The sequence below is a fragment of the Lygodium microphyllum genome, chromosome 24, assembly GCF_053477565.2.
Source record: "Lygodium microphyllum isolate KBCC chromosome 24, Lygodium_microphyllum_v1.1.10, whole genome shotgun sequence".
NCBI classification, from domain to species: Eukaryota; Viridiplantae; Streptophyta; class Polypodiopsida; order Schizaeales; family Lygodiaceae; genus Lygodium; species Lygodium microphyllum.
Genome location: NC_141158.1, coordinates 47,342,614 through 47,486,792, shown reverse-complemented (window position 1 = coordinate 47,486,792; position 144,179 = coordinate 47,342,614).

The window sequence follows — 144,179 nt, the reverse complement described above, 5'->3', positions numbered from 1 at the left end:
TTTTGGTCAAGTATGGAATGAGTTCACCCATTTTATCATTGTGTCATACTTGTCGATCCAAACAAGTCTGAAATAGACCTAAATCAAAATCAAACACAAAAATCATGGTAGGAATAATATATTTGTATGGTTATTATTACTATCAACAACCTCACATAAATTTGAAATTCATAGCCTACAAGTTTGACAAATAGCATGGCAGCCCCACCACAATTTGATAGCTATGACTACTCATTAACATCGAAGATCCTCATGATGAAAAGTAGGTTGCAAGTAATTGTTTGATTCAATCACTGATGCGACTACTCTCCTAGCCTTTAAAAAAGGAAAGTTTGAGGTTTACTAACCTAAGTTTAAAAATAACCTAACCTCTATGGCATGCAACTTTAAGTTTTAGGTTTGTTAAGAGTTAGGGGAGATGAAGAGGCAAAGGGATGGAGCAAGAATTGAAAGTAGTGTGCTCTCTGTGTATCTTCATTCTTCCATTATTGTTCATCTACAACCACTCACACACAAGTCTACAATACTCAAAGAAGAGAGAGGTCTAATTGACCATCCTAGCTAACCATGGCTGAGTTACCAACTCTCATTGTTGTACCACATATGTGTACAAGTAGACTACAGTTGCAGTGAGGAGTCAGTGGAGCTTAATTCTTAATACTCCCCTCAAGCTCAAGACAAACATTGTACTCCAAGTAGCTCTCTAAAGTGACTAAACTTATCTTTACATAATTACTTGGTAAAGTTATCAGCTACTTGGTCTTCAGTTTTGACATGTAGGAGATCTATCTTCCTTGCAAGTACCATCTCTTGTAATAAATGATAGTGTACATCAATGTGTTTGGTTCTAGCATGATACATATGATGCAGTTTGGTATATTGATTCGGGAGTTTCAAATCATATGACTCCTCATGGTGTCTGGTTTACTGACATGGTGCGTGGCAGGAATGGTTATGTATGCATAGGAGATGACATGCATCATAGCATTAAGCATAAAGGTAGAGTACCTTTAGTGATTCATGATGGTAGAGAGAATAATTACATGATGTATTGCATGTCCCATCTATTACTTAAAATCTATTGTCTGTGGGTCAGATGAGTGAGTAGAAGCTACATTTTTGGTTTAATAAGCATGGATGCTTCATTGAAGAGTTTGGTAATGAGTGCAACGATTGCTTGTGGTCATAGACAAGGCATGATGTTTACTTTGGATGCTACTTTACCTAAACTGACATCAACCATGTTTGTTCATGGATTAGGCACAATTAGTGACTTAGAAATATTGCATAAGAGAGTGGGGCATGTTGATCTTTAGCGGCTGCAAATGATGCAGAAGAAACAACTTTTGACAAGTCTACCCAAGTTTGCATACATTGATATTGGTCATGTTTGTGATACTTGTCAAATTGGTAAACAGTCAAGGTTTCCTTTTGTCAAGCATGTACAGAATAGTACATGACCATTAATGTTGATTCACTTTGATGTGTGGGAGCCAACCCATAATGCATCTATGGGAGGTTCCAAATACTATGTGACATTCATTGATGCTATATCTGGGTGTACATATTTTAAAAAAAAGATGGAGTACTAGCTATTTTTAAGCAATTTAAGAAGTAGGTTGAGAAAGAATTTGATTGCTACATCTCTTGTTTGAGATCAGATAGTGGTGGGGAGTATGTATCACATGAGTTTGACAAATTTTTGGTTGAAAATGGCATACATAGGCAGCTTACATGAAGCTACACTCCACAGCAGAATGGAGTACCTGAATAAAAGAACTAGGTATTGATGGAAGCTGCTCATGCAATGATGAATGAGAAGAATATGCGACTCTATTATTGGGCTGAGGCTGTTACGATAGCCATGTATATCTTGAATAGGACTCCCACTATAGGCATTCATGATGTGACACCCTTTTAGAGGTTGTATGGTTACAAACCTGATGTCAGTCACATGAAAGTATTTGGGTGTATTTCTTATGTGCATATTCCTAATGCGAAGCGAAAGAAGCTAGATCCAAAAGTACATGTGTTGAGATATCGAGCTCCACTCGTGATATGCCAGGGTTACCGTTGTGCATTTATGTCACCGACTTGTCAGTTGTTGCAGATGTGGTTGGTACACTGCCCATGAATAATAGCTAGATGACAGCTATCCTTATCTACTCGAGTTCGTGGCTCAGTTAGTATACCACCTTGGTTAGTTGAGTTTGGCTTGAGACCCATATATAGGGTTCTTCTATTTCTATGTACTAGAGTTCTTTTGGCTTACACAAATAAGAAGAGGAAAACTGTTTTTAGCCTCCACTTTTGTGTGTATTCCCCCATTGTGCAAGCAAGAAAGCTACAAGTGAGACTCCTTCCTTCTCTCCCACAATCTTGACATGGTATCAGAGCCTTGTTCATGGTAAGGAGCTTAAGAAAGCAAGCCAAGTTCGCGGTGTTCTGGTAAGAAGACCAGTGTTCCTTTCATTTTTCTGGTTTGGGAGCAAGTCTCTGCAGAGGTAGCACAGCTGAAAAGTGCAGGAGTGCATTGTCTCAGGTTGAGACACCCTTCGCGGTGAAGAAAGAGGGCAATATATGCTGCGGGAGGGGGCTTTAGCCTTTGGTGACCCTGTTTTTTGATTTGAGGCCATTTCAGGGCCTGTTTTGGAGGCGGAAGTTTTCTGCACACACTCAGGAAAAAGCCCTATTTTATGCTGTGCGACCACTATTCTACAGTTCGGTGAAAAGTTACCACAAAAATTGCATCATATGCTTGTGTGTAGAGAAATTGGGAGTTACAGAATCATCCTTGGTTCCTGTATATGTAAAATCATCACTAGGAAGTGACTGTGTGGTCAAATACCACTTTCGCCAGTTTTGCAGATTTGCCCTTGTGAGGGTGAAGCTGTGTTTTTTGCAGTGACAAATTTTTTGCAGTATTCTGTAATGGCGTCTGATTCTCTTTCACAGATTGTAACTAAAAAGCTTAACAAGAACAACTTCCAAGCATGGAAGTTTAGAATGACAAATTTCCTTATGGGAAAAGGATATTGGGAATTTGTTGCAGGAAATAAAGAAGAACCAGTTCTTCCTGATGTTCCCAATCAATAGCAAATGCAGGCATTTAAAGCATGGCATGAGAGAGTCGGGAAAGTTATGTATTGGCTGTCTATTAGCATTTCAAACTCTATGATTGTGCATATTCAGGATGGAAGTACGCCAAAGGAGGCATGGGATACTTTGTCAAAAATGTATAGCACAAATACGCAAGCCAGGAAAATGCAGCTCAAGCAAGAGTTGCACAATGTGCAAAGAGAAAGTATGAGCATCAATGACTACCACATGAAGGTGAAAAAGATTGCAGATGCACTTGCTTCCATTGGGTCGCCAGTGGAAGATGATGATTTAGTTTCTATGACCTTGAATGGTCTAGGAAAGGATTATTTGCTCGGTTGCTATCTCATGCAAGGTTTTAGGAGTTTCCCTAGGCTTTAGCATAAGTGGGGGCTCAGGCCTAGATGAGCACGATCGGTCAATTCTAGCATTCCTTATGCTCTTGGGGTTTCCATGTTTCTCCTGAGGCCTTGTTGCTATTGTGTCATGGTTCTCCTTGGATGTGACCGGTATAGTCTTGTCACCTTGTTGTGACAGTGTTGTATCCACTTTTGATTGGTCAATGAAAGTTTTGTTGTCAGTGGATTGAGTGTTGCAAGAAACCGTTGATGGTAATGGTTGCTTTGACTTATCAGAACACATGGATGCGCCTGAGGTTTCACTGCTGTTAGGAGAGATGGAAATGGGTTCATTGGTGGATGGGATTGATGTTTTATTCCTCAACTCTTCAGTGCTCTTGATCTCAATATTATCGGCGTCTACCACCACTTGCAACTACCGTTGTTTCTATTGTTTTGTCCTCTTTTTCTTGGGCAGTTGTAGTGTCTCCTTTAAGGAATCTGGACCCTGAACTAGGTCAATCATTGATGTGTTTGGTTGGGCCTCAACATTTTCTTTCTCTAGTGTGTCCTCATGGGACGTAGCTGCAACCTGCTAGACATCCTTGCTAGGTTGATTGGTTAGATGCTCCATCTCCTTGGCCACATCTTCGAGAGGTTTCTTCCTAAGCTAGGCTTTAGATGCTTTGGTAGTGCTGAGGGTTTCAACGATGTTGGTTGTGACACCTCTTCCACAAGTGAATGGCTGAGAACATGTTCCGAAAGGGGCATTGTCATGGCCAAGGGCTGTGACTACTGTGATCCCTGATTGGAAGTAGTAGCAGCTAGTCCAATGGACTGAATACACTTGGTGGATTGGGGTGTCAAGTCCTTAGGCCAATTGGAAGTGATCATGTCTTTTGTTGCCCTTTGAGCATTCACTTGTGTAGATCAAGCATCAGTCACATTAGGTTGCATAAGCATATCCTTGGCCTGAGAGCTATGGGTGGTGTCATGTCCCACCTCTTGGACATGTGGAAGCTTAGATGGAGATAGAGGTTGGGATTGAGCAGCTGCACTTGATGGCTACTGTTGTGCTTCCTATGTCTGTTTTTTAGGGAAAGAAGGTGTAGGAGATCTGGGACTCTTAGATGGACTTGGCACTGGCTGAAAGATTTGCTTGCGGCTGTTAGATGATTGTGCCATTCGCTTTCTTGAGAAATCATCCTTCTTATGAGCAACATTGTGCCTGTGGTGCTCATGATCCTCTTGCGAAGTCAAAAGCTCCTTGAGCACTAGTGGTCTTTGTGCATGCTCAATGGTTACATCTGATATTTGCTTATTAAGCATGACAAGCTCTTCCTTCCTAATACTCATGTTTGGTTTCTTGCCTCGAGACCTGGATTTTCTCTTAGATTTCCTCATGTTTCTCTTTGCTTTTGATGCAATCTAGCCTTCACCTAATAGAGGTGGTTTAGTCGAGGGTTTTTGTACCCAAATCCATTGGTTACTTGGATAATCCCCTTAGGCACATAGCGACGCTTTGGATATCCATCACACCGTTGTGTTGGCTCTCCATCGATACCTTTGTCTATAAGGCTTGAGATTCTTTTGTGGTCCTCTACGATATTTGTAAGTCCAAAGCCTATCCTTGGCATTGTCTCCTAACGTTCTTGTTTCAAGCATGGCCTCATTCACTGGTTCTCTCTATTCAACTTGTGCTTGTATCAACTCTTTCAACAATAGGTCCTTGCTACCATTACTAGGCTTGCGTGTTATGTCAGCACCTTCCTTGCCTTTCCCTCGAGGTTCAATGAGGTCACCCTTGCTAAAGGTTGTGACTATCCTCACACCTGGTAGTGTCAAGTGTATCCTCTGTGCTACATAATTGGCCTCACACTTGGTCGCCCTTTTGAAGGGTCTTCCTAGGAGGATTTCCTTTTTGCAATTAGCACTATTTGGAGGAACATGAAATAGGATAGGCAAGCTCTTAGTTTCAATTGTCCCAAGGATTTTTCACTTCCCGATAAGTGCTTGTGGGTGTCACCTGTAAGGACTAAGAGTTGCATTAGTAAGTGTAAGCTCTGATTGGCCTAGTAGGGTCCATGCTTCATAGGTCAAGATATTAAAATATGCTCCTTCATCGATCGGAGAATCAATAGTGTGCTCTCTTTTCGTGGTGAGTTTGACCCTAAGATAAGCAGGTGGTACTATGTCTTCGTCTTCTTGGTCTTGGCTTGTAAATTTAAGCCTTCTGACAAATGCCCTTGAGTCCCCAACTGCATGACAAGATGTGGGTTCTCCACTGATGTCTTGGATCATTTGTGCAATGCTATTCAAGGTGCATCTACCTTCAAGTCTGTCATATCTAGTCATCCTCGTAGTTGTAGCTTGATGTTGTTGATTTCTACTTTGACTAGATGCAGTCCGAATGCAACACATATGTGTTTTTGCGGTGTGGCCTTTTTGCCCTTGTTGGCTAGTTGGCTCATTGGGGTTCTAGGGTCTTTGTTTCTCTTTGTTCGGTTACGAGCTTTTGGTTGCTCTTTTGCGGGTGCAAATCCATGCTTGTGTAAAGCCATTACTACGCTATGATCTAATTTGGAGGACCTATCACAGCATGCATTTTCTCTCCAACCTACTTGGGGGAGGTATGGAGGGGTCCCCCTCTACAAGGGTCTGGGGGGGCACTCCCCCTCGGCTCACCGGACCATTACCGTAAATGCCATGCATGATTTGAAGGACCGTCTGTAGCCAAATTTTGAACTACTTGCTCTAAATTTCAGCCCAGTGGATCGATCCATGATATGGTTTTGGCTCTATATAGTCTCTTAGTCAATTTCAGGGTCTATAGGTTCAAATTTGAAAAAATCCAAATTCAGCCCAACAGGTCCAAATTGCAGGGGCCGAATGCCCAATTTGGCCCATTTGAGGGCCAAGGGCCGAATGTAACTGGTCCGAATGTCAAATTGAGCCAGTCCAAGTGTGGTTGTCTGAGGGCCGAGTTGGCCGAGGGCCAAGCCAAGTGGGCCGAGGGCCGAATGGTGAATTCGACCGGGCCGAATGTCAACTCGTCCAAGTGGGGTTGGGCCGAGTTGGCAGGGTCGAGGCTATATTTCAAAGTTGGTTTGAATGCTTTACTCGGATGGGCCGAGTGGAAGGCGTACGAGTGTAGTTGACTGAGTGGGCCGAATGGGAAAGGGCCGAATGGCGGAGCGGTCTGAGGGCTGATTTTGGGACTCGACCTAGAATCGTCGAGCATGACAAGATTTTTGCCAGACTTCAAAGAATTCATCGTGCCGAGCGATTGAGGCCTTCCGACCTACTGCTGAGCATCTCTAGATCCAAGCTACTCATGTAAGGGAAGGTGTGGAATTATCTGGGCTGGGAAAATAACTCCTAGATGACCAGATCAAAGCAGGTTCACATGATGAAGTTCTCTCCCTCTCTCTCCTAAAACCGTGCAATGCGAAATGTGGCCTTTCTTGCCACTCCTGGCCCCTTATCATCCTGCGTGCCCAGGCTTGCACTCACCTTAGTCTTGCTCCCTTCACCAACATTTAACCCAAAATTTTATTTTTTTTCCTTCTTTTTCCTATTTCAGCCTGTTATATAGCAACAAAAAACCCTAATGTGTGCTCCAATGTTTTACTGCTATCCTTCCTAAATGTAAGAAAAAATCATAAGGGAAATACCTACACTACTCCATCATGCTTTTACAAGTCCAAAAACCAAAAACCTACTTGCTAAGGAGATCGAATACCTCTTCAAACTCCCTCGCTTCCTACCTATCTATCTCAAGCACGTGTTCGGGAAAAATCCTACTTTGATGCTCGATTCGAAGCAGACAAGTGCTCAAGGCTTAAATCCATTAGTCTCAGCAATGGAACCAAAATGTGGGAGCTTTCGCTCAACTGCCAAGACCCACGGACTGCTTATTGTTTCAAGCATTTCAAGCTGAGCACTAATGGCTACCTCTCACATAGCTGACATGCCATCCATATCTACGGGTGTAGTGAGCTTACCTCCATGCCAATCAAGTTACCTCCTCTCCCGTGCACTCCGGTAGCTCCACGATCCAAGTGCAAGCTTCAAGCAAGCTCCATCCTCAAGCTCCACGCTCCAAGCTCCATTGCTGCGAGCATGAGAAGAGAAGAGAAGAGAAGATGGAGAGCCTCTCCTCCCTGGTCCCTTACCCTCACACACTCACTCCCTCACACTCTCGCACTCCCTCTCTCAAGCACAAGCTCAAGCAAGCAAGAAGAAGAAGAAGAAGAAGAAGAAGAAGAAGAAGAAGAAGAAGAAGAAGAAGAGAGCCATTTTTTGCCACACACAAGAATGAGCTTCTCATTCACTTTTCAACTTTATATACAAAACCCTAAATCCCTTTTGGGCGGTCATCCCCTTATCCCCTTTTTTACATGGTTGGTCATGGCCTAGGCCCTTTTTTCCCTTGTCCTCCTATCTTTCTAGCTTCCTTTCCACCGCCCGTCTACATTTACAAATTGCATGGGTGAGAGCCCGGCACTCTTAAAATAAATCATGGTGCACTTTGCGCTTTTTTACAAAAGTATTAACTTGTGCTTTTTCTTGGGCACCTTTTTCCTTTATTTAGGAATTTTTTGCACTTCTTGTGTTTCCATATTTTCCTTGGCGCACCTTCATCTTCCATTTCACTTTTGCCTTAGCCTTTGTCTTTTGGTTTAGATTTTTTGGATTTTCCACCTTTTTCATTTGAGGGTTAATATCTATATTGAAAGCCAATGCACAAAGCTTGTCTAGCCTTTAAATACATGTAATAAAAATAAAAATAATGGTAAGTAAATGCGAATAACATAACAATTCATCTAAGCAAGACCTATGTCAATTAAATCAAGGCATTCAAAGTAGTAAAAAAGATTTACCTGAATGTGAGATCAAATTGGTTGACCGTGCAATCAATCGTCTCATCAAAATGTATTCTTTTGACTTGCCAAGACTCACCCAATAGCTGACTCATCCATTCCTCGGATGGACACTTGCATTGATAAGTAATCTTTGTTTTCTTCAAAACATCACATGAACCAAAAAAATATGCAAACAATGAGAATGGAATAAACCAACTAAGATGCACATCTTTGGAGCCTGTGGTGGGTTTCATAGCACTATTGATGTTAGATTTTATCTTGGACTTACATGCTCCTAACAACTCCAAGCTACCAATCAACCATTCACCACTAGATAGTGGCGGCAATGGGACATGCTGCAATCTCTGGCTTTCTACTACATACAATGAATTATAAAAAAAGATATTTTGAGTTGTAAGTTGACTTGCAGAGTTATTATCATAGATCAAAGAACCTATGTTTTCATGACAAACATGTATATTGCTGCTCAAACATTTGATATTCTGCCATTCATGCAAAGTTGATGGATATAGAGCTATCAGTAAAACAAGATTGAATTAGAATAGTGCAAATATTTTTAAAAACAACTCTGATGCAAAAGAATAAACAATGATAAAATTTAAAAACTTACTATTTTGTTTATAATTTGCAATGTAGTTCTTGTCGTGTATAGAGATTTGTTTGTGCGTATAAACATGTTGGATCAATACTTATGTTACTATACTTATTCCATTAAACAATTTTCTAAACTCTAAAATTCTACCTTTCCAATGTTTCCTAGGGTTTGTAACACCCTTATGCCTGACCTTTAAATATAACAAGACCATTGTTCCTTCACTAATAAATTTCTAGAGTACAAAAACAATGAAATATGAAGTCAAAGCATACATATAACTTACACAGGCTTTGTCCAAATGAGTTGAAACTTAACCATGGAGCAACAAAAAAAAGTGGCAATATACCTGTGGCTCTCTTTGCAAAGAAGCCTAAAGAAGTTGAAGGAGAAGACTCTTGGAGTAAAAAACAAAGGAAAACTCAGCATGCATATAGCTTGCATACATTTTGTCCAAACGAGATAAAATTTAACTATGGAGCAACAAAAAAACAAGATAGAATACTTGTAACTTTGTTTATAAAGAAACCATAAGATGTTGAAGAAGAAGTTGAGTGTTCAAAAGATCATTGTCCTTGACTATAAGAGACTCCTAGAGTACCAAAACAATAGAAATTACATGTTAGAGAATGCACAAAACTTGCATAGGTTTTGTCCAAACGAGATAAAACTTTACCATAGAACATCCATGGAAGAGAACAATATACCTATAAAGTTTTGTTAAGAAAATCTTAGGGCTTTGGTAGAACAAGCTCCGCTCTCATAAAACTTGTGAAATTCACTCTGTGTCAATGTGTAGAGGAAATGAAATTTCACAGGGTTATAGTATAGGGCAAGCAACAATGAGGCTGTAAAATTTTGTCAGGAAAGAAGAAGCGGGGAAAGAGATATGATAAATTTGACTTCCACCTAAGAAAGAGGGGAAAACTGAAAAGGGGAGAAATGAAAAGTCAATCATAAAAAATTAAGAAAATGAAAAATTGAGTCACAAACTTCCATGAAATGTCAGCATTGTATTCCCCATATTTCTCCTTATTTTAATGCTGAGGGAAGATTTAGGCCAAGATATGGCTAGAAGATTCATGTTACATGAATCTGGAATACCAGCTCTCTCATTGATTAGGCCTATATTTTTTTGTTCACTCCTTAAGGGGCAAAAAATAGAGTCCATATTTCTCCTAATGCTTTGGCATGCTCATTATGGGCATATCAACATTAATGCGATTCGATAGGCTGTGGGGAGAAAGATGGTGTAGGGACTGTTGAGAGTGAAAAAAACTGAATTTTCAACTGATTTTTGTTGTTTTTTAGGTCTGAATGATTGATTTTTGATGGATTTAAAGTGATGTATGGTTGTTAATGGAAGTGTTTGAGAGTGTTTTAGATGATATTGATTATGTTTTGGAAGTTCATGATTATTTCTAGTGGAAATATGAAGCTCTGTGATATTCCGATAGGTTCTGTTAAGGTTCTAATTGGTTATGATACCTTCTATATAGCTTCTATTTTGTTCTGATTATCTTCTGTATGAAGCATGGATTGATGATTGATGAAGGTTGAAATATTTTGGAAAGCTTATTGAATATTTTTTGATAGTTTGGAATGGTTTTAGTATGAGTTATGAGGATTTGATATTCTCTGATGACCTTTTGTAATCCTATGTAAACCTTCTGTAGAGCCTATGTCTCTGCTCTGTCTCTGTTATGTATCTACTCTGTTCATGTTCTGTTTTGTTTTGTAGATCTTCTATAAGTGCTCTGTAGAATGTATGCATGACTTTGGAAAAGTTTTCTAACTTTTGGAAAGGATGAATCTAAGTTCAAAAGAGCTAAAACAAATGGAAGAAGCAGCTGCTGAAGACTGAAGAGAAGACTGGAGTGACCGTGACAATGACAGTAGTGAGCTATGAAGAGACACTATAGTGGCTCTGGTGCCTCTTCACATCAGACATACCTCTTGGGAGGTGAATCTACAACCTAAGAAGGATTATTGAGATCATTATTGACTATTGTAGTGAGGAGATGATGTATTATTGATAGAGAGAGAGAGAGAGAGAGAGAGAGAGAGAGAGAGAGTCAGAGATAGCCAATTCTATCAAAATAGTGTAACTGTATATGAGAGATTGAGAGAGAAAACTATGAAGACATTAAAGATAAATAATATGTGATTTATTTCCATTCAAAAATGGTGCATTCTTTTATATTCTTTGTTCTATTGAATGATTCTATGAAGATGTTGAAGATTATGGTTGACTCTATCAAATCCATGGAAGATATCTACTATGATGTTGCATGAAGAATTGTTGTTTTCTTTGTTTTGGTCATCAAAATAATGCAATAAAAGCTTTTTGATGTTACAAGATAGATTTTCTTGTAGTAGAATCCCTTTTCATCGGTGTTCCTCTTGGGGCTCCATGTTTTTGGTGCGCAGCCGGGGAAACATGCCATCAACAGGCATCAGAAGAGGTTGAAAACGAAGGAAATGGCATTGGTAGGAAGAGGAGAATTAAATGGATGCTTGCAAAGTTCCTTCTTCCACTGAAGAGTTGGAGATTCTCATTATCAAAGCCACTTTCTACAAGAATTTCATCCCACAATGGTGGAAACATATTACCATCATGATGCATGCTCTACGTGGTGGACTGTTTCCTCTTCTTGTTGAAGCAGCAGAAACTTGCATCTTAGTGGTGGCAAATTGTTTGGAAACAAACTGAAGAATAGAAGTAGAGAGAATGACTATCCATGGAAAATTTGGTATTCATTGAGGAGTTTCCAGACATCATCAAGTGGGAGATCGTGAAGAAGCTTCAGGAGTCGTGGTCTGTGGAGGTCCACGAAAACAAGAATGCTCAATAGCAAGATACGTGGGATGCTTGGTGCAGTAACAATCTTCTGTTTGTCTAATTAGCAACCCATTGGAAGTTGGTAGACAGAGTGTTTTTCACAACATACATTGTTGAAACCATCAGAAGCTGGCATTATTATAATGGCACAACAACGATCCTAAGAAGAATGAGTTTTGATACTCTCAGAATGGAATATCTCCCCCTCTGTAGTGTTTTGAAAGCTGAATTCAGAGATGTTGAAAAGAAGGAAGTAGAAGAGATGTTGGCCAAAGAATCTCCCAGAGACTCAAGAACTCTCTGATTCTATTTTGTTGAGTACTAAACAACTGGTTGGAGCCAAGCCCCTAATGAATGAGCCAATCAAAAGGCAAGTGTTAGAACGAGTCCAGAGGTATGTGAAAAGAGACAATGCAAAAATCAAAGCTGAGAATGAGCTTGCAACAGAAGCCTCCTTTGATGCCCTAAAAGCACTCTTTACAAAAGTCCCCATGGCAATTCAAGGTCCCCTTCCTAGTCAGATTCATCATGGAAATATTGATGACATGCCAGCAAATGTAGTCCCATTGCCAGTTTTGAAGGGAGAGTACAATGAAGACCCTGATCTTCATGTAGCAAAATTCATGGTAGCATGTGTGGCTAACAATGCCAAAACCCCTGAGCATTGGTTAGCGATATTCCCTGCCACTTTCAAGGGCGCAATGTTTCAATGGTATGAGAGACAAGCAGTAGGAAATTTTGGCACATGGGATGACCTGAAGTTGGCCTTCCTTACTAAATTCAGGTGTGAAGGTTTTGAAGAGCAGATGCGAGAGGAGTTCATGAACCTAAGTCAGTCCTCTAGAGAAAGAGTAGAAGCTTATGTCTCGTGAATGGAATCCATCCTAAAGAGTTGGACTAACCATCATTTGGACAAAAGTATCTAGAAAGGAGTGTTTCTCAGAGGCCTACAACCAGAAGTTCGCAAGTTCATGGAATTGAGAAGACCAATCAATCTACAAGCTGCAGTGAAAGGTGCAAGATTGTATGACAAAGTTAAAGCAAGGTGGTCAATGACTCTAAGAAGAGGAGTCTTACCTCCTCCCATGCCAGGAATGGTATACTCACCAAATGCAATTCTAGGGACAGTTCTCTACACCTATCCCTAGATGCAAACAGTGCCGCTATATAATGCACCTGATCCACTATGTTCACCACAGACGACAGTGCCTCAAATGATGGTTCAACCACAACAACAATGGCCTCAAACAGTTTCTCCAATGGCGACTCAACAACATTGGGACCCTATCCACTGGAATCAACAATCCCAAGTCTCAGCATGAGCTCTGAATTAGAACTAGAACAGAGGAGACCTTCTAGATCAACTCAACTAGTGTATGCAATAATTATAGAAGCTTCCCAAAACCCTACTACAAGTACTTCAAGAGGTGGAAATATGATGGATAAGTATTGTAAGTATAAAGAAAGAGCTTATGGATGTGATTACAAAGTAGCTATAGATGCTAAAGGTGAATATCGCCAATATATCTACTCCTGCGGAAGCTAAGAGAGATATGATGCGCTCTAATACATGGTGTGGAAAGTGTCATCGAGCGGGACATTTAGCCACCACTGAATGTACCCAAAAACCAACCATTCTTGGAGCCTTCTATTCCTATTGTTTGTGGAAGAACCATATAGAGGATATTTTCTCTCTGAAAGAGATGCATGAAAGAAGACAGAAGGATGAAAATGCAAGATTCAACTTGCTAGAATCCAAAATGGCAACACAGGATATTGGACCAAAGCCTAGGGAGTTTGGTTCTAATTTCGGTCCAAGGAGGTTTCCCTCTCAAAGTTACAAAGGAGGACAGTCTGGCGGTGGTCAGAGATCAGAGGTGGAATGTTATAGGTGTGAAGAAAAGTGTCATATCTCTCTGAATTGTCCAAACCCTCGAAGATCTGTGGATTACAAGCCCTTATACCATTGATGCAAAGGAGAAGGCCACACTGCAAAGGGTTGTCCAAGTCCAGCCCCCCTGTAAAGGCCAATGGCACTGATAGCCAATAGAAGGTACAATAGCCTGTCTCCAATTTGGTAGAGTTGGAAGTTGCCACTGTCACGCGTGCCAAAAAGAAGGAACCAATTGTTCCAAACGAAAATAATTCCCCTACCAAGACTATGAAGTTCAACTTGCCAACAGATGGATAGAGTAGTACAAGACAAAACAGTGCAGTATAGAGCACTGCAATGCCACAGAGAATCACAGAGACAATCCCAGAAACAGAACCAGAGGTTGAAGGTTTCAAGTGAAGTTCTTGAAGATAAGTGACAACACAGTGATCGTAGATTCAAGGAGAGGAGTAGACGAAAGAGAAGGGGTTCGAAGAGATTGAAGAAAATAAGAATACTTCCAAAAAGAATTAGAAAGTATAGAAGAATACTAACAAAGATGAAGCCTATCAGTTTCTTTCAGCATTATGAGAAAATATAACTCTAATAGAAAAAAATGTGTACAAAATAATACCTTCCTCTATGCTGCTCAGATCGCCAATCTGATCTTTCCAATGGCTTTGAAAGGGGGTTAAATAGAAGGACACCTAACACCTAACCAAAATCCTGCCAGATCACTCCTTTTTTATCTCCCACTTTCGGATTGCTGTTCACTGCCTAAAAACAGCGATCACGCGTCGCACGATTTTGCTAATCTCTCTTTTTACATAAAATCCTCTCAAATTAGCTGAAAGCCTCATGATTTCTTTTACATGTCATCCTAATCTAGAAGTTGTCTATAGTTTCATAGATTTTTTTACAAGAGATAATATCTAGAATATTAAAAATTTACTAAAATCTAATATTTTTGAGCCATGGACACTAACACTAATGTTTAAAATGACATTGACTCTCTAAATCTAAAAGGAAGCCACACTCGAGATTTTTTTACACGGTGTGCACGTAGCGCCACGACACTGGGTTATGCACCCTTTCAGGGTCTTAAGTGGTAAGGGAGGGTCACCTCTCTTTTGTCTTACCACCTTGCTTGGCATTGGCATTTTTCCTGAGCCGAAGTATATATGGCAGACATTTTTATTAAGCAATTAGCATGAGATGCATTGGAAAGGAGACATTTGAACTTTTCATGAGATGCAAGTAATGACAAAGGTTGGGATAAAGGTTACCTTGGCAGTCTAGTGACTCACTGGCTCCTATATACCCAATTTACAATGGCTATGATTCATTTTGGGGCTCATCCAAGATCACAAGACCAATTGGGGGTTAATGTTAGCCATGACAATAAATTTCAGGGAAAGGTATGATGCATGCACACAAAGAAAATTGAGAGATTAAGATCAGATTGGCATATCTCTTTAATGGTTGGGAAGCATAAATCATCATGATGCCCGCTTGTGTAATATTTTCGATCAAAATATTAAAGAACTATGATCACCTCATGCCCGCACAAAAGCTATGAAAATTCATCTCCCGCATCGATTAATGTCGGTGGCTAAGTGTTCCCTCCGTGCACCATGTTAAAATCTGGCTCTGTGTCATGCAAAAGAGGCCGGGGCTTGAAGACCGCAAGCTACACGAGAAACACCCCTTATGAAAAGGAGCAAATGGATAATGTTTAAGGTAGTGCAAATTTTTTTATTAATATCCCCTCCCCCCTCAGCCGATGCATAGCGGGGGGAGAGGAGTGTGAGAGGGAGGGTGAGTAGTTCATGAGTGGTGTGGGGAAGCATTAGGGGGGAGGCATGCACACAAGCCACGTGTGTGGCTACCTCTTCCCCCCTTAGCCTATATGAACCACCCTCCCCTTGAGCTTGACAAGGAGGGGAGGACAGTCATGAGGAGACGCGGTTGTCATGTTGCTGCGCATCCAAGCCGTAAACACCTCCATTTTTGTTGTGCATCTGTGTTATCTTTTTGTGTGTGTTTCATTGTGTTTGATTGGTGCATTATCTTTCCGTCCTTTTCAGTACCCGCATCCAATGTACATACTCCACTTGTGTGTTTGTGTTTGCGTGTGTTTCTGTTTGTGTGCATGTTGTGTGTGTGTCAGAAAAATATGAAAAACTGATGCCAAACAATAATATTATGCTGTCAATTGCAATGATGAATTCCAAGAAAAGTGCACGAAACTGTGGAATCAAAGGAAGTTTTGTAGAAGTCGACATTTAAGCTATGAAGATAAAGGTTGCACGCAAACAAGGCCAACGTAATATGCAGGACAAAGCATTTTTGAAGAAGATACATTAGCACTATATGCCATGGAGAAGAAGGGTCCATATGCCTTTGCTATAGACTTTTTGATGGGAGGAATCTCTGTGGCTGTCTCAAAGACTGTAGCTGCCCCATAGAACGTGTCAAGCTTCTCTTTCCATTGGGCTGTGGTGTAGCTTCACTGCATTGAAATCACATGCAAAGTCAAATACTTAGGTCAAACGTAAGGGTTTTTGCATCAGACCTGGGCATAGAAAACCCCAGAACCTGCTCAGAAACAGTGTACCATATCACTTATTTCATAGCAAGTGTGGCTTATGGTTTTTACCCTCGGAACATGATGAGATACAGGTTTTGAGATCCAATGAAACTTGCTTGAAGTGAGCCATTTGCAATTGACAAGGTTGAAGGGAGTTCCTTTTATTTTTGTAAATGGACTCTGATCGTCCATATAGTGCCTTTTATGGGAAATCTCAATTTATTGCTTTGTCAGTTGGGGGTATTAATCAAGGAAAATGCATGATGCATCCGAAACCACGGTCGACTGCTTGGCTGGAGTATCACTACTGGTGTTGGCCTAGCCTATTCTTGGCAAAAAGGGCTTTTTTTGCTCTTTACCAGGCAATTAAGGAGGGAATCAATGGAATTAGCGATGGCAAGGAGCTTTTTCTGGCTCGTTCTACTACCGTGAAGGGGGGCGGCGTTGCTAAGTGATTGCTACCTGGGGGAAAGTACAGAACTATCTGGCATCTCTCTCTCATCTACAGCGTTGGAAGTGGAGTGATGGTACTTGCTGCAGTGCCTTTATCTTGTATGGAATGAGTTTTGTGAACGATTTGCTTATTATGGCATGAGGACAATACTTGCCCTCTTTCTGTTGGAGAGGGTTGGACTTGGGAAGACTCAGGTAACAGACATGGTGCGTGGAACAGGATAGCAGGCAAAGAACAAGATTCAAGCATTGTGTCAGTGAAGAAACAGCATAGCAGGCAAACAACACAACTCAAGCTTGCTCACATACAAGCATCAAAACGTAAGCAAGAGATGAAACAGGTGTTGAGAGATCGAGCTCCACTCGCGATATGCTAGGGTGACCATTGTGCATTTATGTCACCGACTTGTCAGATGTAGACGCGGTTGGTACACCGACCATGAATAATAGCTACATGATAGCTATCCTTATCTACTCTAGTTCGTGGCTCAGTTAGTATGCCACCTTAGTTAGTTGAGTTTGGTTTGAGACCCATATATAGGGTTCTTCTATTTCTTTGTATGAGAGTTCTTTTGGCTTACACAACTAAGAAGAGGGAAAACTGTTTTCAGCCTCCACCCTTGTGTGTATTCCCCCATTGTGCAAGCAAGAAAGCTACAAGTGAGACTCCTTCCTTCTCTCCCACAATCTTGACATGGTATCAGAGCCTTGTTCATGGTAAGGAGCTCAAGAAAGCAAGCCAAGCTCGCGGTGTTCTGGTAAGAGGAGCAGTGTTGCTTTCATTTTCTCTTTTTGGGAGCAGATCTCTGCAGGTAGCACAGCCGGAAATTGCAAGAGCGCACTGTCTTAAGTTGAGACGCCCTTCGCGGTGAAGAAAGAGGTTGAGACGCCCTTCGCGGTGAAGCAAGAGGACCTTGTTTTTTTGATTTGAGGCCATTTCGGGGCCTGTTTTGGAGGCGGAAGTTTTTTGCACGCACTCAGGAAAAGGCTCAGTTTTATGCTCTGCAACCTCTGCTCTACAGATCAGTGAAAAGTTACTGTAGAAATTACATCGTATGCCTGTGTGCAGAGACATTGGGAGTTACAAAATCATCCTTGTTGCCTGTTGATGCAAAATCATCACTAGGAAGTGACTGTGTGGTCAAATACTACTTTCACTAGTTTTGCAGATTTGCCCTTGTGAGGGTGAAGCTGTGTTTTTTGCAGTGACAGAATTTTTTGCAGTGTTCTATAATGGCATCTGATTCTCTTTCACAGATTGTCATTGAAAAGCTTGACAAGAACAACTTCCAAGCATGGAAGTTTAGAATGAATAATTTCCTTATGGGAAAAGGATATTGGGAATTTGTTGCAGGAAATGAAGAAGAACCAGTTCTCCCTGATGTTCCCAATCAACAGCAAATGCAGGCATTTAAAGCATGGCATGAGAGAGCCAGGAAAGTTATGTACTGGCTGTCTATCAGCATTTCAGACTCTATGATTGTGCATATTCAAGATGCAAGTACGCCAGAGGAGGCATGGGATACTTTGTCAAAAATGTATAGCACAAATACGCAAGCCAGGAAAATGCAGCTCAAGCAAGAGTTGCACAATGTGCAAAGAGAAAATATGAGCATCAATGACTACTACATGAAGGTGAAGAAGATTGCAGATGCACTTGCTTCCATTGGGTCGCCAGTGGAAGATGATGATTTAGTTTCTGTGACCTTGAATGGTCTAGGAAAGGATTATGCACAGTTTCGGACATCCATTTCAGTTCGTGAAAGATTTCCTGATTTTGAGGAGTTGATTGCTCTTCTAATTTCTGAGGAGCAGAGAAATGGTGGTGCATCTTCTTCAGGAGGAACCTCAAAAGAAGCTGTCTTCTACTCAAATGCTGGAAGAGGTAGAGGCAGAGGTAGATGAGGCCGATCTGGAGGCCGTGGTAGAAATCAGAATATGCAGCAAACTCAAGAAAACTAGTCCTATGGAGGAGGACGTGGTAACTCTAGAGACAGGGGGAGCCAAAGAGGTCATGGTGGATGGCAAAGAGGCCAAAATGCAAACAGCAATGTTGAATGCTACTACTGTGGTAAAATGGGTCATATGGCTAAAGACTGCTATAAAAAGCAGAATGACATGATGAATGGAAAACTGCAACAAGGAAATTATGCATCTTCTAGTAGACAGGGTGATGACAGAAATGAGCATTTGTTTATGGTGCAGCACATGAACAATTTTGTGACAAGTGCAGAAGAAAGCAACGATGTATGGTATGTTGACTCAGGTGCATCAAACCACATGACAATTCATGCAGAATGGATGGAGGATGCAAGGAAAATGGAAAAACTAGGATTTGTGGAGAGTGGTGATGATACTGCACATCCTATTGTGCAGATTGAAAAAATTCCCTTGTCTATGCAGGATGGGAAAAAGAAATACCTGTCCGATGTATTTCATGTCCCGAATATCACCAAGAATCCGGTTTTCGATGGTCAAATGGTTGACCAGGGCTTGCAGGTCAGATTTAATCCTCATGGAAGCTTTGTTGAGGATATGAAAAATAAAGGTCGCTTGATAGCAAAAGGAAAGAAGAAGGGCAGAATGTTTACGTTGGATGCAGACATGTCTAAATTGAGTGCAGCAATGTTTGCACATGGGACCAGTGTAGTTGCAGATATTGATATCTGGCATAAACGCATTGGTCATGTTAATGTGCAGTGACTTAAATTAATGCAGGCCCAAAATATTGTTGCAGGATTTCCTAAATTCAAGGTTGCAGAAATGCATAAGGTATGTGCAGCCTGTCAATTTGAAAAACAGGCAAGGAAACCATTTCCTAGACATGTTCAAGAGAGTGAGAAGCCATTGGAATTAATCCACTCTGATGTGTGGACTACTAAAGCTGCATCTCTTGGAGGCTGTCATTATTTTGTCACTTTTATTGATGACTATAGCAGAAAAGTTTGGGTGTATTTTATGAAAAAGAAAAGTGAAGTTTTTGGGCATTTCAAAACTCTTAAAGCTATGGTTGAAAAAGAAACAGGCCTGCAAATAAAATGTCTAAGGTCAGATGGAGGGGGAGAGTACCTCTCAAATGAGTTTGCAAGGTTCCTGCAGGAGCATGGCATAAAGCAACAATATTCATGCAGTCATACCCCACAACAAAATGGAATTGCAGAAAGGAAAAACAGGCATATTGGAGAGGTATCTCGTGCCATGCTCAACGAAAAAGACTTGCCAGATTTTTACTGGGCTGAAGCAGTTGCTACAGCAGTCTATATAATGAACAGGACTCCCACTGCAGCAATACATGGGATAACTCCAGAGGAGAGGTATACTGGTAGGAAACCAGATATTTCTCATTTGAAAATTTTTGGTTGCATTGCCTATGTACATGTGCCAGATGAGTTGAGATCCAAGTTGGATCCAAGAGCTGAGAAGTGCATCTTTATTGGTTACTCTCTGCAGGGTATAGATGCTATAACCCTTCTACTCGAAAGTTTACAGTGAGCAGAGATGTTGTTTTTGATGAGATGAGTAGCTGGTATAAACTAGTAAATGTGATTGATGATGTAGATGCACAAAATGGTAATGCTGCACAGAATTCACAGCAGCAGTCACGAAATATTAGTGGACCTGGAGCGTCCTCTAGCAGTGATTCACATTCTTCGCCATGGACAGGCAGATTGAGATCAGGAGAAACTTCTCAAAGCAATGCAGATAGTGGTATGCAGGTATCACGAAAAGGAAAAGAGAAGGTTGATCAGCCCATGTTTAATGTGAATGCAGGTCACTCTTATGTGGATGGTGAATCTAGCGGCTCAGAACAGAGCATTGATGATGAGTTGGGTATTCCTTCTATTGTTACACCTGGAGTAAGGAAGACCAGGGATGTTTTGAGAGCACCTGGGAGTGAACCTATTTTGCGCAGGTCTACGAGAACTAGGTATCCAGTAGATAGGCTGAAATATGATGGATTTACAGCCATTCACTATGCATATATGGTCAAAGTGATACAGGAACCAGAACCCGCTTCTTTTGAGCAAGCCATGGGAAAAGAAAAATGGGAGAAAGCCATGGATGAAGAAATGGATGCCTTGGAAGCAAATGCTACATGGGAATTGGTACCTTTGCCTAAAGGTAAGAATGCAATTGGCTGTAAGTGGGTTTATAAGGTGAAGCACAATGTAGATGGTTCTGTGAACAAATACAAGGCAAGATTAGTAGTCAAGGGGTATGCACAAACATATGGCATTGACTATGAAGAAACATTCAGTCCGGTTGCAAGGATGGAAACCGTAAGAGTAGTCATTGCTATGGCTGCATCAAAGGGCTGGTCTTTACATCAGATGGATGTAAAGAATGCCTTCTTGCATGGTGATTTGCAAGAAGAGGTCTATATGGAGCAGCCACCACGTTATGTGCATGTTGTTCATCCTGAGTTTGTTTGCAGATTGAAGAAAGCTTTGTATGGCTTGAAGCAAGCACCTAGAGCATGGTCTGACAAGATAGGACAGTATCTTGTCACTATTGGCTTTCAGATTTCCAAGGCAGATTTCTCACTTTATGTGAGAAAAACAGAGAAAGGTATTATGCTACTTGTCATTTATGTTGATGATTTGATTATGACAGGTAGTGATGAAGATATCCTTCATGTGAAAATGCTATTGAAGCAGAAGTTTGAGATGAAGGATTTGGGAGAGCTGCGTTATTTCTTGGGCATTGAGGTGATTAGATCACCAAGTGGGATATAGCTTTTGCAGAGGCAGTATGGATTGGACATGCTGTCCAAATATGGGATGACAGGCTGTAAGCCTATTTCAGTTCCTTTGGAGCAGAATGTGAAGCTGAGTGCAGATGCAGGTGAGCTTCTGGAAGACCCTACTATGTACACATGCATAGTAGGAAGCTTGATTTATATGACTATTACCAGGCCAGATTTGAGCTATGTTGTTGGATTGGTAAGTCAGTTTATGCAAGCTCCAAGAAAATCGCATTTGGATGCGGCTAGACGCATACTCAGGTATGTGAAGTCCACATTGCAGTATGGACTATTTTATGAGACTGGGGTTCAGATATAGTTGCATGGATACACTGATGCTGATTGGGCTGGTAGTATTTCTGATAGACGATCTACCAGTGGGTATGTGTTCTCTTTTGGGAGTGATGCAATCACTTGGAGCAGCAAGAAACAGCCTACAGTTGCCTTGTGGAGCACAGAGGCTGAGTACAGGGGTGCAGCAATGGCTGCATGTGAGGTAGCTTGGTTGCATAAGCTACTTTATGATATGCATCAGCCTACAGATGGGCCAGTTGTCATTTATTGTGACAACATGAGTAGTATACACTTGGCAAATAACCCAGTCTATCATGCTAGAACAAAGAACATTGAGGTGCATTATCACTATGTGCGAGAGAGGGTTTTACTAGGTCTTATTGATCTAGTTTATATCAGCACAGAGGATCAGGTAGCTGACATATTTACGAAGGCATTGGGCGCAGAGAAGCTACGCAAGTTCAGAGACCTGCTTGGTGTGCACGAATTGGGATTGAGCTCGAGGGGGAGTGTTGAGAGATCGAGCTCCACTCGCGATATGCCAGGGTGACCGTTGTGCATTTATGTCACCGACTTGTCAGCTGTAGACGCGGTTGGTACACCGCCCATGAATAATAGCTACATGATAGCTATCCTTATCTACTCTAGTTCGTGGCTCAGTTAGTATGCCACCTTAGTTAGTTGAGTTTGGTTTGAGACCCATATATAGGGTTCTTCTATTTCTTTGTATGAGAGTTCTTTTGGCTTATACAACTAAGAAGAGGAAAACTGTTTTCAGCCTCCACCCTTGTGTGTATTCCCCCATTGTGCAAGCAAGAAAGCTACAAGTGAGACTCCTTCCTTCTCTCCCACAATCTTGACAACATGGTACACTGCCAGGGTAATTTCCAACTAGAGCACCACCCTTGGAGCTCTATACCTGTGACTACAAAGGACTGAGAGAGGAAGAAAAATAGGGGCCTTGGATAGGACCTTGTAGCATCTTACTATGTTCTACTCTCAGTATCTCTGGTTCTACTCTCAGCATCTCTGGTCCAAAAAGGGACCCTTGGGACCATATGGATCGCTGCCCATCCTCAGCGCAAACTTCGCAAGAAGCAGATTACTGAGACGAACATTGGTGAATCTGTAGATAACATCAGATATTCTGAGGAGCCCATTGCTTTGAGAATTTCCAATCACCTTCTCCTTGGGGTGGTGCGAATCTATTCTCGAAAGGTTGACTACCTCTTCCACGATTGCAGTTAGGTGCTTGGTCAGATCCATCGAGCATTTTATAGAAGTGCAATTAACCTTCCGCGACGGATGCTCTTGTAGCACCTTAAGCAACTTGGGAAGCAGACCAAAGATCAAACAATGCGATTGCTCTTCAGCCAGAAACAATTCCAGTGCTTGGTCAAAGTGACCCAAATAATGGTTCAGATTGTATGCCCAGTGGTATTATGCCTTATGAAAAGTAGTTGGAAGGCAGCAGTAGGTGTTTTGGGTGACTTAGCTGATACCTTGGGTGCTAGTGCTGCAGCTTTGTTTCACTCTTGATGCTTTAACAAGAACTCTCTGCAGCAGTTCCAGCCATCTAAAGATCAGCAGCTAAAAGAGATAGCAGATTGGGCATCCTTGACTAATAGCCACATTCTATCTGGATGAATTTGAATGCAGTAGTCTTCATCCGGTTCTTCTGTACAGTTGTTGGTGAGGATGAATCAGAGCTTGTAAAAAGGAGAAACATTCTGTCCAGCTTGCTTACAGGTCACCCTAATTTCTATTAACACCTAAGGAAGAGTGGAGATAGAGAAGCAGAAATAAAATAGAAGAATCTTTGGTTACCAAGGTGAGGCTTACTTGTTGAGATACCAAAACTGTTCATGACAGCATATAAAGAACATGGGCTTGCTCAGTTTCTTTGTTGTAACTCTACGAATTTGACAAGCAATATAGTGATCTTTGGCATAAAAAATTTGAGTTCTTCTTGTTAGCCTATTTCCTTGCTATATCTTGAACCGCGTGTTCTGTAGCTCTTGCATGAACTCTACGATATTTCTGGTGAACCCGACGTGAAAGTGATGCGTCAATTTTCAGCAAGATGGGAGACTCTCAAGAAGAGATGACAGATGAGAATGTCATGAAGCATCTATTTCAGTCATTTACATCCTATATGCCATGGATGCCTTGAAAGCTGTCCAATAGGAGATGAAGCAGTTCAACGGTCAACAAGTTTCAACTTACCTGCATTTATATGAAGAAAAGATGAAGTTTTTTGGGGTTTCTCAAGATGTTTGGAGCTGCTACTTCTTGAGGATCGTGGTTCGCGCTATTGAAGTTCGAATTTCAGAAATTCAAGGAACACATGCTAGTTGGACAGAGTTTAAGAAGGCATTAAAAGATGAATATTTCCTGGAGGATACAGGTCTTATGAACCGCAGGAATTTCTTAGCATGGGTTTCTATGCCTAATAAGGGACTTTCAGTTACCGCCCTTCTGCGAGAGTTTGAGAGCCGCTATGATCAGTTGGATGAAACTGAACAGCAAGCTTTGGAGATGCAGAAGGTGGAATTATTTTTACAAGCTGCTGATGCTGATTTACAGGAAAAGTTGGATGATCTTTTGGAAGATCAAGCTACCGATTCAGGTTTAAAGACCGAGTGGAGACATGTCATTGATGCTATGAATGCGCTTGTTAAGAAGCAGCGCAGGAGGGTAAGATTGCATCGTAATACATGATCTGCTTCTGAAAAATCCTTGGAGACCTCTACTTCTACCCCTGCTGCAAGTTCTATGTCTAAGCCTACTCCTCCTGTTTTAAATCCACCAGTTCCTGCTGCTCCAGTGCCCTTATCCGTAGATGATGTTATTAAAGGCTTGGCAGATTTGACGATAGAGGCAGTCAAACCTGAATTTGGGAAGTTAAAAGAGCAACTTATGTTAGTACCTGCTGTAGCACCTGCTCCAGTGTTAGAGGAGATGCTTCAACTTATGGAGTCCAGCTTGAGCAGAAATCAAATGGAGACTCTACTTTATGGTCCTCTGCCTTGGAGATAGCGAGAAGAGGGAAAGTTCAGGCATCCACTATGACTTGTGTGGGCTCCAGCATCGGAGGAGAAATGGGATGGGATTCTCCTATTGACAGGTATTCTATTTTTGCTTATATGGCGAAAACACAGGGTTTAGATGCCATGGTTGAGGAAAGGAGAAGAAGAGATGAGGAGGGTCTTAGCACCTCCAAAAAGACTAGAGGGGGTGACTTTGTTTCACCACCTGTTACAGCTCCACCTATGACGAGTTCTCCAGCACAATCAGGTCGTGAATAACCTATGGGAGACAAACTAATGAAAGAAAAGAGACAACCAAGAAAGGAGCCATGATTCAAGCTCTTGTCAGACCTTGATATGCAGACAGATATGAGTAAGATTTTTCATGAAAGAATTTTAAATATTGAAGTTACTTTTACTGTTGGTGAAGCTCTTGGGATTGCTAGAAGAGAAATACAGGATCAGATGCAGGATCTTTTGCGGAGAAAACGACATGCAATGGAAGGACCTGCTTTACAGGGGTTATGGCATGGAGCTCTTGGGGAAGAGCATGATGATGCAGTGATGGTTGAGAATGCTTCTGTCAATCCACAGTTGGAGAAAATAGTTCAGCCTATATAGTATGAAGATGATGATACCCCTATCCTCATTCCTCGTAGCCATTTTTCACGCAGTCATTGGGCTAGAGCAACCACTGAGACGGTGGTAAGGATTGGAGAGAAATAGATTCCTTTGGTCACTTTAGTCGATCATGGTTCTGAGATTAATCTTATTGCTCGAGGTGTTTATGAGAGTGGCAAGTGGCCTATGGATGCAAAGCATGGCTGGCGCATGAGAGCAGCCAATAATACTTCTAGTGATATGTATGCTGCTTGTCCGAGCATCAGAATTTCTATTTGAAATGTTGAAGAGGATTATCATTGCTTTGTTCAGGATTGTTGCTCTTATCCGATTATTCTTGGACAGCCTTTCATTACAGAAGCAAGAATGGAGATGAAAGTGATGGATGACGGCTCAGCCTATGCACAGATACGCAGTAAGGATGGTATGCGAGTTGTTCAGTTTATGACTGTTGGAGTAAATCATTCGAGAAACAGGGACTCCTTGCGTGAGGCACCACTACCTGCGAAGGAGTTGGATTTTCATTAGGTACCGATGTCTCGCGAGACGCCAGTGGTACGGAGCGGAGAAAAGAGGAGATCTCACCTCTTGGCAGCCAGTCTTTCTCCACTAATTTTGTTGGTTTTTCTTCAGATAGTTCAATGAGTTATCAGAAAATTTCAGATTTGTCTAGAGCTTCCAGGCAGTACATTGGTCGTAAGGAGAAAGAGTTGAAAACTGCAAGTATTTTGCAAACAGAAGAGCATGTGGATGGGCTATATGAAGGAATGTCTTATGCAGATACATTGTCTGAGATGGGAAATATGCTGAAAACTGATGTATGTAAGGATTCAAGGATCATACCTGTGCAAACCTTGGATATGTATCAGGAAATTTCTGATTTTATGTTGAAAACAGAGTTAGAGATTGAGAAAACTTAGCAAACCGAATCTATGGATGATCTTGATCAGCTTTCAGAGTTGCAGAGGGCTGAAACCTTTCAGCCAGCAGAGTTAAATGCTGGAAAAATTCAGCATACAGAGTATGAGGCCGCATCATGACAGTCCACAGAGCAGAGGGCTGAAACCATTCAGCCAACAGAGTTTAATGCTGAAAATTTTCAGCATACAGAGTTTCAGGCTGCACCCATGCACTCCATAGAGAAAAGGGCTGAAATCTTTCAACCAACAGAGTTGAGAGTTGCTAAAAAATTGCAGAAATTGTAGCAAAGAAAAGAGTGCTTAACGGATGCCAAGGTTGACACGAAGTATAAAATAGTTGATAAGAAGGTTAAGCCGGTTGCAGGGCCGCTTCCTCTTGATAGTGATGAGCAGATAGAAAAAGCTATGAAGCAGCCTATGTTGAGAGATCCTGCAAATATTGGACATAAATTTACAGCTGAAACTCTTGCAGAATTGAAGATTGAAAATGATGATTTCTTGCTTCCAGTGGAAAAAGAATGTTTTAGAGAGATGCTTGGATGACATGGCAAGGCATTTGCTTTCTTCCCTCATGAAATTGGCTGCATTAGTCCCGAATTGGTTGTGCCTATGGTCATCTTCACTGTCCCCCATGTGCCATGGAATATACGTCCTATATCTGTGCCTAGAGCACACTTGCCAAAGCTGATAGAGTTGCTGAATGAGAAGATTAAGATGGGAATTTTGGAACCCTCTTCTACGGCCTATTCTAACAGGTGGTTTACTGTACCAAAGAAGAATGGAACCTTGAGATTTATTCAGGATATGCAGCGTGTGAATAGAGTGACAATCAGGAATGTGGGAACAGGTCCAGTTGTGGATGAGTTTGCTGAGGCTTTTGCAGGACGAGCCATCTATTCCCTAGGTGACTTGTATTCTGGTTATGACCAGTTTTAGCTTGCCTTGGAAAGCAGGGATATTACTACTATGCGGACACCTATTGGTCTTGTGAGGATGTGTACCTTGCCTCAAGGTGCCACCAACTCGATTGCTCATATGATGAATGCTATGCATAGAGTTCTGCGAGACTATATTCCGCAGTATACCATGCCTTTCCTAGATGATGTTCCTATTAAGGGTTGTGCATAAGAAGAAAAGAATGAGAGTCTTGATTTGCGAGGATGTAGACAGTTTGTGGCTGAACACTTGGTTGCTTGTGAGCAAATATTGACACGATTAGAGGAGGTGAATTTGACTCTTTCAAGGCTGAAATCTATCTTTGGTGTTAATGAAGTTATCATAGTTGGGCACATGGTTGGTTATTATGGCAGGAAGCCTTCACCTGCAAAGGTGGATGCCATAAGCAGGATTGCAGAGTATTGCTCGACTACTTTAGAGGTGTGGAGATTTGTGGGAGCTTGTGTATTTTACATGATTTGGATTCCTCATTTTGCTCACATAGCATATGTTCTCTATCAGTTGCTTCGAAAGGGGCAGAAATTTCATTGGGATGAGAAGCATTCAAAAGCCACGCGTAAACTTAAGAATCCATTAGGGCCAAAAACGCTTCAAAAATGGCACTTGTAAGAAAGTGATTAAGTTGCTAATTAGTTCAGGTTTAGGAAGAATAAAACCTCTAAATTTGGTTGTCCAGATGTGATTAATGAGAGAATATTTGGTTCATTGAAGAGGTCGGCTATTAATTGCCCTCATATTTTAATCCAGGTCAGGGGTCACCTTTTCGGCCATTTATTGTCTTGGAACTCGAGAGATTTTGTATTTTTGAGATTTTTGTACGAACTTCACATTTGTTTGCTCCCGCGTTTTCTTTCTATACACTATTCACTTTTACCATTCCTTTTGTTGCACTTGCTTCCTACCACTGTGAGATTCTTGCTCGGTTCATTTGCTAGAATGTCTAGCAATACTACTTCAAATAACACAGGCGCAAGCACACGTAAATACAAGCTATCTATTCAGCTAGATCCGACTTACACATCTTGGAGAAGTATACATCATCGAGTATTGATAGATGAGATTGAAGCCAACAGGTTGCGAACACAAGGAATGAAGCATATAGATTTGTGGGTGGATGGAAATATCTATCCCAGGGATCCTTCTACAGGTAAACCACCTCCTTTTTTGAATGTCCATGACTATATAAGATATGCTGGAGAAGGTTACAATGGAATTCTTGGCTACTGTATGAGGTTATACTCTGCATCTTACACATATATAGCTCAAGTGCACGAAATGAAAAAAGCACTAGAAACTACACAAACAAATATTTTAGAGTTGACAAGTCAAATTGATATTTTGAAAAATGTTAACAATTCATTGCAGGATAAGCTTACACGCTTGAGAGAAACTCTAGTAGGATTTAGAGAGAGGAAGAGACCATTAAAAAATATAACCAGCTTGTGTGAGAGAGCAAAGAAAAGGAGACTAAATCTTACAAAGAAATATGTCTCTAACATACTAGGCATAAATATCCGAGAGAATGAGGAAAGAATCAAACTTTTGAAGGAAACCATGAATAAGAAAGACATTTTGAGGATTCTTAAGTCACCAGAAAATGTGGATTTGAGAGGTCCAACTCTGAGAGAGTTAGTGAAGGATTTAAAAGGCACAGTGAAAGCAAATGAAATCGTAGAGACATGTGATACTGTGGGTATAAGTCGAAAAGGTTATCGTGCTATCTCTGGATTATGGTTTAAAAATCTTAAACGCAATAGGGTAACTATATTTGGATTGCCCCGAGCCCTTGCAGTTTCGACTGCAAGAATTTCCATGAATCGCAAGATTCCACAAGTTTTTGGAGATTACATTCACATCGAAAGTTCTATGTCTGAGAGCGGAATTTAGGAGACGGCAAGTGCTTAAAAATAGCTAAAAATTATGAAGATCAAGGGAAAAATATTCACTGTCAAAGGCGGCGGCTCGATCTAGGACGATTTTAAGCGCCAAAGTGCTTTAAAGGTGCCCGAGCGACACTTGGTGATTTTTCATAATTTTTCAGACAGTCGTGCGGGTTGACACAAGCTATTGGCCAATGCGGGATGCTAAGTCGGACGCCTAGGATTTTTCAGAGCTCGATTCGGAGTCCGGACGGGGGAAAGGCCATAAACCGGTCAAGATTTGAAAAGGTGGACATGAGTTTGGCCAAGTGGGCATGACCCTTGGGAGCCCAACTTAAAATGTCACATGAAAAGTTTGGGAGATGATGGAAGAAGAAAATCGTGGAGAGAGGGCGCCATCAACAGGCGCCGAAAAATGCGCCATGTTGATGGAGATGCTCCTCCCTGCCTGCAAACAACCCCCCTATCTGACATTGGCCCTTGCCTACACTCCGTATGCTGATCATATCGCCGCCCTTCGCCCGTGGAATGGTGGCCTGGTTTGGAATTTCTGATTCTAGTCTTTCTCTCTCCTCCCTCTCTCTCTTCTAAAGGCAAGATCATGTGGGAAGAAGGAGCAATGAAGAAAGAATGATGGAGACTTGTCCGGCATGGACCGGATTGCTACACGGGCTGAGAATGGTGATTTGGGATGTTGCTGGACATGAAGTGTTGCTGTTTTCCAAATCTACAGCCATGGACACAAAACCCGAAACACGCGTTTAAGCGGTAAACCAAAAAAATTTACAAAGAAAATTTAGTGTTTTATGCTTTTGATTGATGGAATGCCGTTCATATGGACTAAGATTTGATTATGTTGCTGATTCTTCTGAGTTCTTACTGTTTATAACCAGAAATTATGAAAAACATGCATTTCATGGCTCGAAATAATGTCAAGAAACCCGAAAACCATGAAAAATGGGGAAAAACAAGGGTTTTGGGCATATAAATGGGGAAAACCGTCGATACACATCAACTAATCTTTCAATTTTGTTGCAAACGAACTAAGGGCCACAGCCCACAAACTGGTTTCAATTTTCAGCAATTTAAAAAATACAAGAAAATGAAGAAAATGGCGGGAAAATGATAAAAACACCATGAAAAAATAGGGGAAAAATACATTTGGGGCTACGAAAAATACAGAAAAATAGGATTTATGTTTGTTGATATATAGCAAGGCTGGGGCATGAAGTTATGCTTCAGTTCAGCCTTGTTTATATGTTTTAGTGCGTGTTTCCTTTCTTTCTCCACATAAAATGACAAGGAAACCCTAAAAGAAATGAATGCAATGATGCCATATCAACGGGGAAGGGTAGAGTTGTGGAAAAAATGGTTAAATGCCGCTGAGCATGAGGAATAATTTGCTGATTTTATATGCATTGCATCTAGGACGGAATAATAATGATAAAAATTAAAACCTAGTAGCACGAAGATCACTTCGGTGCTAGGTGTTGCAACGAAGCACAAAGCGGTTAGAAAGAAAAGCATGAAAGAGATGATTTGCACTTGCACGCTGCTGGTTTTTAAAATGTTTGAGCACTAGGCATCCACCTCTTTGCATGATCATTTTTGAGGAAATTAAAAGTATCAGAGTTAGCTCCTGGATATGCATAGCAATTGTTTTCAGTAGGCCTGTGACCCACCGTTGAGAGTGTGAGGTTCCTATGCTGTAGGCTAGTCGTGGGATCATAAATGGGACAGCAAGTGAGGGAAATGGTACATTCCTGGATACGTTTATTTGGTACCTTGAGCGACGTTTGTGCGAAATGTTTAAATGTTGAGCGACGCATCGAGGGGCCAATCCCCGAGGTGTAGGAGAGTCGCAAAGGGTTGACGGCATTGAGCCGTAGGAGGAACCCCATGTGTATGTGATTCGAGCCTTTTGGCTATGTGAAAGGGACTCCCTCTGAGGAGCAATGTTGGGTTAGGATCAGTTGGACTACAACGTATTACAAACGCAATGTTTAGGAAGGCAGAGATTTTGACAGACGCTCCTGGCCGCGAGGCCGAGGGGTTGTCTTGTGCATAGTGACGAGGTCCGGCTAGTGCATGAGCCAGTGCCGGCCCGTTTTTAGGTCCATCAGAGGTGCGTCTGCCGGGAGCTGCTTAAAAGTGGCGGTTCTCGAATCCTGGTTGTTTAAGGACCAACTAGCAGTTTATGCCAGAGGATACTGAGCTTGACCCGTTATTTATTGATAAGCATCGTCTAGCAGAAATCCAAAAGCAAGAAAGAGACGAAAGAGCTAGGCGACGTGCTGAAATTTTTAGGAGATATTCCCCTAAGCGTAGCGGTGCTGAACCCTTACGAGGGAGTGGATCTAGTGGTCTTAGGACCACAAGCAGTAAGTTAGGAGAAGGTGGAAGCTCTAGTGCTCCCCTTCCTTCCATAAGCCAATCCACGTCAATTGCGGGAGGTGTAACCCCACCGTTCCCTATTCCTAGTGCAAATCCAATCCGCGTCATGGCGCAGCCTATTGCAATTCCAGCAGGAACGACGGATTTGCCGGCTCTAGGTTACCCGCTACCCATTTTTAATGGGCTAGTTGAGGAAGATGCGGAACTTCACATTAGGGAGTTTCAAAAGCTGATGTTTAACTGTCGCATTCAAGAAGAAGGACATTTAATGATGTTCTTCAACATGACTCTCAAAGGAAGAGCCGCTATATGGTATCATGGTTTAGAAGCCGGAACCATATTGAACATTGATGCATTTTATGGAGCTTTTCGAAGGGAGTTTGCCCCTGAAAGGGGTGGGCAATATTGGTTGCGTGTACTCAACGTGAGCCGCCAAGATCCACATGAGGATATTCGTGCTTATGCGAAGAAGATAAAAGAGGTCTTCCGTAAGTTGGACACCTCTATTCCTATCCCCGCAGCTGCCCAATTGCAATATTTCCTACATGGGTTGGACTTTAATATCCAATTGCAATTGAGTAGTGTTCCCTTGGGGGATATAGATACTGCCATTACACGAGCACAAGAGGTGGAATCCCGACTACAAGCAGCCTATGCTTCTAGAGGCAATTCGAACATGGGTTTAGTATTGGGAAACAATATGGCAATAGCCAATGGCAGTAGTGGCCAAGGGATAGCGATGGCTAACCCTAATGGGAGAGGGAACATGATACAGAATGTCCCTTTATTACCAACTCCCCCTAGCATGTCGATGCCTACGGGCAGTCAAATGGCTCCAAGTAGGGGAGGCCAGGCGGTCAATTCTAACACCATGTCTGCAGCTCAACAGCCTGTGCCTAATCGAATTGTTAGGCCGATTGAACGACATGGAAATGACCAAGGCTATGAGTCGAGTTCTTCCAATGTTCTTGGCGAGGTTAAGGACATGATGAAGCATTATACCGACATGATTACGGAGCAGTATCGACAAATAGCCGTTGATGTCAACTTCCTTAAAAAACAACAAAATTTGATAGGAAGTAGATACCCGGAGGAGGGTGCACCGTCGAGGTTTAGTTGCAAATGGTGTGGCGGGCAGCACTATCCAAGAAATTGCCCAAATGTTAAGTGCGACATTTGTGGAAAATCTGGCCATTTAGCAGCTACTTGCTGGAGTAAGATTAGTTCCCTCCAGCGAGGAAGTCGGCAACCAGGGCCTGTTAATCATCGTGGCCAAGGAAATGATTCCCAGCCAGAAAATGGGCCTAAACAAATACTTCAACGACCAAAGACTACGGTGGAAGAACTACCAAGTGGTAGTGGGGTTAGTTTGATTGAGGCTGTACGCGTTAATGATGCTGAAACCTCTAATCTACGAGCTGTCCTTACAAGAGGTAAAAAGGGTAGAGAAGCCGACATGGATAAGCCTGTCGACGGAAACCCTAAACAAGGCGACAAAGGAACGCAAGTTTTGGATCCTGCCCTAGAAGGGGGACCTTTGAAGCCCGTAGAGAGTAAAGCCGATAAGGGACCACCAAAGAAGAAGGTGAAAGTTAAGAAAGAGGCAACAAAGCCAGTTCAGCGATCTAAAGAGCGGATGGTTTGGCGTGAAAAGCGAGCTCTATCGAACTATCATGAATTCGATTTGGCGAGCTCTCTTTGCGAAGTCAAGCCGGATGTGAACCTTTTGCAGCTTATTAAGCTTTCCCCAGGAGTACGTAAGGAATTTAGAAAGATCCTACGTACCGGGTATATCGTAGAACCTTTGGGTATTGCGCGAGTTGGTGATGACTGGTTCGAGCATGCTGAGAAGCATTGCCCAAGGGTTGCAGCCTATGTCGATGGGATATTAGTAGATTATGCCATTGTCGACACGGGATCATCTGTTAACATTATGAGTTCTGAACTGATGGAAAGGTTGGGTCTTGCGATTCAGAAAGATACTTCCACAATTCTCAGAATGGCAGATGACAGTTTGAGACAGCCGGAAGGCTGCATTACTAAGGTCCATGTCACTGTTGCAAATGTAGAATGCATGTTGGACTTTAGGGTGATTCGTTTTGCAGGGCGGCCAAGTTACCAAGTATTACTTGGACGACCTTGGATCTTGCAAGCGGATTGCCAAGTTGATATACCTGCCGGTCGATTAATATTCGGCAGAGGTGCCCAGCGTGTGGTGGTTGATGCTTATCCTGAGTCCCCGCAGAGTGAAAGAGCTCCTCTATCTTCTACAGAATTGGAGACATTAGAAGATTTATCTGGCAGTGAGACATCATCGAGTGATGAGTCCAAAGAGGGATCCACCACGGAGGACATCTATCAGATCACTTTGAACGAGCCGATAGAGGCCCAAGATCGTATAAGAGATGCAGATGTTATCGAGCTAGACCTTGGTACGCTTGATGATTCGCGGCCAATCAAATTAGGCTCTATGCTCAGCTCAGCAGAAAGGGAGGACTATGTGGCCTTGATCCAGGAATTCCGTGATATCTTTGCCTGGAGTTATGATGAGTTGAGAGGCATTCCTCCCAGTCTTGCTGTTCATACAATTCCGTTGAAAGAGGGCAGTCGTCCTGTACGGCAGAAAGTAAGGCGTATGCCTTTCGAATTGAGGGACGGGCTGTTTGAAGAGTTACAGAAGCTTCGAAAAGCGGGTTTGATTTTTCCTGTGCAACACACGGAATGGTGTTCGCCAGTTGTGATTAGAAAGAAGAAGAATAATCAAATCCGTTTATGTGTAGATTTTAGGGAGCTGAATAAGCAGACAGTTAAGGACTACTACCCGTTGCCATTTATTGACCAGATTTTGGATCAATTAGCGGGTAGGGAGATATATTCGTTTATGGATTGCTTTGCAGGATACAACCAAATGGCAATTGCAGAAGAGGACAAGTTGAAAACAACTTTTATCACTGTATTTGGCACTTTTGCTTACCATGTGATGGCCTTTGGTTTATGCAATGCGCCTGGTTCGTGGCAACGAACAGCTGATAAGACATTCGGTGACATATCCCCTGAAGAGTTGAGGGTGTTTATTGATGACTTAGGGGCTGCCACCGTGAGAGAAAGGCAGTTGATCATTTTGAGAAAATGCTTTGAGCGCTGTAGACAATTTTGCATCGCCCTAAACCCACGGAAGTGTGCTTTTGGAGTACCTTATGGGCTATTGCTGGGTCATGTGGTCAGTTCGGTAGGAATTGCGACAGACCCCGAGAAGGTCAAAGTTATAGTTGCCATGGGTCCACCACGCACTCCGAAAGAAGTTCATAGCTTTCTGTCTTCGGTTGGTTACTACCGTAGATTCATTAACGCCTTAGCAGAAAGAACGTTGCCACTTACAAATTTATTGTCCTTTAGCTGTTCGTTTGTATGGGGTGACCCTTGTCAGGTAGCATTCGAGGATGTGAAACAAGAGCTAGCAAGAGCGCCCGTTTTAAAAGCACCTAAAAGAGGTGAGGTGTTCTATATATTTTCAGCAGCCACCATGTATAGTATCAGCTGCTGTTTAGCCCAAATTTGGGAAGAGAAGTGGTACCACCCGATTGCTTTTGCTAGTCGGAAGCTGGGGGTATCTGAAATCAATTACACCTACATGGAGAAGCTGTGTCTAGCGATGGTCTTTGGGACCAAGAAGTTCAGGCATTACATTCTCTATGAAAAAGTCGTGCTTTATACGAAGGCGGAGGGACTTCGACTATTGATGAATAAGTTACAGCCGCCTGATCGTTTAGCGAAGTGGTTGATCACTTTGCAGGAATTTGATTATGAAATCAAGAGTAAGCCACCAAGGTTGCAAGGCATCGTGGAATGTCTTGTGAACTTTGGGGAGCCGAAAGAATCTGTGGCTGAAGGTAGTGACATGGAGATGATATTTAAAATAGATACGGCATCTATTCCCTCCTGGTATGCTGCAATAACGCATTATTTATCAACGGGAGAGGCGGGATCCGAACTATCTAAGGCTGAGAAAAGGAAAATTAAGCAGCAAGCGTTAAAGTTTGCCTTGATCGCAGGTACATTATATCGGCAAGGGGTTGATGATATCTATCGCCGATGTGTGACGCCTGAGGAGGTGCCATTCATTTTGGAAGAGTGCCATGATTCTGCTTGCGGTGGCCATTTTGCTGGACGGCTTACAGCACAAAAGGCTTTAAGAGCAGGTTATTGGTGGCCTGCCATCTTCCAGGATGCGTTTGCGTATGTTAAGCGATGCGATATTTGCCAAGGACATGATAGTCGAGAGAATAGGAAACGACCACTCACCCCTATTATGGCGATACTTCCATTTGAGAAGTGGGGAATAGACTTTGTGGGTCCTATTACTCCGTCATCGACTACGCAAAAGCGGTACATCATTGTAGCAACTGACTACTTCACAAAGTGGTCAGAAGCACGTGCAACAAGGAAAGATGATGCTAAAGAAACTGCTAGTTTCCTTTTAGAGCAGATAATATGCCGGTTTGGTCCGCCGAAAGAATTAGTGTCGGACCGCGGAACCCATTTCCTGAATAAGGTGATCAAAGGTTTGACAGAGTTGTGGAACATCAAGCATAACAAGACAACCCCATATAATCCGCAAGCCAATGGTCAGGTTGAAAGCACCAACAAGCAGCTTGTGGGCATCCTGTCCAAAATTGTGTCGGAAAAGAAACGGGATTGGGATAAAAAGTTATACGTGGCAGTATGGGCTTATAATACGACTTTCAAACGAGCCACTGGCCATACCCCGTTCAAGTTAGTATATGGGGAGGAGTGTGTCTTGCCTTTAGAAATTGAGCTGCCGACTATTCGGTTTGCCATCAATCATTCTTTGAGCGATGAAGACGCTCTTTTTGAGCGCTTGACGACACTGGCACATTTAGATGAGCTTAAGTTGCAGAGCTTATTGCACCAAGAAGTGGCGAAGCGCCGAATGAAGAAGCTACATGACCTTAAAGCCAAGAAATACACCTTCAAGAAAGGACAGCTTGTTCTGTATTATGACGCACGTCGTGAATTATTCCCAGGCAAGCTAGAACCCAAATGGGATGGGCCTTATAAGATCGTTAGGATAGGAAAGAATAAATCCACAGTTTTGTTAGCTGACCTTGAGGGGATAGAATTTAAAAATAAGGTTAATCTTAATAAGATTAAACCTTATTACTTCTGATTGTACTAATGCTATAACTGCCTTGCAGGTCTAGGCAAGATTGATCAAACATCTGCAAGGAAATCGTGATAGAGGTTGATGGGTCGTCTGATCCCTTATTTAGAACACCCATATTTGGAACAGAGGTATCATCAGGGAAAGCTCATTTGGTGGAGCAAAGGATACAAGGTGATTGAGCAAGAAGGCGGGACATTTATTTGGGAAATCAAGGTCTTCTGCCATCATTGCCTACAACTTTTGACGAGCATCCCTGTTGAATTCAATGATGATGGAGGGATGGAGCCTACAGTCCACCCGTTGAATATGCTGAATTTCGATTACCATAATTACGAGTAGAGTTCAGGATGGCAGGATATGTAAACCCTTTATGGACGTACACCTTGTACTTTGATGGGGCGTCCAGGGGTGCATGCAAAAAAGGAAGTGTAGGAGTTGTCATCCGAGACCCCCGACGACGCATTGTCATGAGGTTAGCTGCTTATCTCGGGGCGAATTTTACTAATAATATGGCAGAATACAAAGCCCTGATTATGGGTTTGAATATTGCAAAGAAGGGTGGTATCTGCCAGTTGTTGGTGAAAGGGGACTCTCAGTTGGTTTTAAATCAACTCAATGGGACGTACATGGTGCGGAACCCGATCCTTTGTATGTACCATCACACTGCCATAGCCCTGCTAGACGAATTCGATAGAGTGTCTTTTCAGCTGATTCCACGGACTTGGAATCAGTTTGCCGATTCATTGGCTAATCTTGCGTATGAAGAGGACCTCTTCTTTAATTGTGGCCCTTGTCCCGATATATCTATTGATGGTGAGACAGGACCTGGTCGTTTGTGGGGTATGCTTTCTGAACATGCCCTCTTTGGCAGACGATGGTTGATTTGGGTGATGCAGAGGGTAAGCGAGACTCATCTGCCTTTATTATCTCAGACCCACAGACTGATTCGACGACATGTGATGCGCACACCTCTTGCGATGTACGCAGGAGGGATAGGTCATAATTTAATGCACCTAGTTTAGGGCTACGAGCCTCTGTTCCCCTGGGAATAGTATGCTTTGATGTCTATCATGGTTGTTTCCAGGTGGATGTTCTGCATAGTATTGGTTTGAATTCATTAGGCCAAGAGGGCCGATTCAGTTTTGTGGCAAGGTCATGTCTGATTTCATTAGGCCAAGAGGGCCATTTTCCTGTCTAGTGCGGGTGCGTTTAATTGGGTTTTTGTTGAGTGTTGTGCTGGACAGGTTTCGTGGTTAGTGGAATTTGGTGGAGCCTGGAGGAGCCTTTGCTGCGATGGAAGCTTCTTGTGGCCACTCCAGGTGATATTTCTCCTTTACGAGTACCTTTCTTTTCTGTTATATGTGTATTTGTACTTGTGGAGGGGATACTTTTTGTTGGGGACCGGCAACCAAGGCATGAAGTCCCAGGTTTAGGCTAAGTATATTTGAGGGAGGTCGGAGTAGTCATTGCCTCCTGTAAAGACATTGTTAGACATTGAAAGATCTGTTTTAGAAGGAAGTCCTAGTGGCTCTGATTCTGCTAACCTGCTAGGCAGCCGTTCTAGGAGTTCTTGTTAGTAGTGAGGCAGTTAGAGAAGCCTGCTAGAAGATAATAATAATGATGCCAAGAAATCCTGAATATCCTAAAAGATGAATATAAATGCGAAGGTGTGTAAAAAGGGGTTCTAACCCCTATCAAAGAAAAGACAAGAAATGAAAAGATATAAGCAGTTGATCATTGCCTTGCGAAGGCCTGGTAGGTTCCTGGGGACGAGTCAGACCCGGGGCCGATACCTTGTCTTCCTAGGGGTGGCTTCTTGCTGGAAAAAAATAATATCAAAACCAAGAAGGTTGGAGCGAAAATAAAAGTGAGCGTTAGAAAAGGATTCAGTGTCGCCTTGCGAGGGCCTGGTAGGTTCTTGGGTGCCGAGACAGGTCCTGAGACCGATGCCCTGTTCTCCTTGGGTCACTACGCTCAGCTCCCTCCTTTTTACATGCCCAAGTATGTTCATCTCATAAAAACCCTAAAAGAAGAAATGGACTGAAAGAAAATATCCTTTGCTCAGGCTATAGGAGTCCTCGCCTTGTAGGAGCTCCTAGTTGTATTGTCTTTAGTTGGTCAGTAGTTCAGACTACCACTTAGGGCAACCTCTTTGGCAGTTTTTTTTAGTTTGGCTGTGTTGGAGCAGCTGGTTAGTGACTCACTTCGGATCTTCTATTAGATGATGCTAGGCCTACTCCTTGTGGATGTCATGCCTTGGTTCTGTCCAGGGTAGGGGGAGCATTGTGCTGAGTTTTATGATGATAATTGTTTTGTATCAGTTTGATGCTTCTTTCGTTGTTTATGTGCAGATATGTTCGTGGATTCGACGGGCTGAGTCGCCCTATCCCGTGGTCGCCAATGAGAGCGGAATTTAGGAGACGGCAAGTGCTTAAAAATAGCTAAAAATTATGAAGATCAAGGGAAAAATATTCACTGTCAAAGGCGGCGGCTCGATCTAGGACGATTTTAAGCGCCAAAGTGCTTTAAAGGTGCCCGAGCGACACTTGGTGATTTTTCATAATTTTTCAGACAGTCGTGCGGGTTGACACAAGCTATTGGCCAATGCGGGATGCTAAGTCGGACGCCCAGGATTTTTCAGAGCTCGATTCGGAGTCCGGACGGGGGAAAGGCCATAAACCGGTCAAGATTTGAAAAGGTGGACATGAGTTTGGCCAAGTGGGCATGACCCTTGGGAGCCCAACTTAAAATGTCACATGAAAAGTTTGGGAGATGATGGAAGAAGAAAATCGTGGAGAGAGGGCGCCATCAACAGGCGCCGAAAAATGCGCCATGTTGATGGAGATGCTCCTCCCTGCCTGCAAACAACCCCCCTATCTGACATTGGCCCTTGCCTACACTCCGTATGCTGATCATATCGCCGCCCTTCGCCCGTGGAATGGTGGCCTGGTTTGGAATTTCTGATTCTAGTCTTTCTCTCTCCTCCCTCTCTCTCTTCTAAAGGCAAGATCATGTGGGAAGAAGGAGCAATGAAGAAAGAATGATGGAGACTTGTCCGGCATGGACCGGATTGCTACACGGGCTGAGAATGGTGATTTGGGATGTTGCTGGACATGAAGTGTTGCTGTTTTCCAAATCTACAGCCATGGACACAAAACCCGAAACACGCGTTTAAGCGGTAAACCAAAAAAAATTACAAAGAAAATTTAGTGTTTTATGCTTTTGATTGATGGAATGCCGTTCATATGGACTAAGATTTGATTATGTTGCTGATTCTTCTGAGTTCTTACTGTTTATAACCAGAAATTATGAAAAACATGCATTTCATGGCTCGAAATAATGTCAAGAAACCCGAAAACCATGAAAAATGGGGAAAAACAAGGGTTTTGGGCATATAAATGGGGAAAACCGTCGATACACATCAACTAATCTTTCAATTTTGTTGCAAACGAACTAAGGGCCACAGCCCACAAACTGGTTTCAATTTTCAGCAATTTAAAAAATACAAGAAAATGAAGAAAATGGCGGGAAAATGATAAAAACACCATGAAAAAATAGGGGAAAAATACATTTGGGGCTACGAAAAATACAGAAAAATAGGATTTATGTTTGTTGATGTATAGCAAGGCTGGGGCATGAAGTTATGCTTCAGTTCAGCCTTGTTTATATGTTTTAGTGCGTGTTTCCTTTCTTTCTCCACATAAAATGACAAGGAAACCCTAAAAGAAATGAATGCAATGATGCCATATCAATGGGGAAGGGTAGAGTTGTGGAAAAAATGGTTAAATGCCGCTGAGCATGAGGAATAATTTGCTGATTTTATATGCATTGCATCTAGGACGGAATAATAATGATAAAAATTAAAACCTAGTAGCACGAAGATCACTTCGGTGCTAGGTGTTGCAACGAAGCACAAAGCGGTTAGAAAGAAAAGCATGAAAGAGATGATTTGCACTTGCACGCTGCTGGTTTTTAAAATGTTTGAGCACTAGGCATCCACCTCTTTGCATGATCATTTTTGAGGAAATTAAAAGTATCAGAGTTAGCTCCTGGATATGCATAGCAATTGTTTTCAGTAGGCCTGTGACCCACCGTTGAGAGTGTGAGGTTCCTATGCTGTAGGCTAGTCGTGGGATCATAAATGGGACAGCAAGTGAGGGAAATGGTACATTCCTGGATACGTTTATTTGGTACCTTGAGCGACGTTTGTGCGAAATGTTTAAATGTTGAGCGACGCATCGAGGGGCCAATCCCCGAGGTGTAGGAGAGTCGCAAAGGGTTGACGGCATTGAGCCGTAGGAGGAACCCCATGTGTATGTGATTCGAGCCTTTTGGCTATGTGAAAGGGACTCCCTCTGAGGAGCAATGTTGGGTTAGGATCAGTTGGACTACAACGTATTACAAACGCAATGTTTAGGAAGGCAGAGATTTTGACAGACGCTCCTGGCCGCGAGGCCGAGGGGTTGTCTTGTGCATAGTGACGAGGTCCGGCTAGTGCATGAGCCAGTGCCGGCCCGTTTTTAGGTCCATCAATGTCCTATGAAAAACAAAAAAAAACAGGCAATTTTTTATTACAATGAGTTTAACAATATATGGGTTGATCTAAAAAAGGTGCAAATTGCAATGGTTCACATGTATAAAATCACAGTAGAAGAAAGTTATGGTGTTCTAAAGTTTGCCTTGAAGTTGGATGAAGCACAGATTCAAAAGGGACAGAAGATGGAAAGAATTAGCATTTGCCTCATGAACATGCCATTGGACCATGGCAATGGCGAGGGCAAAGCTCCATTGCATAAGATCCAATCCGAGATGGAGATTTGGTGGATTGGTGCAGCCCAGGTACCAATTGAAAATCATCAAACGTTGAAATGGTTGTTCAACCATACATGTATTCCAAATATCATTAAGTCTCAAAGTGAAGGCGAAATGTTGGTAGTTGATGGGGTTGGTAAATTTAATGTGGAATGGCATATGAGTGCTGATTTGAAAACTATCAAATGTATGCTTGGAATATGTAATGGTGCAAATGCAAAATATCCTTGCATTTATTGCATGGAAAGTATTGGATCCAAAGATTGGAGTAGTTTGCGGCCAGTAAGAAGAGCCCCAAATAGAGATTCTATAGATTTGAGTAAATTTAAAAACATAGAAGACATCTGGGATCCCATTCTTTCCATCTCTCTTAAGAATGTTCATATTTGTACTTTGCATGCAGAGATTAGAATAATCGATAAGCTTCTCAGGTTGCATCTTGACTACGCATATTCCATTAAGCCATTATCTTTATCAGATGAGTGTATTGATAAATGTGAGGCATTGCTATAGAAAATGGGATTTCATGGGGGCCAAGTTCACTTGAGAAAGGATCCAATACTTTCAGGAAAAACAAGAGATATCTTGGCCAATGTCTCTATGGGAGGCTCAAAAGCTAGACGATTCTTAGGAAACCATTCAGGAAGGCAGGTGAATGCGGCTTGGGAGTGTTGCAGAGAGCTATGTGAGATCACAACAAATGTTGCAAGCACGCCGAGGCTTGCGTTTCTTAGAATGGAGGTCTGGATACACCTTGATGTTTTTCTGAAACTCCTCAGGCAACATAAGACAACATATACATATGTGGAAGAGTTCAAAAGATCAATCACAAAGCTTGTTCAGGCGATAAAAGAGGCATGGGGAGAAAAAGATATCACTTTTTATCTGGTAAAGTAATAATTATTTAATATGGGCTTATTTTGATAGGTTTTTCAATGGGTATAAAATTTGTGTTACTTTGTATTGCAGCATATTCTTCATATTCATGGACCTTTCTTTGTGGAGGAGTATGGTCCCTTAGCAACTTATAGCAACCAAGGCATGGAAAAATCCCACTATCAAGCACGCACAAGTTATTTTCGAAGCACAAGGCATGGGGGAGGAGTTACAAAAAGCAATGCTTTGGAGGAGCTATTCAACTGGTTTTTTCGACGACAACTTCAAAGAATGCAAATAAAAGACGACAATGACACATGAGCAATCGCACTTTTATATATAAGAAAGAATATATACAAAGCTAGTTTTCCAAAACTCTCACATTCTCTTCCTCCTCAGGAATCTTTCCTCTATATCGTAGAAATTTTTTTCTCTTGTAGCCAGCTATAGATTTTACATCAGTTCGGTCTGCAGCTAAGGCGTAGGATGAAAACGCCAAAAAGTATCCTGCTCTAGAAGCAGAGTAACCTGGACCGTAGCAAAAAATCCTAATTGCTGCGGTCTTTTCCAAAAACATTACTTTGTGGGCATTATATTATAATCCTGAGAAACCTAGAAGCCTTGTAATAGCTTTAATACAAAGTATCGGCCATGCTGCATCCTCTGAGAAACTACTATGAAGTACAAAAAAGGAATCAGGGTCAATCCTAGCCAAGTAGTGGCCGAGTGCAATGTCTTTGGTGGTGTTACTAGCAGCTCTCGATCCTTTGCCACGCCCCAAGAAGTTATCTGTATCAGCAATCTCCAACTGCAAATAAAACCCATACTGAATGAGCATGAAATGTAAACCTACCAATGTGCAAAAGCAAATTCAAAATTATCTTACCACTTGATTTTCATCGTACTCCAATTTAAATGGATTCCATAAATTAATTGATGATGCTGTCTCATTGGTGTTAGTCAATTCTTTAACATATTCAGGCTCCTCTCTTCCAAAATTGGAAATCCCGAGTTCGCTTTGAATGCGATCGAAGTCCTCATCAGTAATACTCAACTCTTTCTCAGCTTCTTTGGCCTTTTCAAAACAAAGAGAGAGGGCCTCACCAGCATCAATAAACTTATCATCTAGAGTTTCTTTATCAAGTTTCAGAATCTCTTCCTTTGATTCATTTTCTGTGTCAATTATCCCATTTGCAGCTTCAGAAGCCTTTGCAATAATTGCAAGACAATAATCTTCCCTGAGATTAAAAAGTTTTTGAATATCTGACAGTAAAATGTACTCCTTGTCCTTGAAAGGTATACATGGTAGGGAAGGAACAATATGGTGAGAACTCCCATCAGGTTGAGGGTTTGTATCTCCTTGGCTCTCCTCAATGATAGTCTCAGCTTTGAAGTGAGCAACATCCAAATTCTCAGCAATAGAAGCCTCAAAATCTGTATCTACAACCTCCACTGTTTCCTTTTCATCTACCAGATCATCTAACATGCAAAAGCTTGCAGACTTTGCTCCTTCGAACTGTTGCTCCTCAGCTTTCACAGGGTATTTGACAAGGATGAAAACAATAAAAGCAGCAGATTTTCTCATCATCTTGCAGTTTTTGGAATGAGTGCAGCAAAATATGTCTCTTGAATAAAACCTCTCCAGAGAGTGGGCCCTGCACTTTTTAGTAAATACTGACTTTTCATTTCCTGTTGACCCAATGGGAACATGGACATATTCAATTGTGCCAACTTCAACAGAAGGACCTGCAAGATTTTCAAACTCCAAGAAGTCCTCCACAATATATTTTTCACAAGATTTCAGAACTTTGTCAAGTTCCCAATCAGGATTAAACACATTTTTCACAACTCCATAGAATGAGAGATCCATTCCATTCTGAAGCATAAAATCAAGTAGCCTCTCTGATGGAGTGATATCAGTGAGCTCTGATACTCCTTGGCCTCTCACTACCGACGTTCGCTTCCCTGGAGATGTACTTGGCCTTCTCACACTGGTGGAAGAGGATGGAGAGGAAAAAGAATCACATGTTGATGCCCTTGAGCCTTTTGAAAGCCTTCTTCTTTTACCAGTTCCTGGAGAAACCTTGGATCCTAGGAAATCTATGGGTTCAGACATGTTTACAACTTCTGCCGATACGGCGCGATAAGAGAGAAACGAATCAAACGGATAGGCCCCCTCGTGCCGTATCGGTGATTCCAGTAAGAAGTGCGAACGCCACAACGGTGGTCACACGAGCTTGGGCAGAATGAGCTTGAGAGGAGAGCCGAAAGAAGACTTTGCAGAACCTCCAAAACGATGCGAAGAGAGAAAATCGAAGAAGGCAAACAGTCACCCTCGCACCGTATTAGCAATACAAACAGAGCTCCTGAAAAACTGAAAAAAAACGTACGGATAAGGAACATACCCTTATGTAGGCGCGGAATTATGCCACCTGGCAGTATCCGTTGGTTTTCGACACGTGGCAGTAGCCGTTGGCCAACACGTGGCCAATAACCACGTAGCAAAGAAGTGGACCGGTCGTTACTTGACACGTAGCACACGGACCATAAATGTAGATACGTGGCACAATCAGCGTCGGACACGTGTCCGACACGTATCATGATTGACGTGGGTATATAAGTGGTGATCTTTCATACGTGTACACTTTTCATTTCTTGAGCTCTTCCCACCTTGCTTGCCGATACGGTGCGATACAAGACTTGTGTCTTCTCCGTTTCTTAACTCTCGCGTTGTATCGGTGGTCTTTCGGCTTTGTTCTTTATTCGCTTTTAAAAAAGGGGTGTGCCGATACGGAGCGAGGGCGTCCAAATGCTATTCTCGTTTCCTGCATATCGCGCCGTATCGGCAGTTTGGTCTCACCAATACGGACCAGGCCAATACGAAGCGAGGGCGTCCATACGCTGTGTTTGTTTGCTCCATATCGCGCCGTATCAGTATTTCGGTCTCACCCTTGTGGCATTGCCAATACGGAGCGAGGGCGTCCATACACAGTCTTGGTTTTCTTCATATCGCGCCGTATTGGCATTCTCGTGTCCAATACGCAGCGAGGGCACTGTTCCATTGTGCTCGTTTTGTTCATATCGCGCCGTATAGGAATTGCTCATTTCGTCCCTTTTCGTGCCAATTAGCCTGTTTGATTTACTATTTCTGGAATTGTTCTTCTGGTTGTTATTTTTGCATTTTTGGATGGCAAGGACAAAGCAAACTGCAAGAAGAGTGTATCTGGATGGGAAGGATAGTGGGGGTAAACGAAAGTTAAAATTTGATGAATCTGAGGAGGAGCCCTCTTCCGAGTTTACTGTAGCTGGTCCATCACAGGCCCTAGAGCATTTTACAATAGAAATCCCCCCTACACCTGGTGTTGGCCTTACATCTTCTATAAATGTTTCTTCTCCTGAAGTTGAGGAAGCAAAGGGTGATTCTTGCCCTGTGAAAGACTCATTCCCTACAATGGCACCTGAGGCTACATCTGCTGAAGCCACTGAACCTCCCAAGTCACAAAAGAGAAAGAGGAAGTCCAGGTTCTTCTATATGCAGAGATGTTTCAGTGAGATAAGGAAAGCCCAGAGGGCTACACAGCATGTCATTCCAAAAGTTGCTTTTATAAGGGTCGTTAAAGAGATCTCTGATAGATTGTCTCAAGTGGCAACTGTCTCTGGTCTAAATAAGAAGTGGCAACTCTCAGCCATTCTTGCCCTGCAAGAGGCCGCAGAAGATTTTGTTATTGATTTCATGAACGACGCTTACATTGATGCCGCCCATGCTCATAGGATCACCCTTATGAATAAAGATTTCAACATCATTAGCAGAGTCAGGTATAGGTTTGACAAAGTGCTGAGGCCCTTGCCTTCCAATGATAAAAAAGCCTTTGAAATCCTTAACATTCCCCCAAAATTGTCCAGGAAAGAGAAAAAGCTAAATGTTGAGGATGTTACTCACCTTTACCCTACAAGGGGTGCCACCCAGCAGGAGGCTTTCTTGAGTGAAAAAAATCAGGAGGTGCTTGAAACTGAAGACGATGTTTACAAGAGGAAAGCCGCATTACTTGCTCCCGTCAACAGTGAGAGGATGGGCAAAGTGTATGGGCAGATTCTTGTGAATGTCTCTGCGGAACCTGAGGAGGAATATCTTAGTATATCTCCTGAGGACAAGCCCATGTTGGAAAAAAGGGATGTCCAACTATCTGACTCCGTGGTTTTTTGTTGCATAAGGTAAGCTTTATATATATATTTTTTTGCGTAAGTTAAGTCTTTTAGGTTCAAGTATATTTTGGATGAAATTTGTATTGAATAGCTTTTGCTATTGTCTACAGGGCATTGGTCTCCTCGCTCACTCTCGATATCCGAAGAACCATATACATTGTTGATCCACTTCTCTCTGTGGAACTTTTTGCAAAATCTGGTTCTAATATTTCACCATTTTTTCGTAGCTTCGATAGTGTGACAAATTACCACATCTTTTTCCCTTATGTAGAAATGTATTTTTCTTTTTCTGTAGAGGAAAATTTATATTCATTTGCTTTCACCCTTCTACTCACCTCTTTTATGAATTTGCAGAGGGCATTGGAGTCTCATCTACATTAATTGTCTTTCAAGGGAAATTATCTTTATGAATTCTCTCAGCGGTGTTCATGGTCAAGCACGAATGTATGTTGAAAGAAAATTACTTACTTTGATTTTATTTATAAAGAATATTTTGAACTTACAAAGCTTCCTTTTGCAGTGCTCGTAGACTCGTTTCTACATTTTTGGATACAACATACGAGGATCTTGCTGATCCTCAAAGGCCCTATACTTTTCTTCTACAAGAAGTTCCATTGCAAAGCGATGCGCATTCTTGTGGATGGAGAGTTATCTCAAACATTTGCAGAACAATGGATTCAAAGTTGTTACAAATAGAAGGAGTGAATGTAAGTTAATTTCATTTGATGTTTGTGCAACCCGTATCATCATTTCTTTTCACTAACTTATAACATTTATTCTTACAGTGTAAGGACTATCCCGAATCATATGTTTGGTGGATAAGGGAGAGATGCATCGAGCTGATTCTGGACAAGGCAATCACACCGTATGATCCTGACTCCCCTCTTCCTCCCAAAACTTCAATGGCCAAGGGCACAAGCAAGGGAAAGGTCAAGGGAAAGGGTAAGGACAATGGCAATGGTAAAGGCAAGGGCAAAGGCAATGGGACCACTGCTACAGAGTCTAAGAAAAAAGGAATGCAAATGCTCTCTCCTCTTAAATTTGATCCATCCCCTCTTAAGCCCCAAGAAAAGAGACTACCTGTAAAGGTGAAATTTTTTCAACAATCAAAGAAAGGCCCTGTGAGAAAAAATATCTTTGAAGAAATCGATAAAGAATGAAAATAGCAAACATAAGCATACACGAGCCTTATTATTTTGGCTTTGTACATTTTTATGCAATTTTTGTACCTCATTGTGTAATGCAAATTTTCACTTGTAAATCGAATGTAATGTACATTTTATTTATACACATTCGAAAGGCGTCTTGCTTCCTTATGAGTTCCCATTAAAAAATATCTTAAGGACAATCTATTAAGATAAATTCCTACCAAGTTTTCATTCTCAAGGCTCAAAACTCACAATTGTGGGAGACAACAACTCATACAAAAGAAAGAGCGCTCGGCTCTTTTACCAATTGTTACACCATTCACTTTGAACTTATATCTAGGGGATGTATTGTCTAGCAATTCCAAGGTATCCCTCACATCTTTCAGACTCCAATTGGAAGTAACATTCACCTTCTTTACTTCTTCATGCGGCAAAACGTGCACCGCAAGTTTATATGGTATGTAATCTGTATCGGAATCCAAGGGAACCCAAATACCCAATCTTAGTTTGTATCTCCTGTAATCAAAGCCCAAAGCAAGAGTTTGGCGAGGGATACTGTAAGCCAAAGCCAAGGATTGAGGGCATGCACTGCACCTCAAGATATCACCCTTATGATCGCACTCTCTAGATTTCCAATGCGTCCCTATAGCGTTGTCCAAATCCTCTTTCGAAAAGTTTCTACTTAGCCAGGATACCTTCGTTCTTTGTAAATTTGCTGTTTTGAAGCAAGCCACGAAGATATGGAGGGTTATAAACCATGATAAACGTATTCTTCTTGAGATCCTTCCAGCTGTCATGGACTTTTTAATATCCTGAGATATTTTGAATTTGAAACTCTGCACCGTTACCTTGTCAGGAATCTCCCAGTTTAGAGATGAAAGACTTGGCAATGGCAAATCTTCGATATTCCCATACCTATCCGCTTTAGAGGGAACCACATACTGTGCATAATATATAAAAACCTTGCATTCACTATAAAAAGACATAGTTTGATCGGCATAAATAATGTCTGCCAATACCTTATGAATGGCATGGAAAGTCCCACTTAGGCTTTCCACAGGTTGTCATTCAATACTTGTTGACGGAAAGATATCTACAATGACGAACCGTTTGTTAGAACTTGCATAAATGGAAAAGAATCATATACGTTATTCAACTTATAACTTACAATGTGTTTGTTGGGGAACACGTTTGTTTGGAGGCAAGTGCATATCCTTGGCCATGTAAACATGTTGCACCTTGACAAACCAGCCTTCGGGCATAATTTTGAAGGCAATGATACGCCCCTTCCAGTGATGTTTTATATCTTCTCGTTTTCTTCTTTTCACCTTATGAGAGCCCTTGCAAGATGGCAGCATGGTAACCCAATAGTTTACAGCAAAGGTTTTGGGCTCAAAATTTCCATCTGCTCCCTGGCTATAAACTGTGCAAGAGTGTGTTAAACGAGAAGGGCGCCTAGAGGAAGCCATGAAAAGAATGAAAGCGTAGAGAAAGAAGCTCAAAGAGGAGTGAATGAACTAAAAAGTAGCGCCAAGAACACAAATGAGTATGTATTGGGCGCCAAAAACAATATTGAAAGATCTCCCGACTTTCAAAAAACTCATTCTTAATTTCATCACATCTCTCTCACGTATTTTGTCAGATTTGTAAGTAAATAACGTCTTTGGGACTCCAAAACATATCAGACTTTAGGGGTTTTGGCTAAAAAAGAAGAGAGAATCACGAAATGGACTCCACTATCTCTAAAAAAGAGGAGACAAGAATACTATATTCTTGCACACGTGGCGAACTCTCTTTGGCCCTTTCCTTAATCCCATGATTAACAAAAGTGCATTTTTTGAAGCATTTTTGGCCCTAATGTGTTGCAGTCAGCTCCTACTCTTTGCAAGGCGGACTATTAGTGTGGACGGCCAATCATGTTGACAGTTGATACTAGCCCTATTGGCATAGGTTGGGCAGTGGGACAGGATGATGTTGATGGAAACAAATATGCAATCCACTTTGGAGCTAAAGTTCTTAATGAGCGACAGAGGAGATATCCACAGATTAAAAGAGAGTTGTGGGGAGTAGTCACTGCACTGAAGTGTGATAAAGGGTATTTTATTGGTGCTACAATTGTTGTGGAAACAAATTGCTTGCCTTTGCTTGGCATGATTACTAGCTGTTTGACTCTAGATATAGCAATGCTTCGGTGGATTGCCTACATCAAATCATTGAATCTAGAATTTCGACACATAGCAGGAAAAGATAATCTAGTTGTTGTTGACATGCTATCTAGAGCGAGATATGAGGATGAGGAGTCAATGCTTGCAGAAGATGACAAGACAGAGTTTGCAGCTTCTGTCCTTGTTCATGATTGTCATGTTTCTACTGTTGAAGCCTTTACTGAAGAACTCTATGTTGACGAGTGGCTGCAAATTGGTCAGTATCTGAGTTCATTGACTCAAAGAGCTAATTGGACAGATGATGTATTCAAGAAAATCAGAAGAAAGGCTTATGGGTATTTCTTGAAAGATGGTTTTCTTAAGAAGCACCCAAAGAAGAGAAGTGGCCTACCCTTGAGAGTAGTTTGTGAGACAGTGATGCAGATATAGATTATGCGAGAGTTTCATGAGAGTTCTTGGGCTGGACATAGAGGTGTGTGGGCTACCTATGAGAAAATCAAAGAAAGGTACTGGTGGAAAGGGATGTATAAAGATGTTTCCCACTTTGTGGAGACTTGCAGGGACTGTCAGCTTTACTCTTTAGTGCGGCATCATGATGAGTTGCATCTGATCTATCCACTTTGTATGCATTATAAGTGGGTGGTAGACTTGGTTACTTTGCCAGTGGGACTTTGGCAGATGAGATATCTTATCTTGGCCAGGGAGGATCTTACAAACTATGTTGAAGGCAGATCTTTGCGGATGAAGACCACCACTACAGTATGTAAATTCTTGTTGGAAGAAATATTTTGCAGGTATGGATGTATAGGCAAGATTACAGCTAATCGTGGAGAGCTAGATGCAGACGAAGCTAGAGAATTTTTCTCACGACTTGGGATTAAGTTGGCTCTTACTACTGCCTATAATCCAGAGGGGAATGGCAAGAGCAAAAGAGGACATCCGACGATAGTTAAGGCATTGGCAAAAGCTTGTAGAGGTCGGATTGGAGATTGGCAGATATTACTACCTTTTGCATTGTGGGCAGACCGCTCTACACATAGCATGACTATTGGATATATGCATGCAGATTTGATGTATGGGCAAAAACCTGTTATGCCTACTGAAATTTGTGCTCTCACGTGGAGTGCTCTTCCATGGCAAGAGAATTTATCAAGGGAGGAGCTTCTAGCTCTTTGGATTCATCAACTAGAGAGAAGGGCAGAAGATGTGCAGCTAGGAGTTGATCGTTTGAAGGCAGCCCGACTCAGAAACAAGAACAGGTTTGATTTGAGGCATCGCTTGCGGCCTAGAGCCATAAAAGAGGGAGATTGGGTTCTAATCTATGGCAGTAGCCTAGAGAACCAGCATAGCAGCATGAGAAAAATGGTTCAAAGATGGTTTGGACCATATGAGGTGAAACAGGTTTTTGACAATGCTACCTATGAGTTGGCTGAATTGGATGGGACGGTATTGAGGGTGCCCATTGCTGGAAAACGAGTCAAGATTTTCAAGAGAAGAGAAGATGAAGAGTATGCACTTGAAGCATTGGCAGAAGAAGAGTAGTCAGAAGAAATTCTAGCAGAAGAAGCAGAGAATATGGATGATGAAGCTGATGGAGAAACAGGTCTACCGAAAATTGATGAAGGACTGGACCTGTTTGTGGACTTGGATGATCCTGGATAGTTGGCTCATCTGGAGGATGCGTAGGTTTAGAGAGGGTGGATGTCGTGCTGCTGCGCATCCGATCCGTAAATACCTCCATTTTTGTTGTGCATCTGTGTTATCTTTTTTGGTGTGTTTCATTGTGTTTGATTGCTGCATTATCTTTCCGTCCTTTTCAGTACCCGCATCCAATGTACATACTCCACTTGTGTGTTTGTGTTTGCGTCTGTTTCTGTTTGTGTGCATGTTGTGTGTGTGTCAGAAAAATATGAAAAACTAATGCCAAAGAATAATATTATGATGTCAATCTCAATGATGAATTCCAAGAAAAGTGCAAGAAACCGTGGAATCAAAGGAAGTTTTGTAGTAGTCGACATTTAAGCTATGAAGATAAAGGTTGCACGTGAACAAGGCCAACGTAATATGCAGGACAAAGCATTTTTGAAGAAGATACATTAGCACTATATGCCATGGAGAAGAAGGGTCCATATGCCTTTGCTGTAGACTTTTTGATGGGAGGAATCTCTGTGGCTGTCTCAAAGACTACAGCTGCCCCATAGAACGTGTCAAGCTTCTTCTTCCATTGGGCTGTTCTGCAGCTTCACTGCATTGAAATCACATGCAAAGTCAATTACTTAGGTCTAACGTAAGGGTTTCTCCATCAGGCCTGGGCATAGAAAACCCCAGAACCTGCTCAGAAACAGTGTACCATATCACTTATTTCATAGCAGGTGTGGCTTATGGTTTTTACCCTCGAAACATGATGAGATATAGGTTTTGAGATCCAATGAAACTTGATTGAAGTGAGCCATTTGCAATTGACAAGGTTGAAGGGAGTTCCTTTTATTTTTGTTAATGGACTTTGATCTTCCATATAGTGCCTTTTATGGGAAATCTCAATTTATTGCTTTGTCAGTTGGGGGTATTAATCAAGGAAAAGGCATGATGCATCCGAAACTACGGTCGGCTGCTTGGCTGGAGTATCACTACTAGTGTTGGCCTAGCCTATTCTTGGCAAAAAGGAGAATTTTTTTTGCTCTTTACCAGGCAATTAAGGAGGGAATCGATGGAATTAGCGATGCCAGGGAGCTTTTTCTGGCTCGTTCTACTACCGTGAAGGGGGGCGGCGTTGCTAAGTGATTGCTACCTGGGGGAAAGTACATAACTATCTGGCATCTCTCTCTCATCTACAACGTCGGAAATGGAGTGATGGTACTTGCTGCAGTGCCTTTATCTTGTATGGAATGAGTTTTGTGAACGATTTGCTTATTATGGCATGAGGACAAGACTTGCCCTCTTTCTGTTGGAGAGGGTTGGACTTGGGAAGACTCAGGCACCAGACATGGTGCGTGGAACAGGATACCAGGCAAAGAACAAGATTCAAGCATCGTGTCAGTGAAGAAACAACATGCCAGGCAAATAGCACGACTCAAGCTTGCTCACATACAAGCATCAAAACGTAAGCAAGAGATGAAACAGGGCACACCACCAGGGTAATTTCCAACTAGAGCACCACCCTTGGAGCTCTATACCTGTGACTGCAAAGGACTCAGAGAGGAAGAAAAACAGGGGCCTTGTATAGGACCTTTTGTGTGCCTTGTAGCATCTTACTATGTTCTACTCTTAGTATCTCTGGTTCTACTCTCAGTATCTCTCGTCCAAAAAGGGACCCTTGGGACCATATGGATCGCTGCCCATCTTTAGTGCAAGCATCGCAAGAAGCAGATTACTGAGACGGACATTGGTGAATATGTAGATAACATCATATATTCTGAGGAGCCCATTGCTTTGAGAATTTCCAGTCACCTTCTCCTTGGGGTGGTGTGAATCTATTCTCGAAAGGTTGAATACCTCTTCCACGATTGCAGTGAGGCGCTTGGTCAGATCCGTCAAGCATTTTATAGAAGTGCAATTAACCTGCCGTCGGATGCTCTTGTAGCACCTTAAGCAACTTGGGAAGCAGACCAAAGATCAAACAATGTGATGGCTCTTCAGCCAGAAACAATTCCAGTGCTTGGTCAAAGTGACTCAAATAATGGTTCAGATTGTATGCCCAGTGGTATTATGCCTCATGAAAAGCACTTGGAAGGCAGCAGTAGGTGTTTTGGGTGACTTAGCTGATACCTTGGGTGCTAGTGCTGTAGCTTTGTTTCACTCTTGATGCTTTAACAAGAACTCTCTGCAGCAGTACCAGGCATCTCAAGATCAGGAGCTGAAAGAGACAACAGATTGGGCATCCTTGACTAATAGCCACATTCTATCTGCATGAATTTGAATGCAATAGTCTTCATCCGGTTCTTCTGTACACTTGTTGGTGAGGATGAATCGGAGCTTGTAAAAAGGAGAAACATTCTGTCCAGCTTGCTTACAGGTCACCCTAATTTCTATTAACACCTAAGGAAGAGTGGAGATAGAGAAGCAGAAATAAAATAGAAGAATCTTTGGTTACCAAGGTGAGGCTTACTTGTTGAGATACCAAAACTGTTCATGACAGCATATAAAGAACATGGGCTTGCTCAGTTTCTTTGTTGTAACTCTACGAATTTGACAAGCAATATAGTGATCTTTGGCATCAAAAATTTGAGTTCTTCTTGTTAGCCTCTTTCCTTGCTATATCTTGAACCCCGTGTTCTGCAGCTCTTGCATGAACTCTACGACACCGTGCGGCAGCCGCCGTTGCCACCTTACAACGCCACGCAGCCCACCATCTCTGCCGTCGTGATGAAGACCGCCATGCTGCCGCCTACTGCCGTCGTCCATCCCACTGCGATCATCGTCATAATTCTCTCCTCCAATCATTACCCCCTCCCTCCACGTCATTCTATCAAGAAGCAGAAGCTTCTTGGAAGCTTCCTTAGAAGTTTCTAAGGATAAGGTTTCCATAAGCCTTGTGCATGCGGCCTTTTCCTCGGTTTTTTAAAAACCCATATCTCTAACGGGGATTCCTATGAGAGGGGGGAGTAGATAGGTTTTTGAGGCTCAGTTGCCAAGCTTAGAGGGAATTCGGAGATCACGTAAAGGCGAGGACAAATCACGGTGTTCAAGTCCACTACATCAATGATGGCTCCAAAACCAAAGTTGCAAGGCGCACACGCAGAAGTCTTGAATCCAAGTTTACATGTGGACATTGCTGCAAGTCCTCAGAACCAGGTTCTTAGAAGTTTAATTTTGCATTGGGGACGCTTAAAATTCATGGGAAAGTTATGAATGTAAATTACTTATTCATCTTATGAGCTTAGTTGCATGTTGCCCTTTGCGTGCATTTCCAAAGTTATGAATGTAAATTAATTATTCATCTTACGAGCTTAGTTGCATGTTGCCCTTTTCATGCATTTCCAAAGTGACAAGCCTAAATGCATATTGCATAGGTTAAAAGGATGAAAAATTTGTTTAAATTCGCCCTTGTCTTCCTTGCATGAAAGAACAAGTGCATAATGCATCTAGGCAATGATTTCCTAGATATGATTTTGTAGGAAATAATCGTCATCATCCATTAGAATATTATCCAAGTAGTTGCGTTGCATGGAAATGAAACCATGAACTTGCCTGTTACATGCAAAGGTGCTTGCATTTTTAAGACGGATTAAGTGCCATAGAATGGATTAAGTCAACAATAGTCTTGTGATATTCGTCATGCAAATGTTGCATGTCATATTAAAGCCTAAAATTCAACTGCATTAAACGAAAGGTTGTAGGCAAAGTTCTTAATGTAAATCTATGTAGTTTTATGCAAGTTATTCCCCAAAGTGTCAATCATTATGATTCTAGCAAGGAAGAGACATGGTCAATTGCAAACCCTATAGTTGCATTGAAGGAAAATTCTATGATTTGCATACTTACATGGAATGTTGCATCTTGAATTTAGTTAATTGCATTCCTTAGGAAAAGTATTCGCATCTCTTCTAAACAAAGATCATTCTTGACGCGAGAAAATTAGACCATTTTAGGTAGATCACTTGTAAGGGTATAACCCTCAAGGGATCCATAAAAGCATTACTAGTTGGAACGACGAACACTTCAAAGTGCTAGGTAGGGTTTAGCACATTAAAAATTATGCCTAGTGTCGCACTTGGGACACCAAGTCGAGACTTTCGAACCTAAAGGTCCTACCCACATTCACGGAATGTTGGGTTAATTGGACGCCCATACAATAACGATCTAGGGTTTTACCCTAAGGATAGATCGACCTAATACTAAACTTTCGATTGAGTTTAGAATCCCTAGGGCCAAGCATTGTGATCCAGTAAGGTTATGGATTGGGTTGGGTAAGAAGACACCCCAAACCCTACATCGACTAAACATACTTCTTGACCAAGGAACGTCGATTATGGGAGATTGATCCCACAAGTTAGATGTGACTTCTATGCAACAAGTTGCAACGTTGCATGGCTTTATGTTTAAGTCACAAGACGGATTTGCCACTCTTTAGAACAAGGGTTGGTAGGATCTAAGTACAAGATAATTTGCAAGAGGATGAGTAATCCTTCTACTGAGTTGCCAAGTTAGGGTAATGAGCAATTGACAAATCAAGTTAGGGCGATAAGGATTGTCCAGGATTTACTGTCTTAATTAAAGAAATCTAAGGTGTTGAATAATTTAGGTTAATAGGGTATAAACCCTAATCCAAGGGTAAAAGGGGTAAACAAGCAATGAAACCCTTGGGATCTTGCCAAGTTGTAATCGATCCCGGATCGAATGCTAGACTCATTCAGAGAGAAGGATTCACTCCTTAGCAATTGGCCAAGTAAATGACCACTGGTTTGATTGTGTTTGTACAGTTAAGGAGCAATGTTTGTATTGATTTGCTCAAAGAACTAAAGATGGAAAAATAATTAATGCTTTAGGTTGAAGGCCCGAAGGGAGATGCAGCATCAGTTATCCCCGACTGTCTGCCTGACCCTAACCAAGGGGGTTGTTAGTTGTGCCGGGAATGTGGACTGAATCCGCCGTGAGAGGTCTCTCCGTTGGGCGCTACTTGGAGCAAGAGGATGCTTGGGTGCTACGGGGGCTCTGGCCGTAAATCCCTTGCATTCCGAGTCCTGCACAAGAGGCCGACGTGACTCGGGATTGGATCTTGAGGCCCGCATACTAGTCTACGGGTGGAACCTTGGATTAGTAATCCTTGAGGATTGCTGGATTTCCTTCGGGCGGATTATGGATTGCCTTCGGGCGGATTATGGATAAGCCTACGAGCTGGATTATATGATGTATTCCAAAGATAAATAAGATCAATTGTTGAAAATTAACTTGTTTGACACTGTTTTTCTATGTCAGTGTGCTAAGATTACGTGAAGGAACTGATGATTAATTGGATAATTAAGGAAGCTGTTTTATGTGTGTCAAACTAAATGTGGTAAATAATTAGACAACTAAAGCAACCCTGAGGAAAGTGCGGTGGATGTGGCCATGGGTCCATCCTACGGATGGGTGGTCCTGGTTGGTCGAAAACTTTTCTCGAAGGAAATTGATAGAAAGGAACGATGACTTAGAATCTAGAATATTAGAATCCCGACTCATTGTTGTTTTAGGGGAACGGAATGAGACTATGCCTTATGGGTAGAGAGGTCGAGCTATGCATCCCTCTCGTTTTCCATTCTCCTTGAACCAAGTGTAGCATGAATCCGCGACCCTGACGTTTCTGCGTAAAGTAGTTTGCCTGGGGTTCGACGCTAGCTACCATTATAGGAATTTGACCACTAGGAGAACCATGATTCAGGTTGGTCTTAAGTAGGAACGGCCGGAATGCTTCCGCTTTGTGGCAAACTCGGGAGGACCTAGATCGCAAACCTCGTGACATTCCGTGGGAGTGCCGGGTGGTGCTTTCTAGACTCTCTTCCCGATGGGCTGCTAAGACGTGTCCCACAAGCAAACAGGTGGACACATTATAGCTTGCTCCATCGATCAAGTCCGGTTGGTTGGGGAATCCATGGAAGAAGACTTTAGCATTCCAATGCTCCTACTGATGAGAAAGGCACCCATACTTGTCCTTAAGCTTGAGCTTCAAAGAGGGGAAACTTCAAGTGAAGCTTTCATGGGTGCCTATAAGGCTCCCATGCAAGCTGAGCTCCAGGTCTTCAATCTGAGTAGGAGAGGTCAAAACAGGTTTAGATATCTCTTGATGGCTGAGCTCCAGGTGTTATGGGCTGGATCAAGAGCTTCGACTGAGTAGTAATGGCTGACCATAGGTGTGTTCAGTAGGAGGTTGAAGTCTGGTGTCAATGTTAGAGGAAGGGGGGTAAGATCTTATTGAGAGGGTTTTGTCCTTGCCCCAGGAGGCCAAGAGTTCTAGGGGGTAGGCTAGGAGCAAGAACAAGAGGCAGGAAGTGGCCAGGGACAGCATTACAATTTGTGCCGCAAATTGTAGGCTCCTACTTGCTGCTTGTGGTAGGATTTTCCTGGTCACCCATCTACTCCAAATGAAGCTAAAGATAGTGGGGATCAAGTGCAAGTGGTGGATGGATCCATGGAGGTGTCTAGAGCAAGTTTGTGGAGGTTATGTGGGATGGTAGGCATGGCAACTTGCGAGAAGGAGGGTAGAGGTAAAAAAAGTAATTGAGGTTTTGGCCTCTTCCAACTCCTAGGACTCTAAACTTGGTCTTTTGGAACCCTTAAAATTTGCATAAAAAGAAGTGACAACCTGCTATTTTAATCGTTTTACCTCTAGATATGTCTAATTCTCTAGCCATAGCTCTTGCTTGCTCCAAAAAGTTGAAGCTAATTGTGGTCCTTGTTGTACCCTGTACATGTAAGCTAAGTAACTAGGGTTTTTGGGATTTGAAAATGAAGAAAGGGAAAAGGAGAAAAGGACCAAATACTGAAGCTCTAATACCACTTGTAATGAAAGAAGCTGAGAGGAGAGAGAAGAAGAGCTGAAGAGAGAGAAAGAGAGCAAGAAGAAGAAGGGAGAAGATTAGAAGAGGAGAGAGAAAGAGAGAAAAGAGCAGAGAAGGGAGGAGGAAGCCATGGAAGCTGGAGATGAAGGTGAAGAGTATGATCTTGATAATAACCGGTTGCCCTAATATGGGGCTCTTACACCTTGTATACCCCAATCAGTGTGTATCTAAACCCTAGTCGGTGTGTATCCCTCGTGTTACATTTATTATATGTACTGTGATGATGTAGATATCTACAAATGTAGGGGATCATTATTTCCCATCATGGTATATCAATATACTTAACCCATAATATAAGAGATAGTGTCAGCTTTGTACATTTCATGGGTTTATGTGATGTACTAGCTGGCACATTAGTGGGGGCGCTTAGTGGTCTGGCTAGCCAACGCACTTTCACTTATGGATGATTACATTTTATTGGCCAACGTGCCATATTCTGCCTCTTAAAGCTAGCAAATATACTATCATCTTTATCTCCTCATCACCTATATGTTAAGACCCAAAACGAGCTCAACATTAGCTCTACAGCACTAATAGGGTCTCTACTACTAAGCTCAAACCATCCCACACGGTCTCTTGTGGCCATGAGAGTCTAAGAACTTTGAATTTGTACGATTTTGTAATCCAATGGATGTCTTTTCCCCCACTTCTCAAAGGGAGTTCCTAAACATGTTGATGCTATACACCACATAAATAGACACAAAGGGAGCACCCCTCAATTGATCACGACAGCTCCACTACGGCTCTTCTACACCTAAGAGATTGTCCCAAAATGTATCATGAACACATAGAACACATTCCAAACAATCTCTACTATTTTGATTGAATTGATTGAGGAGATAATGAATAAAACTCACTAAATATTCCCCAAGGAACCAAATATCTAAGCCTATAGCTTAGGATACCTCGCACTCTCAATGTAGGTCATTACTCATATAAACTGGTGCTATGCATCTAGGATATGATACCATATGGTGCATGCAATGTAATTCTGCATGACTACCATCCTCAATAAATTTATTCATTAACAATCAGCAACCTGAAAGTGCAAAGATAGTTCTTTTCATGATTTTCTTCTAATACACAATTGCTTTGTTACGCTAGTATCGAGCTTTCTTGTGCTATTGGACCCTTTTAATTTTAGAAAACAACAAACCCTATATGGTATGCATCATAAAATATCGAAATTCACCATACTTTACATACTCAACAACCCCCTTCTCCCTACAATTTAGAGTTATGCATTCATTGGTAGGTTTAAGGCATATTTTTTATGTATTTTTCTTTAATGAAAGTAATAAAACCAACTTTAACATAGAGATAGGCCTAACCTAAGGCTAAACCTAATGCTTGAGCTCTACCATACATTCACAAATATAAATCTCATTTTTTCTTATTTTTTAGATGCAAAAAATCTATTTTTTTAATTTTTTCTTATTTTTTCCTATCTATTTATAGAAAATCATTGATATATTTATTGATTTCTTGGTTTAGATTGATTGATCTTACTGAAAATGGTTTTCTTATTATGTTTCAACCCATAGGAACAACATACACACAACAAAAACCCAAAACCCGCATAATTCCCCTTAAACCGCATAGTCTTGGGTTTTGTGTGTTAAGCATAAAACTATTAGAATTCCATCTCTAACAGCAGAAAAAATACATTTTTAATCATCAAATGGAGGCACCAAAAAAAACGGTGCCCTCCTCTCCCCCCCTTCCCAACGTTTTGTGAGAAAGCATATCTCTTCAAATCTAGCTTAACACAAAAGATTTGTTCACTTTTGGAGGTTTCACACTTTCATAAACTGGTTTTTTCAATTTTGGCAAGTCAACAAGCTTGGATTCAAGATTCGTCTAGCCAACTAGTTTGATAGCATCAAAGTCTATAAGGTTGGCCACTGTCATACACTTTTTGGCTCTCGAATCACATAGCTGCCTCATTGCTTCATAATGCAAAACCTTGCAAGAGTTAAATGGGGGGTCAAACAAACTCTGATCAACAAACCCAAGCTTGCGTTGAGTTTCTGCTAGCATCAAATTCCATCTAGGAAAACTCTAGCTCATTGATCCACAATCATTTCATTTTACATGAAAATTTGGTCTTTTATAGTCTCTCGAGCTCTTTTGTGCTTCAAAATTTCTCTAAAAATCTTCTCTCATTTGTGACCACGGGATAGGGCGACTCAGTCCATCGAATCCCATGAACTGATCTGCACAAAAGAATAACTAGAAAAAGCATCCAGCTGCCATAAAAAAATATACTCAACAAAGCACAAGAATAGCTTTCACCCTATCCCTTGACAAAATCAAGGCATAAATATCCACAAAGGATAGGCCCAGCATAATTTGACAGAAATTCAAAGCAAGTCGCTAACCAACTACGCTAACATAGACTGGTGAGAAGAACAATCAAAGAGGTCATCCTAGTGGTGGCCTGAACTACCTACCTAACTTAGGACAACTAGACTAGGAACTCCTATGAGGCAAGGATTCCTATAGCTTGGTAATCATAAATTTTCTTTTAACACATTTTTTTGTCAAATTTTTATACTCGGGCATATAAAAAGGAGGGAGTTGAGCATAGAGTGACCCAAGGAAAACAGGGCGTTGACTCGGTATCCAAGAACCTACCAAGCTCTCGGAACGTGGCACTTAATCCTTTTTTTTTTTGCTCACTTTTATTTTTGCTCCAACCTTCCTTATTCCTTTATTCTAGCTAGCTGCTACCCCAAGGAGAAAAAGGTATTGGCCCCAAGTGACTCATCCCCCTAGGAACCTACCAAGCCTCTGCAAGGTGATAATCAACTCCTCTTAAGTTTTTCCTTTCTTTTCTTTTATAGTTTAAGGGGTTAGAAACACTTTTTACACACCTCTGTATCAGTTTATCTTTCAAGTATCTTCAAATTTTTCTCTTCTTTTTATTTTGGCATGCTTCTCTAACTGCCTCACACTAGCAAGGACTCTTATAACAGCTACCTAGTAGGCTAGCAAAACAAGGTCACTAGGACTACCTTCTAAAACAGGTCTTTAATACCTGACAGACAGGAGGTAGATAACTACTCAAATTTCCCCCAGATATACTTAACCAAAACCTAGAACTTCATGACTTAATTTCTGGTCCCCAACAAATGAGAAGATAACAACCCCCACATACATATATAACACTATCAACTTAAGGGAAAAACTCAAAAAGGTGATGACACTACGTGGAATGGCCATAAGAAGCTCCCTTGCACAGCAAAGGATCCCTCTAGGCACCTTGTTAAACCTATTTGATGTAATCACTAAAACATAAAACCGTTAAATGTACCCACACCAAACAAGCATATGGCCCTCTTGGCCTTAAGGAATATTACACTTCACAACCAACAAATTGGTCCTTTTGGCCTTATGAGATAATCCAGTTCACTAGCATTCGGTAGTGTATCGCTAAAACAAACCCTCAGTCCTAACATTACTCTACGAAAGCATAAGACTGACCAAGGATAAGGGCTCCTTAGGCGCTACAGGAAGTGCATAGAGTTATTAGCTAATCCCTAGCATAAACAATCCTATGAGCCCATGACAATCCTATGAGCCCATGACAGAGTAGGAAGGTGCTTAATTGCTGTTGAGATGACAAGCTCAACACATGCGGACATTAATGATGGACCACCTGGTTAGATGGGTCCACACGTCTACACTTAGTACGTTGGTGGTCATCATGACTCTCACATAGCCACTGACTCATTACTTATTATATTCAGGTTGTTACACCTATTTACAGCTGGCATAGTTATAGCACCAAAGATTAGTATAGTCAGTTATCCATTGTTTGACTTAGTAGGCCATTTTCCTCTATATTGTATCTTATCTATATTTTGTGTTCATTGAAAAGTGTGTGGAAGAAGAAGAAGAAATCAGCAAGAAAACGTTTTGGCCTCCGTCTTTCTTCTTGTCTCTTGAGTGAGCTTCTCCTTGTGCATTCTGTGTGTGTTCGGTGCAGGATCTTGAGCAAGTCCCCCCACTACGCGATTCTTGACATGGTATGAGAGCTGCACCACTGATTGAGGCTAGTTTTGAAGGCTAAAGCAAAGGAGAGGAGCCAAGGATTCAAGCAAGCAAGCAATGGGTATTCCATTCTCTACTTCTTCTCTTGGGCAGTGCCTGTGGAGGGACCAGAAGCAAGGCAGAGCAAAAATCTCAAATTGCAGTGAGATTTTGTGTGCACAAAGAGCATTGTGTATTTTGCAAATTATCCCTTTAGGATGTTCCGCTGCTATTTTGGCCATCCGGTGTCATTTCAGGCCCCGTTTTTGTTGAGATATCGAGCTCCACTCGTGATATGCCAGGGTGACCGTTGTGCATTTATGTCACCGACTTGTCAGTTGCAGATGTGGTTGGTACACCGCCCATGAATAATAGCTAGATGACAGCTATCCTTATCTACTCTAGTTCGTGGCTCAGTTAGTATGCCACCTTAGTTAGTTGAGTTTGGTTTGAGACCCATATATAGGGTTCTTCTATTTCTATGTACTAGACTTATTTTTGGCTTACACAACTAAGAAGAGGAAAACTGTTTTCAGCCTCCACCCTTGTGTGTATTCCCCCATTGTGCAAGCAAGAAAGCTACAAGTGAGACTCCTTCCTTCTCTCCCACAATCTTGACATGGTATCAGAGCCTTGTTCGTGGTAAGGAGCTCAAGAAAGCAAGCCAAGCTCACGGTGTTCTGGTAAGAGGAGCAATATTGCTTTCATTTTCTATTTTGGGAGCAGATCTCTGCAGGTAGCATAGCCGAAAATTGCAAGAATGCATTGTCTCAGGTTGAGACGCCCTTCGTGGTGAAGCAAGAGGGCAGTATATGCTGCGAGCAAGGGCTTTAGCCCTTGGTGACCCTGTTTTTTTGATTTGAGGCCATTTCGGGGCCTGTTTTGGAGGCGAAAGTTTTCTGCACGCACTCAGGAAAAAGCCCTGTTTTATGCTGTGCGACCACAGTTCTATAGGTCGGTGAAAAGTTACCACAGATATTGCATCGTATGCTCGTGTGCAGAGACATTGGGAGTTACAGAATCATCCTTGGTTCCCGTATATGCAAAATCGTCACTAGGAAGTAACTATGTGGTCAAATACCACTTTCGCCAGTTTTGCAGATTTGCCCTTGTGAGGCTGAAGCTATGTTCTTTGCAGTGACAAAATTTTTTGCAGTGTTCTGTAATGGCGTTTGATTCTCTTTCATAGATTGTCACTGAAAAGCTTGACAAGAACAACTTCCAAGCATGGAAGTTTAGAATGACGAATTTCCTTATGGGAAAAGGATATTGGGAATTTGTTGCAGGAAATGAAGAAGAACCAGTTCTTCTTGATGTTTCCAATCAACAGTAAATGCAGGCATTTAAAGCATGGCATGAGAGAGCCAGGAAAGTTATATACTCGCTGTCTATCAGCATTTCAGACTCTATGATTGTGCATATTCAAGATGCAAGTACGCCAAAGGAGGCATGGGATACTTTGTCAAAAATGTATAGCACAAATATGCAAGCCAGGAAAATGTAGCTCAAGAAAGAGTTGCACAATGTGCAAAGAGAAAGTATGAGCATCAATGACTACCACATGAAGGTGAAGAAGATTGCAGATGCACTTGCTTCCATTGGGTCGCTAGTGGAAGATGATGATTTAGTTTCTGTGACCTTGAATGGTCTAGGAAAGGATTATGCATAGTTTCGAACATCCATTTCCGTCCGTGAAAGATTTCTTGATTTTGAGGAGTTGATTGCTCTTCTAATTTCTGAGGAGCAGAGAAATGGTGGTGCATCTTCTTCAGGAGGAACTTCAAAAGAAGCTGTCTTCTACTGAAATGCTGGAAGAGGTAGAGGCAGAGGCAGAGGAGGCCGATTTGGAGGCCGTGGCATAAATTAGAATATGCAGCAAACTCAAGAAAACTAGTCCTATGGAGGAGGACGTGGTAACTTTAAAGGCAGGCGGAGCCAAAGAGGTCGTGGTGGATGGCAAAGAGGCCAAAATGCAAACAGTAATGTTGAATGCTACTACTGTGGTAAAATGGGTCATATGGCTAAAGACTGCTATAAAAAGCAAAATGACATAATGAATGGAAAACTGCAACAAGGGAATTATGCATCTTCTAGTAGATAGGGTGATGACAGAAATGAGCATTTGTTTATGGTGTAGCACATGAACAATTCTGTGACAAGTGCAGAAGAAAGCAATGATGTATGGTATTTTGACTCAGGTGCATCAAACCACATGACAGGTCATGCAGAATGGATGGAGGATACAAGGAAAATGGAAAAACCAGAATTTGTGGAGACTGGTGATGATACTGCACAGCCTATTGTGCAGATTGGAAAAATTCCTTTGTCTATGCATGATGGGAAAAAGAAATACCTGTCCGATGTATTTCATGTCCCGAATATCACCAAGAATCTGGTTTCTGTTGGTCAAATGGTTGAGGAGGGCTTGCAGGTCAGATTTAATCCTCATGGATGCTTTGTTGAGGATATGAAAAATAAAGGTCGCTTGATAGAAAAAGGAAAGAAGAAGGGCAGAATGTTTACATTGGATGCAGACATGCGTGAATTGAGTGCAGCAATGTTTGCACATGGGACCGGTGTAGTTGCAGATATTGATATCTGGCATAAACGCATTGGTCATGTTAATGTACAACGACTTAAATCAATGCAGGCCCAAAACATTGTTGCAGGATTGCCTAAATTCAAGGTTGCAGAAATGCATAAGGTATGTGAAACCTGTCAGTTTGGAAAACAGGCAAGGAAACCATTTCCTAGACATGTTCAAGAGAGTAAGAAGCCATTGGAATTAATCCACTCTGATGTGTGGACTACTAAAGCTACATCTCTTGGAGGCTGTCATTATTTTGTCACTTTTATTGATGACTATAGCAGAAAATTTTGGGTGTATTTTATGAAAAAGAAAAGTGAAGTTGTTTTTGGGCATTTCAAAACTCTTAAAGCTATGGTTGAAAAAGAAACAGGTCTACAAATAAAATGTCTAAGGTCAGATGGAGGGGGAGAGTACCTCTCAAATGAGTTTGCAAGGTTCTTGCAGGAGCATGGCATAAAGCAGCAATATTCATGCAGTCATACCCCACAACAAAATGGAATTGCAAAAACAGGCATATTGAAGAGGTATCTCGTGCCATGCTTAATGAAAAAGACTTGCCAGATTTTTATTGGGCTGAAGCAGTTGCTACAACAGTCTATATAATGAACAGGACTCCCATTGCAGCAATACATGGGATGACTCCAGAGGAGAGGTATACTGGTAGGAAACCAGATATTTCTCATTTGAAAATTTTTGGTTGCATTGCCTATGTACATGTGCCAGATGAGTTGAGATCCAAGTTGGATCCAAAAGCTGAGAAGTGCATCTTTATTGGTTATTCTTTGCAGACAGCAAAAAGGTTATAGATGCTATAACCCTTCTACTCGTAAGTTTACAGTGAGCAGAGATGTTGTTTTTGATGAGATGAGTAGCTGGTATAAACTAGTAAATGTGATTGATGATGTAGATGCACAAAATGGTAATGCTGCACAGAATTCACAGCAGCAGTCACAAAATATTAGTGGGCCTGGAGCGTCTTCTAGCAGTGGTTCACATTCTTCGCCATGGACAGGCAGATTGAGATAAGGAGAATATTCTCAAAGCAATGCAGATAGTGGTATGCAAGTATCACGAAAAGGAAAAGAGAAGGTTGATCAGCCCATGTTTAATGTGAATGCAGGTCACTCTTATGTGGATGGTGAATCCAGTGGCTCAGAGTAGAGCATTGATGATGAGTTGGGTATTCCTTCTATTGTTACACCTGCAGTAAGGAAGACCAGGGATGTTTTGAGAGCACCTGGGAGTGAACCTATTTTGCACAGGTCTATGAGAGCTACGTATCCTGTGGATAGGCTGAAATATGATGGATTTACAGCCATTCACTATGCATATATGGTCAAAGTGATACAGGAACCAGAACCCACTTCTTTTGAGCAAGCCATGGGAAAAGAAAAATGGGAGAAAGCCATGGATGAAGAAATGGATGCCTTGGAAGCAAATGCTACATGGGAATCGGTACCTTTGCCTAAAGGTAAGAATGCTATTAGCTGTAAGTGGGTTTATAAGGTGAAGCACAATGCAGATGGTTCTGTGAATAGATACAAGGCAAGATTAGTAGTCGAGGGGTATGCACAAACATATGGCATTGACTATGAAGAAACATTTAGTCCGGTTGCAAGGATGGCAACCGTAAGAGCAGTCATTGCTATGGCTGCATCAAACGGATGGTCTTTACATCAGATGGATGTAAAGAATGCCTTCTTGCATGGTGATTTGCAAGAAGAGGTCTATATGGAGCAGCCACCAGGTTATGTGCATGCTGTTCATCCTGAGTTTGTTTGCAGGTTGAAGAAAGCTTTGTATGGCTTGAAGCAAGTACCTAGAGCATGGTCTGACAAGATAGGACAGTATCTTGTCACTATTGGCTTTCAGATTTCCAAGGCAGATTTCTCACTTTATGTGAGAAAAATAGAGAAAGGTATTATACTACTTGTCATTTATGTTGATGATTTGATTATGACAGGTGACAGTGATGAAGATATCCTTCATGTGAAAATGCTATTGAAGCAAAAGTTTGAGATGAAGGATTTGGGAGAGCTGTGTTATTTCTTGGGCATTGAGGTGATTAGATCACCAAGTGGGATACAGCTCTTACAGAGGCAATATGGATTGGACATGCTATTCAAATATGGGATGACAGGTTGTAAGCCTATTTCAGTTCCTTTGGAGCAGAATGTGAAGCTGAGCGCAGATGCAGGTGAGCTTCTAGAAGACCCTACTATGTACAGACGCATAGTAGGAAGCTTGATTTATATGACTATTACCAGGCCAGATTTGAGCTATGTTGTTTGATTGGTAAGTCAGTCTATGCAGGCTCCAAGGAAACCGCATTTGGATGCGGCTAGATGCATACTCAGGTATGTGAAGTTCACATTGCAGTATGGATTATTTTATGAGACTGGGGTTCAGATACAATTGCATGGATACACTGATGCTGATTGGGCTGGTAGCATTTTTGATAGACAATCTACTAGTGGATATGTGTTCTCTTTTGGGAGTGCTGCAGTCACTTGGAGTAGCAAGAAACAGCCTACAGTTGCCTTGTCCAGCACCACAGAGGCTGAGTATAGGGGTGCAGCAATGGCTGCATATGAGGTAGCTTGGTTGCATAAGCTACTTTATGATATGCATCACCCTACAGATGGGCCAGTTGTCATTTATTGTGACAACATGAGCAGTATACACTTGGCAAATAACCCAATCTATCATGCTAGAACAAAGCACATTGAGATGCATTATCACTATGTGCGGGAGAGGGTTTTACTAGGTCTTATTGATCTAGTTTATATCAGCACAGAGGATCAGGTAGCTGACATATTTACGAAGGCATTGGGCGTAGAGAAGCTGCGCAAGTTTAGAGACCTGCTTGGTGTGCAGGAATTGGGATTGAACTCGAGGGGGAGTGTTGAGATATCGAGCTCCACTCGTGATATACCAGGGTGACCGTTGTGCATTTATGTCACCGACTTGTCAGTTGCAGATGCGGTTGGTACACCGCCCATGAATAATAGCTAGATGACAGCTATCCTTATCTACTCTAGTTCGTGGCTTAGTTAGTATGCCACCTTAGTTAGTTGAGTTTGGTTTGAGACCCATATATAGGGTTCTTCTATTTCTATGTATTAGACTTCTTTTTGGCTTACACAACTAAGAAGAGGAAAACTGTTTTTAGACTCCACCCTTATGTGTATTCCCCCATTGTGCAAGCAAGAAAGCTACAAGTGAGACTCCTTCCTTCTCTCCCACAATCTTGACAGTTTTAGACTCGCAAGGTTGCAGAAAGCAGTTTGAGGTATCCTGCAATTTCAGTTGTGTCTGTCGTGTACAGGTGCACAGGTTACAAATTTCAGATTTGTAAGTTCAAAGGTGTTTACCAGCGAATAAACACAAGGTTTATCTGCAAACTGATTACAGATTGCATGTATTGTTGAGCAAATAGTGAAAAAGGCTATCTGGTGTATTGCTGTGCACTATAGGTCGAGGGTTGCAGAAGATTTGCTTGCTATTTGATATTAGTTTTGTGATAATGGCAGAGAACAGTGGAAACCCCATCATTGAGAAGCTCGACAAGAACAACTAACCTTCATGGAAGTTCTGTGTCACAAACTTCCTTATTGGAAAAGGCCTCTACGAGTTTGTTTCAGGTGAAGAAAAGGAGCCGGAGGTGAGTGATCCTCCAACTGCAGAAGAGACAAAGGCACGGAAGGAATGGAATGCAAAAGACAAAAATGTCATGTATTGGCTCTCTGCAGTAATTGACAATAATATACTGGGACATATTAGAAATGCAGAGAATTCATATGCAGCTTGGACCATACTTGAAAGTATGTTTTTTGTAAATACAAAGGCACAAAAGATTCAACTCAAGCAAGAGTTGAATACATTGAAGAAAGGGAATATGTCTATCAATGAGTATGCACTGAAGGTAAGGAGCATTGCAGATGCCTTGGCAGCGATTGATGCAATGCCCGATGATGATGATTTGGTGTCATCTACCTTGGGTGGACTTAACAATGAAAAGGCTTGGAAGTCTTTTGTAACTTTCGTATATGTCAGAAAGCCATTTCTAGATTTCGAGGAGTTGGTCTCCCTTATGATCACTGAAGAGATCAACATGAAGAGTGAGACATTTGAAAAAAGTGGTGAACAGGTCCAAGCTTTCTACTCCAATTCTGGAAGGGGACATGGCAGGTTATCTTTAAGAGGCCGTGGTACAAGACGTTGTAGTAATAACCAGCAAAATATATTAAATCAGCAATTTGGCGATATACAGGTTTTAGGAGGTCATGGTAACTTTAGAGGCAGGGGGAGCTTTAGAGGAAGAGGTGGATGGCAGAATAGAGGTTCGAACAACTCTGGTATTGTGTGTCACTACTATGGTAAAACAGGTCATATTGCAGCCCAATGTTATGCTAAGAAAGATGATATTCGTAGTGGTAAGTTGCAGTAAGGAAACTATGCATCCTCTTCATGACAAAATGAAGAAAAAAATGAACGTCTGTTTGTTATGCAGCATATGCTGAATGTTGTTACAGGAAAGGGAACACATGATGATGTTTGGAATGTTGATTTAGGTGCATCCAATCATATGACCAGCCATGTAGAATGTTTTGGAGAGATGCAAGATTTGCAAAATATAGGTTATGTGCAGACAGGTGATGATTCATGCCACCCAATCTCACACATTGGAAAAGTTCCCTTTGTCCTTGCATGATGGTAAGACAAAGAGTCTTTCAGATGTATTACATGTGCCATCTATTACAAAGAACTTGGTGTTAGTGGGTCAGATGGTAGAGCAAGGGTTGCAACTCAGATTTAATGCAAAGGGTTGCTTTGTAGAAGACTTCAATGACAAGTGCAGGTTGGTTGCAAAGGGAAGTAGAGTTGGACGTATGTTTACTCTAGATGTTGGAATTCCTACTATGAATGCTGCTATGTATGCTAAAGGAAAAGGTGTTGTTGCAGATTTTAAAATTTGGCACAAACGCATTAGACATGCAAATGTACAAAGGCTAAAAATAATGCAATCCAAAGGGTTGGTTTTACAGGTTTGTCTACATTTAGAATTGAAGAATTTCATAAGGTATGCGAAGGATGTCAGTTTGGTAAGCAAGCAAGACAACCCTTTTCACATGACAGAGATGTAAGAAAAAATATCCTTGATGTTGTGCATACAGATATTTAGGGGCCTATACAAAATGTATCTCTTGGAGGTAGTTCATACTTTGTCACATTCATTGATGATTGTTCTAAAAAGCTGTGGGTATATTTTATAAAGAAAAAGAGTGAAGCATTTGAGCACTTTAGAACTTTCAAGGCTACAGTTGAAAGAGAAATAGGCTTGAAAGTAAAGTGCTTGAGGTCAGATGGAGGGGGAGAGTACCTCTTCAATGAGTTCAGTGATTTTCTAAGGTCTCATGGGATAAAGAGACAGTTCACATGCAGGTATATCCCACAGCAAAATGGTGTTGCAGAAAGAAAAAACAGGCATATTGTAGAAGTTGCACGTGCATTAATGACTGAAAAGAATATGCCCAAACATTTTTGGTTTGAGGCTATCCATACTGTTGTCTACATTATGAATAGAACTCCCACAACTGCAGTTCATGGGATGACTCCTTAAGAATGCTTTACTGGCAAGAAGCCTGATGTATCGCACTTAAAGATATTTGGTTGTGTTGCATATATTCATGTGCCAGATGAGCTATGGAAGAAGCTTTATCCAAAGGCAAAAAAATGTGTCTTTATTGGATACTCTTTAGAGCAGAAAGGGTATCATTGTTATAACCCTATCACGTGTAAGTTCAGAGTGAGCAGGGATGTAATCTTTGATGAAATGAGAAATTGGTATCCATCTAGTGGTGATGCATTGGATGATGATGATGATCATGACACTCATGTGCAGGCTGAAAAGCAAGAGTCACGGATTCCTAGTGGACCAGAGACATCATCTGGTAGTCCTTGGTCTAGGAGACTGAGGAGTAGCTCTACATCTTCAGGTGCATCTAGCAGCACTACAAGTAAAGACAAAGGAAAGAATAAAGTGTCAGATGGCATTGATGCAGTTCTTGATGGAGACTCTAGTGCTCAGAGATCTTGGATGATGAGCTAGGTATTCCTTCTATTAGGACACCAGGTGTACAGAGAGCTCATAGTAATGTAAAGGCTCCATTGAGTGATCCACTGGTACGCAGATCTAGCAGGGTCAGATACCTTGTTAAAAGATTTGGTTTTAAAGGTTATGCAGCTCACCATTATGCTTATAAGGTGAAACTAGTTGAGGATGTTGAGCCCACTTGTTTTGAGGATGTTGTTGGTCATACTTAGTGGGATGCAACAATGGATGAGGAGATGGCTGCATTAGAGGCCAATAAGACTTGGGATCTAGTATCATTGCCGAAGGGCAAGAAAGCTATTGGATGTAAGTGGGTTTATAAGATTAAGCACAATGCAGATGGTTCTATTAGTGGGTACAAAGCTAGGCTGGTTGCAAAAGACTATGCCCAGACATATGGCATAGATTATGAAGAAACCTTCAGTCGAGTTGCTAGGATGGCACCTGTCGAATGTGTGATTGCTTTGGCAGCAGCCAAAGGTTGGAGGTTGTAGCAAATGGATGTGAAGAATGACTTCTTGCATGGTGATTTGCAGGAAGAAGTGTATATGGATCAGCCACCAGGTTATGAAGATTTACAACATCCCACGTATATGTGCAGGTTGAAGAAGGCGCTCTATGGGCTCAAGCAAGCACCTAGAGCATGGTCTGACAAGATCAGAGAGTATCTTGTCAATATTGGCTTTTACGTTTGTGATGATGATCACTCACTTTATATGAGAAATGGAGATGCAGGTTTGGTCATCATAGTCATCTATGTGGATGACTTGATTATTACATGTGATAGTAATAATGATAGTGGGATTGATGAAGTCAAGGACTTTTTGAAGAAGAAGTTTGAGATGAAGGATTTAGGTGAGCTAAGGTACCTTCTTGGCATTGAGGTGATCAGATGTGATGATGGTATATGGCTATCCCAAAGACAGTATGGCTTGGATATGTTGTTCAAGTATGGTATGATAGCATGCAAACCACTTTTAGTCCCGTTGGAGCAGAATGTAAAGTTGAGTGCTAATGTTGGCGATGAGATAGAAGACTCTACTATGTTCAGGAGGATAGTGGGAGTTTGATCTACATAACCATTACAAGGCCAGACTTGAGCTACGTTGTTGGTCTTGTGAGTCAGTTTATGCAAGTACCTAGAAAGCCACATTTGCATGCTCTTAGACGCATATTGAGATATGTAAAGTCCACATTACATTATGGACTTTTCTATGAGGCAGATACATATGCATAGGTGTTTGGATACACAGATGCAAATTGGGATGGTAGTATGTCTGATAGAAGATCTACCAGCAGATACATGTTCTCTCTTGGTAGTGTAGTAGTTACTTGGAGCAGCAAAAAGCAATCTACAGTTGCTTTGTCGAGTACAGAGGCTGAGTATAGAGGTGCTCTTGTTGCACCATGTGAGGTAGTATGGCTGCAAAAGTTATTGGCTGATTTAGATGTGCAGGTGGAAGGTCCAGTTGTCATTTATTGTGACAACATGAGTAGTATATAGTTGGCTAGGAACCCTGTGTTCCATGCCAGGACAAAATATATTGAGGTACACTACCACTTTGTGAGAGAGAAGGTACTAGCATGTGAGATTGACTTGGTGTATGTCAGCACACAGAATCAAATAGCTGACATCTTCATGAAGGCATTGGGTACAGAGAAGCTTTAAAAGTTTTGAAGCTTACTTGGAGTTGCAGAGATGCAGTTGAGCTTGAGGGGGAGTGTTGAGATGACAAGCTCAACACATGCGGACAATAATGATGGACCTCATGGTTAGATGGGTCCACACATTTACACTTAACACTTCAGTGGTCATTATGACTCTCACATGGCCATTGACTTATTACTTATTGTATTCAGGTTGTTACACCTATTTACAGCTAGCATAGTTATAGCGCTAGTCGGCTAGTGTAGTCGGTTATGCATTGTTTGACTTAGTAGGCCAGTTTCCTTTATGTTGTATCTTATCTATACTTTGTGTACATTGAAAAGTGTGTGGAATAAGAAGAAGAAATCAGCAAGAAAACGTTTTGGCTTCCATCTCTCTTCTTGTCTCTTGAGTGAGCTTCTCCTTGTGCATTCTGTGTGTGTTCGGCTCAGCATCTTGAGCAAGTCCCCCCACCATGCAATTCTTGACAATTGCTACCTGACTCATAACCCAAACTAGCCATCAATGGCCAAAATAGGATGTGTCAACAAGAAGACCCCAAAGTAATCTAGGGCTAATGCTAGAAGGTAATTATAAGAGCTCCCTTGGACCACAATTGAAAAAAGACATCTTCAACGAAAGCATAATTAACTAGGGAATTCGCAAAAGTGATTCCACTGTCAAGAAACTAGTTGATAAGACACCATCTCAAAAATATGCAAAATATCCAAGGTTGCATGATTGTACATCTGCAAGATGGGATCCCACACATTGTAGGTCCCATTCAATTGATTAATTACTAACTACGAGTCACCTTTCACCAATAATTGGTGGATACCACCACATAGGGCTACATTTAGCCCCATAATCAAGGTCTTATATTCTGGCATATTATTATTAAAAGAGGGCCCTAAATGGACTTCCATCTTCATGACAACTCTATGTCAAGGTTCTTTAATAACCACACCAATGCTCTCATGTTTAGCTTTCCCTTTAGAAGCTCCATCGAAATACAAAGTATAGACCTAGTCTTCAATGATAGGCCATGCCATATTGATCACCTCACCCATACTTATGATAATCAAAATCAAGTTGAGAGAGATGATATATAATATGCACAATCCCTCCTTCCTCGTTGAACTTGATAGGAATGCTACTTAGAATTTGTTGACAATGGTCGCAATAGACCTTAATCTCCCACATGAAAGATCTAGCTTGCCACTCAATAATCTAATAACCTTTACTCCACCAGATCACTTGACCTTGGTGGTAACGTTTCTCTAGATATAGATGCTCAAGATATAGGGAATGATTTGTCTTATCCGATCGTCTTGGTGCCTACTACAAATTAAAGATGGGTCTTGAAGTACCTCCATAGGTACCAAGCCCAATGCCAGCCCTTACACATTGTAAGACTTCATCTTATTAAAGTTAACTTTATTCTTAAACTCTATCCCCTGCAAACCTGCTAAAAGGACTATAGACGCACGTCCTAGGATTAAGAGCAATGCAGAATTGTCTACATTGCTCAAAACATTTCCTTAGAATGATCAATTGTATTTTCCTTGTGGTAGCTATCCCTAGATCATCCATAAAGACTTTTAACTGCTTTGGAGAGATGTTACCAAAAGTCTTATCAGTTGTATGTTGCCAAGAACCAGGTGCATTGCATAACCCAAAGACCATTACATGACACGTAAAGGTACTGAAGATAGTGATACATGTCATTTCAAATTTTTCTTTCTCTGCAATAGCCATTTGGTTGTACCCAACAAAGCAATCCATAAACAAAGTAGATTTTCCTACCGTCTAATTGATCTAAAATCCGATCACCACTGAATGGCAATGAATAGTAATCCTTAATTGTCTCCTTATTAAGCTCTCTAAAATCTATGAAAAGACAAAATTGATTATTCTTCTTTTTCCTGATAACAACTAGTGAATACCACTTTGTATGTTGAACCAGAAATATCAATCTAGCCTTTTGTAGTTTTGTCAATTCTTAAAATAGCCCATCCCTTAATTCGAAAGGCATATACCTTAATTTTTGATACATAGGGTGGCTACCTTCCTCTAGGTTATGGTATGAACAAATAGGTTGGGAAAAATGCCTCTCAACTTATTATAACTCCAAAAAAAGATATCATGGAATTCCTGAATCAAGGACTATAATCCTCCTTTTCTTCCAAATTGAGCATGGATCCTAATTTGATTGGCCGTGAATCATTCATCATGCCAAGATCTAGCTCAATTACATCCACATTCCTTATCCTCTCTTGAGTCTCTATTGGATCATTCTAAGTTACTTGATAGATATCCTCTACAATGGACCCCTCATTGGATTCATCACTTGATGATGACTCACTAGTAAACAAAGCATCTAATATGTCTAGCAGGATAAAGGAGTTCTCTCACTTTCAGGAGATCCAGGGTAGGCATATACTACTAAATGTCTAGCATCTCTGCCAAATATCAAACGACCAATGGGTATATCAACGTGACAATTTTCTTGTAAGATCCATGGCTTGCTAGCAGTACGTGATAGCTAGGTCACAGTGCAAACCTAATGACTCTAAATTCCATAATGCATTCCACATTGTAAATGACCACATGTCGTTTAGAAATGCAACCTTCAAATTGACTTAAACTATCATTAGCTATTCAAAGAATTCTGAAGGCATATTCTTTTATTTATAATCCCAACCTCTCCATCAATTCCGAACTCATAATGTTAACAGAGGCTCTTGTGTCTACAATAACACGATCCACTAATATTCCATCAACATATATTGCTATCCTTGGACAATGCTTTTCATCATGTTCAAACCAATCATCTCCTACTCATGCTATTCCCAAGGTCTCAAGGATATATCTAATGAGAATAATCTTCTTAAATTCTTTACAAACTCCTGGAGACAACTTAATCAATTGCAGGAGGTTTACATCTAGCTTAACTTCGCAAAGAGAACTCGCTAAATCAAATTCATGATAACTAGCAAGGGCCATATTTTCTCGCTAGATCATCCTCTCCTTTGGTCTTTGAACAGGCTTTGGTGCCTCTTTCTTGGCTTTTTCCTTCTTCTTTGGCAATTCTTTATTCTTCTCGGGATCAAGTTCACCATTTATGGCTGCCGCCTTCCATATCAGGATTTGGACTTGCGTCCTCCTACCATCTTTCTTGGAGTTTCCCTCAAAAGGTTTCACTAAATTTTTATTGGCTTATTTACCCTTTTGACCTCTTATAATGACTCGCATATTAAAATATTCAATGGCATTGACACAATTAGCTTCTAGCCACTAGGTAGATCCTCTACCATAGCTTTCTCTCTTTGTAATATTTGTTTTGGTCCCTCATCTTGTTGGAGATTATTTCCTTGTGCTCGATGATTAACTTGACCTGACTATTTAGTTTCTTGCTAGAGAGAGATAATCTTTCTCCAATAGGTGCTACCTAAGTGGCCCAACTTCCCACGTATGCCATATTTAACATTTAGACAATTCCTGGGAAAATGTTGGTTTCCACACCACCTATTGTTGAGTCTTGAGGGGAAACCCTCTTCAAGGCATCAACTCCCTATCAAATTCTAATGTTTCTAAAGGAAGTTGACATCAACAGCTATTTTCCTATATTATTTGGTGATCATATCAATAGAGTGCTTCATCATATCCTTAACTTTGCTAAGGATATTCGAGGCACTTGACTCATAGGCTGTGATTGTCTACCTGTCGTTCCATTAGCCTAACCACTTGATTGGGAATTGGTTATTGATTTTCTGGAACAATGTTAGGATTTATGATTTTACTTCCAACATTTGGTGAAGTCATTTTACTAGCCATAGGCATAGTCACACTAGGAGGAGCTCGCAATATAGGCACATTTTGAATCATTCATCCTCTCCCATTGGGAGTACTCATGGGGATCCCTTGACCCCCATTTGTCAGTGCTAAAGTATTTCCAACGCCTAGACTTGGATTCCAAATTTCCCTAGAGATATAGGCTGCTTCTAATCATGATTCTACCTCCTATGCTCGTGTAATGGTTGCATCAATGTCGGCAAGAGCAACACTGCTAAACTGCACTTAAATGTTAAAGTCTAACACATTCAAAAAATATTGCAACTGAGTAGCAACTAGAATAGGAATATAGGTTTGTAAATTATGGAATACTTCCTTCAATTTCTTGGCATAACCTCGAACATAATTCTTGTGAGGTTCTTAACATGTTGCATTGAGAACACACAGCTAGTATTGACCTCCCCTTTTAGGGGAAAACTCTCTTTGAAAGGACGCACAGGAGAAGTCAATCGTAGTTATGGTTCCAGCTTCTAGGTTGTGATACCATATTGCATCTTGTCCTTTCAATGTCATATTAGAGAACATCATCAAGTGTCCTTCATCTTGAATTCGATAGTTAGACATTAACTTTTGGAATTCATTGATATGAAGTTCCCATCTTCCTCTACTAACCCATTAAAAATGGGTAGAGGAAACCTTAAGGGGGCTAGCAAGTCTAGGGTTTCAGCTGGGATTGCAATGGGTTGTGCCATAGTAATAATTGGATTTGCTAAAGGAGTTTGAACAATCAGAATTATTACTCCACTCAAAGTGGACTAACTAATTGGAAGAGAGGGAAGTACTAGAACTTCCTCTTCCTAACGGACTTTGCATCAAACTAGGGTTACTAAGACCTTGCCCTTGTAGAGATATTGGATGACTCCTTTGCAAAGAATATCTTCTAATGATTTCAGCCCACCATCTAGCCCGTTCATCTCTTTCTTGCTTTTGAAGTTGAGCTTGATGATCTTTTCAATCTAACCCACTGCCTTTTGGCATACACTAATAAATTGGTCCCTATTGACCAAGCTTTGGAAAATGCTACTTATTAGTGGCTCCTGGCAAACACATCACCTTTCAAGTCCCAAAATGGACCTAACACTAGCTCTATGGCACTAGTCAGGCCTCTACTACTCACCTCAAACCACCCCACATGGTGTTGCGGCCAGGAGGATTTAAGAACTTTGCGTTTGTATGATTTTGTAGTCTAATGGATGTCATTCCCCCCTTATCCTCAGAGGGAGTCCCTAAATATGTTGGTGTTATACACCACATAAATCCACACAAAGGGTGCACCCCTCGGTTAATCACTATGGCTCCACTACAGCTCTCCTACACCTCTGAGGATTGACCCCAAGATGCATCGTGAACACATAAAACACGCTTGAAACAATATCCGCTCTTTTGATTGAATCAATCTAGGAGATAATCAATAAACCTCACTAAATACTATCCAAGGAACCAATATCTAACCCTATAGCTTAGGATACCTTGCACTCTCAATATGTAGGTCATTGCTCATAAAAACATATACTATGCATCCAAGATATGATACCATATGGTTTGTGCAATGCAATTGTGTATGACTACCATGCTCAAACAAATTTATTCATTAACAATTAGCAACATGAAAGTGCAACATCAGTTCTTTTCATGCTTTTCTTCTCATACACTATTACTTCGTTGCTTAAGGCTAATACCAAGCTTTCTCATGCTTCTAGATCCTTTTAGTTTTAGAAAAAAGAAAAACCTATATGGTGTGTATTATGAAACATCATAATTCAACGTACTTTAAATACTCAACAAACCCCTTCTCCCTACCATTTAAAGTTATGCATTCGTTGGTAATTTTAAGGCCTATTTTTCATGTATTTTTCTTTTTTAAAGTGATAAAATCCCATTTTAACATAGAGATAGGGTTGAACTAAGGCTAAAGCTCATGCTTTAGCTTTACCATACATTCACAAACATAAATTTTATTTTTCCTTGTTTTTTTAATGCAATTTTTTTCTTATTTTTTAAATTATTCATGAAAATTTACTATTATTTATTGATTTATTAGTTTAGATTGACTGATCTTATTGAAAACAATTTTCTTATTTCAACTTATAAGAACAACATACGCATGACCAACCCAAAAACCGCATAATTTCCCTTAAATTGCATAGTCTCGGGTTTTGCATGTTTAACATAAAATTATTATATGACTAATTTTTTGTGATTTCTTCAATGCGGTTGATAAATCAAAAAATTGGCAATAAAATACAGTCATTTGTAATCATTTTTAAGCAAAATTAATCATAAAACTATGAAATCAATAACTTACTGATGAAATTGCATCGTATGACGTACGTATTTTGCAATTGGGGGCCCGGCCCGTTGATGCTCATTAATGGTTGCTAACGATCTGTCCAATCTCAATCTCTATGTCCCTTTTTCACTCCTGCATTATCGTACTAGCGAAATATTTCCTCTCAACCCAATCCCTTCTATTATACACTAATCCATCAGAACAAACCACAAGAGGAGTGAGAAGAGAGAAATACTAGAATCAAATCTCTTCATAGAATGCATCAATCTGATCCATTTTTTGCAATGGAGGGTGAGGAAATTAGAGACCTCAAGGCTTGGAGTATTATTTCAATCTCTAAGAACTATAAAAATCATTTTTTAATTATCGAATGGAGGTGCCAAGAAAAAGATTCCCCCCCACGTTTTTTGAAAAAGCATGTCTCTTCAAATCTAGCTTAACACAAATAATCTAGTTCACTTTTGGAGGTTTCACACTTTGGCAAAGTGGTTTTTCTTATTTTGGTGGGGCAAATGAGCTTGGATTCAAGATCCATCTGGCCGATTAGCATCACAATATCAAAATCTATAGACTTGGCTACTATCATGCACTTTTTCGCTCCTAGATCACATAGTTGCTTCATAATGTGAAACTTTGTGGGAATCTGATCGACAAACCGAGACTTGCATTGGATTCTTAGCTTTGAACTCCATCTAAGAAAACTCGAGCTCATTGATCTACAACTACTTCATTTCGCATGAAAATTTAGTCTTTTACAGCCTCTAGGACTCTTTTCCACTTCAAAATTTGGCTCTAAAAAACCACTCTCACTATACATAAGGGCTTCCATTCCACTCTCCATCTCATCTCGCATGCTTATCTTCTTATCCTTGTTTGTGCTTTAATAAATAAGGATATTATAATAATAAGGTTAATTAATCAATGTTGGATTTGACATTGTTCTTTAATAAATATGGATTCATAATTACATGGATTCATTAATAATTGAAGTGGATTCATCATTACATGGATTCATTATTCAAAATGTGCGACTCCATGTATGCCCTTTTGTAACTCCACATCGGTGAACCTAGACCATCAATCATTATCACTAAGGCTAGATTCACACATGTCCACACAATTTCATAGTACAATGCCATATTGATGCATTGCACACTAGAAGCTGCAAAAGTTATCTGCACGAAGATAATATTGTCCCCAGTGCCCAAGTTAAAAGGCTTCCTTCAAAGGTTGAATACCAAGATTTGAACACACATCATTGGTGAGATAACCTATTCCCAATCCAACCCACCAATTGCAAGTCACATGCAAATTAGAGGTTTTGGTTACTTAAACATTTTTTGGTCAAGTATGAAATGAGTTCACCCATTTTATCATTGTGTCATACTTGTCCATCCAAACAAGTTTGAAATAGCCCTAAATCAAAATCAAACACAAAAATCATGGTAGAAATAATATATTTGTATGGTTATTATTACTATCAACAACCTCACATAAATTTGAAATTCATAGCCTACAAGTTTGACAAATAGCATGGCAGCCCCAACACAATCTGATAGCTATGACTACTCATTAACATCGAAGATCCTCATGATGAAAAGTAGGTTTCAAGTAATTGTTTGATTCAATCACTGATGTGACTACTCTCCTAGCCTTTAAAAAAGGAAAGTTTGAGGTTTACTAACCTAATTTTAAAAATAACCTAACCTCTATGGCATGCAACTTTAATTTTTAGGTTTGTTAAGAGTTAGGGGATACAAAGAGGCAAAGGGATGGAGCAAGAATTGAAAGTAGTGTGCTCTCTGTGTATCTTCATTCTTCCATTATTGTTCATCTACAACCACTCACACACAAGTCTACAATACTCAAAGAAGAGAGAGGTCTAATTGACCATCCTAGCTAACCATGGTTGAGTTACCAACTCTCCTTGTTGTACGACATATGTGTACAAGTAGACTATAGTTGTAGTGAGGAGTCAATGGAGCTTAATTCTTAATACACCCCCTCAAGCTCAAGACAAACATTGTACTCCAAGTAGCTCTCGAAAGTGACTAAACTTATCTTTACATAATTACTTGGTAAAGCTATCAGCTACTTGGACTTCCGTTTTGACATGTAGAAGATCTATCTTCCTTGCAAGTACCATCTCTTGTAATAAATGATAGTGTACATCAATGTGTTTGGTTCTAGCATGATACATATGATTCGTAGCCAAAAGTACAGTGCTCATGTTGTCACAATGCAATGTGATTGAGAAGCTGTTTGTATACCCAAATCTATCAATAACTTCAACAATCAAGCAAACTCACGAGATGTTAATGCGACACCTCTATATTGTGCCTTGGTACTAGAGAGTGCAACTGTTGTTGCTCCTTGTTGCTCTAATTGATCATACCACTACTAGGCTGAAAGCATATCCACTAGTAGGCCTTCTCCTCATTCATGAGGAAGTTAAATTGGGATTGGCCATAGGTTCTAGTAGCTCTAAGAGCAAGGATGTTGTTTTTTATTCAAATCAACGCGACCATGATAGCCATGGTAGAGGTTATGGCTCTAGCAGAGGATCTCAACAAAATGTGTCTTATGGCAATAATAACTAGTAGGGCTCAAATGAAAGAGGAGGTGGAAATTTTAGAGATAGGGGGAGATCTAGCCCTAGAGGCAGACACTCCTTGCAGCCACAAAGGAACTCTGACAGTCCTAACAAGGTTAAGGATTGTCACTACTGTGGTAAGTATGGTCACATTGCCAAGGACTGCTCAAAGAAGCAGTGCAATCAAAAGAGCAAGTAGCATGGGCATTATGCATCGTCCAGCCAGACAAAAGATGTGTCTGGGGATACACTATTTGCCATGACATATGTGAAAGACAAGGCTATTGAAAAGTCTACTAAGGATGCAGTTTGGTATATTGATTCGGGAGTTTCAAATCATATGACGCCTCATGGTGACTGGTTTACTGACATGGTGCCTGGCAAGAATGGCTATGTATGCACAGGACATGACATGCATCATAGCATTAAGCATAAAGGCAGAGTACCTTTAGTGATTCATGATGGTAGAGAGAAGAATTACATGATGTATTGCATGTCCCATCTATTACTAAAAATCTGTTGTCTCTGGGTCAGATGAGTGAGTAGAATCTACATGTTTGGTTTAATAAGCATGGATTCTTCATTCAAGAGTTTGGTAATGAGTGCAACGATTGCTTGTGGTCATAGACAAGGCATGATGTTTACTTTGGATGCTACTTTACCTAAACTGACATCAGCCATGTTTGTTCATGGCTTAGGCACAATTAGTGACTTAAAAATATTGCATAAGAGAGTGGGCCATGTTAATCTTCAGCGGCTGCAAATGATGCAGAAGAAACAACTTGTGACAAGTCTACCCAAGTTTGCATATATTGATATTGGTAATGTTTGTGATACTTGTCAAATTGGTAAATAGTCAAGGTTTTCTTTTGTCAAGCATGTACGGAATAGTACATGAACATTAGTGTTGATTCACTTTGATGTGTGGGAGCCAACCCATAATGCATCTATGGGAGGTTCCAAATACTATGTGACATTCATTGATGACTTTAGCTGCTATACTTGGGTGTACATATTGAAAAAAAAAAGATGAAGTGCTAGCTATTTTTAAGCAGTTTAAGAAGTAGGTTGAGAAAGAATTTGATTGCTACATCTCTTGTTTGAGATCACATCGTAGTGGGGAGTATGTATCACATGAGCTTGACAATTTTTGGCTGAAAATGGCATACTTAGGTAGCTTACACTCCACAGCAGAATGGAGTAGCTGAACAAAAGAACTAGGTATTGATGGAAGCTACTCATGCAATGATGAATGAGAAGAATATGCGACTCTATTATTGTGCTGAGGCTGTTATGATAGCCATGTATATCTTGAATAGGACTCCCAATGTAGGCATTCATGATGTGACACCCTTTTAGAGGTTGTATGGTTACAAACCTCATGTCAGTCACATGAAAGTATTTGGGTGTGTTTCTTATGTGCATATTCCTAATGAGAAGCAAAAGAAGCTAGATCCAAAAGTACATAAGTGTGTATTTATTGGTTATGAATAGGAAAATAAGGCATATAAATGTTATGATCCCTCTACAAGAGAGACACTTGTGAGCAAGTATTTTATATTTGATGAGATTGCTACTCTACATCACCTATAGTAATATCATCTGATATGCCTTCTGCACATGCTTCTATAGTTGATTTTTAGTAGAGTACTGCATTGATAGGTCCTAGTGTGATGGATGTATCTTCCTCTGTATCTCCATAGACAAGGAGGTTGCAAAAGAAAAATTCTCTGAGTATGCATCTGGTATGATGACACCTAGCATGATGACTTCAGGCTATGAGTCAGCAGGCAGTCTAGGTAGTGAAGTTGGTATTCCGACTATGTATACACCTAGTACTAGGCAGAACATGTACATTCCACCTCATGAGAGAGGGGAATTGAGTAGTGTACCATAGCTCAGATGGTCGTAGAGGATTAGGTATCATTTGGATAGATTGACTTACAATGGTTACTTTGAAGAATTATGCTTCTGTGATGAAGGTTATGGAAGTTAAGGAACTTACCACTTAGAAGAAGTGACGGATAAGGATTGGTGCACAACTATGGATGAGGAAATGAATGCCTTGGCTAAAAACAGTACATGGGATCTTGTTCCACTACCAGATTGAAAAAAGACCATTGGCTACAAATGGGTCTATAAGATTAAATGAAAGTCCGATGGCAGTGTAGAGAGGTACAAAGCCAGACTCGTGGCTAAGGGTTATGCTCAACAGTATGGACTAGACTATGAAGAAACTTTTATCCTTGTTGCTAAGATGGCAACCATATGAATAGTGATTGCATTGGATACTACTAAAGGCTCAAAATTGTAGTAGATGGATGTCAAGAATTCTTTCCTCAATGGTGACTTGGAAGAGGATGTTTATATGGATCAGCCCGAAGGATATGTATACCTTGAATTTTAGCATTATGTATGCAAGCTGAAAAAAGCATTCTATGGGCTGAAGCAGGCTTTGAGAGCGCGGCATGCAAGGATAAGTAATTACTTGTAGAGTTTAGGATTCATAATTGTTAAGGCTTATCATAGTCTGTTCACAAAAAACACAAACAAAGGCTTGGTAGTGCTGGTTATTTATGTGGATGATTTGATAATCATAGGTGATGATGACTTTGGGATACAGAATGTTGTGAGAATGTTGAAATCTAAATTTGATATGGACTTAGGCGAGCTAAAGTACTTCTTGGGTATTGAGGTAATCAAGATTAAAAGTGGTTTATGGCTGATGCAAAAACACTATGCCATGGAAATGCTGAAGAAATATGACATGATTGAATGTAAACCGCTTGATACACCTCTTGAACAAAATGTTAAGTTGGAAATTAGCACTGGAGCTAAAATTGATGATGTGACTATGTACAAGCAGATGATTGGAAGCTTAATATACTTAACCATCACCAAGCCTAATTTGAGTTATGCTATTGGAATCATAAGTTAGTTCATGAAAAAGCCCAAAAAACCATACTTGGATGCTGTTAGACGGATTATGTGGTATGTAAAGTGCACTATAGATCATGGGTTGTTCTATAAGAAGGATAAGACCCTCAAACTCATTGATTACATAGATGCGGATTGGGCAAGATGCTTATATGATTGCACGTTCACAAGTGGTTATGCCTTTAGCTTTAGAATTGGAATGATTAGTTGGAGTAGCAAGCAATTGTTGCATTGTCTAGTACAGAGGCAGAGTGGAGGGGTGCTACTTTGGCAACTTGTGAAATTGCATGGTTGCTTAAGCTGATTGCTAATTTGGATATGTAGGTTGATGCCCTATTGACTTTATTCTATGACAACCTTAGTAGTGTACTTCTGGCAACAAATCCAGTTTATCATGCCAAAACAAAGCATATTGAGGTACACTACCATTTTATCAGTGAGATGGTTCTTGCAAGTAGAGTGGATCTTATGCATGTAAAGACGGATGAGCAAGTAGTAGATATCTTTACCAAGTCTTTGGCTAAAGATAAGTTTAGTTGGATTTGAGAGCTACTTGGTGTACAGGTTTTATCTTGAGATTGAGGGGGAGTGTTGAGACTTTAAGATCATTATCTTGTGTGTGACTGACAGTATCTTAGTTGTGACTAGATATACATGTGTGGGACATTTAATAATTCAAGTTAGTTACTATGTAACCTAACCAAAGCTAGTCATGGTTAGTGAAACCTAGTGTATGACTTACTCTTTAGTAAATGTAGAATGACAATTCAATGATGAAGAAGAATGGGAGCATGACTTAGCTCTCGGTTGATCTCCTCTATCTGTGTCTCATTTTTTAACAATAGGAAGGACCAGCCTTGCCCTCTCTCCTTATAGAAGATTGGCTAGATGGCTCAAACTATTCCCACTTGTCATGCAAAGTGGAGTGCATTCTTGATTCTTTTAACTCTTGGATCTTGTCTCAATTTCCATTTCTCATCCTTGAGAGTCTCTTCATGATGCGACATCCCTTGATTGAGTTGCCTTGTGGGATTGACTCAATTCTTGAGCTTGATCCTTTCTATTTATGAGTTTGCACAACTCTATTCTTATTCATGTTTGCAGGTTGCAAACTGCAGTGGAGGTGTGTCAAAAGCTAGGTTCCTTATACCAAAAGAAGACTTTTTCTCACAAGATCTTCCTGGAAAATAAATTTTAGATGCTCTATATTGACGATGACTCCTTGGTGAAGGGACACATAAAAAAATTTGAGGACATGAGGGGTGAGCATGCATCCCTCGGACGAATGATCTCATTGAAGGATATGGCCATGATTCTCTTGACTAAACTACCATCTCTTAAGTATGATGTCTTCTACACTAGCCTCATTACCTCAAGGACCCATGATTAGCTTCTTTTGGAGGAACTCTATCCGGTTGTCATGGAGGATGATGAGTGACTCAGAGATGTTGGAGCTAGTGGATCTAGCTCTACCAAGGCATTTATTGCAAGTTCTAGTGGTGGGACAAAGAAGAAAGAGAAGGCCAAGAAGAAGAAGGACAAGAAGGATGAGAAGGAGAAGCTCAAGTGTCCACATTGTGTGAAGGGCACTCATCTAGAGGAGAAGTGTTCACAAAGGCACCCTTGTCCGAAGCCTAAGAAGGGGTTCAAAGACTCCAAGGAGTCAAAGGTTTCCTAGCCATGACAGAGTCCATCTTTGTGTATGTGTTTCCTAAGAAGGATACTACATGTGCTTCTTCCTCTCAGGACAAGCCTTGCTTGGTGGATAGTGGGGCCACTTCCCACATGACATTTTGTCAAGATCGTCTTTAGGACATGAGTTCTCGAGGGGGCATGATCACCATTGGTGATAATTCTACAGTTCTATTCATGGTGTGGGAACTATTCCTCTATTTCCTAATAGGCAGTTGTCATCTATCAAAGTTCATGTACCTGATTTGGGTTTTAACCTATTGTCTCTCTATGGTATTAAACCTCTAGGTACACATGTGGTTTTCACTCAAGACGCAATGACTATGGAGGACGAGTCTACAAAGGTAGCTCTTTGAAAGAATTAGTACACAAGAGGGTTGACTTTTTACGCTCACACCCTTAGCCACAAAGAATTCCCATGAGCTTGGGATGCATTAGGAGAAATATGGACTCTCTTTTTTGCCCCTTAAGGGGTTTCTCTCACCTCTCTCTCTCTCTAAAAATAGATTCCAAAATAATATTAGAATAAGAGATCTTCTACAATCAAGAAAATCTCATATTTTTATTTTCAATATATTTCACATATTATTTATTCTCAAACTGTAGGATAAGGTCACTTTTTCTCAAAATCCTCATAACTAAAAAAATACAATTCTATTTTCTCTAAAAATGGAGCGAATCATTAATATACAACTCTTTAATTCCATCATGACTTTTCAACATGAAAATATATTAGAATCATTCTCATTCTTGTTTCTTAAAAGGGCGGAAGTTAAACAACAATATAAAACGATGTACACATCATATTTTAAGATTATTTTTTACCGAGAGAGAGAGAGAGAGATAGAGAATATTTTGGATAAAACAAAAGATAAGATTAGATGCTGATTAGAGGTACATTAAAAGCTAAGATTATAGGTAGATTAGGGGTTGATTAGGGTCTATCATGACTGAAATCAAGAGAAAGAGACAAGATCCAATTGGGTAAAAAAGAACACAGATATAGTGAATCAAAGGGGTTTAATTGTGCGATTTGAATGTTAATCCAAGTTAAAATTGGAATATATTTTTCTTTACAGGATGAGGTGTAGGATGTACCAAGAGAAAGAGAGATATTCACTTTTAATTATTGGAGGATGAATATGCACAAATGTTCAAAAGAAATGTAGAAAGGGATGATGCAATAAGATAAAGGATGCAACAAGAAAGAAATGCATGGAAAAAAAACGTGGAGCTTTGGGTTGATGGGTGCATTTATCAACCTGATCCAATCATTCAAAGGCTACCACAATTTAAAGGGCTTAAAGCATTTGTAAAGTTCGTTTGTGAAGGCAATGAAGGATTTTATGGATACACATGCAGACTTGTCACACAAGGATTAGCAGGGGTTCATCAAGCCTTGACAAATATGCAAACAAGATTACAAGGGAATATGCAGTCTTTGATGGAAAAAGATAGATTATTGGCTGAGAATGATAGGGAGAACTAGAGCCTACAACAAGCAATGTCTCTCATTGAAGATGCTATGTAGGCTATACACATGCAAAATATGGAGTTATAGTCTAAAGTTATGGACTTGGAGAAGGAGAATCGAAACATAAAGAGGAAGCTCACAAAAACTTTGGAGATTGGGCCCACTTTAAAAACCAAAGAAGCACGTCGGTGCATCCAATTAGTTAAACCAATTCACAAATTAACCAAAGAACCTCACTAATATACCCAGTATTATTCAATTAAAAAATAATGGAGCAATTTTACACATCGAGGGGTTTGGGTACTATCAAGTTGAATGACATCTTGCAGGTGATTTAAAAACACTGAAATGTATGTTTGGTTTATCAAATGTAACGAATGAAAAATTTCCATGTATATACTACATGCAAACTAGGAAGAAAGGAAAAGATGGAAAGAAAGAATGGCTTGCCAAGGTAGGACAACAAAGTGCTCCAACACGTGATCAAAAAGTCATGAGAAAAGGAATGCTAGTTCTAATGGATCCAAACTGGCGCCCTATTTTGGAAATACTACTAACAAGGGTTCACTTTTGCACATTGCATTGTTTAGTTAGAATAATTGAGAAGCTAGTATATGAATATATATGTTTTGCATACAAGATGCATCCTATGTCAGAAGTTGATGCTACATGCAAGAAGGTAGAACAAGTCCTCTCTGAAGTTGGATTGCACAGGGGCCAAGTAGAAATAAAAAAGGACGAGAGAAAAATCAGGAAAGAGTGGAAATATCCCTTGTAAACCATGCTTTGGTGTACCCAAGGCTAGGAAGTTTATATCTCCACCTCGAGATGAGGAAGGCAATATAATTGTAAAACAACCACAAAGTATAAAGCATGGAAAAAGTTTCACCTTGATGTTCCTGATTGGAGCAATGGGGGGGAGGAATGAGGATTGCAAAGGCAGAAGTGTGGATATACCTAGATAGATTAGCAGCTCTCTTACAAAAGTTGAGGTTTAAGGATGGCGATGCCAATATATTTAAAGAGATAGTTGCTAAATAAGTCCATGGTGGAGGCATGGAATACAAACAATATAACACACTACATGGTCAACATTGTCATCATTACAAAAAAATATCATCATTTCAAATTAGTTTGTGTTTCTAATCTCTCTTCTTGTGCAGCATATACTTGAAGCAAATGGTCCATACTTTGCAGATCAAGGAAGTTTGTTAGTATGGTCAACTCAAGGCACATAACGATCTCATTGGCAAGGTCATTGTGCTTTTCAAAAGGCAATTGATTATGGAGGTGGCATTAATGATTCCAATTCTATGAGGCAATTATTACAATGGTGGTATAGGAGATTAGAGATATGATACGAGGAAAAAGAAAGGAAGTCCAAAACCTCTCAAGAAGAATTTATAAGTACAGCAATATATGAAGTGGGAAAAGCAAGATATGAAAACAACATAACTAGACAATGCCACATAGAATGGTTGGCAATCCAAGAGAGAGATGGCAAGAAATGGAGACCTAGATAAAGATAATACTTTTGATGCATTTAGAGTCCACGAGAGAGCATAGGTACCCAAGATATGACACATCAATACATGTATCTTTAACATGAGATATGTTGCAAATATTGTTTAAATTTTCAAAGGTTTGTCACTATGTTTTCCAAAGTTGATTTCGAACTATGTTTTTTAATTTTAAAGTGCATTTACACCACAGTAAGTTTAAAAGTTTCGTACTTAAGTCAAGTCTCTCCTTTCATTTTTTCCCATTACTCTTCACTCTACCCTCCACCTTTCTATCCTTCTTCATCACAACCATGGCATGTTCCAAGCTTCCTATCAAGAAGGCACCTACAAGAGCAATAGCTCAACACTCTTTTGAATTTGGTGAGTGTACTGTGAGTGACAAAGGTCCCTTGGTGGCCGACAATGGTGGCTATGGTGGTGCTACTGTGTCCAAAAATGATGGCCCTAGTGTGGTCAATAATGATGGTTCACCATTATCCAGAGATGGTGGTCCACATGCTCCAATTTCTCCATGTCCCACTACTGCTCCAACTGGTAATACACATCCTCCAACACATAAGAAGAAAAGATGGAGACCAGGCATAGCTACGCGACATGAGATAAGGAAATTCTAGAAGAGTGCCAACTTGATTATTCCTAAGGCACCAATCTCTAGGTTGGTGGGAGAAATACTGCAAGATCTGTAGTTAGGGCATCATCACAAGTTCTTTTCAAGAAACCAGGAAAGGAATGTGGGGCGATGGTCAAGCCAAGCCTTGCTTACTCTCCAAGAAGCAACTAAAAGTTACTTGATTGATCTAATGTGTGATTCTTAACTTTTAGCCATTCATGCCCGACTTATCACTATTAAGCCCATAGATATGGTTCTTGTTTGTAGGATCAGCAACAACAACAAGGATGCATTTAATCTTAATGTCAAAAATATGCTTTGAGAAGCTACCTTGTAATTGGATCTATGTTTTTAGCTCACGTTTGCTTGTAGATTATAAGGAGCTTAGTTTTGGTTTATCTTTCTAGACTTAGACCTTCAAGTATTTGATAGCACTTGGTGCAATGCAGAATCTACCGTGTATTTCATGGTTTCGTAATGCCAAATCTCATATTTGATATTCTATTTTTCCATGATTTTCATTGTGCGTATTTCCAAGTTTTTAATTTTGAAAGTAGTTTTGTTGAGGATAAATTCAATGTGCAATTACGCACACATCAGTGTGATCAGTTGTACATGGGATGATGCACTATATCTTTACTGTATTTAGCAATTTGGAAACACTATATCCGATATGGGATATTCCATTTGACCCATGACTTATTTTTTGTGAATTTTTAAGTTTCCAATATTTCACATAGTTTGGTTGACAACACATTTAATATGCAGCTGCGCACACTTAGTGTGGTGGTGAGTTTTTCTGTTATCAATGAAGTATAATCCAGTTAATGCATTTTCAAAAAATGATTGAACCATCAATTTTATAAATTGTAATCTAGTGAAACTTCACCCACATGCCTGGCATCATAAAAACTCATGGATATTAAAAAATTGGCCCCATCAAAAGTCTCTGGGACACTTGTTCGGAGGCTTGCGTCTGGGGCCCTAAATACTTCTGATGAGGCCAAAATTTTTTCTAATAGTTGATGTACCCCAGAGGAGTCCACAGGTAAAAGTTCACATCAATCGGATCGTTGGTCATATTTTTCCAAAGCCTAGATATATTAATTCAAGTTTAAGGTTTTTTGAAATTTTTGCTATAAGTTTAAATTTTCACCTCATTTTACACATTTCACTGTTGAGTTTTGAGTTTTCTTTCCTAGAAGGCATGGCACGCACTTAAGCAAGCGGCCTGAAGACACCCCCTAGAAATCCAATGCACAAGCCACCCCCCAGCTCCACCACCACCACGCCAGCATCACAAGAGTCGATGGAAGCCAAGCACAATGGCTCTTTGTGAGATCCGCCACCATTACCAAAAGACCACACACCTCCTGATACCAAAGGCTCCATTCTAGAAGATAGTGTGTGAGATTATGGATGGCATACTCATTAAGAACACTAGGAGGCACTTTCCAGATGGAACACACTTGCAACAACCTGATTGTTGGAGTACCCAAGCCCTCCTTGCACTACAAGAAGATGCCAAATCTTACATCATCAACTTGTTCAGAGACTCGGTCTATGTAGTTGTACATGCAAGGAGAGTTACCATCACCAATAGGGATTTGCAGATAGTGAGGTTCTTCCGGTGATGGAAGGATAGTCCTCACGGAGATCAACAACAGTAGGGATGTACTACCAAAACATATACGGAATGTAGCTTCCAAATAGATTTTCTAAAACCTTGGTTGTAATGGATCCCATGTAAAATGTTATGAATATGAATACAAATTTTTTAGCACGTCTTATTTTTGTTTATTCGCTTGTTATTTATTTTATTTATGTTTTTGAGTTATCGTTACATGCATTCAAACAGTGTTGTGCACGAACTCGATAAAGCACTACATATTAAATTTAGGATACAAATTGTGTTGTGTATATATTCGATAAACAAACATAACATTCAAGTAAAAAAATTAATAAACGATGTGTATAAAAAACTACATTGCACGCAAATCCAACAAATATTGGTTTTCATTACTTAAAGAGAATATTACAAATTACATTACATTGGTGATGAGATATCATTTGGCACTGAGTACATCTACTCTCTCCTAGGCTTCTTTGAGCTAGACTCCCCATGGTTAGAGCTATTCTTGATCATAGGCAGCAACACATTTTGCCCTAGTAGTTCTTGCCTAATAACATTGGGGTCATCAACACCAACAACCATTCCACGGACCACCATGGAAAAAAGTGGCCCATACCTAGTACTGGAGAATAATTAGAGGAGCTTGGAATGCCAAAGCAACACTACTTTTTCCAAGTTAGAGTTCATTGGGATGGCCTTTAATGGCCTAGCCTTCGTTAATATCCTCAACTTCAAGACACACTATGTATGGAGTGTGCTAAAGATATAAACATCAGATTTGTGTAAAAATTTACCAGCATAAAATTTATCGGCTTTGGGCCCCCAAAGCAGCCTAGGTTGGAGGCTCACGTCTAGGTGCTTGAATTTGCACTCCGGCCAGGGCTGCTTTGGGGGTCCGATCCCAGAAAAATTTAATGTGCATACTCCCAATGCCTTAGAGGCCCTGCTGGTAATTTTTTAACAAATTTGATTTTGATAAAATTAATCTGATAATATTACCTTCTTGTTGGCATCATCTATTTGCTGCTGTAATGGAGCATCTAGGTCTGCTCCTGCAACTAGGCCACCCTCGTCTCTCTCTTGGGAAGGTACTGCATTATCAAGTCGAGGTCCAAAAATGATATCTTGCAACCACTCAAACTCCTCATCTGAAATCTCATACTGTGGGGCCGGATTCTCAATCTGCTCTTGGATGCTCACAATGGCAGAGATGTCATCGACACTCGTGCCATCATATTGAGCCACCTAATCAACATGTGCTGGCGCATCTTGTATATCAAAATCTATAAAATCATCTAGTATATCACACACCATGATACAATATAGCTCTTCTTCCCTTAGCTCCAAAAATTCTAGTACATCTTTCATAAGTACATATTCCATCCCCTTGATGATGATAGCATGAAGAGAAGCGAGGGGTGACTAATTGCTTGTCAACGTCTCATCAGCAAGGCAAGGAGGTGGGTGCACAATGGCTAAGCTTTGTGCTATCTCTATTCTCGGATTGAGTGTGATCTCCTCAGTCTCCCTCTCAAAATACTCTAGCTGTGGCCAAGAGGGTGTGTTGATGTCTTTTTCACTATCCTCTTGCACCTCAGTGTACAAAACATATATGGAAAATGCTGCATCGCACTCGATGAGATCCATCGTGGTGTGATCCTGGGATGAGGTGGGCACTGCTCTGGCATGGAGATGCTTCCCCACATATACGAGGGCTAGATTTATTACCTTTGTATGGCTTGATCCAGCATGTAAACTATATAAGAAATCTACGGGGACCCATCTAAGAGCAGAGTTTGGAATAGAGCATGTGAGAGGGTTTGCTGCATCACAAAGCGATGCCAGTATACTAGAGCTAGGGTCTATGGCAGAAAGTGAGCTCTTTAGACTCAAGGTCATGCAAATCCTAGGGTATATTTGGTCTCCTATGTGTGCATAGCATGTGGAGCTAATCCATGCGGCAAACGCGGGAGTGATGGCCATGGCACACAAAGAGAGAAGGAAGGAGAGCACAAGTGTAGGGAAGTAGAGAATGAAAGTGAAAATGAGTTTGGAGTTATAGCTTTTATGTATCTAGGGTTTTAAATAAATGTTCTTTTTTAACCCTAAAGTTTCAAATTAAAACTCTTACCTTAGTTTCTTTATTTAAATACTTTAAAGTAATTTTTGAAATTACTCATATAGACAAATGTTTTGTTCAACATTATTATATCCTCGGATATACTTGGATCACTGAGTATATTCAAGTCCAACTACAAAAAATATAGAAAATTTTTAAGAAAAGAAATCTAAAAGACCTTCAAAATCCCTTGGATCCAATTTAATATTTAATTTTAGGAAGTAAGTAGAAGAGATGAGCTACAATGTATCAATTATGCAAAGACAATATTGCATAGATTATAGAACTCCAGCCTACAATTTAATTATGATTTTAACCAACACGAGTAACTAAGTACAATATATACTATCACACACTTGGATCATAGTAAACTAAGATTATCTAAATTGAAAGTCCTTAGAAGTTTAAAAAAAAGTTGATATTTGTTCTTTATAAAAAAAAAATACAAGGATTCCATTATCGCAAGGATATGTGGAGAAGCACATTGTTTACATGTCATGGATTTCTCACTATATGAATCCGGACTTTTATATTATCTAACTTGAAATAGAAGTTGTAGAGGGGATCATTGGATATTAATTGGATTTCTTGTCTCAGAAAAGAAATGGGCCAATGGCTCTCTGCACTAACCATAAAATGATTATAACCATTCCACAAGATAACCACATCTATGAGAGTTGCATGTGTCTCATCTCATGTATCTTGATCCAACCTGATCCACCCCCTCACAAAAGTTGCTATCTTCTATTGTGGGAACTTTCACTCAACCCCCAAGACCCACGGACTGCTTATTATTTCAAGCGTTCCAAGCTGAGTACTAATGGCTACCTCTCACATAGCCGACGCAACATCCATATCTATGGGTGTAGTGAGCTTACCTCCATGTCAATCAAGTTACCTCCTCTCTCGCGCACTCTGATAGCTCCATGATCCAAATGCAAGATTTAAGCAAGCTCCATCCTCAAGATCCACGCTCCAAGCTCCATTGCCGTGAGCAAGAGAAGAGAAGAGAAGAGAAGAGAAGAGAAGAGAAGAGAAGAGAAGAGAAGAGAAGAGAAGAAGAGAGGAGAAGATAGAGAGCTTCTCCTCCCCGGTCCCTCACCCTCACACACTCACTCCCTCATACTCTCACACTCCCTCTCTCAAGCACAAGCTCAAGAAAGCAAGAACAAGAAGAAGAAGAAGAAGAGGAGGGCCACTTTTTGCCACACACAAGAATGAGCTTTTCATTCACTTTTCAACTTTATATATAAAACCCTAAATCCCTTTTGGGTGGTCATCCCCTTATCCCCTTTTTTACATGGTTGGCCATGGCCTAGGCCCTTTTTCCCCTTGTCCTCTTATCTTTCTAGCTTCCTTTCCACCACTCGTCTACATTTACAAATTGCACGGGTGAGAGCCTGGCACTCTTAAAATAAATCATGGTGCGCCTTGCGCTTTTTTACAAAAGTATTGACTTGTGCTTTTTCTTATGCGCCTTTTTCCTTTATTTAGGACTTTTCTATACTTGTGTTTCCATATTTTCCTTGGCGTGCCTTTGTCTTTCGTTTCACTTTTGCCTTAGTCTTTGTCTTCTGCTTTAGATTTTTTGAATTTTCCACCTTGTTCATTTGAGGGTTAACATTACCCCCCTCCTAGATGAGTGCTAGTCCCATGGCACTCATAATTGTAGATAGTAGGCTTTAGCATGTGTCGAAGACGTGGGTGGCAAGGACATCTCTGGTTGCCTTGGAGGATTTCTGGTGGTGGTCAGATGAAGGTTTTTGGGGCCACATTGTTCTATGGGTGGTTGGTGGTAGGGTGGTAGGAGTTGGGGGTAGTTCTGTTCGTAGGATGACAAAGGATAAGAATTTAGAGTTGAGTATCGATGAGGAGCAAAAAACACTTTTTTTGGAGTCTTTAATACTTGCAATTGAAAACCTCTCATATGTGGTCTCTCCCTGGGATAGTGCTAGTCTTCTTATCGTGCACCAGACATAGTTTGATTAGTTTGGGAGATAGGTTGAACTCTAAGCATGCTGAGAGGAATGTCCTAAACTTGAGGACCCAAACTGTGTATATATTTTGGTGCAGATATTATGTGAGTGTTTGTGCATACTTAGATATTACATAGTTAGAAGACTGCGGGCTGGTTCCTCGTATCAACGTGTGGATGAAGTAAAGTTGTCCGTGTTGAGGATAAGTACACATGAAGGTGTATGAGACATCCTTTGCATTGTGACAACACCATGTAGCATAATCAAACACATTGACATTAAAATTTTGGTAGCTGGTAGTGATCCGGGTTTTTTACAACCCGGATTACTACCACAAAATTTTGGCCAAAGCCCCTATCAAGAGCCTACCATATCACTCTGGGTTTACTCTTCAAGCACTAGGTATGCTACATTGCTTCTCGATTACGATAACTCTAGCAAATGGGGGGAACGAGTTCTTAGGAGGCATGTCAATGTAAAGGGTGAAAGGGATGGTTATCTTAGTGAAGATGAAAAAGGATTACACCTAGGAGTTGAGTGAATGCATGGATTTTTCAAAGGACTAGCCTCCAACTACACATGGGCCCCGTCTGCATCACTAAGATTTGGAATCTATCACCATCATTAGAGGACACCTCACCCTTGCACACAAGTCAATATCCACATCATGGTGTCATTTGGATCTTGCACAAAAGCTTACAAGCATGGACCCCTTTTGTCACATGCTTATATGTATTTATATACATATGGGATACTAAAGTCAAAGCAGCTTTTGGAAGCCTTTTTTATAATCTCAATAACTCCCAAGAAAAAGCTAATTTCAAGAAAATTCCTGCGATGGCCGATCGGTTTCGACCTGGTCTACAAAGTTGCAGAAGAAACTTTTTTCAAATTCCTCACGGATTTGAAGTTACGAAGGCGCAGACTGCTGGCTACATGCAATTTTCTTCTCTCTTTCACCACACCAACTTTCCACTCTATCCTTCTTGTAAATATATTATAATAATGTGCTTTGGCCACCCACCTCTTGTAATCTAGCTCCATTTATCTATTTTGTCTACCACCACCCTTGGCTTCTTGCATGATGACCAAGGTGGGGACTTGTCCCATCCACTATGCTCCATATTTTCAAAGATGCCATACATCATCTAGGATTATGTTAATCAAGAAGATTAGCTTAATCTAATCCCTCATGGAGGCTATATAAAGAGCCCATGGAGGGAGGGGAGGAGGGAGAATGACAAGTCCATGAGAGCACTCTACAATATCCTCATCTCTTTGAGGTAAGCTATGAGTAAGTTCTTTTATTATGTAGCATAATGGCAAGCTTCTTCTATCTCTTCTCCTCTTGTCTCCCTCTCCTCTCATCTCTCTCTCTCTTATATTTCAATATGGTGTCTAGTACATATATTCTCTCTTGTAAATTTGTGTCTTGGTTCTCTTGATTCTCTTTGAGAAAAGGAAAGGGAAGGACAATGACAAGTCCATGAGAGCATTCTAGAATACCCTCATCTCTTTGAGGGAAGCTATGAGTGAGTTCTTTTATTATGTAGCATAATGGCAAGCTTCCTCTGTCTCTTCTCCTATTATCTCCCTCTCTTCTCATGTTCTCATTCCATGTAGCATAATGGCAAGATTCTTCTACCTCTTCTCCTATTATCTCCCTCTCCTCTCATCTCTCTCTCTTATATTCCAATATGGTGTCTAGTACATATATTCTCTCTTGTAAATTTGTGTCTTGGTTCTCTTGATTCTCTTTGAGAAAATGGATGTCCTAGCCCATCCTCCCTTTGGCTAGGTGGTGCCCCTCTTTAGTTCTCTTAGTGAGGATTGGAGGTTGGATGGGTAAGAGGCAACCCGTTCATCATTTCAGCCCTCATTATTGGTGCCCCCGCTGAGGAGTTCTCAAGCTATGCTCTACAACTTCCATGAAGAAAGAAACATCTAAGGAGTTGTCCTCTTCTTCAACGAGTGTTTGTCAAGAAATCACTAAGGAGGAATCTTCATCAAACCCTATTCAAGGGATTCGCCGCTCAAGAGTACCACAATGGTCTCCAAAAGAAGCTCAAGAGAAGAAGGACCTTTATCGACAAACGGCACGTATGCGGGTAAAGCAAGTTAATTACACACATCCTTCTTTGCTTCATGAGAAATCTTGCTCTCATCAAGTCTCTACGTCAAGGCATTGTGTTGAGTGCTTGGTGTCTAGTGTAAAGACACTCCCTACGGAGCTTCGTCTTCAAGTGGTGAAGGCGCTTTCAAATTCGGGGATTAACAATTTTTTGGAGGGTGAGTTACACATCGATGGTGTGCGGTATTGGCGAGAGGCTACATATGGTGATGCGCTTCAACTACTACTAGCAAGAAGACTCAAAGTAATTGAAAAGATAGCTATCGAAGCCTATGAACTTTACAAGGCTGATGATGGTCACACAAAAGCTACGCTAATCAGTGGTGAGCAAATCCTTCGCATCTCTCGAATGGTGGGATCTAAGAGGCCATAGCTTCAACGACACGCTTCATGAAAGTTTGTAGTGTAAATTTGTAGTTAATGCATAAATGACTACTCCTACTTTCTACAACTTTCAATCGGTTCAAAACATTCGGGTGGATGTGTGCATTAGTAGAAAGATACATTTTCAGCAAAGGTTGGTCTTCTATTTTGGAGCTGAGAGGTTGAGAGAGATATTGTTGTCACCTGATCCCATAATACTCCCTATTTTGGATTATAACATCTCCTTTAATGTGCACATATTCATTCTACTCTAAGTGTATCCCATGAACCATAGGGACTTGTACGGACCTATCCGTCCACTTGCTAGACAAACCGTGCATATAATCGTTAGCACAAAGATCAGGTTTCAAAATATTATAAGGTGCTTATTGGGCCCTCGTCGTCTTGCTGAGATTAATGCATCTGTAAATCCATTTATTCTACCCTTAATAAGATATGACTTGGGCCTAGACGTGTTCATCTTTATTTTGTATTGAGCTAGGCCAACATCTTCCTATCATGGCTTTTCCAAGTTTTTTTGGGCACAAAGGGGAGAAATCTCTGGACTTTTTGGATGACTTAGAAATGGCCTTCCTAGTCACAGGCCGGGATGACGAAGCAACCAAAGTACGGGCCTTCCCTTTAGTTCTAAAGGGTGATGCTCGAGTGTGGTATCAAGCTCTCCCAGAGGCTACAAGGGGTAATTGGGAGAATCTCAAGACCGCATTCATGCACAAGTACCAAGATACAGAGCCACCTGAAGATATTTGGAGACAACTCTTAGATCTTCGCCAAACCATAGCAGGGGAGTACCAAACCTATGAAGGCATGTTTATAAAATTGTGGGATAAATGGACAACATCTTTAGCCGAGGGAGAAAGAGTACCTGATTGCCTTAAGAAAGATTGTTTTCTAGCCGGACTCCATCCTCTACTAAGGGAGAAGGTCAAAGGAAAGTTTCCCACATCCTATGAAGAATCAGTCACTTATGCGAGAGAGAAAGATAGAAAATTGAAGTATCAAGCCCAGTTAAAGGGGGGAGTTGAGCCCATACAGGTTTTACCAACCATGCAAAGGCCTAGAGAAATAGCAGAGGCCCCACCTGAACCAGAGATACCACAGCAAGAGCTCCTACAACGCATTACTAATCAACTCGAAAGCCTTTCATTAAATTTGGTGCAAGGAGTGCGGCCCCCTCCCCTCATAAATGAAGGCAATCGAGGTCCAAGAAGACAAGAAAGAGAGTATGTTTGCTATAATTGTGGGGAGACTGGCCATGGTATGTACTTTTGCCCTCATCCTAGGCGTTTTCCAGGAAATGGGTTCCAATCAAGAAGGAGGGGACAACAAGTGACACCACCTAGGGAAAGGTTTGTTCCACTGAATCCAAGGCCTCCACCACCGGTTCAAGTTCTCCAGCATCCTCGACCACTTGCAGAGGTGCCGCCCTTGCCTATTCAACCGCCAGAGAATCATGATGTTAGGATAATTAGTTTAGATGAGAGTGATGTCAAAGGGAAGGCCAAAGTAGTAGAGGTTGAAGCAATGCCGGTGAAGAAAGCCCGGAGAATTGAGAAGATGGAGCCTACACTACCAAAGGAGGTTGAAAATATGGAAGAGGAGGCAGAGTCATCAGTGGCTGCAAAGACACGCACCAGTAAAAAGAGGAGGGCTCGCTCACGCCGACACATTGAGCCAGATGATTTTCCCTTGGGTAAAGGTACTAGAGCTTATGATTTGCTTGCTGATGTGAGGAATCAAGGGCCAAAAATTTCATGGCCACAATTACTACATCTATCTCCAACAGTGCGGCGACAATGGTCAAAGATGGTAAGCATTAGACCCATGAAGAATAGACATGTGAATGCAATCCAGGCTAGAAAGATGAAAGATATTGTACCTCTAGTGGAAGCCGAAATCAATGGGCAGAGAGTGTCAAAAACATATGTGGATGGAGGTGCAGAGATTTGTGTCATGACGGAAAAGTTGATGCATCGTTTGGGATTAGAGGTAAATGAAACTACTAAATTTGGGGCCAAAATGGCTAACAATGTGGTAGTAAATTGTTTGGGAGTTATAAAGAAAGTCAAGGTAAAGGTGTGTGGAGTGCAACTGGAGCTTGACATGTATGTGATGCCAGTGAAGGGGGATGGCTATCCGCTCATTCTTGGGCGACCATGGCTAATGGGAATGAAAGCCAGACAAGATTGGGAGACAGGGGCTTTAGAGCTCAGGCCACAAAAGGGGCTGCATAAAAAATGGAAGAGCACTATCTACAACATGAAGGAGGGCCGACAGGAGGATCTTGTGTTAGAAACCACCGCTGATGAATGGAGTTCCAGCGAGGGTTGGTCATCTATGACAGAGGGAGAGTCTTCTAATGAGGAGGAAGAAAGCTCTCTAGAAGTGATGGGGATTACATTAAAAGGGCCTTCTGGTAGTGAAATTCCGCAGCAGCTTCCAAAGGTCGAGAAGGAGGGGTTAGAAAAAATGTTGGCTAAGGATCTATCAGTTGAGGAGAAGGCAGCCTACATGGAAGTGGTGATAAAACACTCTGCACTTTTTATTTCTGATTATGAACACATCACAGGTGTGACAGCAGTACAACATCACATTAATCTAAAAGAGGGAGCACGGCCAGTGGTGCAGCGACTACGACGATTGGGAGTAGTTCAACAAAACGCTCTACTCACTGAGGTGCAACGACTTTTAAAGGCAGGCTTTATCTATCCAATAGGGGATTCAGAGTGGGTTTCACCTGTGGTGGTGATACCCAAGAAGAATGGAAAATGGAGGATTTGTGTGGATTACAAGCCGCTAAATGCCGCAACTAAGAGAGATCACTTTCCTCTTCCCTTTCAGGATGAAATACTCAACGAGGTGGCCGGGCATGAGAGATACACTGTTTGTGATGGGTATTCAGGTTATTTCCAGATCCGAATAGCTGAGGAGGATCAACAGAAGACCACCTTCATTACACCTTGGGGTTGTTTTGCTTACAAAGTAATGCCATTTGGATTAACAAATGCCCCAGCTACCTTCCAGCGATTCATGAATTATGTCTTCCAGCCATATTTTGGGAAATCCATCAGGGTCTTTATTGATGATTTTTGTATTTATAGTTCTAAGGCTCTACATTTAGGGAAGGTGGATGAAGCTTTCAACCGACTCGCACAAATGGGGGGGCAGTTAAACCATGAGAAGTGTCGCATTGGCGAAAGCAGTGTAACTTTGTTAGGGCATGTCGTAAGTGAGAGGGGCATTGAAGCTGATCCAAACAAAGTTAAGGCCCTATTGGCGGTGCCATCACCATCTTCTGTGAAGCAACTAACCTCTTTCATTCAGAAGGTGCGATATATGGGGCGGTTCATTCATCTCCTCTCCCAATTAATATTTCCACTGCAACAGTTAACCCACTCTGAGGAGCTCCTGTGGAGTGACGAAAGCGAAAGGTGCTTTCACGAGGTGAAGAAGGCTCTTAGCACCCTTCCTATAATTTTACAGCCTTGTTGGGATCAAGAGTTTTTTGTCAACCCGAGTTTTGGGGACAATGCTCTAGGGGCAGCACTAATACAAAAGGATGCTAAAACTGGACTAATGAGACCGGTTTACTTTTCTAGTAGAGTAATGACAGCATCAGAACGAGGGTACAAGATGGTCGAGGTAATGGTTTTGTCTCTAATGTTTGCTATAAGAAAGTTTCGTCCTTATCTTCTCCCTAGGCCATTCACAGTGATCACGACAGAAGAGCATTTTCCCTATGCCTTACAGCACATGGATGTTTCAGCTAGAATCGCTAAGTGGGTGATACAACTCCAAGAGTTTGACTACACCTTCAAGGTGGAGGATTCTACTCGAGCTTGCCTAGCTGATTTGTTGACCCATAGATGCCATCAAAAGAAGGAAAAGGAGAAGGGAAAGGTAAAAGAGAAAACACCTCCTCTTGAGGAGCCGCCACGGGTGGAGAATGCCCATGCCCTCTACTTTGATGGAGCCTACAAGCGTATTAAAGACAGAGCGGCAGCAGGAATAGTGGTGTTCAGTCCCGAAGGTGACAAACTTTATGGAGAAGGTATCAGCTTGGAGGATGTCCATTCTAACAATGAGGCAGAATATCAAGCCTTGCTTTTAGGTTTGAAGTGGTGTCTCTCACATGGTATCACTCGGCTTAATGTTTTTGGGGATTCTATGCTCATTGTTAAGCAAATGAAAGGAATCTGGGCTTGTAAAAATGATAACTTAGCAGTGAAAATGAGGGAAGCTAAAACTCTCATGAGAAAGCTACAGAAAGCCCAAATCTATTTTGTGCCAAGGCGCACAAATGGCGACGCAGATGCTCTAGCAGCTGAAAAATTGAAAGAGGCAATGGTGGGCATCATTGCCGTAAAGCTTCCCTTGTTTCAAGGCAAGTTTCAACTACAAGATGTGCTTTATTTTCTCGAGCAAGGTGAGGCACCTACACATATGAGCAAAAGTGAGAAAAGGTGGCTAGCTACTAAGGCCACTAAATACCGCTTGATAAATGATGTGTTGTATTGCAAAGGAAAGGATGCAGTGCTTAGAAGGGTGCCAACAGCAAAGGAGATTATAGATGTGATTAAGAGCTGCCATGAAGGGGTTTGTGGCGGACATTTTGCTCAAGAAATAACCAGCAGAAAGATTCTCCAAGCCGGTTTTGTGTGGCCTAGTCTACATCGAGATGTGCAACATTGGTGCCGCACTTGTGACGATTGCCAAAAGGCCGGACCAAGGAAGCTAGTGCATGAGGAACAAAATCCCATAACTACATATGGCCCATTTGAGAAATGGGGGATTGATGCAATAGGACCACTCCCACGAACTCAATCTGGCAAGGAATACATCATAATGGGAGTGGACTACATGACGAGGTGGGCAGAGGCTTCAGCAACTAGTAGGATCACAGCCCAAGAAGTGGGAAAATTTGTGTTTGAAAATATTTGTTGCAGGTTTGGCACACCTTTGGAAATTATCTCTGATCGGGGTCCTGGTTTTAGGGCAAACCTAGTAGGGGAGCTAATGGAAAGGCTAAAAATCAAGCACAGGCATTCTACTCCCTACTATCCACAGTGTAATGGTTTGGTCGAAAAAGTAAATGGGCTAATTTGTAAGATAATTACCAAGCAGGTACACATGCACCCCAAGCACTGGGATAAAAAATTGAGTGCAGCTCTTTAGGCCTACAGGACTTCATTTAGAACCTCGCTTGGCTATACTCCATTTCACCTCGTCTATGGCCAAGAAGCTTTGCTTCCTATAGAGGTGGAACTGGCCAGTTTGCGTGTTTTAGTAGCCAGTCAAGAGAAGAATCAAGATAAGAAGTTAGAGGAAAGGATCTTGGATCTAGAGAGGCTGGAGTTAGATAGAGAAGCAGCAGTCCAACACTATTCCATGCAGGCTGAAGAGAGGAGGAAGACCTTTAATAAGAAGCTGGCTAGCAAACACATAAGGGAAGGATCACTTGTGCTACGCTATGATAACCGCTTCGATAACAGAAAGGATGCTAAACTTGTGTTCAAGTGGGAAGGGCCATTCATGGTCATAAGGAGATATCCAAATGGCAGTTATAAGCTAGGTGACATGGATGGGAAGGTTCACAAGACAAGGGTAAATGGATGGCGACTGAAGCCTTATTTTCAAAGAAATATGAACACTTTGGAGCAGTCATTCAATGAAGAGCCACCAATGAGGGGGTGCAGTCCTCCTTGCTCTATTGGACCATCATTATCAAGCTAGAGGCATGAATACCTCTAGCCTAAGGGGAGGGCTAATGATCCGGGTTTTTTACAACCCGGATTACTACCACAAAATTTTGGCCAAAGCCCCTATCAAGAGCCTACCATATCACTCTGGGTTTACTCTTCAAGCACTAGGTATGCTACATTGCTTCTCGATTACGATAACTCTAGCAAATGGGGGGAACGAGTTCTTAGGAGGCATGTCAATGTAAAGGGTAAAAGGGATGGTTATCTTAGTGAAGATGAAAAAGGATTACACCTAGGAGTTGAGTGAATGCATGGATTTTTCAAAGGACTAGCCTCCAACTACACATGGGCCCCGTCTGCATCACTAAGATTTGGAATCTATCACCATCATTAGAGGACACCTCACCCTTGCACACAAGTCAATATCCACATCATGGTGTCATTTGGATCTTGCACAAAAGCTTACAAGCATGGACCCCTTTTGTCACATGCTTATATGTATTTATATACATATGGGATACTAAAGTCAAAGCAGCTTTTGGAAGCCTTTTTTATAATCTCAATAACTCCCAAGAAAAAGATAATTTCAAGAAAATTTCCGCGAAGGCCGATCGGTTTCGACCTGGTCTACAAAGTTGCAGAAGAAACTTTTTTCAAATTCCTCACGGATTTGAAGTTACGAAGGCGCAGACTGCTGGCTACATGCAATTTTCTTCTCTCTTTCACCACACCAACTTTCCACTCTATCCTTCTTGTAAATATATTATAATAATGTGCTTTGGCCACCCACCTCTTGTAATCTAGCTCCATTTATCTATTTTGTCTACCACCACCCTTGGCTTCTTGCATGATGACCAAGGTGGGGACTTGTCCCATCCACTATGCTCCATATTTTCAAAGATGCCATACATCATCTAGGATTATGTTAATCAAGAAGATTAGCTTAATCTAATCCCTCATGGAGGCTATATAAAGATCCCATGGAGGGAGGGGAGGAGGGAGAATGACAAGTCCATGAGAGCACTCTACAATATCCTCATCTCTTTGAGGTAAGCTATGAGTAAGTTCTTTTATTATGTAGCATAATGGCAAGCTTCTTCTATCTCTTCTCCTCTTGTCTCCCTCTCCTCTCATCTCTCTCTCTCTTATATTTCAATATGGTGTCTAGTACATATATTCTCTCTTGTAAATTTGTGTCTTGGTTCTCTTGATTCTCTTTGAGAAAAGGAAAGGGAAGGACAATGACAAGTCCATGAGAGCATTCTAGAATATCCTCATCTCTTTGAGGGAAGCTATGAGTGAGTTCTTTTATTATGTAGCATAATGGCAAGCTTCCTCTGTCTCTTCTCCTATTATCTCCCTCTCTTCTCATGTTCTCATTCCATGTAGCATAATGGCAAGCTTCTTCTACCTCTTCTCCTATTATCTCCCTCTCCTCTCATCTCTCTCTCTTATATTCCAATATGGTGTCTAGTACATATATTCTCTCTTGTAAATTTGTGTCTTGGTTCTCTTGATTCTCTTTGAGAAAATGGATGTCCTAGCCCATCCTCCCTTTGGCTAGGTGGTGCCCCTCTTTAGTTCTCTTAGTGAGGATTGGAGGTTGGATGGGTAAGAGGCAACCCGTTCATCATTTCAGCCCTCAGTAGCTATTGGGCTTGCTTGACAAGAACGATGTACTTTTCATGGCCATTCATGCGGGCAGTGCTTACCACAATCGATTGCAATGGTACTATGGCAGAGTGCAGAAAGGAATTATGCAAATGGGTCAGGGTGATAGGTCTAACCATAGGCGAGACAAGCTCCCTAGGTATGTCCTACCCTTGATGTGCCCTAAACAATTGTGGGGGATGTGTAGAGGGCTAGGGGACTAGGAACGGAGCCAACTAACCAAGGTCACTTGGCGTACCTAATTTGAGGACCCCTAGGTGTCGTGCTGTGATTGTGAGTCTTTTTTTTCTTTTCTTTTCTTTTTCTTTTTTTTTCTTCTTCTTTTTCTTCTTTCCTTTTCTTTCCCAAACAATTTTTTTTTAAAAAAAGAATAACATTAGTACAACCATTGCAATACATTGAGGCCACAACCTTTCCATGGGTTGGAAAATGTCGAGATTCGAAGGCTCTGGAAATGGATATTACAATTATGATTGTGCCCTAGCCTCATTGCTAGAGAAACCATTGTTGAGATGGGGAGATACACTGGAGATTTTGTAAAACCTCCTTGTAATGTGCGATGTTGGTACCATTGAAGTAATAGCTACCGTGAGTGCCAGGTGTAGAGTTTAACCCAGAAAGAGAGAGTGGTCACTGATCATGCTTTGGGCCATGTGATGTGGGCGATCGGCAAGTGTAATTTTGACTTTCGGCATTGTGGCTTTGTCATGGCTCTTTGTGAGGTTGGTGGTCTTGCGGTGACTTGGGCATTGAACACTTTTGTATAAGACTTGTGTCATCCTACATCCACTTGACACTTCGTGAGAGTATATGTAAATCACATGCATCAATTATGATGAACATCTGTAACACAAAAATATATTACTTCAACTAAACCCTATGGTGTTCATTGCGATGCATCTCATCCGAGCTTGTTAAAGACATACCAAGCATTAATAATAAGGAATGTTTGTACACTTAGGGGAGGCTTGCCCCTTTAACCACTTAAAAACAAAAAGTTGTAGTAGGATGGTGCTTGGCAAGCATCTCATACAACATAGGGCCTACTCGATTTGTATGAGGCGGGGTGATTTTGGGTGGTTAGGCGACTGGGACTGTGCCGGTGGTGGGCTCTTGGCAGGCTGGGCAGGGAAGACATCGACTGGGACCCATAAGGTATAGTCCCTGGCCACCTCAATCTCAAGAATGCCTTGAAACAATTCATCAAACTCCTTCTTGAATTGAGCTTGCTTCTCCTCCTTTGAGCATCTAGTGCCAAAGCTTCTGGGGAGGGCCCACACGGCTAGGGTTTCCACTCCCCGGGCATTCCCCTAAGCTTTTGTTTTCCTTGCCTGGAAAGTTTTTGGCCTGCGTCCAAGGCATTGTCCTTTGGGGCCTCATTTCTTGGCATACATCTTAAGGGTAGGCACATAGCATTCTAGGGGAGGAGCATGTGCTTCATGCTCCCTCCGACGGCGGATAGCGTCCTTGCAAGCCAGTTGCACTGGGTGCTCCATGATGGCTACTATAGAGGAACCTGCAAAATGTGACCCAAGGTTAGGCTTTGAGGTAGGATAGAATTATTTGCATGAAAGGGATTAAACAATGGATTATCAAGCGCATATGAGGAGGAGTGCGACGAGGTGAGTCATGCAGTGTTTGTTGTAGAGGGACAACCCTCGTGATGATATTTGCTTTGCTTTGACTGGGGGCATATTCCAGCCATTAGTAGATCTTAGCTTATGCTAAGTTGCGTAGACTGGTTGCCATGGAGTGGAGCATGGCTCATCCTCAGAAGGATAGACCGAACACGAGGGGAAAGCCTGTAGAAAGGGACAATGCCCCCTCTATGCCTGTAGAGGTGTTGGCCAAGGGCTTCCTATGGCAGTAATGAGATTTGTATACCCTCCATCTAGAGGTGGGAATGGTCACACAACTTCTAGACATGTGGTGAGAGGAGGACTTGAGGAGCTCAGCATGTCGAACCCAAACTCTTCTCCCTGCGCTTGACTGTCATTGCTTGTGCATGTTGATATTATCTATATAGGGTCACAAAACTCATTGTTTGTTTATGTACATATTTACGAATCCAAGTCACTTCGTGAGGATAAAAATAAATTGTAGACCTCAAGATTATACTGGAGCATAGCACACACATCTAGTACTTGTGGCAGCTTACTCAATAACAATAGATATTTTGCAACATCGAGTAGCATGGTACCTTGTTCGAGTCTACTGACAACATGTAACTCCACCTCAGTGAGAACCTTATCAGCCAGAGAGTTCTCTTGGCTAGTTCCGGCTAAGTCTATACCCCGAATGGCAATCAGTACTCAAAAGGAAGTCGGCTCCACATAGGCTGGGTCTCTTTGAGAATGCCATTTAGCCAATTGCTCCTCTGAGACTGTCATAATGTGAGCTCCTAGTTTGGCCCCACTGCAACATGGTTTTCAAACCAACATTTTTCAAAGTGACTTCGACCCTCTAATTGTCGCTTTAGTTTCTCTATCTCTAAGAGATTTGGTTGGCAGAGCACATCATTGAATGTTATAGTTAAGCATAGTTTGTGGGCTTCCTCGTCGGAGGTGAGTCGCATGCGTTCATGCAGGAGCCTGTCATAGTGCTCGTCAAGATGTTCTTGCTCTTCCCAGGATAGGGGAAATGGCAAGTATTCCCCAAGCTTCTTCCTGGGGAATGCACCCATGTCTACAAGGACGTAGACACGTGCAAACACTTTGAGTTTAGCATCCAACTTAGTTAAGCATTCTGCGACACTTCTATGTTAACACTAGGATTCCTTATGCTCTTAGGGTTTTCATGTTTCTCCTGAGGCCTTGCTGCTATTGTGTCATGGTTCTCCTTGGATGTGACCGGTATAGTCTTGTCACCTTGTTGGGATAGTGTTGTATCCACTTTTGATTGGTCAATGCGAGTTCTAATGTCAGTGGATTAAGTGTTGTAAGAAACCGTTGATGGTAATGGTTGCTTTGACTTATCAGAACACATGGATGCGTCTGAGGTTTCACCACCGTTAGGAGAGATGGCAATGGGTTCATTGGTGTATGGACTTGATGTTTTATTCCTCAACTCTTCAGTGCTCTTGGTCTCAATCTTGTTGGCATCTACCACCACTTGCAACTGTCGTTGTTTCCATTGTTTTGTCCTCTTTTTCTTGGGCAGTTGCAGTGTCTCCTTTAAGGACTCAGGACCCTGAACTAGGTCAATTGTTGATGTGTTTGGTTGGCCTCAGCATTCTCTTTCTCTAGTGTGTCCTCATGGGACATAGCTGCAACGTGTTGGACAGCCTTGCTAGGTTGATTGGTCAGATGCTCCATCTCCTTGGCCACATCTTCGAGAGGTTTCTCCCTAAGCTATGCTTTAGATGCTTTGATAGTGCTGAGGGTGTCAAGGATGTTGGTTGTGACACCTCTTCAACAAGTGAATTGCTGAGGACATGTTCTGCAAGGGGCATTGTCATGGCCAAGGGTTGTGACTACTGTGATCCCTAATTGGAAGTAGTAGCAGCTAGTACAATGGACTGGCTACTCTTGGTGGATTGCTGTGTCAAGTCCTTAGGCCGATGGAAAGTGGCCATGTCTTTTGTTTCCCTTTGAGCATTCACTTGTGTAGATCAAGCATCAGTTGATCTAGTCACATTAGGTTGCAAAAGCATATCCTTGGGCCGAGAGCTATGGCTGGTGTCATGTCCCACCTCTTGGACATCTGGAAGCTTAGATAGAGATAGAGGTTGGGATTGAGAAACTACACTTGATGGCTACTATTGTGCTATCTGTGTCCATTTAGGGAAAGAGGGTTTAGGAGATCTAGGACTCTTAGGTGGACTTCGCACTAGCTGAAAGATTTGCTCGCGGTTGTTAGATGATTGTGCCATTTGCTTTGTTGAGCAATCGGCCTTCTTATGAGAAGCATTGTGCCTATGGTGCTCATGATCCTCTTGGGAAGTCAAAAGCTCCTTGAGAACTAGTGGTCTTTGTGCATGCTCAATGGTTACATCTGACATTTGCTTATTAAGCATGCTAGGCTCTTCCTTTCTAATACTCATGTTTGGTTTCTTGCCCCGAGACCTTGATTTTCTCTTAGATTTCCTCATGTGCCTCTTTGCTTTTGATGCAATCTAGCCTTCAGCTGATAGAGGTGGTTTAGCAAGGGGGTTTTGTACCCAAATCCATCGGTTACTTGCGTAATACCCTTAGGCACGTAGCGATGCTTTGGATATCTATTGCACTATTGTACTGGCTCTCCATCGATACCTTTGTCTATAAGGCTTGGGATTCTTTTGTAGTCCTCTACGATATTTGTAAGTCCAAAGCCATCCTTGGCATTGCCTCCTGACCTTCTTGTTTCAAGCATGGCCTCATTCACTGGTTCTCTCTATTTAACTTGTGCTTGTATCAACTCTTTCAACAACAGGTCCTTGCTATCATTACTAGGCTTGCCTGTTTTGTTAGCACCTTCCTTGCCTTTCCCTCGAGGTTCAATGAGGTCACACTTGCTAAAGGTTGTGACTATCCTCACACCTGGTAGTGTCAAGTGTATCCTCTGTGCTACATAATCGGCCTCACACTTGGTCACCCTTTTGAAGGGTCTTCCTAGGAGGATTTCCTTTTTGCAATTAGCACTATTTGGAGGAACATGAAATAGGATAGGCCAGCTCTTAGTTTCAATTGTCCCAAGGATTTTACACCTCCCTATAAGTGCTTGTGGGTGTCCCCTGTTAGGACTAAGAGTTGCACCAGTCGTTCGCGGTGTGAGCTCTGATTGGCCTAGTAGGATCCATGCTTCATAGGTCAAGATATTAAAATCTGCTCCTTCATCGATCAGAGAATCAATAGTGTGCTCTCTTATCGCGGTGAGTTTGACCCTAAGATAAGCAGGTGATACTATGTCTTTGTCTTCTTGGTCTTGGCTTGTAAATTTAAGCCTTCTGAAAAATGCTATTCAAGGTGCATCTACCATCAAGTCTGTCATATCTAGTCATCCTCACAATTGTAGCTTGATGTTGTTGATTTTCGCTTTAACTAGATGCAGTCTGAATGCAACACATATGTGTTTTTGCGGTGTGGCCTTTTTGCCCTTGTTGGCTAGGTTGGCTCATTGAGGTTCTAGGGTCTCTGTTTGTCTTTGTTCGGTTATGAGCTTTTGGTTTCTCTTTTACAGGTGTGAATCCATGCTTGTGTAAAGCCATTACTACACTATGATCTAATTTGGAGGACCTATCACAGCACACATTTTCTCTCCAACCTACTTGGGGGAGGTGCGGAGGGACCCCCTCTGCAGGGGTCTGGGGGGGCAGTCCCCCCCGGCCCACAAGGCCGTTATGGTAAATGCCATGCACGATTTGAAGAACCGTCTACAGTCAAATTTTAAACTACTTGCTCTAAATTTCAGCCCAGTGATCGATCCATGATATCGTTTTGGCTCTATATAGTCTATTAGTCTGTTTGAGGGTCTATAGGTTAAAATTTGAAAAAATCCAAATTCGGCCCAACAAATCTAAATTGCAGGGGCCGAATGCCCGATTTGGCCCATTCGAGGGCCAAGGGCCAAATGTAATTGGTCCGAATGTCAAATTTGGCCAATCTGAGTGTGGTTGTCTGAGGGCCGAGTGGGCCGAGGGCCGAGTTAGGTGGGACGAGGGCCGAATGGTGAATTCAGCCGGGCCGAATGTCAACTCGTCCCAGTGGGGTTGGGCTGAGTAGGTAGGGCCGAGGGCCGAATTTCAAAGTTGGTCTGAATGCTTTACTCGGATGGGCTGAGTGAAAGGCGTCCAAGTGTAGTTGACCGAGTGGGCCAAATGGGAAAGGGCCAAATGGCTAAGCGGTCCGAGGGCTAATTCTGGGACTCAACCTAGAATCATTGTCACTCAGACAGGGCCAAGTACGATGAGATTTTTGCCAGACTTCAAAGAATTTGTCGCGCCGAGCGATCGAGGCCTTCCTACCTACTGACCACCTCTAGATCCAAGCTACTCATGTAGGGGAAGGTGTGGAATTACCTGGGCTGGGAAAATAACTCTTAGATAACCAGATCAAAGAAGGTTCACATGATGAAGCTCTCTCCATCTCTCTTGCTCTCCTAAAATCATGCAATGCAAAATGTGGCCTTTCTTGCCACTCCTGGCCCCTTATTATCCTGCCAAGACTTACACTCACCTTAGTCTTGCTCCTTTCACCAACATTTAACCCAAAATTTCATTTTTTGCCCTTCTTTTTCCTATTTTTGCCAGTTATATAGCAACAAAAAACCCTACTGTGTGCTCCAATGTTTTACTCCTATCCTTCCTAAATGCAAGAAACAATCATAAGGGAAATACCTACACTACTCTGTCATGCTTTTCCAAGTCCAAAAACCAAAAACCTACCTGCTAAGGAGATCAAATACCTCTTCAAACTCCCTCGCTTCCTACCTATCTATCTCAAGCACGGGTTCGGAAAAATCCTACTGCGATGCTCGATTCAAAGTGCACAAGTGCTCAAGGCTTAAATCCATTGGTCCCAGCAACAGAACCAAAATGTGGGAGCTTTCGCTCAACCGCCAAGACCCCAGACTGCTTATTGTTTCAAGCGTTCCAAGCTGGGCACTAATGGCTACCTCTCACATAGCTGACGCGCCATCCATATCTATGGGTGTAGTGAGCTTACCTCCATGCCAATCGAGTTACCTCCTCTCCCGTGCACTCCGATAGCTCCACGATCCATGTGCAAGCTTCAAGAAAGCTCCATCCTCAAGCTCCACACTCCAAGCTCCATTGCCGTGAGAAGAGAAGAGAAGAGAAGAGAAGAGAAGAGAAGAGAAGAGAAGAGAAGAGAAGAGAAGAGAAGAGAAGAGGAGAGGAGAGGAGAGGAGAAGATGGAGAGCTTCTCCTCCCCGGTCCCTTACCCTCACACACTCACTCCCTCACACTCTCACACTCCCTCTCTCAAGCACCAGCTCAAGCAAGCAAGCAAGAATAATAATAATAATAAGAGAGCCACTTTTTGCCACACACAAGAATGAGCTTCTCATTCACTAGCCACTTTTTGCCACACACAAGAATGAGCTTCTCATTCACTAGCCACTTTTTGCCACACACAAGAATGAGCTTCTCATTCACTTTTCAACTTTATATACAAAACCCTAAATCCCTTTTGGATGGTCATCCCCTTATCCCCTTTTTTACATGGCTGGCCATGGCCTAGGCCTCTTTTCCCCTTGTCCTCCTATCTTTCTACCTTCCTTTCCATCGCATGTCTACATTTACAAATTGCATGGGTGAGAGCCCCGCACTTTTAAAATAAATCATGGTGCACCTTGCACTTTTTTACAAAAGTATTGACTTGTGCTTTTTCTTGTGCACCTTTTTTCTTTATTTAGGAATTTTTTGCACTTCTTGTGTTTCCATATTTTCCTTGGCGCGCCTTCGTCTTCTGTTTCACTTTTGCCTTAGCCTTTGTCTTTTAGTTTAGATTTCCCAGATTTTCCACCTTTTTCGTTTGAGGGTTAACATCTATATCGAAAGCAAATGCACAAAGTTTGTCTAGCCTTGAAATACATGTAATAAAAACAAAAATAATGGTAAGTAAATGCGAATAACATAACAATTCATCTAAGCAAGACCTATGTCAATTAAATCAAGGCATTCAAAGTAGTAAAAAAGATTTACCTGAATGTGAGATCAGATTGGTTGACCGTGCAATCAATCGTCTCATCAAAATGTATTCTTTTGACTTGCCATGACTCACCCAATAGTTGACTCATCCATTCCTGGGATGGACACTTGCATTGATAAGTAATCTTTGTTTTCTTCAAAACATCACACGAACCAAACAAATATGTAAACAATGAGAATGGAATAAACCAACTAAGATGCATATCTTTGGAGCCTGTGGTGGGTTTCATAGCACTATTGATGTTAGATTTTATCTTGGACTTACATGCTCCTAACAACTCCAAGCTCCCAATCAACAATTCACTACTAGATAGTGGCGGCAATGGGACATGCTGCAATCTCTGGCTTTTTACTACATACAATGAATTATAAAAGAAGATATTTTGAGTTGTAACTTGACTTGCAGAGTTATTATCATAGATCAAAGAACCTATGCCTTCATGACAAACATGTATCTTGCTGCTCAAACATTCGACATTCTGCCATTCATGCAAAGTTGATGGATATAGAGCTGTCAGTAAAACAAGATTGAATTAGAATAGTGCAAAGATTTTTAAAAATAACTCTGATGCAAAAGAATAAACAATGACAAAATTTAAAAACTTACTATTTTGTTTATAATTTGCAATGTTCTTGTCATTTATAGAGATTTGTTTGTGCGTATAAACATGTTGGATCGACACTTATGTTACTATACTTGTTCCATTAAACACTTTTCTAAACTCTAAAATTCTACATTTCCAATGTTTGCTAGGGTTTGCAGCATCCTTATGCCTGACTTGGAAATATAACAAGACCATTGTTTCTTCATTGACAAATTCCTAGAGTACAAAAACAAAGAAATATGAAGTCAAAGCAGACATATAACTTACATAGGCTTTGTCCAAATGAGTTGAAACTTAACCATGGAGCAACAAAAAAAAGTCGCAATATACCTGTGGCTCTTTTTGCAAAGAAGCCTAAAGAAATTGAAGGAGAAGACTCTTGGAGTAAAAAAACAAAGGAAAACTCAGTACGCATATAGCTTGCATACATTTTGTCCAAACGATATAAAATTTAACTATGGAGCAACAAAAAAACAAAATAGCATACTTGTAACTTTGTTTACAAAGAAACTGTAAGATGTTGAAGAAGAAGTTGAGTGTTCAAAAGATCATTGTCCTTAACTGTAAGAGACTCCTAGAGTACCAAAACAAAAGAAATTACATGTTAGAGAATGCACAAAACTTGCATAGGTTTTGTCCAAACGAGATAAAACTTTACCATAGAACATCCATGAAGAGAACAATATACCTATAAAGTTTTGTTAAGAAAAACTTAGGGCTTTGGTAGAACAAGCTATGCTCTCATAAAACATGTGAAACTCACTCGGTGTCAATGTGTAGAGGAAATGAAATTTCACAGGGTTATAGTATAGGGCAAGCAACAATGAGGCTGTAAAATTTTGTCAGGAAAGAAGATGCAGGGAAAGAGATATGATAAATTTGACTTCCGCCTAAGAAAGAGGGAAAAACTAAAAAGGGGAGAAATGAAAAGTCAATCATAAAAAAACAAGAAAATGAAAAATTGAGTCACAAACTTCCATGAAATGTCAGCATTTTATTCCCCACATTTTCCCTTATTTTAATACTAAAGGAAGATTTAGGCCAAGATATGGCTAGAGTTTCATGTTACATGAATCTAGAATCCCAGCTCTTTCATTGGTTAGGCCTATATTTTTTTATTCACTCCTTAAGGGGCAAAAAAGAGAGTCCATATTTCTCCTAATGCTTTGGCATGCTCATTATGGGCATATCAACATGGATGCGATTCGACAGGTTGTGGGGAGGAAGATGGTGTAGGGACTATTGAGAGTGGAAAAATAGTGAATTTTTTATTGATTTTTGTTGTTTTTGAGGTCTGAATGATTGATTTTTGATGGATTTAAAGTGATGCATGGTTGTTAATGGAAGTATTTGAGAGTGTTTTGGATGATATTGATTATGTTTTGAAGTTCATGATGATTTTTAGTGGAAATATGAAGCTCTGTGATATTCTGATAGGTTCTGTTGAGGTTCTGATTGGTTATGATACCTTCTATATAGCTTCTGTTTTGTTCTGATTTTCTTTTGTATGAAGCATGGATTGATGATTGATGAAGGTTGAAATATTTTGAAAATCTTATTGAATAGTTTTTGATAGTTTGGAATGGTTTTATTATGAGTTATGAGGATTTGATGTTCTCTGATGACCTTTTGTAACCCTTTATAAACCTTCTGTAGAGCCTTTGTCTTTGCTCTATCTCTATTCTGTATCTGCTCTGTTCCTGTTCTATTCTGTTTTCTAGATCTTCTATAAGTGTTTTGTAGAATGTATGTGTGACATTGAAAAAGTTTTCTAACTTTTGGAAAGGATGAATCTAATTTCAAAAGAGCTAAAACAAATGGAAGAAGCAGCTCTGCTGAAGACTGAAGAGAAGACAGGAGTGACAGTGATGATGACAGTAGTGAGCTATGAAGAGACACTATAGTGGCTTTGGTGCCTCTTCACATCAGACATACCTCCTGGGAGGTGCATCCACGACCTAAGAAGTATTATTGAGAGTCATTATTGAGTATTGTAGTGAGGAGATGATGTATTATTGATAGAGAGAGAGAGAGAGAGAGAGATAGCCAATTCTATCAAAACAATGTAACTATATACGAGAGATTGAGATAGAAAAATATGAAGACATTGAAGATGAATACTATGTGATTGATTTCCATTCAAAAATGGTGTATTCTTTTATATTCTTTGTTCTATTGAAGGATTCTATGAAGATATTGAAGATTATGGTTGACTCTATGAAATCCGTGGGAGATATCTACTATGATGTTGCATGAAGAATTGCTGTTTTCTTTGTTTTGGTCATCAAAAGAATGCAATAAAAGCTTGTTGATGTTACAAGAAAGATTTTCTTGTAGTAGAATCCCTTTTCCTTGGTGTTCCTCTTGGGGCTCCATGTTTTTTGTGGGTAGCCGGGGAAACTTGCCATCAACAAGCATCAGAAGAGGCTGAAAATGAAGGAAATGGCATTGCCAAGAATAGGAGAATTCAATGGATGTTTGCAAAGTTCCTTCTTCCACTGAAGAGTTGGAGATTCTCATTATCAAAGCCATTTTCAACAAAAATTTCATCCCATAATGGTGGAAACATATTACCATCATGATGTATGCTCCATGTGGTGGATTGTTTCCTCTTCCTGTTGAAGCAACAGAAACTTGCATCTTGACGGTGGCAAATTGTTTGGAAACAAACTGAAGAATAGAAGCAGAGAGAATGACTATCCATGGAAAATTTGGTATTAATTGAGGAGTTTTGAGACATCATCAAGTGGGAGATCATGAAGAAGCTTCAGGAGTGGTGGTCTGTGGAGGTCCACGAAAACAAGAAGGAAAAGAGTTGAAATTTGTTCATGGATGCTCAATAGTAAGATACGTGGGATGCTTGGTGCACTAACAATCTTCTGTTGGTCCAATTAGCAACCCACTTGAAGTTGGTAGACAAAGTGTTTTTCACAACATACAATGTTGAAACCATCAGAAGCTGGCATTATTATAATGGCACAACAACGATCCTAAGAAGAATGAGTTTTGATACTTTCAGAATGGAATATCTCCCCCTTTATAGTGGTTTGAAAGCCGAATTCAAAGATGTTGAAAAGAAGTAGAAGAGATGTTGTTCAGAGAATCCCCTAGAGACTGAAGACCTCTCTGATTCTATTCTGTTGAGTACTAAACAACTGGTTGGAGCCAAGCCCCTGATGAATGACGCAATCAAAAGGCAAGCATTAGAACGAGTCCAGAGGTACGTGAGAAGAGAGAATGCAAAAATCAAAGCTAAGAACGAGCTTGCAGCAGAAGCCTCCTTTGACGCCCTAAAATCACTCTTTATAGAAGTCCCTATGGCGACTGAAGGTCCCCTTCCTAGTCAGATTCATCATGGAAATATTGATGACAAGCCAGCAAATGTAGTCCCATTGCCAGTTTTTAAGGGAGAGTACAATGAAGATCTTGATCTTCATGTAGCAGAATTCATGGTAGCATATGTGGCTAACAATGCCAGAACCCTTGAGCATAGGTTAGCGATATTCCCCGCCACTTTCAAGGGCACGACGTTTCAGTGGTATGAGAGACAAGCAGTAAGAATTTTTGGCACATGGGATAACCTGAAGTTGGCCTTCCTTACTAAATTCAGGTGTGAAGGTTTTGAAGAGCGGATGCGAGAGGAGTTTATGAACCTAAGTCAGTCCTTCGGAGAAAGAGTAGAAGCTTATGTCTCGTGAATGGAATCCATCCTAAAGAGATGAACTAATCATCATTTGGACGAAGGTATCCAGAAAGGAGTGTTTCTCAGAGGCCTACAACCAGAAGTTTGCAAGTTCGTGGAATTGAGAAGACCAATCAATCTGGAAGCTGCAGTGGAAGGTGCAAGGTTGTATGACAAAGTTGAAGCAAGGCCGTCAATGACTCCCAGAAGAGGAGTCTTACCTCCTCCCATGCCAGGAATGGTATACTTACCAAATGCAGTTCCAGGGACAGTTCCCTACCCCTATCCCTAGATGCAAACAGTGCCGCAGTATAATGCACCTAATCCATTGTGGCCACCACAAATGATAGTGCCTCAAATGATGGTTCAACCACAACAACAGTGGACTCAAACAGTTTCTCCAATGGTGACTCGACAATAGTGGAACCCTACCCACTGGAATCAACAATCCCAAGTCTTAGTAGGAGATTTGAATCAGAACCAGAACAGAGGACCTTCTGGATCAACTCAACCAGTGTATGCAGTAATTATAGAAGCTTCCCAAAACCCTGCTAGAAGTACTTCAGGAGGTGAAAATCTGAAGGACTACTTATCCAACTCAGTTGCAAATATCAAGAAAGAGCTTATGGATGTGATTGTAGAGCAGCTACATACGCTGAAGGTGAATACTGCCAATATATCTACTCCTGCAAGAGTTGGGAGAGATGTGATGCCCTCTAATACATGGTGTAGAAAGTGTCATAGAGCAGGACATTTAGCCACTGAATGTACTCAAAAACCAACCATTCTTAGAGGCTTCTGTTCCTATTGTTTGTGGAAAGAAGAACCATACAGAGGATATTTGCTCTCTGAAAGAGATGCATAAACGAAGACAGAAGGATAAAAATGCAAGATTTAACTTGCTAGAATCCAAAATGACAACACAAGATATTGGATCAAACCCTAGGGATTTTAGTCCTCAATTCAGTCCAAGAAGGTTTCCCTCTCAAAGTTACAGAGGACGACAGTCTGGCGGTGGTCAGAGATTAGAGGTGGAATGTTATAGGTGTGGAGAAAAGGGTCATATCTCTCCAAATTGTCCAAACCCTTGAAGATCTGTGGATTACAAGGCCTTATGCAGCCGATGCAAAGGAGAAGGCCACACTGCAAAGGACTGTCCAAGTCCAGCCCTTGTAAAGGCTAATGGCACTGATAGCCAATAGAAGGTACAAGAGCCTTTCTCCAATTTTGTAGAGTTGGAAGTTGCTGTTGTCACACGTGCTAAAAATAAGAAACTAGTTTTTTAGAACAAAAATAATTTCCCTGCCAAGACTATGAAGTTCAACCTGCCAATAGAGGGACAGAGCAGTACAGGACAAAACAGTGCAGTACAGAGCACTGCAGTGCCACAGAGAATCACAGAGATAGTCCCAAAAATAGGACCAGAGGTCGAGGAGATAGATGATGCAGAAGCACCTCTAGAAACAGAAGAAGTGCCGATGTTGCCATTACTAGAAGGAAAAAGAAAGATGAAAATGGATGTAGCCCCGTTCCCCAACAGGCTGGAGAGGCGTGTGGATCGTATCAAAGATTATGACTTGGTCAAAGACCTAGATACTTTTAAACCTAACTTAACATTCTGACAGTTACTGATGCCGTCTCCCAGCTGCCGAAAGAAATTCAAAAGCAACTTGACAAGAAGACACGGACTAAGGATTGTTTCCCCAACAACAATAAAGTTCAACAGAGCCGTAGAACCTGTGAAGGAAGTATATGTGGCTAACGCCTTCCTAGATCCTGGAGCACTAGAAATTAGTGTATGGATAGAAGGATGTTTTATTTTAGATGCATTGATTGATGGAGGCTCATCAGTAAACATAATGACGGATATGACAATGAAGGACTGAGGGTTGCAAGGAATTCAACCTACACAATGGCTTATCAGATTGGCAGACCAAAGCAGAATTAAACCGTTGGGCATCCTCCCATACGTAAAAACAACCCTTGCAGGAAAAGACTATTGGCTGACATATTTGGTGGTCAAACCAAATTCTTATGGGACCTCATATCCTCTGTTGTTGGGAAGACCTTGGCTTTTTGAAACAAGAGCCAGGACGGACTGGTTTAAAGGAACCCTAACCCTAGGCAGAGAACCAAACAAAGTGGTGTTGAAATTGTATGGGTCGCAAAAAGACAATGGATCCACTTCCATCGAAGTCATAACTGACTCCTCCAACAAGGTAATAGATGGTACATCAGGAGACAAAGAGGCTATTAAACAGATCTTTCTTAAGAAAACAGAGGCACAGTCGCTAACAGTGGGCATTGTAAGCCAACTACCAAGGGAAGCAAAGTCCCTGTCTATGGGAGAATACCTCCTGCCTCAACTAGAATTGACTTCTGAAATCACCTCTAACAGCGAGATAGAAGCATGGATGTATTGTTCTCCCTGTTACATGGCAGTAACAGAGACATAGCTAGAGACAGTCACAAAGACAATGACTATAACAGAGACAGAAGCAAAAGCAGAAGCAGACGCAGAGGCAGAAGATCTGTTCTTCTCCTACAGAGCCTTTACAGAAGCAGAGATAGAGCCTCCAAAGGAAGAGGATGAAAATGATGAGGAAGAAAATGAAGCAGGTTATGAAAGTACAGATGAAGAATTTTCTCTGATAACGGATGATCTTGTTGATATCCCTATAGAGACCTCAGAGGCCGAAGATCTCAGGGTGTTGGATGGAATGACCATGGATTTCTTTTGGATTGACCAATGGACCACAAAGTATGCAGAATTTGTATAAGCAATGGATTAAAGGCATACAAATTAAGTTCACCAGTAGCTCCTGTCGCCTTGACCGTTCAGTCCAAAGAAAAAATGATGATGATGCCCCCTACCAACAAAATCCAGAGCTATCAAAGCCTCGGCTTATAGAAGGTCCCTGCTATGTGACATTCCTAGACGCATCCTCTGAAGATGAGTCCCTAAGTCCAGAAGAAATCACCAATCACACAGAAGCAAACAAAGCTCTACTATCCTTCCAACAACCTCAATCGACAAATGAGTCATCTGTCAGAAGGAGGAAATTGGTTCTAGTGGAACTTCAGATGATGACACTATCCCCTTAAGTCCAGAAGCAATCCGTGGGACATTTATCCGCGAAGTGGAAGGTGAAAGACAAGTAACATTCTTAGACATTGACGGTACTAAACGTCACCTGAAAGTGGGGCTCAATCTTCCAGAAGAAGAACTAGTGGTCCTGCGAGACTTATTAAAGGAGAACTTAGATGTGTTTGCTTGGTCATATAAAGATCTAAAGGGGATTGATTCCACAGTATGTCAACATCACATTGACCTAGAGCCTGATGCCAAACCTATAAGGTAAAGACAAAGATGTATGAATTCTAATTATTCTACTTTGGTGAAGGCTGAATTATTGAAACTTCTTGAAGCTGAGTTCATTTATCCCGTGGCTAATAGTGAATGGGTTTCGCCCATTGTGGTAGTACCCAAGAAGAACAGGAAACTTCGAATATGTGTAGATTTTTGAAAGCTGAACTCGAAGATGAAGAAGAATCATTTCCCTATCCCTTTTACAGACCAAATGTTGGACACGGTGGCAGGTCATGAGATGTATTCCCTCTTGGATGGATTTAGTGGATATAACCAAGTCCAAATTGTAGAAGAGAACCAACCCAAAACAACCTTCACCACAGAATGGGAGACCTATGCCTATAGAGTGATGCCATTTGGGCTCTGTAATGCTCCTGCCACCTTCCAACGAGTAATAATGGCTGCCTTCCAAAATCATTTGCATGATTTCATTGAGGTGTATCTTGATGACTTTTGTGTCTATAGTTTGATCCGTGAGGACTGGGGACACCTAGAGCAATGTTTTGACAGATGTTGAGAGTATGGGATTTCTCTCAACCTGAAAAATGTGTCTTTGGCATCTCATCGGGAGTTCTTTTGGGCCATATTGTCTCTACACAAGAGATTGCAACAGAACGGTGAAGATTGAGAAGATTACCGCCTTGACAGCACCAGTAAACCTCAAGTAATTGAGAGGATTTCTTGGCCATGTGGGCTACTATAGAAGATTTATTGCACATTTTGCAACCAAGGCAGACCCTTTGTACAAGCTCCTAAGGAAAGATGCAAATTTCCTTTGGAGTGATGTGACTGTGAAGAAGCCTTAAATACCCTAAAACAATGCCTTATCCAAGCACTTATCTTGCAGGCTCCTGACTAGACAAAGGAGTTTCATGTGTACACAGATGCATCAGTCGAAGGGCTAGGTGTTGTTCTATGTCAAAAGGGCCCCTCTAAATTAGACCAACCAATTTATTATGCAAGCGGAAAGGTCACTGATAGGGAACGAAACTACACAGTGATAGAGCTTGAGTGCTTGGCAATGGTGTTTGCACTGGAGAAGTTTCGACACTATTTATTGTAAAATGCATTTCAAGTTCTACGTGGATCATGAAGCCTTGTCCTTCCTAATGAAAAAAGTAGATGTTAAAGACGACTGATGAGATGGTTGCTTTTATTCTAGGTGTTTGATTTTGAAGTGGTCACTAAGCCTGGCCGTTCCCATGTCCTAGCCAATCATCTATCATGGATCCCTCAAACTTTAGAAGCGGAGCAGGATGATCCAAACCTTCCTGATGCTTCCTTGTTTCTAGTTGAAACAGTTACTCCCTGGTATGCAGGCATAGCCAATCTCTTGGAAACTCAATAGTATCCTCCTAGTATCTCAAGCCATGAGAAGAAGAATCTTCTTTTAGAATCAACCCTCTACACCTTGCTAGGCGGTGCACTGTACAAGAGAGGCAAAGATGAAGTGCCGCGAAGTTGTGTTGTAGGGGATGAAATCGACATAGTATTGAAAGCATGCTATGACGAATCATGTGGTGGACACTTCACAGGAGAAGCGACAACCAGGAAGGCTCTATTAGTAGGATACTGGTGGCCGACCCTCCACAAGGATGCATATGACTATTGTAAGTGATGTGATGCTAGTCAGTGAATGGGAAAAACCACTAAAACAAGTGCCATGCCACTGCAACCTATTCTTCCCCTAAAGCCATTCGAGAAGTGGGGGATTGATTTTGTGGGTCCCATTGATCCACCCACTAGACAGAAGAAAAATAGATACATCTTAGTATGTACAGATTATGTCACAAAGTGGTGTGAAGCTAAAGCTCTAAAGTGGAACGATGGTAACAGCGTAGCCCTGTTCATGTACGAGAATATTATCACCCGTTTTGGCAGTCCCGTCGAGATGGTAAGTGACAAAGTTACTCATTTCCTTAACAAAATCATGGAGGAGTTGAGGGAGCTATATAAGATCTGCCATCACAAGTCCACCTCCCTATTACCCTAGAGCCAACAGCCAAGTTCAAGTCACAAATCACATACTTTGCTTGATCCTCACAAGAACAATTGCCACACATTGTGGTGATTGGGATGATTGACTTAGAGAGGCCCTCTGGGCATACAGAACCTCCCAAAAGGTAGCTACATGACATACCCCTTTCTAGTTAGTGTATGATACAGAAGTCGTCTTCCCTGTTGAATTGGAATTTTCCTCTTTGCGAGTGGCAGTTAAAGAACTCTTGGGAGATGATGAGTCATTGCAATGCCACCTCCTACACTTTGAATGTTTGGATGAGATACGATGGATGGCCCTATAGTGTATGGAAACCACTCAAGCACGACACAAGGCCTACCATGATAGTTTCATCAAGCACAAGGAGTTCAAAGAAGGTGATCTTATCCTAGCCTATGATTCGAGATTTGGCAAGTTTCTTGGCAAGCTTCAACAATGGTGGATGGGCCCATACAAGATACTTGCTGTCAATCCTAATGGCTGTGTTCAAGTGCAAACCGTTGATGCCTCTGATGATCCTTTCCTGATCAATGGCTATCGTCTGAAGAAGTACTTCCCTCCCTGGGGATCTTGACAATCACAGTCGATCTACCCTCTCCCTTTTGGGCGTCGCACTGTCCTTGTCTTCGTGCTTTTGATAGCCCTTACGATTCTCCTCATGAGAGATCTCGTTATACTAGCCCCTCACAGATACCTCTCAACCTGACCTTGTTCTTTTTTCGTCTGATTCAAAAATGGTGGTGAGGTTGGTCTTGACACATGGTATTTCTACCATTCTCTTTCTTCACAAAAAAAAAGGAAAAAGAAAAAAAAATAAAACAAGAGAAAAACAAACAACACAAAATTGTTATGGAAGAAAAGGAAGAAATTCCCTGTCATAATAGGCCTCGTTCCAAGAAAAGGTGGAAACACCCTTGGGTAGGAAGTTTGACTGTGGAAAAGGTGGTAACACTCCATAGTTCAGGATAACTGACTCGCCAGCAGAACCTTTCCAGCCAGTAATTTTAAGCCACCTCCCTTGGTACACTGTCTCTGTAATATTAGTCCGTCTATCCTTCTTAACAAATGAGCTTTCTTACAAATCATTGAAGTACGAGACTTGTTGGCTGCCTCCCTGGGTACGCCTCGTCTTCAAGATCCTAATAACAACAACCGACATGATCTTCATCACCAACCCCTTGAGTGATGTGAGCTTTCATCCTAACAGGATGGGGACGTGAGTATGGGCTGCCTTGTGTATCTATCAGAGAGTGAGATAGAGGGTGGGCTAAGTGACAACTCTTTCCCTTCAAATCAAATGAGAGGTGAGATGTGTGAACGGAGTGTTGCACGCACAAGATGGGCCTCTCAATGCACAATGCACGATTTGTTCCTGTGCATTGCACCATAAGGCTCCCTGGCCTTCCTTCTTGCACTGTATACCTACACAAGGTGGGATGCAATATTGCACCATCAAATGCGCACAAGGCATACAACCTCTGCACAAGTGATAGTGAGGATTACAACAATGGGTTTCAGGAATGGGCTACCCTCTGTATCTTTTAACAAAGTGTGAGACAGAGGGTGAGTTGAGTGTGACGGATATTTCTTTAATCAATTATTGAGAAGTAAGGATTGAGGGACCTTATGACACTTGGAGTCAGGTATGTTTCTGTTTCCCTATGCATCCACGAGATGGGTCTTTGCCATCATCACAGGACACGTCACTCTGTTCTGTACACTGCACTGCAAGGCTCCCTGGCCTTCCTGCTTGCACCTCTGCCAGACAGGTTGGATGCACCGATGCACTGATGCACCATCAATTGTGCACCCTGGCATACTTTCCCTATACCACCCCCTTGTGGATTCCTAAACCGGGTGTGCAATCTGGGTTTAGATCAATATTACCTCGAGTAATGTTAGTAATGGGGCGAGTGACTGCTCTTTCATTCCATTTGAGTGATCGTGAGTTGAGTGCGTCATCGACGAATTTTCTGTGATTCCTTCAACCAACTACCTCCCTGGGTACTGTCCCGTGGTCCCTGGCACGAAGGACGTGTGCTGTGAAGACACATTGGTTCTTCCTACAGCCAAAAACGACACAAGATGCAACCTGGATAGTCGACATTACTCCTCGGCAATACGGGCCAAGTTTTTCTAACCCTACACCTTTTATTTCTCAGACAGTCATGTTTTGAGTGAGGGGACGTTCCTGGTTGGTCTAATGTGTGGTACTAGGTCCTTGTTGTTCGGTTTACCCTTCTTGGTAAGGTCTTAAGTGTGGGGACGCGTCCCTGCGCATCAGTTCTACATCTCATCATGGAAATACATCTATCCACCTCTAAATGCGGAACTTCATTTTTATGCTCTGATGGGGTCCCTTCCCCATTCCTCCGTTCTATTTCACCCTATCCCCGAGGTTGTTCCTTGATCGTTTGCCTTTACCCTTTGTTTTGCCATTTTTTCCATGTGAACGCACCCTACGTTTACTGGGACTCATATCCAACCTTAGAGCCATGTTCGTCCCTTCGAACTGCCCATTTTTTCTTTTTACCAACCCCTGTTCTGACCGCTGGTTCTTGAGTTATTACTTTTTAAAGCACCTCTTGTAAATTGGACGATTTTCCATGTGAACGCGATTTTATTGCTTTGGAATACTGATCTGAGGTGCCACCCCTGCCCTACCCATTCCTCCTAACATTTTTCCTTTTTACTCCCTGTGATTCCGATGCACGGTTGGTCCGCTATTAATTTTTGCGGATTTTTGGGTCCTTTTTGTGCCTATTTTTTACATTTTTCCATGTGAACATGCCCTATTTTCACTAGAATTCCCATTTCATTTGACACCCGTGTCCCGCCAGCCTTTCCCCCACTTTTTCCTTTTTCCTTCCCCCTCTTTCGACTGCTGGATTTTTAGTTATTAATTTTTCCATGTGTTTTCGGGTGTCCTTTTTGTGTTTTTGGCATGTGAACCCCTCCACCAGCAGTGAGTTTTGACGTGATAGTCCTGTGCATTCCCTTCCTCCGGACATTTTTCCTTTTTACTGTCCTCTATTTCAGTGCACGGATCATTCCATGTTAATTTCTGAATCTCTTTTCGAGTATGATTTTTAGGTTTTTCCCATGTGAATGCATCCTATCTTAATCGGAATCGTGTTTTCACATGATAGCTTTGTTGGGCACGTTATTTTGCACATTTTTCCTTCTTTCTGCCCTGCGTTCCGGCAAGCAGATTTTTCCATATTAATCCCCGTATGTACTTTTAGAGCCATTTTTTGTGCTTTTCCCATGGGACCACCCTGATTTGATCCCGGACACCCCGTTGTACTTCTCCGCAGTCTCCCCCTCACCTTTCGATCCAGCTTTCCTTTTTCCCGCATTGTGTTTCGATGAACGGTTTGCGAGTTATTAATTTTTCTTTGCTTTGCTGAGTTCCCGCATGCTTTGCCTTGCGCGTGCATGTGTGTGTTTTTGTTTTTATGCGACACCCCTGTGGCGTCCGTGCCTTCCCTGTCATCGTCCCGTCCCTCGTTGCTTCTCGCCACTGCAAATTTTTTTACCTCGCCCCGCATATAAGTGCGGGACGAGGGGTTTTTTTTTTCATTGATATCTGTATTTATTTATTTTAAAAAAACAAACAACTAAAAAAAAAACAAAACAAACACTACCCCGCCCCCCATTCTTTTTCAACCCCCCCTCGCCCACACACATTTTTGCCCCCTCCCCCCCCCCTCCCGCGCCGTTACTCTTTCCCCTCTGCGACGTCTACTTCCTCCCCCGTCATTCCTCTTCCTCGTGCCCCCCACCATCTTCTTCTTTTTTTTTGCCCCCCCCCCCCCCCCCCCCCCCCCCCCCATGCCCGCGGTAGCCATATCTCCACCTCCCCCTCCATCCTTTCGCCCCCCCACCCCCCGGGCATTTACTCTTTGCCCCCCCCTCCCTGGCCACAATACTCATCTGCGCCCCTCCCCCCCTTGCCTCCACCCTCCCATCGCCTCCTCCTCTTTCTCCCGCCCCACCCTGGTCGCCTCCTCCTCTGCGGCGGCTGCTTCCTCTCTTCCCCTACCTTCTGCCACCCCTCTGCGGCCTCCTCCCCGACCTCTTGCCTTCTCCTCCTCTTCGTCCTCCCTTTCCTCCCCTCTCTTCATCCTCCCTCCCCTCTCCCTTGCGGGCGTCTCCCTACCCACGTCTCCCCCCCTCCCCACCAAATTTGACCCACCCCCACCCAATTTACACCCCCCCACCAAATATGACTCCCCCCCCCCAATCCTAACCATACCCCCCAACCACACCCAAACCCCCCCCCCCCCCCCCCCCCCCAACCTCAGTTTCCCACCCCTACACAGTTACCCCTACCCTAGCCCCCCTTCCCACCGACACCGCTCTCCACCCCCTCCAAAAAACCCCCCCTCCCATTGTCCCTGTTCCCACTCACCACCCGCAGAAACACACCCGAGTCAAACACCAACCACACCTCCCCGTAGGCCCTTGTTCTTGCATTGTGGGCTTCCACCCCGCCTTGGGTTCTGGATTTTTTTTTTCCTGCGTGTCTTGGTGACTACACTTCCTGTTGTTCGTGCGTGTATAACGATGTGCTTGTGACGTGCTCGTGAGCTGCTAGCGAGCGTTCACGTGTGAGGACGTGCATCCAACTTGTCGTGTAGTGGTGTGTTGCAGTCAGCCATTCACACGCAGTCATTATCAGCTGTTCACATGTAGCTCAGGTACTGACTTTTAATTTCAAAAGCCGAAAAACCCTAAAAACACATTTAAATTTTTTTTTTAAAAAATTATTAAAATTCATTTAAAATCTAAATAAATTGCAAAAAAAATTCCTAAAAAATTTCCAATGTTGCTGAAATCATTTGCACTATTTTCCAAAGTGGGAATTCAAGAAAATAAAATTCAAATAATTCAAAACTTCAAAATTCTTTCAAAAATACATGCAAAATGAGCAAAGTTCATTAAAAATTAGTAAAAATTTAGAATTACTTCCATAAAAATTTCAAAAAATTTCACAAACCTCTTTACCCCTTTTGCAAATAATTTCTGAATTGAAAATGCTTTCATAAATGGCCAAAGTATTATTTGAAGACAAAACCCTAATTTTAATACCTCAGCTCATGAAAATTCATTTTAAATTCCAAAAATAAGCTGAAAAAAATGGATAAATTTAAACACATTGTTGACACTTGTTGGATTGTTGAAATCCCACCATTACACTTCACAACATATTCATGTGTCCTATATCTCGTTTTAATCATTTTAAAAAAACACGAAGCATAAAAAACCAAACATTCACCAAATTACACAATCAAAACACACCAATTTTATTGACATTTTTATAAGATGTGGGTTTTGTTATTGAAAATCTTATTTTGTCAAACCTTTTCAGCAATTGGCATTTCATTTTTGGGACTCATTTTCATTATCTTGGGATTGAGACGTGCGTATTCCATTTCATTGCATACACACATATCCACTTCCAGGTATTTTTATTTTTTTTTCCTATTTTTTAATTTTTTGCCACCCCAAAATTCACGATTAATTCTTAAAATGAATCCTAAACACCACCATGGCACGCGCGCGCGCTAAACAAACATTTTTCTAATAACTTAAAATCAACCCGCCGTTTACTTTGCATGTGCTAGGTGCGCTTCAAAGGCACTTTAATATTTTAAATAAAACGAACCGGTCGTCACAAAAATATACGCACTGAAAAAGAAGAGCGCTTCATATACATTAAATTTTTAATTAATGAATAGGCATTTAGAGACTTGAGTCTGGGGATCGCAGTCTCGGTTTCGTTAAAAGCACCGTTTCACATTAATAAATTGTAACTAACAATTTAAAAATGAACCGCTGTTTTCTTATTAAGGTTTAAAACCTAATACAATTTCCATCATTGTTAATAATTTATTAAAATGAACCCTTCACTAAAATCATTCTCCTCACTCCACATTTTTTCCATTTTTAATAAATACACTTCGTGGGATGGGCACGTATAGTTCTCTTAGCTAATATTGTTTTTATCAAAGTTCTAGTTATGTCCTGATTAGGTTTTTGAGGTATTATGGTTTGCTTGTGTGATACGATTACGGGTGCGGTTTGTAGTTTTTTTTTCTTTTTTGCCTAATATATGGGGTCTTAGATGCCTACTTGTTACATAGCATGAAGCTTCCGGTCGCATATGTGTAGAGGTCATGCCGAATTTTTTCTAGGATGTGGGTTGTTTGGGGTGGTCAATTGGTTAGTTACATATGTGTGTGTGCTTCTTTTCATTGATTTCTTTTTTATAGCTATTTTGTTGTTTTGCGGGCATTCTCTGTGATTGTCTATGTTTGTGGTGTGTGTGTATTCCATTTGAATGGCACATCAAGCTCCTCCTCCTATTCAGTATGTCCCATTGATCAGTAGGGATTATTCTTCCCTACTGACTTTTGAGCAGATCACGAAAGCAAGCCTTGCAACTTTCGTGGCTGCTTCACTTCCTTTGATTCTAGATGATCCAGCCCTATGTGATGAGTTTCTTGCATCATACAGTAAGAAATCGGGCTTGGTTCGTGGTATTTCCATGGTTTTGACACCTAGAGGGTTAGGGAAGGATTTGTCTCTTCCCTTCAAAGGAGAACCCTTTGTTACAGCTAGACAGTTATTCTCAAATGATGAGATTCTCAAGCTATTACAGAAGCAGACCAAAGAGGTCCTTGATGTCAAGAAAGTGATTAACACTTCAAGAGTGTCTTTTTCCATGATCACTGATCCTCTCTGGAAGCAAGTCTACCAATTTCTCCAAGACAGGTTCATGCTTGCCAAAAAACCATACCGTTATTTGTCCAAGGAGCTCTTCACAGCTTCCAGGATGGTGTTAAAAGGGGTTACTATTAACTGAAGTACTTACCTTCTTATGAAGATGGACCAACATTCTGTCAAAGTGACCAGATGGAATGTTACCAATATAACCTATGGTTCCTATTTATATGCTTTCTTGACATATTCAGGCCTTAAGCAGGGTGTGCTTCCCCCTCCTCCATCTGATCTAGTTCCTCCCCCTTCACCTTCAGAAGATTCAAAACCCATTGACATAGAGGATCTTGATTCCCCTCCTCTATTGGTCATTTAGCGGAAGCGCTTGAAGCATGCACAGAGAAAACTCCCCCAGTCATTCCTTCAGTAACAGTTCCTGCTACCTCTGGAAGTGACCTTCCTGCCTATCTCACATGTAATAATTTATTCAAGGGGCACATCGAGAGGGTTCTTTGGAAATATCAGTTCCTTCATTGGACAATTTAGTGTCATGATATGCCATTCCTTTTCTTTTTAAAGACATCCTGAACTCTTAGTGACAGCCTGTGTTCAGCAATTATATGCTTCTTTCTATGAAGAATTGATGCAATCCAAAGACCAGATGCATAAGGCAACCACAGAGTTAACCTCTGCTAAGACACTCTTGGTGATGTGTTTAAGCAGAAGGAGCAGCAGACCCAAATGATTGAGATCCAGAGAGAAGAAATATCTTCTTTGAAAATTTAGTTAGTAGAAGCTCAGCTAGAGGTCACTAGAGTTTTGGAAGAGAAAGAGAAAATGTCCAAGAAAGCTCAAGAGTTTAAGACTCTTTAGATACAAAACTGTCAGCTTTGCAGACTGCTCATAATACATTGGAATCCCAAGCTTCCCAGATTAAGCAGTTGCAGGACCAACTGACACAGTCACAGTCCATTCCTCCAAGCCTCAGTGTTCCTATGATTCCTTCTATATCTCAGCAGGATTTGGTAGTTCTCCAGAGACACGCCACATTATGTCTGTTGTTTCAAGACAAAGTGAAAAGATTACAGTCCACGATGGATTTATTATGGTCTACATTTGAGCACTTTCAGGAGTATGTTTCTCAGGACCATTTCTTTTTTGTCCACTATTAGTTTTGCAGAAGTTGGCCTTCTATATGAAGCTTTCAACAATGGATCTCCCTCTTCCAGAGGATGGTTGAAGTGAGGCTTGGTCTTCTAATTTGCTGAAGAAGTTGTCCGTATGGTCTTTGAAGATTATGTAATGAAGGATACCATGTTGTTGTCTTATATGTATCTACGAGGTGATCTGTTAATTTTAGATGAAGTAGATCTAGCTTGGTATGTGGGGGATGTGGTCTTACAAGCTACCTTATATGTCAACTATTTGGAGTTGAGGATAGATGACATGTTCCAGTGTTATTCTCCTAAAGTGGCTACCTACCCTAGCACTTCATGGCATTCAATGATTGATTCTGTAGTCTTGAACCGACGCTAGAATACAGCTTCTACTTATGTGCAAAGCACTAACCAACTAAGGGTGGATCTCCTAGCTTATCTTTCCAAGAACCATCCATTTGATTCATCCTTCTTTGATGCCTACCAATGACGATCTATTTTAGGTCCCTCTGTTCCTAGCTTATTTTACTATCAACAAATGGCCCATCGCTATGATGCTTATTTTTCCCTTTATCAATCCAACTTAGCCAATTGACACCTTTCCTAACTGATTCACTTCAATTTTCAGCCACTTCTTCTTTAACTTATTCCTCATTTTATGATTTTACCTACCCATCTCTTCATCCCCTTTTACTTATTCCACTTCCATCTCCTGCCACTTCTATTTCTGTAACATGCCATAGGAACCCCCCTTGTAATTTCAAAAAAATATATACATTATCATTAGTACAAATTTTTTTACTCCCCCCCTCTCTCCCGGCCGATAGCACATCGGGGGGGAGAGAGAGTGGGAGTGGTGGTGATGGGGGGGGAGGCATGCAACCTCCGGGTGGGAGGGGTGGCCATGCCATCTACCTCCTCCCCTCCCCTATATAAGGGGATACTTCTTCCCTCCCTCGGCCACAGATGGAGGAGACTATGCCCCCTGCCTTATGGCGTCACCCCCCCTGACCGTCAGTCGCTGTGGGTCCTTTGTTGGGGCCTCCGTCCATAGCCACCTCTCCTCCCTGACCATTAGTCGCTGCAGGTCCCTGTGAAGGAGAGAGGGGCCTTCTCCATCGTGTTGACCGGAGGCTCTATTTCATTGAGTTGTTTGATGCCGCTGTGACTCGAGCCACCCCCGCCCATTTGCCAACCAGCTACGGACCCGTGAGGAAGTGAAGAAGAAGAAGTGAGAGAAAGGAAGTAGAGGGAGAGAAGGAGAAGAAGAGGAGTGGGAGAGTGAGGAATAAGTGAGAGAAAGGAAGTAGAGGGAGAGAAGGAGAAGAAGAGAAGGAGTGGGAGAGTGAAAAAGAAGGAGTGAGGAGAGAGAAGAAGAGGAAGAGAACAAGAAGAGAAGAAGAAGAAGGAGTGGGAGAGACAAGGGAAGAAGTGGGAGAGAAGAAGGAGAACTGGGAGAGAGAAGAGAAGAAGAAGAGAAAGAGAGGGAAGGGAAAGAAGGAGAAAAAAAGTGGGAGAGGGAGAGGAGAAGAAGAGAAGGAGAGAGAGAGAGAGAAAGAGTAGGAGAATAAGAGAAAAGAAGAAGAAGAGAAGGAGAGAGAGAGAGAGAGAGAGTAGGAGAATAGGAGAAAAGAAGAAGAATTGGAGGAGAGAGAGAAAGAGTAGGAGGATAAGAGAAAAGAAGAGGGAGAGAGAGGGAGAGAGAGAGAAAGAAGGAGAGGGAGTGAGAGTTGGTGACTACTGCAAGGAGCCACACCCAAACCACCCTCTCAGCAAAGGACCCCATCCAACGGTCTTTCCTACCCAAACCTGTCGACTCAAAAACCGTTAAGGTCCGGACTGTCAAATCTCTGTGAGGCGAATGGCTCCCAAGAAGAAAGTCACGGTAAGCGAAGGAGCCAAAGCCACCGATAATGCTGGAGAGGCAAGTGGAGCGACCAACACAACAAACACAAATCAAAACCAGGTTTTAAGTTTTAAAATTAATTAGGTAATATTTCTTGTGGAAGAGATGAAAGGATTGGTAACGTGCATGGAACAGGAACGACTCTTAGGGTTTTGTTTACTCTAAGTACTAAGTTGCATGCGCGAAATGGTAGAGTTTGAAATTCGCATGAGATTATATGCATGAAATGATAGCTTTTACACACATAAAATGATAAGGTTATCGCCTTACTTCATATAAAATGATAGCTTTTTAACTAGTTCAGTGCATGTATAGTCATTTAGAATTCACGTTTCACAATCATGGTTAAAAGAAACACATGAAATGTTAGTTTCTATTCATGAGATACACTTGCATCGTTAGACAAAACCCTAGACTTTTATATATGCCAGTCACATGTGATTCGGTGCATTAGAAATAAGTACTCGTTGCGAGGAATAAAGAGAGATAAAAGTCATTTAGAAGGTATAACTATACTAAACGCACAATGTGCATGATGGTTAAGGTTGATCCTGCACAAAACCGCACTAAGAGAATTGGAAGGATCACATGCATCTATACTGCATCTTGAAGGTCTAAATGAAGAATCATGTGTTGCCATGTGTGTTATTTGAGCTTGGTTGGAATTAGAGATTAAAAGACCCTTGGTTGGGTTGTGAATAAGGCATGTTTGTTGCCTTGACTGACCAACTAATGCTTGAGTTAGGGATTAAGATACCCTAAGGTAAAACCCAAGGGAAAAGGGCAAGTAAAAAATAAGTTAACTTACCAAGACCATTTTCTTACATAATCTTGTTTGAAATTATTAAGATCTCGCCAAGTTGCGAAAGACCCAAGATCGGATGATGGGAGTATCCGGGAAAAAAGGAGTCACACCTTAGCAGTCGGTCATACAAACGACCTCCAAAATGTTCATGCTTGTACTTAGGTACATTATTTGATCTCTTTGCTCAAGGAACTAATTCAAGGAAAACACTTAATGCTTCAGGTTGAAAGCCTAGAGGGAGAGGGAGGAACAGTTACCTCCAACTATTTTCCTGGCCCTATCCAAGGGGGTTGTTAGCCGCACCGGGTATATGGACCTAACTCGTCGCGAGAGGTCTCTCCATGGGTGCTGCTTGGAGTGGGAGGATGCTTGGGTGCCAGGAGAGGCTGTGGCTATAAAAATCCCTTGCCTTCGGATCCCGCACAAGAGGCCGACGTGACTCGAGATGGGATCTCAAGGCCCGTGTACTAGTCAACAGGTGAAACTTGGAGCAGCAATCCTGTAGATTGCTAGGATAGCCTTCAGGCGTGATATTGGATGTACTTCAAGATTTTGATAAATAAAGAGTAGTTATTGGAGAAAAATGAACTTTCTTGGCATTGTTTTTGTGTCAGTGCCTAAGGTACGTGAAGGAACCCGTGATTAATTTGTTTAATTAAGAAAGCTAATTTTGCATGTCAAAACATAATATGTTAGGTAATTAGATAACTAAAGCAAACTGAGAAAAGTGCAGTGGACATGACTTAGGTCCGTCCTACACAAGGGTGGTCCTGGTTAGCTGGGAACTTTTCTCAAATGATGAGATACTAAGACAATGAAGACCTAGTGTCAGTAGATGTAGAATTTCTGGTTTATTCTGTTTTAGGGGAAAGGAATGGGACTATGCCGTATGGTAGAGAGGTTGACCTTTGCATCCCTCTCGTTTTCCATTCTCCATGAACCAAGTGCAGCATGAATCCGCTTCAACTCTGTTGTTCCTATGCAAAGTGATACATCTGGAGCCTGACGCTAGCTTCTTCCTAGGGACTTTGCTGATAGGAAAGGAATCCTGACCTCCGGTTGATCCCAAGTGGGAACGGCTGGACACGTCCACTCGGGGTAGACTCAGAAAGTTCCAAATTGCAAACCCTATGTCATTCCCTGCGAGTGCCAGGCGCAGCCTTTTAGACACTCCTCTCGATGGGCTGCTAAGACGTATCCCACAAGCAAACAAGCAGACACATTACAATTTCTTAACCCCCTCAGTTGGTTAGTGGATACGAAGGATTTGATCAGCAGATTCTGAGAAGAAGAGGATGGAGCTTAACTGATTCTCTCACGGGACCACAGATTAATTGGCCATTAATTCCAGGGGACTGGACAACTGCTAGTCAAGCATACCAAAATTACCTCCATTTTTCTCAACAATATTCACAATCTCTAGATCCTTCAGTGAGATTGACAGCCCATTTTGCTTGGTATCTAGCATATATGCATAGGCATTTCCATAATGATCAAAAGGCCATTCCAAAGCTTTGTATGAATGTCAATGTGAGCAGTGATTCCCAACAATTAGGTGTCCCATATTTTCATGCCCATTTTCTACCTAGCAGATACCTTGTTTTGCTAGAAAGAATGTGCTGCCTTCAGTTCTTTCAAAATCCTCCCAAGACATTTGTGGATGAGTCCTTCTCCATGGATCGTTTTCATAATCACCAAGCCTTCAAAAGGGATCACCTTCATCGATGCCTTTGCACTGTATTTTGGATGATTCTTAATGATATATATATCTCTTTTTGGAGGTGTCATTCAGATGGTAGTGTTTGTGTGTGTGTTGTAATAACTTGTATGTGATGAGTTCGTGCTGGTTGAATAATTTGTTCGAGAGCTCTCTTTTCAACTATTGATGGTGATGGTGGATGGAAAGCCTATGATGGAAAGTTGAAGAACCTCTTATATCCTTTACAAATTTGTTATGACTTTATATTGTTTATCAAATGTGTTAATGAATAAGGAAGATTTCCTTTAGAATTATTCTTTTCTAGAGATACAGGTGATAAGTTGAATTCGTGGTGGAGTGATTATTGAAGATACTGAAGAAGATCAAAATTGAGCACTTTAGTGAACTTATATTCTTCTTTTCCTTAGGTCGCGAGGATGATTCATTTTTAAGTGTGGGGATATGTTGAGAGTGGAAAAATACTGAATTTTTGATTGATTTTTGTTGTTTTTGAGATCTGAATGATTGATTTTTGATGGATTTCAAGTGATACATGGTTGTTAATGGAAGTGTTTGAGAGCGTTCTGGATGATATTGATTATTTTTTGGAAGTTCATGATGATTTTTAGTGGAAATATGAAGCTCTGTGATATTTTGATAGGTTCTGTTGAGGTTCTGATTGGTTATGATACCTTCTATATAACTTCTGTTTTGTTCTGATTTTCTTCTATATGAAGCATGGATTGATGATTAATGAAGGTTGAAATATTTTGGAAAGCTTATTGAATAGTTTTTGATAGTTTGGAATGGTTTTAGTATGAGTTATGAGGATTTCATGTTCTCTAATGACCTTTTGTAACCCTCTGTAAACCTTCTGTAGAGCCTCTGTCTCTGCTCTATCTCTGTTTTGTATCTGCTCTGTTCTTGTTCTATTATGTTTTGTAGATCTTCTGTAAGTGTTCTGTAGAATGTATGTGTGACATTGAAAAAGTTTTCTAACTTTTGGAAAGGATAAATCTAAGTTCAAAAGAGCTAAAACAAATGGAAGAAGCAGCTCTGTTAAAGACTGAAGAGAAGACTGGAGTGACAATGACAGTGACAATAGTGAGCTATGAAGAGACACTGTAGTGGCTCCGGTTCCTCTTCACATCAGACATACCTCTTGGGAGGTGCATCCAGGACCTAAGAAGGATTATTGAGAGTCATTATTGAGTATTGTAGTGAGGAGATGATGTATTATTGATAGAGAGAGAGAGAGAGAGAGAGAGAGAGAGAGAGAGAGAGACAGAGATAGCCAATTCTATCAAAACAATGTAACTGTATACGAGATATTGAGAGAGAAAACTATGAAGACATTGAAGATGAATACTATGTGATTGATTTCCATTCAAAAATGGTGTATTCTTTTATATTCTTTGTTCTATTGAAGGATTCTATGAAGATCTGGAAGATTATGGTTGACTCTATCAAATCCGTGGGAGATATCTACTATGATGCTGCATGAAGAATTGTTGTTTTCTTTGTTTTGGCCATCAAAAGAATGCAATAAAAGCTTGTTGATGTTAGAAGATAGATTTTCTTGTAGTAGAATCCCTTTTCGTTGGTGTTCCTCTTGGGGCTCCAGGGACTTCTAGTTTTTCCTCCTATCTACACCCTTTGCCCTAGCTACTTGAGGGGCAAGCAGTATCGGCCATCGCATTTGTAGGTTTCCACTAGGAGGGCTACTACACCATTTGAGTTAGTGCAAACCAGCCTTTGTAGACCTATGGGCATGGACTGCCTTGGGAAGACCAAGTATTTGATATTGATTGTCAGTGACATCAATTGATATGTATCACTACAAGATATAGACCTTATACCGACGTTTAAAGCAACAAAAATACAAACAACAAAATTTTCCCCCGTCGTCGGAAAAAGCGTCATTATTAACGACGCCATAGAAACGTCGCTATTGGCGTCGCTATTGCGATGCTTATAGCGACGCAACCAGTAAATTTGCGACACGCATAGCGACGGCAATCGCGACGCGAGCAGTAAATTTGCAAAGCTAATAACGACGGTAACATGGATCAATTTTTTTTGTGGTAGGGCCCTGCCACATAAAGCACTGTGTGCTGTATGAGAGCCATACAAAATAGTTTCTGCACTACTGTATACAAAGCGCTTGCAAACAAAAAGAATGTATACTGAAATCATAAAACTGATACATGAAATAAATACATGATCGCATAAAAAGTGAGTGGTACAATTATGACAGGATATCACTAATACATAGAAAATGTCTACATAGATCAAGCGACTAAAAAATAAAGGTGTGTGAGCTGCAAGGATCCAAGGGCGAGCTACAAATCCTCGTCCCCCGAAGCTCATCCCACCGCAAAGGAGCATCGAACGGATTCTGTAGAAAAGGAAACAACACATCAATCCACCATACAATAATGCATTCAAATATCTCATGGTAACTATGGACAAGAAAGATGAGAGACTTACAAGGCCGCCGCGTCTATACAATCAGTCAATCAATGCATTGAGACCGTGCCTCTCTGCATATTGAGTCTCAAGGCCTTGCGGATCGCGATTTGTAATGGAGTGCTGCAAAGAAAATAAAATGCTAACTGCTAGAAACATGATTGTCAGTACAAAGAATATTTCAAAAAAACAAACAAGCAAAAAAAAAGAAAAACTTACAAAGTCCTTCAAATATGTCATGTGGCCGCCACTCCCAAGATGATGGACCACTCCGGCCTCGAGTCGTGCCCTCGCCGCCTTGCACTGCTGACTCCAACGTCCTAGAGAATGTGTAGCCTCCTCCCTCAGTCGGCGCCAGTTGTCTGCATCTAACCACTCGGGCTTTGCATCCCCACTCTTGATTGCCTTGCGTGCGTTCGATCGTCTATGTGACATGTATGCACGCATGTAATCCATCATCCAGCCCGTAGAGAATCTATCTACTACGGCTGGCACCGGAAACTCCTTGTGCAAGGATGCTACTATGTAGTTCTTGCTCCCCTCTGGTATATTCTTTCAATGATCCAGGACATTGTGCCGAAAAACTTGTTGGCACAACTCTCTCATGCGATCCATCACCCTCCTCCCCTCATCATTCATGATGATGGCTCCGGATCTACTATCGACCAGATATCCATAACCCCTAGGTGTCTGCCTAAGATGGGTTCTCTCCCATCTCCGTCCACGCTCCTGGGCATATCCAGGAGACCCCTCTACATCCGGTGTACCGATGGGGGTAACCTCTCTCGGAGTGGCACCCAAAGGGGTGCCACCCCTATTGACGGCTGCGCAAAAGCCAGAGTAACTGGAGTAGACGTCCCCACAGGGATGACAAATCCTGGAGGTGACGCAGCTCCAGCTAAACGACGAGACGGAGACACCACATCCGTGTCTCCACAGCAACATCCCCCTGATCCCAATGCAGTCCCTCCCTCTGGCCCAAGTCATGAGCATCGAGATCGTCTCCTCGAAGCTGAAGCATCGGATCGCGCTGAAGCAGATCTAGCAGAGCGCCCTGATAAAGAATGAGACAGCTATTGGTCTGCCATCTCTCTGAATCTCGCGAGCTGTTCTGGAGACATGCGTGCGAAGATGTCCTGCAACTCCTCATCGCTCATCCCTCGACTCATCCTGAAAATGTCACCTGCACAAATAAAAAACGGTGTTAGAATAATCAATTTAAATTATACATCACAGTAATATAAATCATTTTAAAAAAATCCCTCTTAAAATGCATATCATATGTACCTTTATAAAAGATCTAAACAACGAATTGAGTAAGTTGATGCTCCAAGTATGAAGTATCCTATGGTCCCATGTTAATCTCCCGACTCAACTCCGCATACACTAGAAGGTTGATAGACATGTTACCACAAAAGAATGAGTCCGCCTCATTCTCAAAAAATTCTTGGACTCTTGTATTTCCATCATTGTTAGCCGATGTGGGCTCCAAGCTTTCGATGGCCTCCACCCCTTGTAGTATCGACCCCTCTATTTGCATATTGTCTTCATCTATGCTCGGAACATCGCTTTGATCATATACTCTCGCACTTTGGGGAATTGAAGGTATAACATACCACCATCGAGGTTGTCGGGGGTTTGGATAGAAGATTACCTATTCACAAACACATACAAAGCGAGTTCAAACCATTGTGACATAAACCATGTCATATTACAATTAGCAAGCAAATGACTCCATGTACCTGTTCACAATGGGCCAGCAACACAAAGGTGTCGCACAAATCCGTCCATTTTTTTTTTAAATCTATTTCGAGAAATCCCGATGGACCTCATCAAACTATTGCTCCAGCTCCTCCAAGTACCATTTTGAACCACTGCACATCGAATAGTATCATGGAGAAGCTACGGTAATCCACCGTAATAACACTTTTCAAGTTCTCAAAATACTCCATCTCATCCACAACCATGTTCGGATCTGTTGCTCATTGTCGGCTCTCTTGCTCGAACCTTGCCATGACACCACAGTCCATTGTGGAGTGCATTTTGTCAATACGCTCCACGCAAAAATGCCGTCCACGTGACCACGCTGCACTATATATTTTGTACTGTACATTGAAACACTCAAATTAGATATTGCATATAAAATTTAGATACGATAGATTCTAAACCCCTCATCACCTTTGGACTACATCCCCTCGAGAATTCCCACTCCTCCATTGAGACCTCTGTCCCTTCGCTGGATGCTGTAGTCAAGGCTCCATGCAACCATCGTGTTGACATAAATCATGGCATCTCCTCCATGCCTTTGGGATATCAAATCGGTCGATGACGCATACTACGTCGGAATTCAGCTCGCACTTCCTCTCGATATTGCCTTGCAATCTGGTACTTGGCGAGCCACGTCTCCATGGAGGCAAGGTGCAACATACAAAAGCGATTCACCTTCTCTTCCATTGAGACATCCATTCTTTTTTCTACCCCATTTTCAACCACCACATCTCCAGTCAGTCTATCATCGTCCTTCAGTGTCCATAGCATTTCATTGTCTGGTTCCATCGTTGGTATCCATTGTGAGATATGCGCTAACGCCTCTGACACCAACCAACCTTTGGCCATGCTACCTTTTGGCTGAGCTCGTTGTGGCACAAAGCCTTTCAGGGTTTTCATGAAGCGCTCCAAGAAAAACATCCATCGCGTATGGACAGGTCCAACAATCTCCACTTCGTCCACAAGATGCATAAGAAGGTGGACTTGTATCGTGAGCATGCTAGTGGGCAGGTATTTCTCAAAGAGACAAACTGTCTCCACTGCTCCCCGCCTCGCGGATTCAATAGAGGACGTCTTAATATCTTTTTGTGAGATCCATTGCACCAAAGTCGACAACTTGTAAATGGCCCCATGAATTTCTGGAGTAAGGCATTTTGCAATCGCGATCGGTAGGACAAATTGCCACAAATGAGAAAGCATTATGAATAATGGCCACTTTTCAAATTGCAAAATGCCCACGCTAATTACAATCCATTCGTAGCAAAAAATTGACATATATTATGCCAATCATGGGATTTTAGCCCCGACAATTGGTCATCTTTAGAAAATGTGAACCTGAGAGAATGCATCATACCCATCGAAGTGTGGATAGACTTGATTAATTGCTTCACAATGCGCTCTTCTTTAGTGGAGAAAACCCAAGGAGCGCGAGGAAGCTGCATGTGAGCATCAGCACTCGACTGCGGCCAAATCGCCTCCATCTTACCTACCTCCTTCAAATCCATTCATGCCCCTATAGTGTGTCTCTTTCCTGTGATGTGGTCCCATAGCAAGCTGCCCACATTCTTGAAAATATGCATGGGATCCAACAAGTGGTTGACCTGTAAGTGGGTCCAATAGTGTCTCTCTTTCCTATGATGTGGTCCCATAGCAAGCTGCCCACATTCTTGAAAATATGCATGGGATCCAATAAGTGGTTGACCTGTAAGTGGGTCCAATATGGCAACTCATAGAAAACTGAGAACCGTCGCATTCCATTTGGATGTAATTCCGGGTTGACCATTTTCAGCTCGTACCAGCTTGCAGCGTTCATACGTGTTGGAGGTTGTCCACGAAAACCTTCCCTGAGTTCATGATCCTCCGGCAAGAAAGCGGCGTGTCCTTGATATACCATCTTCTTCATGGTTCATGACCTTCGGGAGTCTAACTGTGGTCCACACAATGGACATGCATTATAACCTGAGGTAACCAGACCTATAAGGTGAGCCACGACCTAGTGAATACTTGATTGAATGAGATAAAATATAGATATTACCAGTGAGAACAAAGGCGTGCTCACTTGAGCACTCTCCCAATCCCGAAAAGTCATACATCGTCCACATGAGAATGGCTCGAATGTTGGCTGACCGCCGACCATCGCGCCTGCTCATATCTTGCACAGTGACCCCCTCCTCCCACAAAATCTTTAGCTCATCGACTAATGGACGAAGATACACGTCCATATTTTTTACTTTGTAGCGGCTTGGGATGAGCAAGCTAAGGATGAGATGTCCTTTCTTCGTAGAAAGCCATGGAGGGATGTTGTAGTTGACAAGGACTATAGGCCACACACTGTAAGAAGTTGAGCACAGACCGAATGGGTTCACACCATCCATTGCGAGACCGAGCCGAAGATTCCTTGGCTCTCGTGCAAAGCCTGGGAAGGTAGAGTCAATGTGGCTCCACGCACGCGAATCCGATGATATTCGTTGAACTCCATTCGTGGACCTATTCTGCACATGCCACGTTGTCAAGCTTGCCATGCCAGACATACGAAACATGTGGTTTATGCGGGGGATGAGCGGAAAGTGTCTGAGAACTTTTTGAGGGATGGTTTTTCCTTGCAAGTCCTGTCGATACCTATGAGCACCACACTTTGGACATGTCTCCATAGTCTCGTATTCATCTCGAAACAGTATGCAATCGTTGATACATGCATGGATGTTATTATAGTCCATGCCAAGCTTGCGTAAAACATGTCGTGCATCATCACGAGACTTAGGCATGGTATTTGTAGGTGGTAATATATGATATTTCAATAACCTGAAAAAAAATCATAAAACACCTTGAAGAAGCACAAATGTTTGTAATAATAGTATCAAAAAAAAAATCAATGAAGCCTATGTGCAAGGTACCTGAATAACTCGGTCACACTCGTATCGCTCCACCCATATTTTTCTTGCACACTTAAGAGTGCAATGTCTTCAACCGAGATACTCGGCACCCATCATATAATGGTATGGATACTTCCTCTCTAAGCGGATCAGATGTCTTGACATCCATGGGAATCAATGCATCGATCATTGCCTCCATCTGAGGCTCCAAGATTGTAGGTAGGTCTGGAAGGTTGACTGTCTCCTCTGGCATTGACGGTATAGAATGGCCTTGCGAGTGGTGGATTGGCTCGTGCACTCCATCCATCACACGCCCACAAACTCTTCTAATTCGTCACGAAGGGTGCACTCCCCCTTGGGACGAGACATCACCTCCCTAGATAGAAAATTTGCCAACAAGACCCAATCTTATTGTGTATGGTTTTCAATTAGCTTGCAAGTACAATGCATGATTAATATTACCTTCAAATTACCATTTGCTGAAAATCCGCAATCGCCTGATCAATGATCTCAGATTGAAACTCGCCAAATCGTCGTACGTGTTCTATAGACAATCGGCATTTTCGTCTAATTGCCAACTTGCATTGAGAGCAAGGACATGGGACACGCTGATTAAGATACACCTTGCGATCTTGAACAATAAGACCTTCTTCGTTTTCCATCTTATCTACATTACAACAAACGAGGCTCAAATGGATAGCTTTATGGAGATGTATGTAAAGTTACAAGTTGACCATAAGCTCTTGCTTGAGAGGTTTTAGCCTCTGCAAGAGCTTGAGAAGAAAATTTTGTAAAACATTGAGGTTGATATTGATGCATCCATGGTGTTGAAATCTAAACTTCAAGATATAAGAAATGCTTTACTGATTAATGTAAAGAATGCATTGGACATAGTAGTTGAGAGATTTATTGATGTTATATCTTGGCCATATACCATGCTCAAGGATTTGTTTGTCCCGGTAGATAATTATTCGTTATTGTAAAAAAAAAGCATTGGTTCATAAGGTTCATGAGTCGAAGACTAAATGTTTGGACTTGACTAAAAGATTGGATAATGGCTTGGATGCTAAAAGGAAAAGTGATGAATATGTTACTTCATCATTACAACAAAAAGATTGGTGATAAGGATGCTATGATTAATGAAGTTCTTCATGAGGTGAATATAGAGTTGAAGGGGATGGAACACGATTCTTCTTTGGGATTTAATGGTGATAAGTCAATTATTGAGGTGTCTTCTTGTACAACCATTATACCTTATATACCTAGCTACGATCTCTAGGTTATGTACTTTGAGTATCTTAGAGGGGCTCTACTAGGATTACTTATACAACTGCACTAGAGGGCTTTGAGTATAAGTAATCCATTTATGAGCATCATTGAGGATCTCTTATCTTAGTCTAATAATAAATCAGTCTCAACAAAAAGCATCTTAGAAATGTGGTTTTTTTGTCCTAGGTCCATGTATTAAAATTAATGCCATCTATGAAATTTATCAACTATAGTAATAAAATTTGTTTCAATCAATTCTACTCATAGTCATAACATTTGAATAAAATATCCTATGCTCAATTTAAGGGATTCTTCTTCTATAGCAATACTTTTGGGTGCATTTTGATGAAATACCGTAATGACCATTAGCTAGGGTATCATTTTCTTTTAGTCCTTCTATTGACTAGTTGGCATGATTTCTAATTTGTTATGCCTATAAAGTTAATACAAAAACAATGAACTATGCATATCACAATTAGACCCCCTACTTGGACATTATGAAGGATATGACCAATTTTAAGCCATCTTAAAGAGTCACCAATGTACATGGCCCATGGCAAAGCACATTGCGTACCATTATCGATAAGTCTATTATCGTGCATCTTAAATCTCCTAATTAGACTTTATAAAGTGTATGACTAATTTTTAGCCCTCTTAAGGAGTCGATGTAATGGTACCCATAAAAAAAGTAAAATGGATACCTTTACCATAATCATGGATATGCTATCGTTCCAATATATGTTATCTTTCTCTCCCTCTCCCTCTCTCTCCCTCTCCCTCTCCCTCTCTTT